The sequence below is a fragment of the Rhipicephalus microplus genome, chromosome 3 (assembly GCF_043290135.1).
Source record: "Rhipicephalus microplus isolate Deutch F79 chromosome 3, USDA_Rmic, whole genome shotgun sequence".
NCBI lineage: Eukaryota > Metazoa > Arthropoda > Arachnida > Ixodida > Ixodidae > Rhipicephalus > Rhipicephalus microplus.
Genome location: NC_134702.1, coordinates 32640426 through 32784604, shown reverse-complemented (window position 1 = coordinate 32784604; position 144179 = coordinate 32640426). Strand labels below are relative to the sequence as shown.

The 144179-nt window shown below is 46.6% G+C and overlaps 3 protein-coding genes across 13 annotated transcripts in view; 2 read left to right on the top strand and 1 right to left on the bottom strand.

The window, feature by feature from the left end:
- The window catches only part of LOC119176890 (uncharacterized), a 326865-nt gene extending 310745 nt beyond the window's left edge, over nucleotides 1–16120 (top strand). For all 6 annotated transcript variants that reach the window (XM_037428242.2, XM_037428235.2, XM_075889209.1 and 3 more), the window contains 3 exons: nucleotides 6830–6996; nucleotides 8591–9039; nucleotides 15438–16120. In XM_037428242.2, coding sequence (XP_037284139.2) covers nucleotides 6830–6996; nucleotides 8591–9039; nucleotides 15438–15675 — 854 coding nt within the window. In that variant the 3' untranslated portion in view covers nucleotides 15676–16120. The remainder of the gene's footprint in view (nucleotides 1–6829; nucleotides 6997–8590; nucleotides 9040–15437) is intronic.
- A 21931-nt stretch (nucleotides 16121–38051) lies between these two features.
- On the bottom strand, nucleotides 38052–44751 carry LOC119176907 (calcium release-activated calcium channel protein 1-like). 3 transcript variants are annotated; one of them, XM_075889206.1, is made up of 3 exons: nucleotides 44586–44751; nucleotides 40446–40589; nucleotides 38052–38923 (listed from the first exon to the last, which is right to left on the bottom strand). In XM_075889206.1, the coding sequence occupies exons 1-3, from the start codon at nucleotides 44607–44609 to the stop codon at nucleotides 38417–38419; spliced, it is 675 nt and encodes a 224-aa protein (XP_075745321.1). In that variant the 5' UTR covers nucleotides 44610–44751; the 3' UTR covers nucleotides 38052–38416. The 3 variants fall into 3 exon arrangements, with proteins under 3 accessions (XP_075745321.1, XP_075745322.1, XP_037284147.1); XM_075889207.1 differs by lacking the exon at nucleotides 44586–44751 and adding an exon at nucleotides 41069–41207; XM_037428250.2 differs by lacking the exon at nucleotides 44586–44751 and having other exon boundaries at nucleotides 40446–40951.
- Nucleotides 41266–131513, top strand: Kdm2 (Lysine demethylase 2). 4 transcript variants are annotated; one of them, XM_075889205.1, is made up of 18 exons: nucleotides 41266–41461; nucleotides 45958–46096; nucleotides 46686–46764; nucleotides 47253–47299; nucleotides 50667–50839; nucleotides 52217–52323; nucleotides 55771–55864; nucleotides 61503–61656; nucleotides 82707–82822; nucleotides 83414–83569; nucleotides 89093–89299; nucleotides 90156–90248; nucleotides 94995–95075; nucleotides 96216–96449; nucleotides 97339–97596; nucleotides 103123–103317; nucleotides 122991–123101; nucleotides 129952–131513. In XM_075889205.1, the coding sequence occupies exons 1-18, from the start codon at nucleotides 41429–41431 to the stop codon at nucleotides 131254–131256; spliced, it is 3582 nt and encodes a 1193-aa protein (XP_075745320.1). In that variant the 5' UTR covers nucleotides 41266–41428; the 3' UTR covers nucleotides 131257–131513. The 4 variants fall into 4 exon arrangements, with proteins under 4 accessions (XP_075745320.1, XP_075745316.1, XP_075745318.1 ...); XM_075889201.1 differs by lacking the exon at nucleotides 41266–41461 and adding an exon at nucleotides 44991–45182; XM_075889203.1 differs by lacking the exon at nucleotides 41266–41461 and adding an exon at nucleotides 45488–45510.
- The last annotated feature ends 12666 nt before the right edge of the window (nucleotides 131514–144179 follow it).

Genomic DNA, 144179 nt, shown 5'->3' with positions numbered 1-144179 from the left:
TTATCAACCCCCCTGTACTTATTGTAGGATCATCCGCGAAACTCGGACGAGCACAGGAAAGAATGAAGCAGACAAAAACAGCGCACTTTGAGCAGGTGCGGAAATTGCGCAACCCTGTACTGCCGTATGTATCGAGTATCGATTAATTAAGCCCCGCGCTGTACGTTCGTTCTACTGGAGAAAGAAAGAGCGGACCGACCATGGAGCGACTAACATTCCGTTCTCTCGAAGTACGCGTTTTGTTCTTCGTCAGCTCACAAAGAACAGCGGTGGTTCGCGTTTATTGCGTTAATTTGCCTGAATGTCGCGCAGAACGCATGTTGCCTCTTCAAACGCGCTGTTCTACAAGATCGCGCTCACACTTGCAGACGACGACTCTGGAATGAACTGGAAACATTAATTTGCGTCCTATACATAAATACCACATGCTGTCGCGGAAGATTTTACTCTAACAACATTTTACAGGATGTTTATATCATATGATCACATTATCGCTATCTAAATGCAGCTTGCGTGGGTTGATTTCCGCGAGTAGTTCTAAGAAAGCCACGATAAATTGATTTGGGCGAAACGTTACCTATAGGCGAAACCTCGGATGTGCTGAAACCTTGTAACCCTTAATAGCGCAGCCGTGATGCGAACCGTCTCTTAACTGAACTTGATACATGTTTTTGTTTTTTGTTTTTCAACACTGCAGCCGTGCTGTGTTTGTTATAAGATGAGCGGTTACAGTTGACTACTTTATGGTCAGCGACTAGTGACTACAATAATCCTTGAATGTACACAGCGGTTTCACGAGACATTCGCCGACTCCCTTGGCTATATGGCTGCCTCCCTTGCGCGCAAGCACGATGGCCCGCATCGATTTTGCATAAGATGGGCTTTTTGTGTGGCTAAGTTTTGACCTAAAGCGCTTGTATGAAATTTGCAGTCACTGATGTTTTTTTTTTTTTTTTCCCTCCTTCGTTTTCTGTTTTCTTGAAGTTTAGTCAATATACATGGGACATGCTGTGAGTGCGCGTTTACAGGGTGTCTCGCGTAACTTCAGCCAGAGTTTTAAAAAATGCCGGAACACGTAATTATGACTCGACCAATTGCATGTTGGTCACCACTGCATGGACTTAGTCAAACTATTTTTTGTTTTCTCAAATATTGTTTAATTAGATCTGTTTAATCAGGCTTTTGAAGAAACGAAGATGGATTAAAAATTTCAATGAGAAAGTTGTAGATCGCTTTGCGAAACGTCCGATTAGATAGTGTTGAACTTTATATCTGTTTGGTATTAATTGTTTTTCTGCTAATTACAAATGCCCGCGAAATACAAAAAAATACCACGTGACAAACCCACTCGTGCACCAGTACGTACAACGATTATAGTGCTCCCTAACGTTCCGCGTACGAACGACCATAGCATTTTCCCCATTGTGCTGTCTCGGCAGGGCTGCAACGATGGTGGTGGCTTTACGATGAACACGTTTTGCTATCGGCCACAAAAACAATAACCGCTGTGACTGCTTATCGCTGTCATGAACCGGTGCGAGGGAATTAAGCGTGTCGTTCGCACGCGGAACGTTAGAGAGCACTAGAATCAACGTGTGCACTGACGCACGAGTGGGTTTGTCATGGGGTATTTTTTGTATTTCGTGGGCATTTGTAATTAGCAGAAAAACACTTATGCTTAACAGATATACAGTGCAAAACTAACTATTTCGACGTTTTGCAAACCGATCTACAACTTTCTCATCGAAATTTTTTCCATCTTCGTTCCCTCAAAGCCCCTCCGCGGTGGTCTAGTGGCTAAGGTACTCACTCGGCTGCTGACCCGCAGGGCGCGGGTTCGAATCCCGGCTGCGGTGGCTGCATTTCCGATGGAGGCGGAAATGTTGTAGGCACGTGTGCTCAGATTTGGGTGCACGTTAAAGAACCCCAGGTGGTCTGTTTCCAAAGCCCTCCACTACGGCGTCTCTCATAATCATATAGTGGTTTTGGGACGTTAAACCCCACATATCAATCAATCAATCGTTCCCACAAAAGTTATCTAAAACAAACCTAATTAAACAATATTTGAGAATACAAAACAATAGATTGACTTAGTCCAGGCAGCGGTGAGCTACATGCATATGGTCGCGTCGTGATTACGTGTTCCGGCATATTTTTTTAACTCTGGCTAAAGTTACGTGGGACACCCTGTATATGCACGCGTTCTGTTTCATGCAATAGCTTTATAGGGGTTAGGATAAGCGCCCTGAAGCGATGAGTGTTTCCTTAGCAATGGCTGTTAGTGTTGAAGAGGCATCATGCGAATACCTATATATACCCAAATCAGATGAAACCTCGCTGAACGAGCGCCCGATTGTATTGCACTGACCGCACGCTTTCCTTGTTTGCAGCATGGTTGTATGTCATCGAATGTTGCCTGCTTATAATAACTTCGGTGGCGGGAATGTTTCGCACTGTCTGGCCATTTGCGTTTTTTTGTACTTGTTTCTTCGTCTGTCCTAATTGTTTGTTTGATTGAGATACATGTGTATTCACCCATTGTTGTTGCTCACGACGTAACTGCGCATACCACCGCGGCGTGTCGCGAGTATGCAAATTGTGAAAATGTATATCGCTGTATGTGTACGTGCGTGCCACGTTGTTCTTTCAATGTACTTTGATGTACTCAGTGTGGAACCGTTTTTGCCCTTTTTTTTCTTTCCTATGCTTTAGCTTTTAAAGCAAAGACGCACCGTATACTGAACCAAATACCCGTTAAGTGAAACCTGTCGATTTCAAGTTCGTCCACGTTCCTAAATTCATATTTCTAAAACCTACGTGTATCTACATGTATGAAAGGTCGGGAAAGATATCGCGAAAGAAGTCATAAAAGCATTCATTCTGGGCATGTCACGATATTTCTTTGGCTTCTATGTGGCGGCTGTGCGTGAATACCAGTCAATACGTGGTTGCAACGTTCATGGCTGCCGTTCGTCAGATGACTAGTCAACTTATGGTAACAATGTACGTTTACTTTTACCTTTACTGCTTATATAACGCCTAAAAGGAGGGCAAGCACGCGGTACGAAGAATATGGTTTGAACCCTGTTTTCTACAGGCTTTTGTTTCAGTACACGGTGTATATTCTAATATAGGATTAAGAATATGATCAGATATGACCGTTTGATGAAACTTGACTGCGGCGTTGGCTGCAACGCAGCGACGGCTTGGCCTGTCTCTTTTTTTCTTTTTTTCTTGTAAACCGCTATCCCTTGCAGTTCAAAGGAGTGGGTCGGAAAACGTTGAGAGATGGGTTTGCTTGTGGAGCCTCTGTATTGATTTTATTTACCGCACGCGTTGGCAAAATTATTTTAAGAGTCACGTGCACGCACCCACACGTACACGTGTTCAGCTTACTTTTTTTTCCATGGTATTTATTAAAGTACTTGGGCAATAAAGACAAAATCAAGCGAACAAAAGTACAATCAAATCGCGAGAGTAAGCGTTCAAGCGTTACTCATAAACACTGAATGGCTAACACAGCGCGAGTTCCTCACATGGAGAGTTCGTCACATCGTGTTATACAAACAAAAAAGGGGTGAGGTCAAACAGTTCTCTAAGACGGAGTACCAGTCCGGTCTAAAGTCTAGCTCGTCGTAAATGTTTTTTAGGTGGATAGCCATTTGAATGAAGTGTGCGCTTGAAGAGGTGGTGGTGTTCAGCTTACAGATAGCTCAGGGCATGCATTGACACGTTTGCGTGCGCCCCATCTTCCAACCGAACGTCGGTGACCCGATTTCGTTCGCTGGATTTCTTGTTCGTCGGTTTACTCAACAATACCCGATTGCTGCGACGTCTGTGAGTTGATCATGGCGTCCCGCGTACCTCTAAAGCCATTGACTGCTCTTAACAAAGTAGCGCTGAAAGCAAAAAAAAAACAAAAAAACAGCCAGATCCATGTGCGTAGGCGTTCGTGTCAGTTCCAGTGATAAAGTACGAGATAAGTTCAGGTGAAACTTTCTCCGCTGGCTTCCTGGTGGCTTGAGCGATAAATGCTAGAGAGAAATTCGGGACGGGCCGCTAGAAGGCTTGGTTAAAGGGTCTTTGTGTATAGGCAGCGCCTCCTCTATTTTATCAATGCCAGCCAGATGCACCCGATTCAGCCGTTCACCATTTTCTCTTCTCGCCTTTTCCTGGTCTCGCCCGTCGCCTAGCCTTCGCGTGCGCTCGGCAGTCATGGGGAAGAGGGCCCCTTATGCGGGGTGCCTTACCGAGAATGATGCAAAGTAATGTTTTGTTCAGTTGTGTACAGATCCGTGGGGCGGCGTCTTGCACCCCTCGCGATTAAAGTCCCCGGATATTTTTTAGGAAAGTACCGCCGTTCTTTTAACCGAACCCCCACGCCACGCACCCTCCTCTCCCGCCTCTCGCCTCTCGGGCAGCCACGATCATCACGCGTGTTATCAACGTGACATAGTATTATTTCAAGCTGGTCGGTGTGCCCTCGCGATCTCTGACGACAGCGTAGCTCCCGTCCACCGGTTCGCCCTCCGCGGTCTCCTGACGCCGTGCAGCTCTCGCATTGTGGCGCCCCGTCCTTGGACTGCTTCGACCGGATCCCAACTTTCCCATCTCCTTCTATTTTCCGTCGCTTGCCTTCTCTACCCCTTCATCTATTTGCTTCTATTCTTTTTATCCCTCCTTCCCCCCTCTCCTATAAGGCACTGCGCCGTGTCGCCCTTAGGCAGACTGAAATCGGGTGCCTTTTTCCTCTTTCTTACAACCACCCCCACCATAGTATTTTTCATAGGAAAGTGACGCGAGCCGGTTCATGGCGCCGGCGCCCGCTCGGTGGCCGTTCGGGAGAGGATGTAGATAAGGTTGGGACACTTAAGAGAGGATACGGAGGAGACTCTTGGTACTTTTTTATATTAGGAGACTTTACTCGTGAAAGTATTGTACAACAACCTCGGAAAGGAGCAGCGCTTCCAGATAGGTAATAGTGCACTTGAAGTTGTAAAAGACTATGTCTACTTAGGGCAGGTAATAACCGCAGAGCCTAACCATGAGATTGAAGTAACTAGAAGAATAAGAATGGGGTGGAGCACATTCGGCAAGCACTCTCAAATTATGGCAGGTAGATTGCCACTATCCCTCAAAAGGAAGGTATATAACAGCTGTATCTTGCTGGTACTTAGCTACGGAGCAGAAACCTGGAGACTTACAAAGGTTCAGCTTAAATTGAGAACGACGCAGCGAGCAATGGAAAGAAAAATGGTAGGTTTAACCTTAAGAGACAAGAAGAGAGCAGAGTGGATTAGGGGACAAACGGGGGTTAAGGATATCATAGTTGAAATAAAGAAGAGGAAATGGACATGGGCTGGGCATGTAGCTCGTAGACAGGATAACCGCTGGTCATTAAGGGTAACTAACTGGATTCCCAGAGAAGGGAAGCGGGTTAGGGGGAGACAGAAGGTTAGGTGGGCAGATGATTAAGAAGTTTGCGGGTATAAATTGGCAGCAGCAAGCACAGGACCGGGTTAACTGGCAGAAGATGGGAGAGGCCTTTGTCCTGCAGTGGACGTAGTCAGGCTGATGAGGATGAGGAGGAGGAGGACTCGTGATCACAACATTGGCGGTCACGCTGGCCTTGTAAGCGGTGCGGTGTGTTGAGCTATCGTGTCGCCGTTCGCGGCGATACGTGGGCGACCAATTTAAAGCCCCTTTAAACTAATCGGGAAGCGTCGCTGCAACTAAACTGCGTGCGCCGACTTCAAGAGCGCTGTGATGCAGCGGGGGCATTGCTTCGAGACACAAAGAAAACGCCCGAAGGAACAAATCTGACCAACGGATGATATTGGAGTGGGGAACGCGTCTGTCCTATCTCCGGGGGAAAGCGCTCGGAAGCACGTGTGACGCTAATATGCAGCGCGACCCGTCAAATAGCGCCGCATCATGACCACTCCCTGAATTAAGGGTGGACCGACGGACCCCGGTATAGGAAGCGCGTGTTGGCACTGGCATTGAAATAAAGGAGGCGTTGGTACACGGCAAGACACAATGCACGTCCGACCTTGATGCCTTGCCTTCGCATCACGACGTCGTTTTACACTTATTAATATTATTAGAGGAAAATGATGCAAGGTGCTGATATAGCCTTACCAACGCGCTTTCACTCTCGATGACCACATATTATCTCATTGAAGTGATTGATTGATTGATTGATTGATTGATTGATTGATTGATTGATTAAATTCTCGTGGCCAGGAATAGGACCTACTATCTTGAGCTCACTATATTGCGACGTCGTAGTTACAGGGCTACCAAAGTATGTCGTTGGTAAACGTAAATTTACATACTTAAGATTAAAGAGAAAGCGGGTGCAGGTCGCCTATAGATGTGCTTCGAGTGCATGATGGATGCCTCATTGAACTCACAGAAGAATGGCTCGAGTGGGACGGGAACACGCAGAGTCGAAAGCAGCTGGAGATCAGGTCGAATGATGGGATTAAAAGAGCTCGCACCCGCGTTCGTTCTGCGGGGGACCTAAATGCGAATGCGACGCTCATCAACCTGAGCGTCCTTTACAAAAAATCTTTGAGCGAACGAAACGAAGCGGGTACATTCAGGCCACCAATGTTTGTCGACTCGCGAAGTGAGCGAAAGAAGCGAGATAACGTCGGTGTCCTTCGCACCACTTCGTGTCCGAAAGTCTCTCTGCGCCGCAGTGCCTCGCCGTCGATGCGCTACAGCCCGTGGCACTCTGCGCTACGCGCTCTGCTGCGATGATGTTCGTGCCACCGCTCGCGCTGATCAGGCAACGTGTTGTCCGCGGTCTCGCCTATTCCAGCGGATCAAGTACGCGCCGCGTCGCAAAGCGCCGAGGTCGGGACGGCAGAGAAGCGCAGGCACACGGTCGGGGCAATGTTCTCGAGGTCCTTCCACCAGGACTCGGTCGAAGCCGAGGACCCAACCAAGCTCCTGGTGAAGGCACTCAACGAAAACCCCTACCACAAGGTACGTTTGTTTCGTCTATGTATACACACAATACCTCTTTACAGAGCCCTTAATTTGTAAACATTTGCGTTAAACCTGATGCGAAACATATGAAACGTAATCGTGGAAAATTATGTGTGGGTGAACTTTTTTCAACTTGACCGTAACGCGAGCACGTCTGGTGGTTTGTGTAACGCCACTGTGATACCCGCAGTGTTTAGGGGTGGTGCCGGGTGTGATCACGGGGCTTGGGCTCCGGACCTCGCCCCATTTCATTCAAACTTTTCCTCCCCCCCCCCCCCCCAAGAGCAGACTTGGTCAAAACACTAAATGAACAAGTTCCCCGTCTCCCGTGCTGCATGCCTCCTCTCAAAGGAACTCGCTTGTGCATGCCCCCACCGCAGTAAACAAATCGGGGCGCCGCCCCGACTGGTCTCCTCGGGTAGCTTTAGTGCCGTTTCATGGTCCAGAAATATTTCTCTGAGACAAGCCTCGGTGTTATTTAGTTTCTTCGTGTGTACGCTATAGCACGCAATTTTACAGATGTGATGTATCGTCTTCTTGTAGGGCAGTCAAGCCTAAGACGCAGCCAATGATTTCATTTCCCAACGCACAATTAGAAGCTTACGGTTCCTTTGCTCGCATAGCGCTTTGCGGTGCACACGGATGCGACTGCACTGATGGGGTTTTGCGAAAAACATTCGGCATCGCGAAGACACCGTCCTCTAAAGCTCATTGCCGCACTCTCCCGCCAATAGCAGCAGGAGCCAATGAAACTCCGTCTACAATAGTCATAAATGCGCTTGAGTCCCACGTTGAGCTCTCAAGAGCATATATATAACCAAAGGCGCTCGAGGAGCGTGGTCAGTTTGTGATCTTTGCCTAAACCTTGAGGTGTACGTTACATCTACTTAAGTTCCTCCTGACGCCTCATAAGGTGGGAGAACGGAAATTTAGTTACATCTACTTAAGTTCCTCCTGACGCCTCATAAGGTGGGAGAACGAATTTTAGATTGATCGAAATGGTCGAGCTGCTGAAGCCGACGTGTCGACAACACGACTTGTCCAGCTCGCTGGGGAAGTCTCCTTGTCGGAGCGTTGGATTTTACGGCATCCCTTTTTCGATGACTGTAAACCACTAGCTCAAACAGTGTATGACTACTCACATATATGTGCATAACAGACTGCTAACAATACTTGGCTAACAGGCCATTGCTACGGTAAATGGTTCTTATTCCCTGTTATCGCTTAGCTCAATGCCACTGCATCGGGAAGAGGAGGAGGAGCGGGAAGGATGAAATGCAAGCAGACGCGCAAGTGGTTCACTTAGGGAGGCGCTGGCTAGGGTGACGGGATGAAAGGATTTAAAGAAAGACGGGAAAACGAACCAACAGGGTACATGGCGGCACTTGGCTATTACATGTCTACAAGCAATTGCTTAAGCCAACTAGTCCTTTTTAAAAACTATTCCCACGTCCCCTTGGTGGCCTGCGACGCATAGTACCAGGATCCGAGGATCTTCCAAAAACTGTCTGCCATCCGCTTTGTTCAGCGCGGTGCGAATAGCGTTGTCTTTGGTTGCAAAGATTTTCGTCCCTCCTTCGTGCGAACGCAGTACCACCAGCGCTACAACCCGAACCTGGTGGGCGACGAGCATCAGGAGCTGGAGGCCCACTTGCGGGCTCGCCGCCGGCGTGCTCACCGGCTAACGCTGGCCACCATGGCCAGCGAGATGAGTTCGGCCGAGATGAGCGTCGAGGGCAGCCGCGGCAACCTGGCGCCGCCGTCTCCGGGCGCCACGGTGCTCAGTCCCGTGACGGTGGGACCGGGAGGGACAACGACTCCCGGCGGAGGAGGGGACGTGGCGGCCACAGTCGCCGCCGCCGCCGCACTGTCGGCAGGCGTCGAGCAGCTGGCCGACGGGCGGCCCCTGACTGCTGCGCAGTTCCGCCGCGCCTCCACGACGCTCCAGAAGAGCGCCTACACCTGGCTGAGCCTGGCCCACCGGCGCCACTCCATGATGCGCCGCAACAAGGCGGGTTCCGTGGACGGACGCTCGCTCAGGTGAGAAGAAATGACTGTCAGGACCGAATTCGGGGCATTATAACCCGAATTCGGGTTATTTACGCCGAAACCTTCGTCGTTGTCCCACTAACATTCGCAAAATGTCATACCTAACTTTCGTCCGCCCGCAACTTGAATATGCCTCATCTGTTTGGTCCCCTTCCGCTCAGTATCAAATTAACATGCTGGAAACAATCCAGAACAGAGCCACCCGTTACATTTCTAGAAACTATGACATCAATTCCAGTGTGACTCAGCTTAAACTCCATCATTCCCTCCAAGCATTAAATGTTCGTCGTCACGTGTCCTTGTTATGCCTATTTCATAAGTACGTCTACAGTAACAAAACATCGTCGTTGCACCTTCAACGCCCGCTCTACACGTCACGCAGATTACATAACCATCTCAGCTTCACTCGCATTTTTGGAAACACGAACGCGTTCAACACATCCGCACTACCACAAGCCATCCGCATGTGGAATGATCTTCCCGACGATATCGCCTCTGATAGCAACCCCAACACGTTTCGGCAAAAAGTTCAGACGCATTTCCTTAATATCTCATCTTGACGTTCTTTTACTTCTTTTCCGAGGGTTTTTATGTTACGGAGTGTTTTTATATACTTCATCGCCATGTTTACGTATTGCTGACTTATTGCTTTGTTATTTTTTTTGTTATTACTAACCGACATTGTACCGTTTTTATTTTGAAATTTACATGCGATTTTTCACTGTAACCCCCCTTACTCAATGCCTTCTGGCCTGTAAGGTATTTTCAATAAATAAATAAATTGGTAGCGTGGAGAAAGCTGGGAGAACAGCCTATGCTAAGTCTGCACCATACGTACCTTAACTCAGTCGGAGCTGTCCTTTCCATTGTTCAAAGTGTAGAGTTAAGGTCTCAGAGTTTCTTGGCAATGGCGGCCTATTATTCTTAACTGCCTACTTCCCGGATAACTTCTGCAGGAGAACCAAAAGCAGAGTGTTGTGAGAAACACATCATTCGTTAATTATCAGTCAGTTGTGAAGTTTGTTTTCTGTGGGACTCGACCAGTGAGAAGGAGAGGAGGGGGTGACATGCTGAGGGTAAACTTGCACCCCACCCCCAATAACGTAGACCCTTGCGCTATAGACGTGGACATCCTGTTATCAATACTGGCGGTTCATCCTCTCCTTACACAACACGTTTAAGCGCTGCTGGAGTCACAAACGTGTCGGAAGACGTCAGTCCAGCTATCTAAGCACCACGTCTCTACTTCTGAAGTACATTTGTACGAACGTTGGTTACACAAACTGTTCAGTTATACGAACTTTGTTAAGTCTCCCGCCGAAGCACCGTGAGACCCAATGTTAACGCATATCAGTTTATCAAAATCAGTGCAGGGTACATTTCAATTCCAATCCAACGCCTCTTGCATCATATCGATAAGAAATCGTCTTAAATATTGGGTACACACAGCGTTTCGGGTTTTAAGGACAATGTCACCTGTGACTCCCGTGTAGACCAGTGGCGGATCCAGAGGGGGGGGGGCGGTAGGAGCGATCCACCTCCCCCAAACCCTGTCAGCACCCCCCCCCCCCCTTTCTTCAGTGCTTACTGCTCATATACTATCCTCAATTAAGACAAATGAGCGGGACCACTTTGAGCACACATTAACAGTGTTTATGCTTTAAGAAAGTTTTTTGGTAGTAAAAACAAAAAATAATGACCGCGCCCCCCTTTTCATTGTTACTGAAAGCGACCGCCCCCCCCCCCCCCCCCAAATGAGTAGCTGTATCCACCCCTGCCGTAGACATGTGCCACTCTTTCTAAAAAGTGAGGCCCTTCGCTTGCCAGCAGAGTGTTATGGCGGAGGAGGTTCATGAGAGCTTGGACACAGTGACTCAATTCACGACCACTGCAGTTCTAAGTGCAGCAAAATACTACTGTATTTTTCAAAACATTTAAAATAAGCACTAAGCTGCATTCAAATAAGCGGCATATCTTTTATTTACTGCCTTAAAATGGGAAAGTCACAAGTTTTTTTTTTCTTTCTCCTTTTTTGAGAAAGAATATTATATTGACGTTATCAGCGCAACCATCCTTTTTTCTGATAATTAGGGGGGGGGGGGGGGGGGGGGCTCTCCCTCTCGCGCGCGAGCTTATGCCTACGTCCTTACGAAGCGTCCGATAAAGAATGTCGACGATTCAGTATGCACTGACGGCGCTGCAGTGCTCGTCTCGAGTTCGACTCTGGAACAGTATCGGAGTCAGATATATCAACCGCACACCATATTAGGACCTTCGCGAGTGCGTGTTGTGGTACAGCTGCCGAAGGTACACAGTCAAGCTGAGGCGCGGGGGTGTGGGATCGGCGCACTATTGAAAGAGTACGCCTTTGTTTACCGAGTTGGGTGCTGCTCGCCGGACGCCTGTGATCTCTACCTGTCTCGTACGTGCAAGCTCTGCGAGGGCGCTTCGTCTTTTTTTTTTTTTTGTTCCCGCAATGGCGCTTCGTATTTCTTTTTCCCACAATCGCCGCGCGCGTGTTCGCCCAACGCTAGCGCCGTGAGCTGTCGCGCCGTCGTGCCGTTTGCGTGCACGCTGCAGCTCTAGTAGACGTCTCTAGCTGCGGCTGCAGTGAATGTCGATAGACGAACGCGGGTGCAAGTCCCGAGTCATAAGAATAAGTAGTCGAGAACGTGCGTCGCACCGTTCTGTGAACGAGGTCACCTTGCGTGCACACTGCACGAGTATATTTACACGAGCCCACTTTCATTTAATTTCATTTCATTTATTTTACCCTCAATCGCATATAGCTTTACAAAGGGGAGTGGGGTACAGAAAAATAATAAACTATAAACAAGAGCGAACATAGTAGCACCAAAATAATAAAGATTACAAGACATGAAAATTTGATGTTAGGCAATACACTGAATGTATTGTATCATCAAAAACATGGGGGAAACAGAGTGCAATAATTTATATGTACAGTATACACTTCACGCGTCATCACGTAAGTACTCCTGTATTGTAGAAGAAAACGAGTCATGATTTGACATGGAAACCATGTCTGAGAGAAGGTGGTTCCAGTCGTTGGATGTGCGTGGGACGAAGGAATGATGGAAAGTGTTAGTGCGGCAGCTAATGACGTGTTCCCTCATGTTGATAATCTAAACGAGCTGAGTAATAGGATGGAGTGGTAATGAACTGAGCTTTTGAAAGTGGACATCACCTGCCATGCTAACTGTAACATCGGTATAACCGGTGTTTGCTATAACCGTGTCGTAGAGTAAAGTGACGAGCAAACAAGGAGGTGGGTTTGGGTGCACTGGCAAAGCTGCTGCTATAGCGGGAATGTGGTTACACGTCCTTATCCGTCGGCGGGAAGCGGGTGTAAAAGGCACACTTCTCCTCACCCCGTCGTGGACAGTGGCCTAGCCAGGGAGCGACACACCGGGCCTGCACCCTCCCCCATTTTCTTCCCGTGGCATGTAGAGAACAACAAAAAAAAAAAAAAAACCACCGCCACATAAAGTGAATGATGTTAGAGGAGCTTGCTTCGAACTGAGTGGGTAAACCCAAGGAGGATTAAAAAAAAAAAATACTGGAATGGAAATGATTGCCCAGGAGTGAAGCCGTGCCTATTGAAAGATGGCGGCTACGGTGGCCATCTTACTAGGGGCATGGTAAAGTAACACCATTCGGCGCTTAAGAACAGAGCGTTTTCCTCGCACGCCCAACGAGTTTAATGTGGAAACTTTTTCGGGTCACACAGTGCTCCAAGTGCGTCATAGTGTTTCTAATTTTCCTTAGTAAGCCTCTAGTTGGAGGCAAAGTTTTTTGGAGATTTAGTCCCCCATACTCGTTTCTGTGTGTTATTTCGTCGGGAACAACTGCCTTTTAATATACAACTAACGTAGCACTTGCATTAACATATCAAAGCCACTTGATCTTTAAGTGGGCACTACCAGAAAAAAAAAACATCTTTCTGCCATTTTGGCAGTGACAAAAGCTGGCTTCACTTCTGCTGGCAAGGAATTGAGGGAGATTCCACGCCAGCAATTGTTTTAATCCTGCTAGGGTAAACCGCGAATATTAGGCACACATTTCCTGCCATCATATATAGACGTGACAACGGTGTTGTATATCCCTGGCTGTCGCTGCAGGGTATTGGCAACGAGCCCGCCGAGCTGCTGCCTTGGCTCCTGAGGTGTTCATGCGGCCGAGCGCTAACGAAGAGTGTGCACTGTGTGTGCTCCCGGCGAAGAGAAAGGAAGCACACGTACTGAGAGTTGTGTGTGCCGGATGGGTGGATGGATTGGCATGGCTGTACCCTTTAGATCGGGCGGCGGCTAACGGCACCTAGCTGCGATACTTAGTTAACCAACAACTAGGTATATCTTTTTTCCGTTAATTAGTGAAGTTGAGGACTGGTACTTTGCAGTGAAGGATTTAATTCTCAATCGTGCCTTGAGTTTAGCCAGCAATCATAACCTCCTTCTAGTTATTTCTACCCGCGTAAAGTCTATTTTGCCCTCGCTGTTCCTAAAACCCAGTGCTTTGAAAAACTATGCGCCGTCATCCTGAACTATAGGGTGAAGCCCTTTACAGAACATTATCAGGTGTTTGCCAGTTCCCTCCACCTCTCCACACTCCTACTATCCACTAGATGGCGCGCCACCGGATGGATGGATGGATATGGCTGTACCCTTTAGATCGGGTGGTGGCTAGCGCCACCAAGCCTTAATACTTAATGAACCAAAAACTAGATTTATTTTTTTCTTTAAAAAGTTATTTTGAGGATTCGTGCTTTGCAGATGGCGCGCCGCCGCATTGAGCGGCGGCGCGCCATCTAGTGGGCATTGCTGGAATCACCGCCGGACAAGGCACGAGCATAAGAAGCTTGCCAAATAAGCTCCTGAAATGTCACTCTGCCACATCTTCCTGCCAGCCTCGAAATCAATATTTCCGGAAAACAGTATTATCTATAACCACAATAACAATATTCATATCCACAATATTATCCATATCCACAATATTATCCATATCCACAATATCCGGAAAACAGTATTTCTGCCCCTACTCCTGGACATACAGAATTGTGCTGACGCCCATTTGCGTGTGCACACCTCGCCTCCTCTTTCCGACCCCTGACTGCAGGACCTCGCTTCTTGTGCGAGACGCCGGACGCACAGCTACCAGAAGCGTAGACAGAAAGTTTTTTTTTTTGTTTTCTTTTTTTTCGGGATTAAGGAGTCACTCCAGCTAGCACTTTCATTATATGTAAAGTGAGGGCTGGGCTGTAAGATGCGATCGGGAGAAAAAAAAAGGGGGGGGGGGGAGGGGGTGGCACGGGCCCGATGTGCCACCCCCTGGCTACGCCACCGACAGCTACCGATGCTTCACTGACCCTTGCGACTAGCTCTCGCGCTGTTTATCAATCATCCACCGTATGCGGCGGCGGTATTATTTCCAATATGCCCTGCTATCTCGCTGAGTCTCCCGCCACTGCTGCCGGACCCATACCGCCGGTTATGCTCAATATATTTCGCACCGTAGCGGCCGCGCTGTCACCGATCGTACCTCGCGCTCGCACAGAGTTCTTCAATCATATTAGTTGCAAAACTGCGTTCCGGAACCCGAACGTGCCCAAGGCTGCTTCTGCGCGGCCTGTAGCAAGGGAGCCCCCATGTGCGCGCCGACTCCGTTCGGGCGGCGCGCTGACGAAGACTCCGTAGCGGCCCGCAGATTGTTTCGCCATCTAAGAGCAGCCATATAAACTAGTACAATGCCGCGACGGCATCCCTGCGTCCACTCCTCGGAAGCAACGCTAGCGTCGTTGCAAGCGCGTTTATTTTTAGTTGTTATTTGTATCAGCCGATGACGCGACAATCGGCAATCTCCCCCCTTTCTTCCGAGACTTTCGGCCGATGGCAAGTTCGAATTTCGATACACCGGGCCTATGGAGAGTTTCGGGATTCATATGACTGAAAAACTTTGGGCTCACCAGCATCCCGTGCTTCCCGTAAATGCTTATGAATGCACGCATGTTAGGCATGTAATAATGAAATGGCAAAACATTTCGTTCTCACAGCTGTATCCCGTCTGTCTTGAATTTTGGTGTCCCGTTGCAAGAAAAGCACTTACAATCTAGAAGTGGGACCGCTTCATTGGTGCTCGTATTGCCATAGCATTTCATGGGCAGTGCACAGTGGCGCTCATGCCAGTGCTGGATTAATTAAGCCTGTGGCGTAGGGCCATGAAGCTTCGAGCACACCCCACAACTTCCAGGAGTATTATTCAATCATGCTAATGCTTTCAGTGCATCTTCTTTTGATGAAATTGCCAGTATTGTCTTTTTAAATATGCACAAATTTGTGGTCAACTTCACTTTTATCGCTCACCTCCATTCTCAGGTCAAGCCTGAAGCTGGAGCGCCAGAGCGCAGTGACAGAAGACGTGTCGGACGACAATGCCGAACACGCCAAGAGCGAGTCGAGCTCCACACAGGCCCATTCTCGCGAAGGCAGCCAGTCTTTGCAGCTGTCCGTGGCACAGCAGCCATCTGATGTGCACGAACCCGGAGCTGAACCAGCATCTGCTAGTGAGGACAGCAAGTCGCCCGAAGAAAAGACTAAGGAGACTTGCTTCTAGTGTACGCTGCCCAGGTCCTAACATGCTGGAGCAAGCCTCAACAACCCTTTTGGCCACTGCGGAAATTGCCTTCCGTTTCGGCCTAGACGGATAACGTTTCCCAGTCTCCAGTTGGGTGTTCGCTCTAGCCTTTCTTTCAATATGAGGGCGACACGAGCTACCAAGGATTTACAATGGGCCAAGCCCTGTAAACTGGCCACACCACTTTTATATTAACGTGTAAGGTGCAACGGCGAGTGGGCAACAACTTCACGTACATCAGCTGGAGCCCCTCCATTTCCCTACACTTTAGGTACTGTGGCGACACTGAATTCTGCCAGCTGCTATAGAACTGGATTTTTGTGTTTTAAGTACACGACCCTGGCAAAGGCCATTGACGTTACACTAGCAAACATCATGGCAGGTCATTGTTCTCAGGCGAGAGCAGTCTGTATGTGAGGTCACAGGTAAAGGAATGCATGGCTCATCCAACATTTTCCAATGTGTCATGCTTGTGTTTAGGCTTTTCTTTTTGTTTATGAGGCAGTATTTTGATGTCTACCAGGAATCACTAGGTCTCATTTGAATATGCTCATTGTCAATTGCTTTCATCTTTCTCATCCACAGAACATCTTTCTTGTAGAGAACTTTGCCTCAAAACACATGCAGAAGCACCAGAGGTGATCAGCTGCTGCTCTGCATCATCTCCGTTGCACAAAGTTATGGGTCAACATTGCAAAGTTAAAGATTGCACTTGAGCATGAAACAACGAATGAGTGCTGCAACAAGTTCGATGAAAGAAATTTTCGCGCAGTTTTGACCGCCACGTAGCTCACGAAAGTTCAGCTTGATGTCTGGGTGTCAAAGGAAGGAGTGGGAGGACATAGCAGCTTTGCAGCTGCCGTCACCTAAGGTGTTTGTGCGATTGTTTTGGCTTCCAGCTAACTGCATCTTTGAAGTGGGAACTTGGCTCTGCTCCAGAGCACAGAGCTGTCACGTAGTTGTACGACTGCTCCTCTCGTGTTGCGAGGGGTGCAGTCCCCACTTCCGTTTGTTACAAACTTTAGAAAAAACCCCCTCCTCGAAGTGAAAGAGTGCAAACAGAAGCCAGGCTTCTGATCTGGAGGACTTCGGACCACTATGCGTGCGACAATATGCCTTGTTAAACTTCATCCCAAAACCAGCGCGAGGTCTGGCGCGTCGTTTGAAACCGAACTGAAATTGCGCACAGAGCGCGTCATCTGCTGTAGTTCAATCAAACTTTTTCATAGGAGCTAGCAGAGATCTCTCTATAGGCTAATTAAAACTTTTTTCAAACCTAGGAAAGAGCATATTTATTGAAAGTAGAGTATATACATAGTCTATGGGGAGCAACGTGTGGTCCAACACAGAGGAAGCAGAGGCTATCTATATACATAAGAGACGCTATCAGCAATACCCCAGGAGGCCAGCGTTTCTGCTGGCACACATTTCTAGGTTCCCTGGGAAGCTTGTGTTTGTGTTTGCCACCCTCCTACGTGCATACAGTCAGTTATGATTAATAAAACCCCTATGTGCACACACACACACACATACTTGCACAGACTGAGTAACATTCCAAGTCAACATTAACCCAGGTGAAATCAGATCAGTGGTGTGTGTCTGTGTGCATGCATGCCTCTACGTGCTTGTCACTTTTCAATTTTAAGTGTTGGTTTGTTATGTATATAAAATCATTAAAGTTTTCTATATACACACAAGTGTCACTTGTTTCTCAACTGGATAGTCAAATGTTGAATAGTTTGTGCTGCATATGACAGCATCTGCTTTAGTGCTATAGTAAAATCACAAATGTAGTCAACACACGATAAATCGGACATAATCGATCATTTGAGTGTGCTCGCAATGTTCCACTCAAGCACTTTTCAACTTCGTCTACATTAGTGCATTGGCTGGCTTTCTGTGTTGACAGCACTTTTAATGGTACGTATTCGCTGTTTCACTGTCAAAAATACCCTTTCAAGAGACTTTACACAACTAGCACCTCGCAGTTGATGCATATGTGCACTTATGCTACTAGGAGCCAGAAACGCTGTCACCTGTTGAGACACCAGCGTGCCTTATGACCACATTTCGTGACGTGTTCAGCTGAGGAGGCCACCAGCGTTGCTATTACTTGCAAGAAGTCACGATGCCTTGCACTACCGCAGCAACAATTTTCACTGCTGTAAGCCTTGTTTCATATTACAAAGCAACACCCTCGTTTTTTTTTTTTCCATTTCACCATTCCTTTTTCAGCTCTGGTCCCTTGAATTTTGTTTTATCACCACCACCATGGGGGGTGCATATTTATTTTCAAAATCCAGTCATTTCACAATGGGGGCATCGCAGTAATTGTTGCCTCATAAAAGACAGTAACATTGACTATGGCTATAATACCACTCCAGTGAGGCATGGTCTAGCAAAAAAAAAAAAGCACACAATAAATGCCAAAAACAGCTTAGATGAACTCTTTATCCGATGTAATGTTTTCCTTTAGTGTGCCCCTAGAATTTCACACATAGCAGCACCCTCTCAATGGCATAAGCAGCTGATGATTTCATTATTATTGAGATGTACAGGGCAGCACAGTTACAAACATCTGGTTCTGCATCAGATGCTGTATATATCCAAGTGGAACGAATGAAGGCTTGCCAGAATGTAATTTTTTCAGAACAGCTTCAATATCTTGAATGTAAGCATTTGACAGAAGTCTGTCTGGTTGGGTATGAAACTGGGAGATGATATAGACTCCAACCAAAAGTTTTGAAGAAACCAGACGTTTCGGAACTGACTTGGTTCTTTCCTCAGGGGTGACTGCGTAGGCTATGTTGCGCCAGGGTCCTCAAAGCACTCGAGGGGTGGCTAATGACCCTCTCTCTCTCTCTCTCGTTTTGCCGTGGAGCGCAGTCAACACCCTCTAGTGCAACACCCTCTAGGGTGTTGGCGCAGTCCGTTTGTGTACACTGGGGGGAAGGGTTCCGAGAGAGCGGTTGATGTAATGGACTGTTCCCTGTATGTGCCACGACTCGAGTAACAACTTTCTCCTCCAGTACGGCTCGCTTTCGAGGATGGCCGTCGCTTCGAAATTTATCTGGTGGTCCAATGTCTCGGCATGTTCGGCGACTGCGCTGCGCTCTTTGTAGAACTTCCGCACATCGTTGGCGTGTAGCTTCAGTCGTTCCGGAAGGTTTTTCGTCTCGCCGATATACAACGCGGGGCACTCGGCGCACGGAATTTTGTAAATGACACCGGCGCTCCTGTCCATTGTTGGCCGGTCTTTCGGGCGGGAGAGGAGGCTGCCCAGCGTACGCGAAGGCACGTGCGCGATGCGAACCCTTTCCTTCTTGAATGTCCGCGCCAACATCTCGCTGGTTCCGTGAACGTATGGAAACGCTACGCGTTTCGGGGGGCTGCCAGTTAAGGTTGATTGGGGTTTCCGTATCCTCTGTCGCTCTGCGCGGCAGGTGGCGGCTCGAATGAAGGTTTTTGGGTTTCCGTTTTTTTCTGAGGCCAGCAATCCCACGAAACACAAGAAGAGCTAAAAAACTTCTAGTAAACGTCCAAAAAGGATAGTCCAAAAGTATATAAGAAGTCTTGTTGAGATGTTATTTAAACCTAAGCAGCTTGAATACCTCCTGTAGCTATGCTAACGCCACGTTATTATACGGCTAGAAAACTTCTAGCAAGGAGTCTAAAAAACGGTTTTCTAGATTTTTTGAAGAATCTTTCTAAACGTTTACTATACTTACTATCAGAAGCCTAGTAAACGTTTTGCCAAGATTCTAAAAAGACTTTTGCTAGATCTTCTCACACCTTTTTTAGACATTTATTTTTCATGCAAACCAGCTTGTTGAGCGTTTCCCGTGGTTGATTTGCTGCACCATGTCAGCGTTTTACGATCAGTGCATTTAGCTGTTCACTGTCGAGAGTGACAAGTAGGAACAGCAACAGAGTTTGGCATTAAAATACTGCTCGTACTATTTATTCTAATCAGCAAAATTGGTGCCATAATTGTTGAAAGAAATAATTAGTGACTGCCATCTATCATTACGATAATATGTTTTGCTTGAAGACAAGGCGGGCTTTTAAATGTCAACTCATTATTGTTTCTGGTGTTGCCTGGAATGCATCATACCGCACATCCAAAAGTAAATGCAAAATTTAACTAAATGTTGTTGCATACTTTGTTGCGCCTTTGGGTAGCGTGGTGCGGACTCGGGCCATCCGAGTCCCCGGAGAGGACGAGTAGAGAAGCCGGAGAAGGAGAAAAAAATGTTTATATACAGTATTTACATGGTAGCGTGGTACAACATGAAAAGAGAATCACACACGAGCGCCTCTGCGCTAGCGTTTTTATACATCGTCCGCCTTCCCAAGATCCCTTGCAAAGAAAATTTATGCGCAGGATACTCCAATGAGATCGTCGTCTTCCTCTCCGTCCCCGAAGAGGGAAAGCCAAACACCGCCTCCCTCTGAACCTAGGAAAGGGGCAAGACATGCCCAGTTCGCTGTTTGGTGAGGGAGACCCCACGCGCCAGCGTGGCACCACAGTGAGATGACGTGGAATCCCATGCGCAAAGTCGCTCCCTGATGCAGCCAGGTTGACTCAAACAAGGCAGAATACCCCGTACAGCTGCTGGGTCGACGCTGCTTCGGAGTGTTGCTCTCGGCGGCTGACAAAAGCTTGGCCAACGACTTTTGTGTCAAGAGGAGCCGGCGACGTGGTTTTTCCAGATTGTCCGCGTCCGTCGCCGTCCCGGTGCAGGGTTGACTCATCAACAGCTGCCAGGTGCCAGCAGGCCGCGAAGACCACGTGGAACTTGGGCGAGGCACAACAGCACCCCCGCCGCCAGATGATACATCGGGAGGTCGAGTTGTTCCATGCAGCTCGGCCGGGTCGATGTCGGCGACGTTCCGGCAAGGCTCTTGCTTTCTCGAAGGGCCTGGTCAAACTGGAATGCTCCAAGAGCTGGCCTCTGCGCCCCGCTTCGGTGAAAAGTGGGTGACAAGCTCCAAGAAACGACCTTTGTCAGCCACACACAATGCGACAAGCACCGCGTGCACGCCACTCTCATCGCCAGGCCTCCGATTTTACAAAGCAAACATCTTATCTTAATAACTTAAGCTCAAGGAAACAATGTGCATACCAATCGGGACAAGTGTCCAGTAACTCTTTCATACGTAACTCCATTTGGAATCGAGATAACATTATAATCAAGCTAAACAAGCAAACTGTAGAGCTCGGGACAACGAGGGAGTCAGTGAAAAATTTCTCTACGCCCTCACTGTAACACATTGAAAAAAAAAGTACACATAAACTAGGTAAAGGTAAACAAAAAAATCAAACAAACCTTCCGCGTCTTTTGACGAGTCAAAACGCTCGACTTAGGGCGTCTGCATTTGTATGAAGGCCACCTCTCTTGTAGCGCACCTCGAAATTGTGCTGCTGCAGTGCTATGCTCCATCTGAGCAAACGACCATTCTTAGGTGACATTTGGTGTAACCAGGTTAGTGGAGAGTGATCAGTTTCTATAATAAACTTAGAGCCAGCAACATAGCAGCCTAGTTTTCGTACGGCCCAAACAATGCAAGCACATTCTTTTTCCGAAGTGCTATAAGCCTCTTCCCTGCTGCTCAATTTGCGACTCAAATACAAAACCGGCCGCTCCTCTCCACTCTGGTCCGTCTGACATAGCACTGCTCCTAAACCGCGTTCGCTTGCATCACACTGAATAGTGAAAGGTTTTGCAAAATCCGGTGCCCTCAAGACGGGTTTCTCACTCAATGCGTGCTTCAGCTTCTGAAAAGCGTCTTCCCTTTTAGAGTCCCATTGAATGTTCACAGGTTCGGTCTTGCGTAAACTATCTGTCAAAGGGCTGGCAATCTCGGAGTAATTCGGGACGTAATGCTGATAGTAACCTGTGAGGCCGAGGAATGCTCTCATCTCGGTCTTAGTGCTGGGACGACGATAACCGACCACCGCGGCTACCTTGAGTTCGGACGGTCGACGACGCCCATTTCCTACAATGTGCCCTAAATAGCTTACTTCAGCACAGCCCAAATGACATTTCTCTCTCTTTACCGTAAGACCTGCATTTTTGACCCGTTCCAAAACCATCCGAAGGTGTTCAACATGGTCTTCCCATTTGTCCGAAAATATCGCCACATCGTCTAGGTAAGGCAGCGCAAATTTCTCGAGCCCGTGGAGAACCTTATCCATCAGGCGGCTGAAACAATACGGCGCGTTCTTGAGCCCAAAGCTCATCATCAAAGGACGAAAAGTGCCCAGGGGTGAGATAAAAGCAGCGTATCGACTCGCGCGCTCTGTCAAAGGGACCTGCCAATACCCCCTAACAAGGTCTAACGTAGAAATGTATTTCGCCTTAGACACTGTCTCTACCCTCTCTTCAATGTTAGGAATAGGGTAAGTCTGGTCGACTGTTACAGAGTTCAGGCGGCGATAGTCCACGCATGGCCTTGGATCACGGCCCGGAATCTCAACCAAAATCAAAGGCGAGGTGAAATCACTGTCTGCTTCGATGATAACACCTAGGTCGATCATGCGGCGAATTTCGGCCTCTAGTATCTCTCTCTGTCTAGGTGACACCCGATACGGCTTACAGCTGATCGGCTTGTTAACCGTCAGCTCAATGTCGTGCTTAATCACATCCGTTTTGCCTGGCTTCTCGGAGAAAACGGTAGCGAATTCCTGTACTAAAAGCTCTAAATCTTCCTCTTGAGCCTTACTTAGGGTGTTCCCTGTGTCTACCCTATCGGACAATGTGCTGCTGACCGTGCCATCGGAAAGACAAAGGATTTCCGCGCCCTCATCCTCAGGAACATTGAGTGCAAGGTTTACTACTGCTTTTCGTCGCATGTAGGGTTTCATTAGGTTACTGTGATACACTTTGGGGCATTTCCGGCCCCACTTTACCTCGTAGTTGGTGTCTGAAAGCACTGACAACACTGTCGCTGGTCCCTCCCATTGTACGTCCAGCTTGTTTTTTCTTGAAGGGCACAACAGCATCACCTCATCGCCCACTCTAAAGACTCGCTTTCGAGCTGACTTATCGTAACGGGCCTTGGAAAGCGCCTGTGCTGCGCGCATGTTGCTCTCCACCACTTCGCGTGTAGTCCCCAGTCGCCCCAATAAATCCAGTACATAGGAAACCACATTAGGGTCCTCCCCATATCCAGTCCATGACTCTCGTATTAAGTGCAGCGGACCTCTCAAGTTCCTGCCGTAGACAAGTTCAGCCGGACTAAAACCCGTACTCTCGTGTGGGGCCGACCTCAGAGAAAACATCGCAGCTGGTATACACCCCTCCCAGTCACTTTTATGCTCAAAGCACAAAGCTCGCAAAACGCGTTTCATGACCGAGTGCATGCGTTCCACAGGGTTCGACTGTGGATGGTGAATAGAGCTATGCGCGATTTTTATCCCGCAGCGTTCTAGGAATGTAGTCGTAAGGCAGCTTGTGAACACACTTCCGTTGTCACACTGTATCTCCGAGGGAAAACCCACCCGAGAAAAAATAGACAACAATGCGTCCACCACGCATACTGAACTCAACTCTTTCAGTGCGATTGCCTCCGGGAACTTGGTGGCAACGCACAGCGCGGTCAGGACGTACCGATATCCTGATTTAGATGGAGGCAGAGGCCCCACGATGTCAATCACGAGCCGACGGAAGGGTTCTGTGACTATTGGCACTAGTTTCATTGGTGCCTTCCATTTGTCTGTTGATTTTCCTATCCGCTGACAAGTGTCGCATCCACGGACAAACATCTCTACATCCTTCCAGCACCCGGGCCAGTAGAACTCCTGAGCCAGCTTAGCTTTCGTTTTCTTTATACCTAAGTGGCCCGCCCAGGCGTTGCTGTGGGCCAGGTCGAGAATGTTCCGCCGGTATTTTAGTGGAACTACCACTTGGTTGTAGACCCGCCCTTTAGCGTTCTCATACCTGCGATGCAACACCTCGTTTTGGGTGTAGAACGAAACGTTCTTCCTAGAGTTACCTTCCTTATGTATGGCATCTAGCAGCATAGAGAGTGCGAGATCCGCCTTTTGATCGACCACTAGCGTTGCACGGTCGGTTCTGGCTAGCTGACACCAACTGGTGGACGCGGGTGTTAACACCGAGCCTGTCACCAAGTCCTCGTTTTCGGGCGTTAGAGATATTTCCTCGCTGTTGTCGACCATAGCCCCAGTTTCCGTCTCGACAACTCGCATGGCAGACTCATTTTCCGTCGCAACTACCTCAGGTTTTCCTACACTGCCCTCGGACGTCTGTTCCCCAGAGGGTGAGCTGCTCAGCTGTTGCGTCAGCTCGCGCGCCTTCGAACGGGTAAGGGCCATGCAAGCTATTTCGGTGGCAAATGATTCTCTACGTGTTTTTAACATTTCCTCAGACTTATTTGAAAATAGGTAAGGGAAGTGCTCCGGGAGGTTGGCTGAAATTGCTGCTTCCGTACACAATTGGCCGAAAGGGCCCTCGATTACAACCCTCGCTATCGGTAGGCAGACGCTTTGCTTTTCTGCCACTTGCCGAATCCAGGCACACTCTCCTATATAGTCTTCGGAAGATACGCAACTTGGATGCGCTACATCCATTGTGGCCGCCGAGTCCCTCAATACCCTACACATTCGGCCGTTCACTGAGAGTGTCCTCATGTAAGGCTTCAACAGCTTTAAGCTATCCTCTGACTCCTGAATTGTGGCAAATGCCATGTGCCTCTTACAGCTCCTGGCCATGTGGCCCTTTTCTCCGCAGCTGTAGCAAACAACTGGCTTCCGCGCTTCTAACGCATGCGCTATGTCACCAGGCGCCTTTGAACCTGATGAAGGTGCCGCCTTAGTCCCCTCACTGTCCTTTCCCTGCTGATTGTCTAATAACTTGGAATTTTCGGGTTTCCAGTTATTTCTTGCAAACCTCTTGCGTCCCTGGTTTCCCGACCAGCTTTCTACCTTTTCATTTTTTTCCGAAGTTCGTGGTGTATTGCGGAGACTACGGCGTGAGCAGTAATCTTCGGCGAGTTCTGCTGCCCTGTTCATGTCTACGTCTTTCATCCTATCCTGCACCCAAAGCCTTACCTCCTCGGGAATTCCCCGGTAAAACTGCTCAAGTACCATCAACTCAATGACCTTGTCATGGTTGCCATAGACTTGCGCGCTTTTGAGCCACTCTTCAAAGTTGGCTCTAATTTGGTAGGCATAGTCTGAATGAGATTCGTTGCCCCTCTTAGAGTGCCTGAACCGCAGGCGGAAAGCCTCTGTCGATAGGCGACATTTTCGTAGCAATGCAGCCTTTACCCTGTCATACACCTCGGAGTCCTCTTTATTCATTCTTGCGATAACATCGGACACTTCGCCTGGTAGTACGCATATCAGTTTTTGTGGCCAAGTCTCCCTACTAAACCCTGCATTTTCGCATGCTCGCTCAAAATGCACGAGGTATAATGCAATGTCGTCACCCGCCTTGAAGGTGTGGATTAGATCCTTTATCTTTGATTCTCCACCCCCTGAATTTTGATTTCCCACGGACATACGAAGCTCCAGTTCTTTCAGACGGATTTCATGTTCTTTATCCTCGCGATCCCTCCTTATTTCCTCCTCTCTTTGTTCACGGGCTAAGCGCTCACGCTCCTCTTTCTTTGCCAAAATGGTTTCTCTGGTCTCAATGGCCTCTTCTAAACTCACTTCCTCTTTTCCCAAGTGCTCCAAAATTTGTTGTTTTCTTTTAACCGAGCCGACCGAAATATTCAGCTCCTGACAAATTTCGAGGAGTTCTTGGACCTTAAACTTCTCCATCTTAGATATGCACACCGTTTCTCTTCTAAGGTAATTTTGCCCACGAGCCACCCAATTCTTGGTCTGCGAATCAAAATTTACCAAAATCACCCTACCACGTTACCGACCATCTGCGCTAACGAGTCTGGCGAAAAGAAGAGCAAACACGCGGCACTCACCACTTCGATGCAGCCGACGCAGGCGAATACCATAAGCTGCCAGCCACTGTTGCGCCTTTGGGTAGCGTGGTGCGGACTCGGGCCATCCGAGTCCCCGGAGAGGACGAGTAGAGAAGCCGGAGAAGGAGAAAAAAATGTTTATATACAGTATTTACATGGTAGCGTGGTACAACATGAAAAGAGAATCACACACGAGCGCCTCTGCGCTAGCGTTTTTATACATCGTCCGCCTTCCCAAGATCCCTTGCAAAGAAAATTTATGCGCAGGATACTCCAATGAGATCGTCGTCTTCCTCTCCGTCCCCGAAGAGGGAAAGCCAAACACCGCCTCCCTCTGAACCTAGGAAAGGGGCAAGACATGCCCAGTTCGCTGTTTGGTGAGGGAGACCCCACGCGCCAGCGTGGCACCACAGTGAGATGACGTGGAATCCCATGCGCAAAGTCGCTCCCTGATGCAGCCAGGTTGACTCAAACAAGGCAGAATACCCCGTACAGCTGCTGGGTCGACGCTGCTTCGGAGTGTTGCTCTCGGCGGCTGACAAAAGCTTGGCCAACGACTTTTGTGTCAAGAGGAGCCGGCGACGTGGTTTTTCCAGATTGTCCGCGTCCGTCGCCGTCCCGGTGCAGGGTTGACTCATCAACAGCTGCCAGGTGCCAGCAGGCCGCGAAGACCACGTGGAACTTGGGCGAGGCACAACAACTTGTAACCTTTATTATACATAACAATGACTGCACACTTTGTCACAAAACTTGCATGCTTACAGTAAATATATTTATACAAATCAATTAAGGGGCTGGCTAGATACTTGGTCCAGGAACCTGCACACATACAAAAGGCACAAACTGTTCCCTTCGAGCAGACTTTTATCAGTGCAACGACATTTAGAAGGTTGGCTCAGCAGACACATTGGCCCAGTAGCAAATATATAAAGATAGGAAATTTGTTACAGCCAGAAAGCAGCAGTCGAACAATTGATTTTTTTTCTCACCCAGTGCGCCTAAATTTAGGTATGTTAGAGCCATGAGTAGTTGAAATTAATGGGTTTCACCACAAATCTGTGTTTCACAATCAAATTGTCATTTTAGCAACACCCCGAATTCTAATTCTATTCCAAAATACTCGCACAAAAGACACAGTGAAGTAAAAAACGTTACAGTATTCCAGTCATCATTAACAATGTTAAACATGGTTAGGTATCGCTAATATATCACAAATGGTTAGGTATTGGCAAAGTTAGGTATGATTAAGTATGACAATAGAAAATCATTTGATGGCACTTACGGCATTAAATTCGAAAAGACAATGAAATAAGGTTACAAAAACAATAATACAAAATATTCAGTCAATATCACAGTGAAAATAAAACCATTGATCTGCTACAGTCTTATTGCAATGGAAAAAGTTCAATTTCAAGTTACTAACTGCAGATTACACATAAATTAAACATGGAATAAAACCTTAGAAAGCAGCACTGACACACACTCCCACTTGGAAAAATTCCTCGAGCATGTCTATGTGCTGAGATATTTCACTCGGAAGTTTATTGTGATTTTCATGATTACGCATGAAAGGCAGCGAGGGTCACCAAAACATTACTCCCTGGGGAGACAAGCAAAGTGCTTGCTATTCCAGCCGGTAGTAAAAAGATAATTAGTATAATGCTTGTCTATGGCTTTGATCCATGATCAGATTATATGTGGCACCTCAGGGAAAAGTAGCTGTGTGCTAGTGCTCACTGTCCTGCATGTATAATGATACAAGCCACAACTACACTTTCCAGCGGAATATCTGAGCACAGGCATGCCAGAATTCTTTGGACCTATGTAGAAATGTGACTGGCTCAAATTTTAATACGTGCATGGCCGCCTGCTGCTGTCACTAATAAGTTCATCACTGAATCATATTCAAGGGCATGGCTGACAGTGATAATTATTGTTGCACATTGTGTTCCCTTGAACACTTAGCTATCTGCAAAGGTGGCTTTTACACACACAACTTACAGCACGGACTTTTTTTAAAGAAAAGCAAAAGGCTTAATATTGAACATCCTGAACATGCCAGCTGCTTGAATACAGCAACCAGGTGGCGCAGGGAAGTTCCCTTTCCATAGGAAATATAAGCCATGCGCAGCTGCTGTACATTCAGTCGCCAACTTTTCCACGAGCCACCATTGATGACAGGCTTCTCCGGAATTCTTTCACACTCAGTTCGTACGAGGTGCATGAATAGGCTGCGATGGAAACACACAAAAAAACAATTTTGTGATATGAGTGACATGTGTCTTTTAGAAAAACTGAATTTGTCAGTATATTTAAAATGATTTGGAACAGCATGTCTTAAAACAAGCAGGATGTACACAAACTAGAGATGTTACCAGCAAAACTTTCTTGATGTTTTTGGCGGACACAGTTGCAACCTTATGAAAGAAAATGCAATTTCCACATTGCAGATGTGTCAAAAACATGCTTGAATTGCGCTCGTGCATAGGGTGTTGAAAGCAAATTCAATGATACTTCCACACATACATGATGGTATGCACTTTCATCAAGTATCCATTGCAGGTAACCCATGTTATTGAACATGAATTTGATTTCAAATACGACTAATGTAGCTTTTTTTCAGGCTGCTCACAACGGGACAATTATACTTATAATGTCATAAATTGGTGTCAATAAATTACTATTGTGTGCTGCCAAATTATGGTCATCAGTTTCAATGATTCTGGTTGGCTAAAAGGGCAGTACCCCTCACTCAAGCACCACAGGCTGTCAATGCAAAAAAAAAAAAACATATGAGGCACCCACCTTCAACCGCACACCATCCCAATAAAGCATGCAAGCTTCTGCAACAACGTCCGGGAACCACAATTTTGGAAGCTATTGACCGCAATTTAGCAATGATATCCGGCGAAACTGATTTCCGAATTTGTATAATTCCTTCAGTGCCAATAGCTTGAAAACTTGCAGTCTGTATTTATTATGCTCAAATAAATACGGTGTCCAATTTTACATTTCAACGGCAGTACGTGCATGACTTATGCATGCTTACGATGATTTATAACATTATCGCGAGTTTTGAGCGATAAATAAAGTGTTGATTCTGCACATACCACAGATTCCGTCAACATCTGTTCAACATGCCTAGAAAGTTTACTTTATCCAATATACGGTTGAGCTTGTCATAAATCAGAAAATTTCATTGGAGGTGGTGCTATAAACTATTCTTAATGTTCATACGTGTAAATGTGTTTAGCAAAGTTTCAACACCGAGGTTGGGCGAGGTGCATAAAAGATTTAATAAACCAAATCAAAATACAAGCATAGTAGAAACAAGCAGGTTTAAATCAATGGTGCTCGAACGCGTGGACTTATGAGTGAACTAGTGCTCGCACAGTAAGGTAAAGCAAAACGGCCACATTTAGCTGTGAAAAATTCGTTCTAAAGTACAGTTCAGGATAAACGAACGCCTTAAAACGCACGGATTCAGGCCGCATGAGGCAACCTATGTTCCTGGTGTATACCGAAAGTTAGAATTCTGCTAAACGAGCTGCATGAACACTTGAGTGCAGATGCAACCTTTGCGAGCCCTACGATGCAGCATGCTGCACACGAACACGCATCAACTCGAGTTTCACGGTAGTTTATAAAGACGCGTGCCGGCGCGGATGCACACACCGGCATACATTCGGCCACTCGCAAGGAAAAAAATTGAGAGACGCCAAACAAAACCTTGCCGAAACTTCTCTGATAGTAGTCATAACGTATAACGATACTACAGCTGTTTGAAATGGAACCTACAGCAGACGAAACTGCCTTGGACACGTTCGCTTCAATAGCGCGCAATATGAACAGGCATCAACCCCTACTGAAACGTTCCGTATGAGATGTCCAATACTTCCGTATATTTCTGTAAGAATCATACGGAAATATATGGCAAATATGTGAAAAATGTACGGAAGACATATGGACTCCGTATGGAAACATATGGAATTATTGGACTCGAATGCGGAACGTTTCAGTAGGGACGCCTACAGCCAACAAACACCCTAGAACTAATAAACAAAAATAGTGGTCACTCGCGCGCAGGCCCCCCCCCCCCCCTCCAACAGCACTGCCAACGGAGGTGGACAGCCGCTACAACTTTGCTTCAATCTGCCGCCGAATTCCCGCCACGCGTGCATGCTTCACACTCTACACAAAAGAAAAAAAAGCTTGTCCGCGCTTAACGTGCCACCAACGTGCCAGTTCCCTTAGCTGCCTCCGCTTCCCGTTCTGCGCTTGAGGAGGACCCAAGCCTGAGTGCAAGGACTCCTTTGGCGGTTGACGAGCTCTGTCGTCTGCTGGAGTTCTGCCTCTTCAGTACGTACTTCTCCTACGAGGGAACTATTTTCAGGCAGAACAGTGGAACCGCGATTGGAGCTTCCACAGTCTCCGTCACGATGGCAAACCTGACCATGGAGTACATAGAAGAGAAAGCACTCAGCTCCTTCTCGCCGCGACCCAAGCTTTTTCTGCGTTATATGGACGATTGTTTTTGCGTCATTAAGACGTCTGAAGTTGACAACTTCAGACAACACCTGAATTCCGTGCGCCCTGTTATACAATTCACGACCGTGTGTGAAAGCGACCGCTGCCTGCCCTTTCTTGACGTCCAGGTGGCAAGAGAGCGCAACGGCCTGAGTTCTCCGTTCATAGGAAGCCAACGCACACTGGCCGCTACCTTCAATTCGATTCTTCCCACCCCGCCTGCCACAAGGCCTCGGTTGTGACCACGCTACTCGTGAGAGCCAAGACCTTATGCTCTAATGACACAGAGCGAAAGAAAGAAGAAGCCCGCGTAATTTCTGACCTTAGAAAAAAACAAAAACCCAAAAAACTTCATTCGAGCCGCCACCGGCCGCGCAGAGCAACAGAGGATACGGAAACCCCAATGAACCTTAATTGGCAACCCCCCGAAACGCGTACCGGTTCTTCAAGAAGGGTGGGTGGTAGTGGTTAGAAGATGAGAAAAGGCACCTGATTTCTGCAACCCGGTCGGGAGCACGGCGCTATGCCTGTCAAGAAGGAAGAGGTTCGCATCGCGCACGTGCCTTCGTGTACGCTGGGCCGCCTCCTTTCCCGCCCGAAAGACCGGCCAACAATGGATAGGAGCCCCGGTGTCGTTTACAAAATTCCGTGCGCCGAGTGCCCCGGCCCCCGCGTCGTATATCGCCGAGACGAAAAACCTACCGGAATGACTGCAGCAACACGCCAACGATGTGCGGAAGTTCTACAAAGAGCGCAGCGCAGTCGCCGAACATGCTGAGTCATTGGACCACCAGATAAATTTCGAAGCGGCGGTGGTGGTGGTAGTGGTTAGAAGAAGAAAAAAGGCACCTAATTTTTGCAAGCTGGTCGGGAGTAAAGCGAGCCGAACTGGAGGAGAAGGTTGTTACTCGAATCGTGGCACATACAGAGAACAGCCCATAACATCAACCGCTCTCTCGGAACCCTTCCCCCCAGTGTACACAAACGGACTGCGCTCCACGGCAAAACGAGGGCGAGAGGGGGGGTCATTAGCCACCCCTCGAGTGCTTTGAGGACCCTGGTGCTACGTAGCCTACGCAGTTACCCCTGAGGAAGGAACCGAGTCGGTTCCGAAACGGCGGGTTTCCTCAAAACTTTTTGTTGGAGTCAATATGATCTCCCAGCATCAATATCTACAGCATGGGCTGTACGTATTTCACTATGCAGGGGTATGTACACTCACACGCATATAAGTACAGGCCACTTATAACGGAAGTCGCGAATATCCGCACTATAAGTGTTACCGCTTTATAACCAATACGACCTTTGTCAACGGCCGCGCAGTTGAGAAAAACGTGCTGAGCATGCAGCCTCCCGTGTCTCAGGATGCGATGCGTGGTGCTTAGAACCATTCAAATTTCCCAATTGTAAACGATCTTAACGTCCAAAGACCCGTGCTGCACACGAAATAAACGTGGGAGGGGGTCTTAAAGAAAGAATGCGCCATCGCGGAATTCGCCGACTTCCTCTCAGACGGCCTCGCCTATGCGCATTATACAGGAACCATCGAATCACGTCCGCAATATCACGCGCTGAAAGGCGCCTATCGTTCCGCGGGCGCGCACCCGATTTCAAGACATCGTAATCGACGCCGATTAGGCCTAGTCTGCCTTTGGGTGTGTTGTCGCAGGAAGTTTGTCTATGACATGAAGTTTCGGCGTCAAAAAGATCGCACTCAACACCTAACCAGGTACACTGTCGTCCTTTGTGAAAGGGAACACGGAAACGCGTGGCCTGCGCTCTGCGGCGGCTGCCTACAGCAGCATCAACCGACAGCAAAAAGAAACACGTTCGCTATCAGCGTCATCTGTCGCGGAAAAAAAAAAAAAACGAGTTATGGCCGGTGGGTAAGCGCTGCTAGATTGCACTCGCATCTCTATGCTCGCGCGTGCAGTGCGTAGTCCACTGCCAGCATGTCAAACGTCGTTCGCGACCACGGCGCAAGCTGCAGTAATCGCCCGATATCACTCGCCGCGCGAGCGATCAGCGAACGTAATCTAGCAGCGCTCGTCTACCGGCCGTAACTCGCCATCTTGCTTGGTCATAGATAACGCGAAAATCGAACGTGCTTTCTTCACTTATCGGTTGATGGTGCTGCGGGCAGGCTCCGCAGAGCGCAGGCCACGCGTTCGCGTGTTCCCTTTCTCAAAGAACGACAGCGTGCGTGATACGACGAATTTCGCGTTCGAAACCGGAAGATCAACGACGACGGAAACACGTCAAGCTTACGTGCAGCCGAGGCGAAAGCTCGCGTCATAAAGCCGTAACGCGATATCTCTATCAAGCTCGATAACGACGACGCTTTTCCCGACAGGAAACTGTTAAGCGTAGTTGATAAGGATGAGATCGCACGTGCGTGACATGTTTAGCCACGCCCGGTCGCAGCCAGCCTATTACACTGTAACCGCGTCGGCGCCGGTGCAAAGGCTTATTTATCTGTCGCCGAGACAACCGCCCTCCTCCCTCATTCGGCAGCCTGCGCAGCGTGCCGAGGTCTTTTTTTTTTTTCCTTTTCTTCCCTGCACCCTCTGTTGTTCGATCCGCATCTCCCTAACGACCTCGTCACTCGTTCTACCGGTGAAGGGGATAACCGGAAAATTCTTACAACATATAACGAGCTCACTAAACATTTCTACCTGTCTAGAAGGATTTTCCCTCTACCTCACAAAAATCTAACCCGGCCCCAAGCACTTACATTAAGGCTTTTGCAGACGCGGATGTACCCTACTTTGAAAATGTTACACATCATGTACCCTGACCTATACCCAAGTAATCTTTGTCCACATTGTGGGGAAATAGCTTCATTAGAACACATGCTGTGGCAGTGCACCAAATTCGCTCATATATCGAACATCACCTCTGCCAGATGGGAGGCGGCAATCCGCAGCTCGTCCTTGGCAGATCAGCTCTGGGCTGTCCACCAAGCCCGCGAGGCGGCTGAGGAGCTTGGCATCTCAGTCCCCACGTGGGAGCTGCCCGCAACACAGTGATCTGTGTTTTGGAGGACCAAATAAAAGTTTATCCAATCCAATCCAATCGCAACCCAGCGGCACACCTAGCGAGTCTCCTTTCAGACGCGCACTTGCTGCCGCGATTGTCACAGATTTTTCGGCAACCGCATTATAACCGGTCTTTCATCCGGGGGACTGCGCAATAAGCGATATGCGTGTACATTGGGTTCTACGGGAGAGTAAACGGGAGTCGAAAAGGACCGCATCGTAACTGGTTCTGCCCTGTACGCAGTTGCGTTGTAAGTGGTGTACACTTATATAGATTTAGGCGTCTCAGACTCGCACACGATTTGTGCATCATCAAGGCACAAGAGAATATACACTATGTTTATTTGTACAGAACAACGAAAGGGAGGACCTGTAAGCCGTGTGTGCTGCCATTAAATAACGGCGCTTGATCATAACCCTACCCAGAAGCATGACAAATGCATCAACTAAAAAAAAATTACTATTAGTGAAAGCTGGTTCTGAGATCATTCTCAACTGTGTTGCAAGATGTATATAGTTAGTACATGAATTAGTCCAGGACTCCTGCTTGCAATTCATTTATTGAACTCCTATCTTTCCCACATCCCAAGCACTCCGGAGTCTCAGAAAGCATGACAGAACAATTATAGTCACCATGCACACATGTAATCATTGTTAATTGTGGCACTTATGAAAGTTTCTTGCTTGGCAAGTAGGCACATATTTGCTACTTAACAGAGACCCAGCGAAAAGAAGCATAGTTGTAAACCCATCAGTGCTACACTGCTGGCCTGATGGAATTGATATCTAGGTCATGGTGGCTACGTTTTAATGGAGACGAAAAGCTAAACGCCCAAATGCTAGATTTAAGTGCACGTTAAAGAGCCCCACGAGGTAAAAATTTTTTGAACCCTCTGCTACAGTCTCTCTCGTAACCACATTCAAGCAATATCATTAAAGAGCTCGTTTCGCGAAAATTCCGGTTTTGGCATTGTCAGTTGAGAGCGAGAAGTCAACATTGTTCGTGAGTCAAAATTTGAGATAGATGCAAATGAATATAATAAAAATAATCGGTTCAAGTGAGAATTGAACCCAGGACTCCTGCAGGGCATACAAATGTTCTGCTACAGAGCCAGGTCTATGCTCAAAATTGTTTAGGAAAGAAAAAAAATACTATATAAGTATAATGTAGTGTCACAGGTGTCCTTAGTGCATGTTATTACATGCAACAGAAGTGCATTATCGCACCAGGCACCAAAACACGTGAATTGATTTCAAAATGAGTGAGTGCCTTAGAGGCCCACCTGTAACTGAGTGCTCATAACTAATCATGAACAAAGTAAGCAGATGCATAGGTTCGTGTGTCACCCTAACGGACAAGTAGTGGGTAACTCACAAATTCACAAAAGGAAGAGTTATGCCACAGTGGACACCTTGGAACTATACTAGGAGTAATCATCTTTCAATAGTCTTAAAGGGCCAATGCAACATGGAAAGACACTCTTTTCCTTGTGGCATGGTTGACGTGTCCATTGAGAAGCGAAGACCGGCTAGCGACAGTAGATTGTGCACGAGGCCAGATTACACTATCACGCTCTGCTCTTGAGCAGAAGCTCAAGCACCCTCTAAATTTTGAGCTTTTGGCACATAACACGCCAATAATTATTATCATTGTAAATTCTGCACTCACCCTTAACAACTGGTGTGTGCACCTCATGTGCCAGTTCAGAACTGTTTATTTATGTGCAGCACTTGAGACAAAGAATTTTGAAAACAGCGAACCTGGAATGGTTGTGCGGAGTTTTGAGCCACAATTAGGAATTTCAGCGAAACTGCTGCCCGTCAATCTTACGCCACGCAAACCATTGTAAATGCAACTACTGCATTTACGGCTAGCACCAGAGCTCCATGTAGTAAGGTTAACATAAAACTGCACGAAAAAAAAAGTGACAGCGCCAACACGCAGGCAGGCGTCGCTCTTTTTATGCAGTTACACACTATGTTAACCGAAACAACATTGTACTACCCAAAGATCCCTCTCTCGTGGTGCCGACAGGCATCTTTATTCTACAGGATATAAAACAGTATAGGTTTGCACTTGACAGCTGCTGATAAATTTTCTGTTATAATAATCGAAGTAAACACATTTCTGTTTGGTGTAGCACATGGCCCTAATTTCCTTTCACATTTCCCAGACACAGACAAATTCTCAAGTACATTTTGAACTCCTTTACATAAAAGAACAAAACAGATCGTGATATGAGGAGAGATTCTATATTAACACTTCCTATTCTGTGCATTAGCACAGAGCTGAAACGTGTTACATGTCTCTGTTGTCATATCCAACAACCTTGGCACACACGCTAATTCTTCGTTTTTTTGTTTTTTTTTTCTCATGCGAGTTGGCAAGCGCTCTACAGAGCTAAGTGGCAGCCGAAATAAAATCACACGTACAGCATTGTAAAAATTGTAACAGAAGAAGAACAATTCTTGGCATTCAAGGTGTTTAAGCAACCCTCAGTCTAAAATTTTGTTCGTTATGCTCTTCAGGAAGTGAACCGGGCGGTGTTGCTGCACAAATTTAAAAAACAGATGCAGCTTTAGACCCGCAAAAAATTGACAACAGCTTATTGTGACTATTTCGAGGTGAGTGCGGCTTGGCTGCTCTGCCTGCCATTTTTAGTATGGCATGAATGTTGGTGGTCGTCCTGCAAGCTCCACAAGATACCACCTGCCTTCCACCACCAACCGAATAATGCTCAGCTTAAGCAGAATAACTGAGAAGGAATTTACCACACGGAGACACCCCCTTCCAGCATGAACACTAGCCTTCACACTCTTAAACTACACACAAACTTTCATTGGCATTTACATACTTTTCTTCATCTTCACTAGGTGGTAACCGAGAAGTGCCATCATTGTGTCAGATCTTCTGTTAAAATGCGGACATGAGATTTCAACATTTTGCCAATACCAGCAAAATATGGCTGAAATCAGCATTCGCTTCTCATTGTCTTGTCCCATCAGGGACAATTATCCTTGCTGTTATAATCAGCAATGCAAAGACACTGCTTGAAGGGGACGCTTATTGCCCCTACTTTTTATAGCAGTCCAAGCACGCACGTTTTGGCAAGAGTTTTTACAGGACGCTGACTGTGTATAGCAGCAACGTCGATGCGCGTTCCCTGCAGCTCACGAGGACACGTTGGTGTAAAAGAGCCACAGAAGCTAAATGTTTCCTTTTGTACCTGCAGAATGCAGCCTACTCTTTTTCTTAAACACTTGAGCTCCTGAATCTATCACTCGTCAAAACACCTGCTGCCTTTTTAAACAATGACCATCTGCAGGGCACCATTTATTATTTTTTCAGTGAGGCTTGAAAAGGTGAAGCTATGTTAATGCATTGGAGACTTCACTAGTTAGTTACAATTTCAATATACATAAGGTCCACTTTACATAGAGCATTTTTATACTCATTTACAGTCACGTCGCATCTACAGCTCACCATTCAAGTTTTCTTCAACAGGTATTTACCATAGTCTTAATAAGGTCATATCTGGCCTTTGAGCCAACACCATGCTGAATATTATCACTATCAGCAAAGCAAATAAACTATAAGTGCTATCAACAGGGCGAGAGCATGCAGCCGCTGAGACTTTGCTACAAAAATACCACAGCACCAGTTTTGCATCAAACATGCTATTCCTTGAATTTAGCGCTAAAGACCTTGTTTCAGCGAGAATTTGTCGAATTGCCAATTTTTCGTATGCGACTCAAATGGCTCGGTTTCCCAATCACTGATGCAATAATCAATAAATGCTGGTGTAGGCTATCACTTTCTCCCATCTCATGCAAAACAAAGATTGACATAAAAATGGCCATTATTTTAATGATTGGAGGTCAATTTGAGAGCAGTTAGAACAAGGTGACTGGACATTGGATTGTCTTGGTAGATGATGGCAAGTATGTATTTAGACTTTTACAACTGGTGCTGGCTACCAGAAAATTCCTTACCACCGCATCTTTTAAATAAAAGTTTTAAAATGCTCATGCACAAAAGCAGATTCATTTATAAAACTTTTGTTATTAATCATTGTAGCTTTCCTCGCCAGCACTATAAGCACAAGACACAAACGGCTAGCATGGAAGTCTATTCTATTTATCGTACTTCCTACATGAAAAGCACTTCGAGGTCTCAAACAATCACTGCCTCGACTGAATCACTTCATTGAAACTCTTCAATGAAGTGTTTAAATCAAGAGTTTCAATGAAGAGTTCCACCAAAGAACGGAGACATATAAATAAACTTTCTTGTTGCATACAAGAAATCCGAGGCGTTTAACACTAAAAAAGCTTGTCAATTATCATCCTTCTAAAAACAGTGAAAGAGATTAATAAACTTGCTTGGTAGGTGCAAACAACCTCAAGCAATAGTGAACAAATGCACGTATATAGTGTACCTGAATGAAGAAATCAAAAATGGAAGCTGGGATGACTAACTAGTTAAAGTTCGACAGCTCAAACCAAGGACAAAAGTTAAAGAAAGGAACAAATGCTGGAAAAAATACGTGCACCAATGTTGCAGACTTGAAAGCAAAACTTGTCATGGAAGCTTTAAATACGATAACTTCCATCACAGGCTCAACAGTCGGTTGGCTATGCAAGTGTCACTGTTAATGCGATGAGCTGCAGCTTCTAATTTACATTCTGGGAGAGATTAGGCTATAAGAGCACGTCACAGCATGTGCTAGCTTACGAATTTAGACTCTTATAACTGATGCTGGCTACCAGCGAATTCATTGCCACTGTATCTTTCAAATAAGAGTTTTACTGTGCGCATGTACAAAAGCAGATTAATGTATGAAACTTTTCATTATTAATCATTGTATTCTTCACATAATATATGCTTGCTTGTCAAGCTACAAATGTACAAGCATGATCTGCATGGTGTACAGAGGAACTAGAAAGCTGCCAGGGCTTTCTAAGGGTTCTGGCATTAATGCACCGGTTCAACGTGGCTGACTGATATCCAGCACATCGTACCTCGTGTTAATGGCACTATGAGGCTTGTAGAACAGGCTTTTGTAGCAAACAATACTTGCACATGCCTGTCAATAAGTGACCGGCAGCGAGCACAACAATAAATTACATTCGCTGTATGACACCACCACTTTCCATGCCTTGTGGCAGGAAAGTGGGTGAATGCAGTTCGTCAAGCGTCATCAAGTTCAGACACTGAGAAGCGACGCTCCATTGTCGGTGCTGGTCCCGCCCCCGTCTTGAAGTTGGCTGACCATGTTCTCGAGTTCTTTTACACTCATCACCGACTGTTCAAACTTGTGCGTAACCAGCTGTCGGTAGAAGTGCACAGCAAAGATGACAAACACTATGGCGACGGGTATGAGGATGATGGTGGCCGCAAGGGCCGCCTGTCGGCTGTAGTCGTGGAAGACGACCCAGGAGAGAATAGCGATCTCTGCCATGAAGAGCAAGATGCCAAAGACTGTGGAGAATGCCCAGGCAGTCTCGATGTAGAGGTGCATCTTCTCGTGGGGTGACTCTGAGACAGCGGCGATACCGTGCACACTGGCCACGGCCTCCAAGTTTGGCAAGATGCAGGTCGAGATCATGAGTGCCAGCATGTGCACCGAGACAAGCAGTGTGGTGCACACGCTGAATGCAATCAGCAGCTGTGGCGGGATTGACTTGCTCAGCTGGATCTCTACCAGGGCTACCTGGGGACAAAAGGTGGAATTAGAACGAACAGCTGCAATTCTGTGCCATATGTTTCTTTCTTTCTGTTGCAAGGCGATTCCCAAATTTAAGTGTAACAGTGCACTACAACAAAACAACCAGACTGAATAGTGAAGAACGTACACACAGACGACACAGTGTGTGCCATTCTTTGCCTTTCAGACTTGCTGCTTTGTTGTGGTGTTCTGTTACACCAAAGTATGAACCGATACCCACTCACCCTGGTTGCTGTTCTATTGCAACTCATGAAATTGCGGTATTAGACAGTCTTAGCATGTCATTACATACACATTGTGTAACAATATGTGCTGAGCAGTTATGGATGGCTGGAAACGTGGATAGCAGTATCTAATATTATTAAACACTATTCTGCAGTGCAAAATATTTTCAGAAATGATGTAATGCTCATCCAGGGATGAACATTACTCTTTCCTTTTAATTGCTTTGGCATGGCCAACAAATTAGGATGTCGACATAAATACAAGAAATGGTAAACTTGTTTTGTGCCAATTGTACAAGTGACCTAGTCTGCACAAAAAAAGCATCAAGAAAAACTGTAAATAAATTTACACTCGATGTTGCCTTCAATCGAATTCAGTTGCATCATTGCACCATGAGAGCATCAAGTAATAACGGAAATAAATTGCTTTCTCCTGCATTTAACTCTCAGGTAAGTGGTTTACCATTTTCACTACTGCTTAAGGAAATCACGCAGCTTTGCAAGAGAAACATAACAGGAACATAGTCATCATGGATATAATTTACACTTCTTTAAGGCTATCACAGCATCTTTATTCTGCCACATAGTGCGAAACAAAACACTGATCGAAAACGGTGAGATCACGAATCAATGTAGTGTAGAAAGAGGAAGTAGCGCGTAATCAGTGGTGACCGCACAAAAGTTTCGCACCGCTACGACCATACTGCTAACTACACCAAGGCAGCCAAAGTTGCTGTACTTGTTACATTTACGAGCAACATTCACACACGTAGTAGACGCAAGGCTACGTGCAACGTTCATACACACACTTACGCGACTTCAAAGCGGTCTGTAACTGTGATCGTGCACGTATCGTTTGTAGAATCACGTGGCGACTGCCGCATGGCTAGCAGTGGGTTATTTGTACTTTAAGCATCTATGTGCTTATTTACGCTTGTCGCGCGGGACATGTATGCTTGGGCACATACTCAAGTTTTTCACCTATTGCGCATTGCACGCACAGATAAACACACGCTCTCTCAACGAAGCGGCGGAAGCCTGTAAGAGCGATTAACCGAAAGTGCTAGCGCGGGGAATTCCCCAAGCGATTGTTTACGCGAACGGTTGACCTGTGTTTTCGGGCAGATGATTTACTTCGAACGAAAGTTACACGAGATCTTTCTCTCGGTTGAAACAGTACGCCCTTAAGAACCGCCACTACATGTGAAACTACCCGAATACGCGAAAAGTTGGTTCGCATCGTTAGATCGGCTTTGACAAACGGTGCGTAACTTCGTACCAACCATAGCAAATCCAGAGAGAAGGGCCGACGTCCTGCTGGAAGCCTTGAGCTTTGCCCTGCTGAGATGCAGCCTCCGCCAGGACAGAGCGTTGATGTTGTTCTCCGGCTTGCTCATTTCTTTCACCAGCGATTGAATGACCAGTTCCTGTACGATATTGGGGCGGTCTCCGATAGAGTCAGTCCATAAAATCTCGGCTCCGGGAGGGATATTCATGGGGGCAAGAGAGAAGCGTTACACACACGCACGGAAACACAGACACACCAGCTCGGAAAGCCAGATCTTAGTAGAACCGACACGCAATCACACGCGGCGCACGACTACTGCACCCGCATCTCACTTGTTTACTTCGCACGCAAGATAGGCAACATTACACCTACGTTGACACGCGCACAAACCGAGATACCCAGTCTCACATGACGAGGATTATCGACTACGCCTCTACCTGTGACATGCCCCAGGAGCACGGTTGACGCAGTAATTTAAGCGCGAGCGTATTAATTGCGAGATCCCCCTAGAACCCCTGCGAGGAAATTATCGATTAGCGTGCACCTATCCTTACACTTGCTCAGTGCACGCGGCGCGTCAGTGTGAATGGCCGTATTTTGTCTCATTGCAGTGCTTACTTCTCTCCAAACTCAACCTGGATCTCGAATGGGTGAAAAGGTCCGCTCCTGCGCTCTTCCAGAGTGCGATAATGACTGTTCGCGGTCCAGTGACTACCGAGCAGAACTTAAGCGGAAGTATGTGTATACGGCACGCAACAACGCAACCAAACAGCAGGCAGAGAGAGGTCACGTGACCTAGGGAAGAAGGCGTGAGCGAGCGAGTGGGGGATCTGTCGTCATGAGGCCCACACTCGCGGTCACGCACGCAGCCCAACAATACACTCGGTGAAAAATTTGCAAGGCGCGTCAGGTGCAATCGGCGAAAACTTTCATTCGTGTTTGGCAAGCTTCTCGAGCCGTCATACATTGCGTCAAGCCATGGAGGAGGAACCCGAGGAAAGGCGAAAGCTGGTGAGTGCAGCAGCGTCCCTCTCCGTGGGCAATCTCTCGCCCTTGTCGATGCATCGAAAGTGATGGTTGTTGAGCTTTGCAGCCATTTTGTCGAGTTTTTTTTACGCGTCCGAATAGAGTTAGCAAGCGCGCACACCTCCACGGTGTTTGCCGCTTCCTTGGGTCGACACGGAAGCGCTGGGAGAACGTTGTGGTTCGAGCCTTTCTTGTTTCTGCTCGGCCGTCTTTGTCTGCTGCGCCGGAGAGAAAAAAAATCTTGTCCAGACGCGTTTAGCGCGCATAGTGCACGAGCTGAAAAGTTTCCGATCGCGCTTCGCTTGTGAGCCCGAGTTTGTTGTGATACTGCGCGGTTATTGCACAATGATACTCTTCGGCACTTGCTCCTTCGAGAGCGTGCAACGTTTTGTCGTAGCGGTGATGCAAATCTTGATAAGATTTCGTGCGGCTCTTCTGCACGGTTTTGGAGTTCCAGCCGCGGGTCTCGAACGCTGTTCTTAATTTACCATCTTTAGCAGTGCAATGCCAAATTAGAGACAAATGTTTGAACATATTGGTGCTGTTATTTTCTGTTCCTCTCTTATTGTGTGACCATTAGGTTGTGCTGCTATGTTGTAGCTGCATGAAACGGAAACTTCTTGGGTCGTGTTTAGGCGCGATTTATGCCCACTGACCCCACGTGAAACGCAACACGTGCCGACAACTGTAATGAGAACCGTGGCCGGTTTGTTAGCGAGTAGGGCCTACTATTCGCGATTTGTGACAATTCGGTCCAGCTATCGGTTTGTTAGTTTGAACAGCCGAATTTTCGTCTAGTTCGAAATGGCTTTTATCTCAAATCCGTTTAGTCCTAGGAATGTTTTGGTGGCTTACACCTGCTGCTGGTGAAAACTTTCCGCACTGTCAACGTCTATTACGTGGCTACATCGCGTTTTTACGTTGAGACACACGTGCAATCGTGTTAATTGCATGCTACACACCACTTGTTGCCAACACGTGTTGACGCCGTTTTCTGTGGTCGCGTGCGCGCGCGGCTGCGTTCTTGTTTTTCAAGTTTCCCGCGGTCCTGTATATTTATCGCGTCGTGACAGCAGCAGCGTGTGGACAGCTCAGACCGCCGCAACGCTTGGCGGCGTTCTTTAATGAAATGCGTTGTTTCCCCACAAGTTGCCCCCCCCCCCCTTTTTTTTTGTCTTGCACAGTTTTGTGCTCGCATGCCATCTCTGTAGCGACAAAGTTCGTCCGTGGAAAACAAAACAAAAAAACACACACGAAAGAACCATGCTCGAACGGGACTACCCGGTAGTACAATGCACGCGGACACTCTGACGCATTTAGGGGTCAGGCAGAATGTTTGGCATCTCTTTTGAGTCGAAGGCGGCAGTGGGGGCGCAGATTCTTCGGAGCTGTGGACTCTTTTTATTTTTTGTATGGAAGACTCTTTCTAGGGCCAAGGTCGTAAACGAATGCGCGCCCTTTCTTCGGTTGGTGCTCTTTCCATCTTGAACCGAAGGCGGCCAGAGCGCTTTGACGAGTCTCTCTCCCGTGCTTTGCTTGCTTTGGACCTGCCTCGGAGGATATACAATGCCTCCGTCTAGGCCGGGTCTGACTAGAAAGAGGCATTTATGAGGATTTCATTCGGCGAGGTGGCGTTGTGATCGGCCGTCTTGACGCTGGAAACAGTAGCAGCAAAGAAAAAAAAAAAAACGTGCCGGCGCCTGGAGCAAATTTTTGCTTTTTCAAGTGTAGTGAAACGCGCTTTTTAAACAGGCAGGCGTACACAATTGTACACTTTTCTAAAAGCACGACTTGCTTCTTGTAGGCTGTAGCTGAAATTTCGGTTTTGTTCTAGAGATTTCCGTCTCCAGATTATCTTCCATCCTGTCTCGACGACATTTCCGACATTACTCTAGGAGAATAGTGCTAATTACTGATACACTGTGACAGATGGCACTGAGTGCCTGCGCAAATCGAGCAAATAAAGCTAAGTAATGTTAATAAAACATTACCAATGCGGGTTCTTTGTGAAAAGTTCTCCAAGAACCTTCCATAAGGAACCCTGTGCTCCCAAAGCTTACACACACACACACGCACACACACATTAATATATATGATAAGTTTAAACTAGCGGTGAGGGGTTTTGCAATGGCCATGTTTAGTGTAGCTGCCGGGGTTTTGTAGGGAAGAAGTGTTTTTTTTTGAAGGGCTTGTTTTTTCTGTTAGACGCAATATTAACGAGCATTAATGGAAAGTTATGCCAAGGAAAGTATATGGGATGTTATTTGTAGCAGTCAAGATAAAATGTGAAAAAAAGTAAAGTGGACGAAAGGACCGAACCTGCAAACATCCGAATTTTCCGGTTTTTAGTCCCTGGCGGCAGCAAGTATTTGCTCTTTATATCGTAGGTAATTACTACAAATCGCACAGCCCTTATGCTTTCTTTGACATAAAGGTCTGTTAGTTATCGTTAATACTGTGTCTATTATCGAAGTTCCGTAAAACAACAGGTGTATCGACCCGCCGCAACCATCCTGACAATCCCGATTGTTACCCTGAACCTGCCAAGCCAATATGTGACAATGACTAGAACGTTTGATGCGCCCGCTGCCAGATTTTATGCTGTTGTCCAATATATTGACATTTCCCACGCAAGAGTCGCTGTTACGACTTCTGAAGCTTTATTATTCTTCCCTTCGCAAATGTCGCGAGTCTCCGCTTCTTGAATCGCGCCCCGCCCTTTGTAAAACTTTCTCGCGTAATCTGAATGCGTTTGGTTTCGCATTACGCTGATAGTTCGATCTTCTTTTGCACTGGCTCTTTTCAGAACCCTGTCAGATAAGTAGCGAAGTCGTGTTTTTGTTAGCCTCTTCTCTTGGCAAAGAAAGCTTGTGCCATAATGTAGCCTTTGATCATGTGACAAGCTTTCTTCGCTACAGATCGCGCGAGAAATGCAGTGACAAAACTAGTCTCGGGTTTCGACAAAGCCTGCTTGTTGAAAAATTTATGCTAAAATTTAACACCACTTGGCGTGCACTCTTTTTAGACGAGTTTGATCGTGTCCGCGCATATTTTGCTTGTTTGATTAGCGTACAACAGGCATATGTGCAAAATGTTACGGGTTGCTTACCTGTTGTAGAAGAAAAACGACCATGTGTTGTCAGTATCGGTTTGCGTTTGCCACCGCGAAATGGGTAATTTGAAACCTCACGACGCGTAGGTTTTTACACTTATGCATCGCGACACATTGGCAGCAGCCTACTAGGGTAAGTTATCGGGAATTTTTACTAGCCGTGTCGAAACTTGCGAGTTGCGTTTTCGACTTTTCGCGTCATGAGGGATGTCCGGAACGCGTATTAACGTGTCGTCATAGACCCTGGTATTACCGTTAAAAGCGAGCTCTCAAATTTTTTTTACTTTTTACTTCTATTTGTTTACTCGTTTATGATTCTAGAAATGCTGTAACGGGTCTAGCGCAATTAGGTATCCGGGAATTCTCGTTTTTTCTCCAAACTTGGCGTGATTAGCCATTCGTCTGCGGCGAGTAGTTTGGCGCACTTTCTCCAGGTGGCAGCACGGGTGCTGACCGCATTTTTTGTCTCTATTTGTTCTCTCGTTTTTTTTTTCCCCGCCAATCAAAACATCGAGCCCGTCACAGACTATGATGGCGGACACCGACGTGAATGCTGAGAAAGATCCTTCGGGATCGACGTCGCTCTCGTCGAAGGTACTTTAGTTGCTCGTAACCCCGCAATACACGACCCGAAATCGCCACCGCCCGCCTTGGCAACCGTGCTCGCACGACAATTTGCGGTCGAATACGTGACGCCATCGGCAGGGATGTACGTTGAGGCAGGCTTCCCAGCCACCAGTTCGCGGCTACGCTGCTGCGTTTTCCTTTATTGAATCGCTGTTTAGCCAGGTGCTATGTCGTCGCTTTGAACTTTAGCCCCGCCGCCTTGCCTGTTGCTTGACGCGAGCCGATCTGCGAGCAAGCGTCGTTTCCCGATTCGTCGCTGGGGGCAACGTGCTCGCTGGGTTCCCCTTCTCGAGCGGTAATATGCCAGCTGTTTCAGCTTTTCAACCGAAGCCGTCAGTGCACTATATAGGCCTGGCTAGCTAGCTCTCGATTCCTGCAGCGTTCTCGTAACGTTTTCCCCAGCGATTGTTTTCGCAGCCAGCTGTGTTTAGAGAAAAAACTTGTCGTCTTTTAGTGAAAAGAAACAAAAAAAAAAAAGGCTTGGCTGCTCATTCTGGCGGGAGCTTTTTAACATTGTCGGCTGTTTGGTGTGAAAGAAAGTCGATGCCCGCCTCGCGCTTTTGTTGCGTTGCGCTTGTGTTTATACCTGCGTAGACGCGAACTTCTCGACACTTGGGTTTGTAGTACGTATTGGGGAGGTTTGCAATGGCTTCCGCTTCGCTTTAATTTGCCGACCCTTCTTCTCCTCGCGTAATGTGCTTTCTTTTTTTTTTTCCTTTCGTTCCTCGACTGCGCATCGTAGCGGGTGAAGGAGCGACGGCACTACACCGAAGACTGCCTGCAGGACGACGAGATCGAAGGCCGCAGAATGTTCACCGTGGAGGATAAAGTGACCAGTCCGGCGTTTAACTACTCGTTCGCCAAAGAGATGAAGGGCGAAGGTGAGTCGATTGCTGCGTTGTCGCAAAGTTTAGCCAAGACGTTACCTTTACGTTCTTTCTGCGTTGTGATCGACTACAGTGCGGAAAGCGACATGTGTAATCTCGCGCGGCATGTCTTGGTAGCCATATATGCATGGTAGCATGTTTCAGTGGGCGTGGTGTGTACTTACACTCGCTGTGATGGGGCGCTGTGCGCGTACGTCCACAATCGTGAGCCTTTGATGGGGACGCGAAATTTCTGTTTACGCAGGAAGCAGTCGAATGCTGATGCTGAGAATGTGTTGTATTCTAGCATTTTACGGCTTCGTACATTATCTACTTAGCTTCTCGCTAATGGTTTAGCTTCTGCATTGACGTGTCGAAGTTGTAATGAAGCGATTTCCCGATAGTTTATAATTTTGAATCGCATTGTTGAGTTCGTGGTCTGTGAAATCTACAGGTTTAACTGGCATGCAACTGGTGTACTACGTTGCGTTACAAAAAATGTTTTCAAGCATTTGTGTAACCGGCAATTGAGCTCCATTGCTTTTAGTGGAAATAACTGCTTTACACATCTTTGTAAACGTTTACCTTATGTTGTTTTGTCCAGACTTCACTCTGAAGTATCTACAAGAACATGGCTTTGAGCACCCCCTGCTGTTCAAGAGCAAAGCAAACATGGGAATGAGGCAAGTGGTCTGTTTTTTTTTTTTGTGTGTGTGGGTGGTTTTTTACTATAAAGCATGGATTAATGGCCCTGCTCCGGCAATATCATTCATTACTGATATTTCATGATCAGATGTTTGATTTTGAAATGAAAACGAGATCATCACAAGCTGCCGCTTGTGATGATGCATCTGGGATGGCATTATTGTATGATCATATTCACCGATAGCACCGCTTTCTTGAGATTTCACTCTGCTCGGAACGGGAAAGTCATCATTTCTTTTTCGCTTTGTCCAACTCCTCTGCCAAGCCATGGGTCTGTTCTCATTACAGTCGCTGTGCGAGAATGCGCCTGTTTGTTGACTTTTTTTAGTTTCGGCTTCGAAACTTTGTGCTGATAGAACCTTTGGCTTCCCCAGCCAAGCCCTTGCACTGTGATGTAATGTCAACTAGTGGGCCCATCAGTGTGTGTCTCGAAATCATTCTTTCCTTCCTGTTACTCTCTTAACAGGTTGCCGAGCCACAATTTCACCTGTAACGATGTTAGGCAGTGTGTTGGTGAGTGTGTTTTTTTTAACATCTATTTCTTGTTTGCATTTTATTTCTGTTGTCTTACTCATTGTACAATAACTTGTGATAACCAAATGAATCTAGCTGACAATGGGCCAAAGAATTGTCTGTTGGATTCATTTATTTGCCTAACAAAGAAATCATTGAACAAAAAGTATTTCCTTTGTAAGTAATGATGTACGATGTGCAGTTAAACTGTCAATGAGCACAGCATTATGCTATTTTTGCAAAGACTTTTTTGGACCATTCTTTTTTCAGGCATGGCATCTGTTAAGTTATTGTTCGTACACTCAATAGAGAGTAAAAGAAAGCGTAGGATGTGTTCTACAATAGCTTATGCTCTCCTGACGCCAAATTTATGTGTTATTTGTTTCATTTTTCAGCTCCTTCAATAAAAGTAGTTAGTTATAGTTGTGTGTAATCTATTTGGTATCCTCGTTTCCATGAGGGATTTAATTTTGTATGGCTAGACAGAATTATAGCTACTTTGTGCTTTTACGAAAAATCATCTACTCTGTCAACAGCTGTCGCTGTAAATGCAATAATTCTATTACTTGTTCAGTGAAGGGAGTCGTCTGTTTATTGTCTTTTATTATTATTATTTTTTTATCTTTACGAGCAATTGTTCCTCACTGCCCTGCTCGGGGGGGGGGGGGGGGGGGAAGCGGAAGTTTTAGGGAAGCTTGTAGATGTTGCTTGTCGACTGCAGCATAGGAAATAACATTTACTTTATTTCCTCCTTTAATGCAAAATTCTATGAAAGTAAGAATAGTACCTGTGCCAAATGCTTTTTTTTTTATCAGATGTATACCGTATTTACTCGCATAATCGGCGCACTCGCATAATAGGCGCACCCCTAGTTTGGTTGCGGAAAATTCGATTTTTTTTTTAAATTCCGCGCATAATAGGCGCACCCCGAACTTGGCCGTGATTAGAAACGATTCTACCCCCCAGCGGTACAGTTGGAACGCGGTCCCCGTACCCTGAAGAAAAAAAGAAGGCAAATCGACGAGCAAATAAAAAAAATCGAAGTGCAACGACCTAACCATCGTGTTTGTCAAAATAAAACTTGAAAAAAAAAAAAAAAGCGTCCATGAGCGAAGAAAAAAAACGGCTGTTCCATCAATTACTGATACCCCCCAAATCGCGGCGCTTTTTGGAGGTCACGTGTACAACGCCGGGGGCTCGATCGCCATCACCACCATCAGAGAAAAAGAAACGCCATTTTGCAAGCAGTGTGTGTATGTTGTGGTCGTGTATTGAACTTTGGTGCCACCATGGGAAAGTACGCGAGCTACGCGGCTGGGTTTAAACTGAAGGCAGTGCAGTACGCGCTGGAGCACAGCAACCGGGCTGCAATGCAAGCAGGCATTTCGGCGTTGGAGAAACCAGTATTCGGTACTGGAGGGACCAAGAAAAAAATTTTAAGGCGACGAAGAAGACACGACGGGCTTTCCGCGGGATGAATGTGTGATCTCCGACTCGGACTCCGAATAGGGAAAAGGAGGAACAGCTACGACTTTTGTGTAAATAAATTTTACATGTGTGTGTGCAGTTGACGGCTCTCGCTTGTTCATTAAAACATACGTAGGTATGTTTGTTTTATGCTAAATTAATTGGTAAACGATAAAGTCACCTTTTACTTGACAAGTGTGCAGATTTAAAGCGCGAGAACCGAGTTGAAAAAATTTTTGAAAATTTTACCCCGCGTAATTGGCGCGCCCCTAACTTCGAGCCGGATTTTCTGAAAAAAAAGTGCGCCTATTATGCGAGTAAATACGCTACTTTCTTTCAAACAAATCCCCAAAATTGGCCAAAAGCGACTGTAAATGTCATCAAAAGCGGCTGTAAATGTCATCATGATATAAATACCACATGTTAAATGTAATGTTTTATGAAAATCTAAACGCAGTAGAACCTTGTTGATACGTTTTTGGAAAATGCACAAAACGTAAACATACCATCCGGGAAAGCGTATGATTCGAATCCAGTAAGAATTCAGGCTATATTGTCTAGCTGGTATTGAGTTGCATTGATAAAAAAACGAAAAACATGGTGGGACTGATTTTCAAATTCCTGGCAGCTTGCTGGCAGCCGGAGGCCAGCTGACAAACTAGTGGTCACGTGTGTTGAAATCCTGAGAACTCCAATATTGCAAAATGAAACGCTAGGACAACTGCGTAAACGTATAAAAAACGCGGCTACCATGGCGGCAAACGAACCTTCGTGTAGCGCGAGTGCCGGTTATTTTTGCATTACCGCTTGGAGATGTCGGCTAGGTTTGCCTATGTGTGAAACTGATATTCTCGAGCATACCTATTTGGGATGCGATCATGTACATTTGCAAAAACACGGGCAACTCACCCCATCTGCTAAGAAAACTGCCATGCTGCTAACGGCTCAACAAGCTCAACTTTGTGCAGTGCATGTAATAATCGTGATACAGCACAACGTGGAATCTCTAGATCTGAAGCGACGGCGTTCCCAAAAGTGACAGTTGCTTGCGGCTGTCGCTTGCTACATTGCCACACACACACTTCTCGGTTTGCTTTCCGTCTTCACTTGAGGCATGCGGTAGTACATTCACCTCCAGTTTGTTGACCAATGTGGGGGAATGCCTTCATGACGATGCGAGGTTGGCAGGGGCATTGGCAGAGGGGGTGATGAGTAATTCAGAGAAGGCGTGGAGGGGACAATTAAAACAGACAAGGCACAGAGGGGACAAATAGGGCACTGCGAAAAAGCCTCAGTTGGCACGTGGCTGCAGTATGCCACTTCACTTCGCGCTTTGCTAGTACAAAAGAGGGCCCTTCATGCCTGCCTGTATGTCATTTTCTGGCTTCACAGCATGTCATACGACCGTAGCTTCCCATGGAACTGAACTTAGTCAAACAATTGTACTTTTCCTGCAACATTTTAATCATAACTTATTACGCAAAGCTCTAGTATTTCGTTATTTTCAGTTTTTGCGATTGGGAGCATAGAAGCTGGGAGGTACTACATTGTACTACACGAGGTACTACATTGTGTTGTTCTCAATCGCTTTTGCAACGGGTCTGCTGCTGTTTATTTTCCTGGATGCGGAGGGTGCGATCAGGGATGTGCATAGGTACATTTGCTGCCGTAGTTGCTGCCGTAGAGGTGTAGTTGCCGTAAGGCAAACATTCATCATTCATACATTTGCAATATATCAGGTACGCTATGTTGCAGATGCATTAAGCGCATCTCTAGATAATCATTGACAACCTAAGCCATTGATTCCTACTCAGTTTTTTTCTGTGCTTTCTTTTTATTCTTTCTTTCCTTCCTTCTTTCACTAGTGACTTCTCACTTGACCTCCTCGTTTTGGTTTCAGGGAGTCGAAGGGTCCTAGATGTGATGGATGTGACTACGCAGAAGGACATTGAGATGACCATGAAGGATTGGTGTCGCTACTTCGAGAACCCAAACAGGGACAAGCTGCTCAATGTTATCAGCCTCGAGTTCAGCCACACCAAGCTAGAAAACTACGTAGAGTCCCCCAGTCTGGTGAGCAGACTTTATGTTGGTCTTTAGAGCTTCTGTCAATGTGCTGAGACTTTATAGTGTTTGTTGTACACTCAAACCTCAATATAACAGTTTCATCCTACAAGGAAATATGTTTGTTATATTCAAAAATTTGTTTAAAGGTTATTTCGAACATTATTTATTCAAGGCTCTTTTTCATTTGCTTTGTTATAACCAATCTTTTCTTACCTCCTTGTTTGTTAATGAGGTTTGAGTGTATATGTCATGATTTGATTGCATCTGATTTTTTTTTTGTACACGTAGATAGGAGAGAAAAGCTGCATTGTTTTTGATTCTTTCGTTTTAACTGGCTAAGAAGCTTCTATATTTTATTTGTTGTGACTTCACGATGTAAATATTTGGATAAGGCGTCAAAGAGGAAACAACTTTGTAATGCTTTTTCGTAACGGGGTTGGGCATGAATCTGTTTGCGGGATGTGGTGACCTTCTTAATTTCGTTGGCCAGTGCACAAAAGCACTTCCCGATTGCAGTGTTGTCAGTGTGCGACTCGCTTGTGATCGATATGAAGCAGAAAGCGAGGCTGCTGCTACTTAACGTGGCCATTGGCATTTATGTTCACGAACTTCCCGAGCCTCACTGACGGCGTTTAGCTATACAATAAAGTTAGCTCAATGGTTGAATATGCTTTGGCTAAAAAGGCCACAGGCTGTTGTTTCACTTACGCTTGACACGAATATATACGTGGCAAACAAAATCGGCACTCTTCGAGCTCTGCATGGCGCTAGTGTCTTGTCATTTATGGGCTGAATATTTCATCTTTAGCTCAACAGGCAATTTCGATGCCAAGGCGGGATTGACAGAACATTGCATGAAATGAGTGCCGCAGATGCTGAAAATTGATAGCAGTGAGCAGATGACGGAACGAAAGGTGCATTCCATGACTAAGTAATCCGGTAAATTGAATATTTATGTATACGAGGCAATCATGGTTGTACAGGTCTTCTAAGTAGTGAATTGAAACAGAGAGGCGATGTCTTGGTCATTGGTTATAACAAAGTAAATTAAGAATTGTCTTGCAAAAGTATACCTTTATAAATATACAAGTGTACCTTTATAAGAAACTTTCGTTTGTAATGAAATTAATTTTGTGTAAAATGTAACATTGTTATATAATGAGGTTTGTAAATAGTCGAGCATAATAGCAGGGGATTGGTGCCTTCGTTTTCTCATTGATAATTATCAGCAGAGCCCGTTGAAGTTGCCTTTTTGAGTAGTTTCTTGTGGCTTGGTTGCACATCGAGATTAACAGACAGGCATTCACAAGGTTACATTTCTTCCTCTTTCTCTCCTCAATTGTAATTGGGTTGGAAATTAAGCCGCAAGTTTTTCTGCTGCAGGTTCGACAAGTAGACTGGGTCGACGTCGTGTGGCCACGACACCTGAAAGAAAGTCAGACCGAAGGGACCAACGCCATTGAGGACATGAAGTACCCCAAAGTTCAAAAGTGTGTCTCTTTTGTTCACGCGAATTATCTAGTGCAGCTTCTGCAGCAAAAAGCTATGAATGATAATGAGGACAAAAAAAAAAAAGAAAAATCCTGACTGTAATGCTTTGCGGGTTTGTAATATGTAATGGCTCTGTATTGAGTGCATTGTATTGTTGCCAAGCCTCAAAACGCGTTTTTTTTTTTAACACTGGCCATGCAAGTTCATTTTCGTTCCTCATGTCTAGTTTATTCATCTAAACCCTATTGCTACATTAACTTTAAAGGCTGTGAACTTTTAGCATTATGGCCTTTCTCGAGTATCTTCATAAGCTTGTTATTTAACATACCAACAATTTTATTACTATATTATTGGCGTGCCTTGCATTTTTATACAGAAGAAGCAGATCTACTCTGCACTACGCGCAGGTTTTGCTCTTTGCACGGCCTCTCTGGTTTGCCGCAGCAGCTGTGCTTTGAGGAGGCACAGCTGCTCGCTCTGACATTTGCTTCGGGCAGTACGCAGGCGTTCGAAAAAGCTTGTTGATTTTTGAATTCTTTGTACTTCCGCTGCCTCCCTCTCTCTAGTGCTTTGGGGTCTATTTTGGGATTCTTCCGATGTCACTCACTCGTGCTTTTTAAATATTCAGTCGTTATTCCCTGTTTAGTGGCTCATTGGCTCTTTGTAAAACCGTCGAAGAGAGAAAAAAAGATAATTGCGTGGCTTTGGCCTTGTAGGCTGATTGTGTTTTTATGCTGCAGTTTCTTCAGATTGCCGTCAAGCTGCCCTCGCATCAAAGAGCTCAAATAACTATTCGTAGTTTTTCAGTCCCCTTATTCTTTATTTTTGCGATGGAATGTTTGTTTTTTCTGTTGTACTACAGCGCTGGGATTCAGCTCTGCTTTGTATTACCCTGGGCTAATGAATGCATGTCTGGTTTAGTTTTGCACCACACTTGGCCTTGCCTTGATCGCAGGTCTTGCTTTCGAGTAATCTGTCTGATGATGCCTTCATGTACATGTTTTGTCTTAAAGTAACATCGTACTTCTGCATAATTTACCTGAGGCCCGACTTCAGCGCATTTGTGCTGTTGTTTTGAGTGTTTGTCCTGTATATTGATCTGACATGCGTGTAGTGTTCCTCTTGCTGCAACGCATTACGCCAGTGACATTCTTAATATGTGTATTTCACTGTTTTGTTCGTGTTGACTTAACAGGACGTCTGCGGGGTAAAAAATTAATTTTTAACGGGGTCATCAAGTCTCGCACTTTTGCAAGAAAATGTAACATAGCCTCTATGCTTCTGAGGCAGTTGACATAAAAATGTAATCAATGGCTGCATTTTGAAGTCTGCATACCTCGCCTTGAAGCACTTAAGCTCTAGGTTCTTTCTCATAATACTGCCTCAAGGGGTAGGCTTTTAGCACGCGAAAAAAATAGGTTCACGTGTATCTAGTTGCATCTAGTTGTATCTAGTTGTATCTAGTAGTGACAAGCAATTTTTTCTATGGCTACAATGACGGCAGAGGTCACGCTGGGGAAATCAATCGGAATTCCCCGCGTAATATTTCGCCCACACCTATGGCAATATTTCGTTTCTCTAAAACTGCCTTCTGTGTTTTACTGAGCTGTGCGTTTAGACACACTCACCAGCAGAAGCTCTGTGCACTGACTGCATTAACAACTAAAAATGATTGTTGTAATGGTATCGTTTGGCAGCATGATGGATGGTGGACTCCAGAGCATGAATGAGATGCAATGTTTTCACCCCCAGTTTCTGAGATCACTCAACTTGAAAAATAACATCTACGAAAACATAGCCTTTAAGGGGGCAGACTGGTCTTGGGGACCAAAAAGTGACAAAAAAATAAATTTTTAAAATTGACATACTTGGTTTCTGCAAGTATTTTTCTATCTTTCTGCAAATTATCACACACCAGGAAGTGGTAATTTTTTTGTAATGTCGTTCTAACTGTCCAGATTCTTGGTGCCAGATTCTTGGTGCTGTTAACATGCAGACCCTGCAAAAAAAAAGGGGGGGGGGGGGGGGAACCAACTTCGAGGCTTTTTTATAATTTGCCAGTACCTGTGTTAGAAGTTCTACTACGAATTTATAAGCACCTTATGAGGATTGCGAAACATGTGCACCATGATTGTTGCTTTTTTAGGAAGCTGTGTGTTCCATTTTTCTCAAAAAAGTAAATCTTTGACTGTTCAATTTTGAGGCCTCAATATCTCTGCAGCTAGGGCAGGTAAAGCAATAATTTTTTTTGCAATGGAAACCTGTATGTGTGTAGAATGCAAGTATGGGAGCAGAATTTAGAGCACAAGCCTTTTTAATTAATTACTCATCAAAATTGTAACACAATACCAACTGCTTTTGAAAATGGATAGTTCGTTTTTGCTGTAAAATAACCAAGAAAGGCGTAAAGCCAAAAAACTCTTGCGCACTTTGTCTATAGTCATTAGTCTATGTTGGTGTATTTTAAACATCACTTTAATTTAGCACTTTTTTTTCTATGGCGGCCTTAAACAATACGGGGTGAATTTAAGTTATCTCAGGAACAAGATGAGTTACAGGAAAACTAATTAAATATTTGAAATCGGCAGAAAAAGACTGCATAATCCTGTGCAGTTTGGTCAAGATCACTGAAGAAAAAAAAAAATGTCTAAGACCAGTCCTTCCCCCTTAAGATAAATTGCTGCGGGTTGTTGCCGCCATACTTCTTTGTCAGGTGGTGAGAATTGAGGCGAAGCACCATTCTAGTGGCAAGTAGCCTTGTTGCTGCGGCTCTTGCGATAGGGGTTGGGGGAACCCCATTTAAGGTATGACATGGAAAACAAAATTATTTAAAATTAGTTTCTTACTTGTCTTGTCTTAATTGAAAAAAAAATTATCTAGGGACTTCAGTTGATTCGCATCTAACGCATTTGTTTTAGTAGTTGTTAATTTTGTGCATTCCATGTGTTGACTTGGGTACAGAGGAAGGGTCTATATTGGGTACGCTTCCCACTAGTCTTAAACGTAGGCATTGAGGTAACAATGATTACTGATGCCGGAAAACATTTTGCCACTATAGTAAGCATGTAATCTCGAGCAAGCGCCCCCTTTCCAAATTTCATATACATCGCCTTCTCTCCTTCCACTATTTTCACTGTTTCATTCACTCTTTTTGCTCACCAAATGAGTGTGAATGAAAATGGTGAATGCATGTGTATTGAATAAAGCATTGCATTTGAACATCCGCTGCCTTGTTGAATTTCAATCCGTGATCGAGCAAGGTGCTTCCTTTGAATCTTGTCTGTTTTTCACGGTAGGAGGGGGGGAGGTGCTCTTGCCCAAGATTTTACAGTAGTAGTTATTACTACATAATTTTTTTTGGCGGAAGGAACTTGGGTGTTTTTCCATGATTTGCACGCACATTCGCTTTTGTAAAAAGTTTTCCCGTACTGTTGTCATTTTCACAGATATTGCCTAATGAGTGTAAAGGGCTGCTACACGGATTTCCACATCGACTTTGGGGGCACGTCGGTCTGGTATCATCTGCTTCGTGGCCAGAAGGTGGGCACATAAGTATTCAGCACTGTTGTTATACCACAGTCAGTCTTTCCTTACAATGCACATTAGGCACCAATTTTGTTTGTTTTTCTATTGCACACAGCGTGATTGTATTGACGCCAGCAAATCTGCTATTTCTAATGTGCAATAACTTTTACTGTACCACTGGCAGGTAGTCACGAGCACTTCAGTGGGAATGGATGACTACATTTGTCAGTTTTGTTGTAGCTCCTGCTGGTTGTAATGGATCGCCTCTCTGTAGGCCCTCTTTATTTCGGGGCTCAATTCGAGTGCTTTCATGCACTGGAAATCTGCTTAGCCAACTTGTTTGCTACATTTCTGGAAAACTTTGCTCAAGATTTGTAAGCACGCGATGCATCAAAATGGTCGTCACCCGTGCAACCCACAATAGTCTGTTTTCCTGAGATCAGCATGTAGTTGCAGGTCTGAATCGGAAGATTAATGAAATTCACCTTTGGAATGTTGTCTGTTTTTCTGGAATGTTGAACCTCCTTAGCCTTTAACAGTAATCTGTTCACGTTGCCTGGCCCACTTAATAATGCCTTTATGTCCCTCTCAAGGTGTTGTTTCGTCAAAGCATTCTTGGCAACTAAAGGAAAAAAAAAAAAAAAACATGGTGACAATATATATATATATATATATATATAGCTCAAAGTTTGTTTAGCGCCCCGCCGCGGTGGTCTACTGGCTAAGGTACTCGGCTGCTGACCCGCAGGTCGTGGGATCGAATCCCGGCTGTGGCGGCTGCATTTCCGATGAAGGCGGAAATGTTGTAGGCCCGTGTGCTCAGAATTGGGTGCACGTTAAAAAACCCCAGGTGGTCGAAATTTCCGAAGCCCTCCACTACGGAGTCTCTCATAATGACATGGTGGTTTTGGGACGCTAAAGCCCACATATCTATCAGAGTTAGTTTGGCACCGAGATGTGTGGTTTGTTTTGTGCAGCGCTGTCGGCATTGCACATTATTTAAAAAGTTGCTGCACACTATCCAATTTTTTGCAAAAATTTAAATTGTGAGTGTGTGCGTGCATGCTTAGGAGGTCTATGTGTGTTTAGGACTTCAATTATAGCAAGAAGCTAGTTTTTGCAAGTAGTCGGCCTTGATGACAAAATGCACATATACTCATAATAAAACATCAATCTTTGCAATCTTCCGAGTATCACATCATTAGGCAAAAAGTTTGAAACACCAAGGTTACAGATGAACTGCAACTTTTGGTATGGAGCGCTTGTTTTAGGCCTTTGAAGAATGTCACTTCAGTGGGTACGAGTGTCATAATTGGCTTTGAAACCCTGTTCATTGAGTTTTTTTTTTTCTTTCGCTCTCTTCTCACACTTTTCTTGCAACGTGTCCTGTCGTGCATACACAGACCAAGGAACAGCTTTGGATATTGTTGCTTTTCAAAGGTTAGAAGCGGGCTGTGTTCTCCTCGCCACATCGGCCAGGCAGTATTTGTCTATTGTCAACTTATAGATGGACAATCCATCATGGCGTGACATTCTTGTTGATGGTATGGGCATGAAGCCAGCCCCTTTATTCTATCTCTACACTGCATTATCTTAAATTTCTCTCTTTTAGCATGGAACTTACGGTGGTCCGTTTCCTACGATGGCTGCTAGAGTTCAGTTTGCCTTTTTTTACTTGCTGCAGCCACTTTCTCGTTCTCGAAAGAAAAGAATCTCTCTTTTTGAAACTTTTATTGCTTTCAAAATGCTTAACATTTGGCCATGAATGTAGGTATGTTCTGCTGTTCGAACAACTGTTGCTAAATATTGATCTCCCGTTGTAGTATGTAGCTGCCAACAGCTTGTGAGATAAGGGGCTTTTGCTTTGAACTCTAGTTGTAAAGAGCAGTTTTAATGAACATTTATACTTATGAGGCTCTATCAGGAGCAATACTGATTTCGCTGCTGTGTTAATTGTGCATTCTAAGTCAGATTTAATGCATTGGGTGTTTTTTGCTTCAAGAGTGCCATAAATTATTGTAGAGCACAAGTGCCAATGCTAGCTTCAATATAGTGTATATATAAGGAAACGGACATGGGCCGGGCATGTAGCGCGTAGACAGGATAACCGATGGTCATTAAGGGTAACTAACTGGATTCCCAGAGAAGGGAAGCGGGTTAGGGGGAGACAGAAGGTTAGGTGGGCAGATGAGATTAAGAAGTTTGCGGGTATAAAGTGGCAGCAACAAGCACAGGACCGGGTTAACTGGCGGAACATGGGAGAGGCCTTTGTCCTGCAGATGACGTAGTCAGCCTGATGATGATGATGATGATATATGTTTTAGTTTATTTAGTTTATTAGTTGTCGCTACAGCATTCAGAGAAAGGGCATAGTGATTGGCTAGATCTTTAACAAATTGTTGTTAATGCATGTCTAATTGGCACACAATTATATGACTCATTAATTATTTATTCACGATTATATGGTATGAGCACATTGACAGAAAAGTCCAATTAAAATTCTGTTGTTTTTTTTGTCAGTGCATTCCAACTCTTCGATATTTTTTTGTTTAAAAGCACTTTCATTGCTCACCCAATCAACTGAATTCGTATCAAGCGATCCTCTGACAGGGCTTCAAAAAAATTTTGCTGTATTAGTTCGTTTAACAGCCCCAGTTTGCTGGCCAGCTGAATGTACTGCTTTTGCAGTTCAAGGCAATTGTTTCAACACCAGTGACGTGTGAGCCACGACACCCAGAACATGTCTTTGCCCTGAAAATGTCATGGGTGTCTAAATTCTTTCTAGCTAGGCTTTCAATCGAGGATTGTAAACGTTTAGCTCCTATTGTTCTATGCCGTGTCTTCTTTCCATTGCTAGTTGAGTCGTAGACTTCTGTTCTTTCCCGATCTGTCTTGCCTCTGCTTCCTTTCTCTTGCGCTTAAAAATTGAGGCCTTGCAGAATGTACTCGGTGAAAAAGATAAATGTGGGCAAGTTTTAGCTCTAGAAATTTCTGATGTCTTCTTGTCATCCGGACACCTTGAAGGGGCCATGACACGGTCACCCAAGAATTCGCCTTTTCAGCAAAAAAATTGAACTAGAAGGTTTATTGGGACTGTAAAAGAAGAATAGTGTTACAGTGCGAAACGAGCCCTAAAAGTTGTCTGCTGTAAACCCCACCCTTGGCAACCCCCATTTTGCCGCGGCATTTGCGACGTCATGTTCTGTATGTAGCGAAGCCGTCTCCTTCTACAAAAGTTTCGACCGCTGTGAATCATTGTTTCATTGCCAAGATGAAGGATGTTAAAATAGCTCCATTGCATGCGCAGATTACTACAGAACAAAATTATTCATCGGAAGTGTAGATGCTTGCAAAGCAAGCGGCTCGTGACATTAGCTTGGCTCATTACTAGCTCTCGCAATAACTTGGCCAGCTCATGAGTGTGTCAGTATTGCGTGACTCTCGGGCCGCTCGCGTGCTTAAAAAAAATATTAAATTTTAAATTAAGTGCTCAACCAAATGTCCTAGAATTTCGTCAGCTTGTTTGCCACCGCACAAGAGCTAATAACACAGATTTATAGAAATTTGGACGTAATGCCGCCTAATAGCAATTGCTGTTCTTTCTGGGATTCATTCTTACCTGCCCTAACTGTGACGCATTGTTTTGCTGGGCCTATGGATTTATTTTTCGTTATTGAGTACATATTTCTTCAGCTTTGCAAGCTGCCTGACATGCTCTGTAAAGGCTAAATAAGCACACCCACACTTCGCTTAATTGTTGTTGTTGAAATATCCAGCTGCAAGACTCCTGCGCTTTCCAAGTTTTTTTTTTTTTCTCCTCTCGATTTTGGTTCGTCACTGCCTCTTATAAGGTCGTCTTGCCTCTGAACTTTTTAAGCTGTGTCATATACAAGCTGTATGACTGCTTTTGGTCTGCCTCTGAGTTTGCAAGCGTTCTATTAAATTTATACGAGAGTACGCTTAGATAAAACATTTTGCCATGTTTTCGCTAGAGCATACTACTCATTTAAATCTTTCCAGATTGCTCTGAAAACAGAGCAGTTGCTTAATTTTTTTTTGCAATCTTTTCTGTAAATTTAGTAATTTTATTTGACCATAATTTATAACCCACATTTTGGGGTCATTACAGGGAGGGCATGCATAAAGTAACAATTGATATATAAACCACATTCAAGTAACATGATATTTCAGCAAAAATAACAAAGTAAATTAAAAAAATATCGAAGTCAACTGGTGGCATGACGAGAAACATAGAACATCAAGATATCGTGCCAGGTATCTCTGGAAACGTAGCTGTCTAGGAAATATTCCAAATGCCGTCACGTCGGTGCATTCACAATAATAGAGCTAGTCTATTTTATTTTTTATTGATGCAGGAAAAAAAAACGAATACTAAAAGATGTTTGGGGGGTCGCATAATGTGTAATGGCTGCAGTATGATTTATTCCTTTGCCAAGTCTATCGGGTTCTCGTACGTATATACTTTTGTCAATATTTATTTAAATTTAACCCTTGCATAATTGAAATAATAATTCTGTTCCTATTTTGCTTATTTTCAAGCAACGCCAATTTACATGAACTTAGCATCTTGGTAACAGTCTAAATTTTTATACCTGATACATGTACAATTTGGCTGCGGGTTTTTGGGTTATGTTTAGTTCAGCGATTAGGAAACTACGGCAGCGTACTCTAGAGCAGGACTATTAATAGCTTTGTTTGCCATTAGCTTTGACGGCTTTGGTAGGGTTTTTCAGCTTTATTCGAAGAAAACATAGTTTCTTGTAAGACGCAGAACACACGTTTTCGATCTGGCCATGCCAGTTAGATATCGCAACACCAAGGTATCTAAAACTGGTGGCATTCATCGAAATTTCACTGTCAGCATGATACTGAAGAGAAAAAAAACCTTCTTCTTTCGATCAATAGTGTCGTGCCCCATTATAAGGGACACTGATGTAAGAGACAAATAGGTGGGAGAGACAATGGTGTGCTTACATCCAAACGGGAGTTGGAGTGTGGTCCTCTGCTTACAAAAGATATCTTGCGCACATCTTTTACTAAAGGGGTTCAGTTTTATGTGCAAAGGTAGCTTTGAAATTCAAACTAGTGCACCTTATTATTTCCCAAAGCTGCAATGCCTGCTTTTTTTTTTACTTAACAGCACTGTTTGAGAAACCTTGAATAGACACCTTGACTGCCTAACCAGTGGCTGCATATTTGTTTGAACATACATGGAAGACTCCGTGTGTGACTATAGAGATTTGTGTGTGTTTGCAGCATTTCTAGTGGCATGAACTTGTTGCGCATTTGGTTGAATTGGTTCTAAGGTTTATTTGGGCCTAAGCTAATACATTATTTTAAGCCTTGCTGTTTGACGTTGAAAGGCCTGTGCCTTGCGTTATGAAACCCAACTGACCAAAGAAGTTCTAGCAATGAATTGAAAGATACAGTAGAGAACTATTGCAAGTATTCAGAGTTTCTTGTGGTCAGCATTGTGCACCAGTGCAGTAAGGAACTGTATACCATTTATGCTATAAAGTGAATGTGCATTATTTAACGAAAAAAGTGATCTCTCTTTGTTTCTTCCCTCTAATTTCTTCCCTTCCCTTTAATTTCTTCCCCTCTAATTTTTTCCTCATTGTGTCTCTCACAGGTGTTCTGGCTAATACCTCCAACCAAGCGCAACTTTCAGCTCTACGAACAATGGGTTCTTTCGGGGAAGCAAGGAGACGTCTTTTTCGGTGAAACAGTGGAGAAGTGCGGCCGCGTTACCCTTAATGAGGGTGACACTTTCTTCATTCCCACTGGTGAGCTTATGGTGACTTGATGAAAAAATGAAATAATTGTTCGGAATCGTCAAGCAAACAGAAGCACGAGGTTCGTAAATCTATATACAGTGGAACTTTGATTATATGTCTCCTGGTTTTGCGACGACCTGTATTCTACAGTCCAGCCTGCTTATAACAAACCTGAGCCTTACGCGGCATCCGTTAGCTGTATCCTGAAGTTCGTAGTAAATGAAAATCGTTTAAAAAAGTTCACAATGCCCTAATCCGTGCATGGTTCCGCGGTGTCGGCATCATCATCGGCCGTAATTAAACCATCGCAACAGATATCCCACCTGCTCTCCGAGGTTGGAGTCGACGACATGCTGCCACAAATCGCTGCCGGAGTGATCTTGTTCGGAAGCTTCGGGCTCGGCATCGGGCCTGACGTCAACAAAGTGGGTTTCGCGAAAACATTTTCGTGCGCATGTAGCCGTCACCGCTTCCCACAAAATATTCACCATCTCCACAACCGAATACAGGGACGCCCGAAGCTGCAAGTTGGCTGCCAGGTGGTCAACAGCTATGAGCAAACGCTCCGCAACACGGCACCTAACGCGCGGATTACGCTCAAGCCAAGTGGTCACTTTTTCGACGTTTTGTTGAGCAGCAGGAAAAAGCGTGCAAGTCCTCCCGTCTGCCATCCGGATCACACACGCACACCAAGAGCGAGCAAGACGCGCACAGGCGATACACATGCCAGAACAGCTCTGGGCCCGTTTCTCGAGCTAGCGTGGCTGGCGTCGCAGAGCGGTGAAGACGGGCGAAGGGGTTGTGATCAAGAGAGAAAAGGAGATTCGCAAATCCTTGGGCAAGGATTTGCGAAAGTGATGAGATGGTAGGACATGGTGGGAGGGTGACCTTGAAAACCAAAACACACGCGGGAAGGAGATAGGTCAGGTAGCTTGCTTGAAAGGTCCGCGAAACAAGCAACTCTCATGTAAAAAAACTTGAGAGTGCCTCCGCGCGCAGAAGTCAAAGCATGGCCGCCTGGATCGATGTGGGCGGCGGTGTTCAAAGAATTGGCAGTCGTGGTCAAAAAATCATTTTGTTGCGCTGGCGGGTTTGCGTGGTCTCACCGACTTCGATGTTTCGCGATTCTAACAGCCGTTTTCACGCTTCTGAGCTGAGTGCGGAGTGAGCAAGAACAGGTCCTAAACACAAATTGAACTGCGAATTATCAGTCGGTGGGGTAGCGTACCCGTGTGCACTAGACGCAGACGATCGGATGCAGTCAGTCGGTGGCCGACAAGTCTTCGAAAGATCAGTGGCAGTGTGAAAACACGGGCCTCGTCTGGTGATGTGGGTTGCTCAGAGTAAGGGGAGGACAAAGCACGCAGGGGTGCGTAGCAAAAAGCGGTCGGGGAGAGCGGCAACTAGAGGGCCACGGGGGCAGGGTCGGCGTTTAAGGGGGGACGTGGCAAGTAAAACTAATTTTTTTATTAATGTACTGTTTGTGATGAAATTTGGTGTGTGTATGTGGATGATTGTGAGGATTCCAAATATGAAAACCGTTTTCAAATACCTCTTGTACTTTTTGAGTTACAAGCATAATTATGCCCCGCCGCGGTGGTCTAGTGGCTAAGGTACTCGGCTGCTGACCCGCAGGTCGCGGGTTCGATTCCCGGCTGTGGCGGCTGCATTTCCGATGGAGGCGGAAATGTTGTAGGCCCGTGTACTCAGATTTGGGTGCACGTTAAAGAACCCCAGGTGGTCAAAATTTCCGGAGCCCTCCACTACGGCGTCTCTCATAATCAAATGGTGGTTTTGGGACGTTAAACCCCACAAATCAATCAATACAAGCATAATTATACTAATTAATGCTCTTCACACTTAAAGAGATAATTATTGCTAAATGAAATTATTTTTTCATATTATTATGTTCCCAAAGCATCAACTTGTGCAAAGAAGCTATTAGTTGATTTTTCTAGTTCTTGTAACCATAAATAAAATTTCCAAAACATGGATGTTGTTTTGCGCACACATCGCAGTAATTATAAAATGTGTTCTAAAAATTTTAAATGATGAGTAAGAAGAGAGATAAAGCTTTATTGCACTGCTAAAGGCCTCCTGAGCCTAGTGCAAAAAACGGAACGACTCTATCAGTCTTTGTTAGAAAATGACAGATGTTCTAGCGAAGGCACATAGGCGAAAATCAAGAGTTGAGAAAACTGACTTTGAAAGTTCACTCTTGTTTGGAAGTTGTGGGAATTGAGGCTGGCCCGCTGCCTTTGCGCGGGCTTTGCCGCCTCTTTTCTCATGTCCCGACATGCCTACCCTCCTTTGCTGTCTGCCGCGCTGGGAAGGGCGGAGTGACGTTTAACTCCCTCACCCGGTAGCGGATGTTGACTGTGGCGCCGCGCGGGGAGCCTCCCGAGAGGTTTTCGCGCGCTGCGTCGGGAGCGGGAGTACAGTCCGGGACTTCAAACGGTGAGCCACGCATTCTTTTCCGTCCGTCGAGTTCCGTCGCTCGGGGCTCGTCGGACTTCGCTGACGGCGCCTCGCGCCCGATGCGAACGCTCACCTTTTGTTGCCCCGCTGCGTACTCACGGCCGAAGGGCGGTACGGTGTCCTAGTGCGTGGCCTAGCTACGCCGACCCGTCTCCCTTCGAAGCCAACGCGAGCGCCTTTGCCCTCGCTCGAGCAACCGGGCCCCTTTGTCCCGGTGTCTCCGTGGATTACCTTTACCGCGGAGACGTGCTCGTGGCACCCTGTGTAGTACTTTGTGCCCGTGGCGTGGATAAGCCTACTTGCTTTCCCGCCGCGCCTTTTTTGCAACGGGCTGTACTGCGTTTGGTGTTGCCACAATAAAGTGTTGCGACTTGAGCAGTATCGTGTTTCCCGCCACGGCGACGGTTAACGCGTGCCCTGCGGCTCGCTAAGACCGGACCCACGCTGGTGGCCGTACTCCTTCGGGATACGTGTACACCACACTGGCGCCCAACGCGGTATCAAAAGCTCTAGCTTTTGACTGCTCTTAGCGAGTCAGTTCGCCTGCGCGATTCGGGCTCGTCGCAACATGGCTGCCTCGCGGGACTTTTGTCCGCTGTCCCTTTTAGCGGATGCCGCGTTGCACACGGAGGCCATTGCCTCTATTGACGGGAACCCTTCTGCACCCGTCTGTGTCGGTACCCCCTATTGCGGTGACGACACGAGGCGCCTAGCCGCTCCCTTTGGAGATGGCGCGTCGCTTCGGAATGGGCCTCTTGCCATACCCGAACGTTGTCTGCTTCGTGGCATGCCGCGTTGCAGCAAGAGGCCACCGCCTCTATCGACGGGCGCGCTTCGGCGCTCGCCTGTGTCGTCACCCCTTTTTGTGGTGAATACACCGCTACGTGGTAGCTGACGCGCTATCTCGTGCCCCTTGTTGTCTGCCGAGAACCTGGATTTCGGTGCGACGGCCGCTCGCGGTGCCTTAGCACATGCAAGCGTCGGGGGCGAAACAGCAGCTTCGCCGCCATTCGGCGAGAAGGGTGAGTCCCCATGCGGACAAACCTTGGCTGCTAACCAGGTAAGCGGCGCACCGCGAAGCGGCCGAGCGGGGGAGCTTTCCGAAGGCCACGAGGCCGAGAGCGAACCCGTAACGCCGACTCACGCGGCGGTTGCTGCGTTCCTGAGTGGGCGCGATACCAGACTCCCCCATTTGGGAGAATGGGAATTGCTTTCGGCAGCGAAGAGCTACTGAAGGCTCAGCAGAGTGATCCGTTTCGAGTCTCGGAGGGACGGAGCGCCGTATACGCTGCTTGCTTTGCGGCGGGCGCCGTTAAACTGTCTTGACGAGGCGCGGAGCGCCGTTACGCTGCTTGTTCTGCGGCGGGCGCGATTAGGGGGCTGAAACAGCGTGTGTCGCTGAGTCCCCGGCGGATTCATTTTGCTGGACCATGACGGGCTCCTGCTGAAATATATAGCCACTGACGACGAGTCCATAGACCCGTTAAAGGTGGTTATGCCCAAAAGTCTGAGAGCCGCACTGTTGCGATCCTCTCACGACGAATCCATGGCCGGTCACCTGAGTGGCTCGAAAGTTTTTGCAAACTGAGCAATGTTGTGACCTGGCCCGGCACGAAGCGTGGCTTTTATCGCTATTCCGTGCCTGCCACGTCTGACAAACGGTTGAGCCAAGGGGTGGCAAACCACCCGGTCTGATGAACCGATTGTCAGTGAGCGTCCGTGGCGCGCACTAGCTGAAAGATCCCCTTTGGGAAAACAGCCGTGCCCACATCGCAGACCTGAAGCCCTTTGTCATGGTCTGACGAGCTTGCGCCAGTGCCCTGCGGCACTTCGCGCAAGCAACGGGCACACCCGGAGCGGCGGACCGCATTCGGACTCCGCACCGGTATAATCTGAGGAAGCGGTCACCTTTGTGATTTCGCGCCGGACGGCGGACTTCTCCGCAACCGAAGGCCCTCAGTTTACTGTCTAGCCTTAGTATACGTTAGCTTCTTTACGGCCTTTTCTCGTAAAGAAGTTGACCCCGCTCTGTCTGCTGCCAGTGTTTCTTTTTTTTTTTTGAAGTGTTCATGTGTATTTTGTTTCTTTTGTCTAATATTAAGTGATATTTGTATTTTATGTTTTTTGTCAGATGTTGAGTGTCGTTTTGCTCTGTTTTTACTTTTTTTTTCCGTGTTCGTTTCGTCTACCGCGAAGGGAGCTGTGTGTGACCTTGTGTGTCGGTGCTTGCCGGGAGGGAGAGAGACGAAGGACGCTTTGCGCCTACGCTCGCGCAGCCGTCGGCGGTGTGTGTGCGTGTGTAAGTGCGTGACGCTTCAGTGCGAGCCGCGAAGAGTGCGTCATGGCTGCCCTCCATCGACGCGGACACTGGAGGTGCTGGGGGGTCATTGACCCACTGACGTCAGACCATCTGGCTGTGCTCTGCTCTTGGCCGTCGCCGAAGAAGCCGTGCTGCCTTTTCCACCATGGCTCCTGCGCGAGGCCAGCTGAAAGCAGCTATATGCTGCCGGCCAACGCCAAGGCGCCTCGCAGCCAATTCGGGTTCGGCCTCCCTGACCACTGGAGAGGCCCGGCTACCCGCAACGCCCAGCTCCGTCATCGAGCCAGAAATGCGGGGCGGCCCCGAACAACCGAAGCGGCTTTCGTCGGACTCGTGGCTTATCGAGAGCAGGAACGAGCCATCAGTGAGCCCCCTCCCGTACCTCTGACCTCGCACTCGGGCATCGCACCCAGCGGACACTGTCACGCCTTTCCGCCCCTCCGCGCAGTGGACGCTATCCCCCTTCAGCACCACGAACACTAGTGCCACGTTTCTGTGCTCCCTTCCGCAGTTATCTTTATAGTGTCATGTGTTTACTTCGTTATTTATGGTTTGTTTCTCATTTGTGATCTTTTTTTAGCAGCAGTAACAGGGCTGGACTGAGGTTAGCTGTCGCTCATAGCAGTGTCATTTTAACTGCATGGGTGACGTCCGGCTGCCTTTTGCAGACCGGTAAAGGGCAAATTTAGGAGAGGGGGATGTGGGAATTGAGGCTGGCCCGCTGCCTTTGCGCGGGCTTTGCCGCCTCTTTTCTCATGTCCCGACATGCCTACCCTCCTTTGCTGTCTGCCGCGCTGGGAAGGGCGGAGTGACGTTTAACTCCCTCACCCGGTAGCGGATGTTGACTGTGGCGCCGCGCGGGGAGCCTCCCGAGAGGTTTTCGCGCGCTGCGTCGGGAGCGGGAGTACAGTCCGGGACTTCAAACGGTGAGCCACGCATTCTTTTCCGTCCGTCGAGTCCCGTCGCTCGGGGCTCGTCGGACTTCGCTGACGGCGCCTCGCGCCCGATGCGAACGCTCACCTTTTGTTGCCCCGCTGCGTACTCACGGCCGAAGGGCGGTACGGTGTCCTAGTGCGTGGCCTAGCTACGCCGACCCGTCTCCCTTCGAAGCCAACGCGAGCGCCTTTGCCCTCGCTCGAGCAACCGGGCCCCTTTGTCCCGGTGTCTCCGTGGATTACCTTTACCGCGGAGACGTGCTCGTGGCACCCTGTGTAGTACTTTGTGCCCGTGGCGTGGATAAGCCTACTTGCTTTCCCGCCGCGCCTTTTTTGCAACGGGCTGTACTGCGTTTGGTGTTGCCACAATAAAGTGTTGCGACTTGAGCAGTATCGTGTTTCCCGCCACGGCGACGGTTAACGCGTGCCCTGCGGCTCGCTAAGACCGGACCCACGCTGGTGGCCGTACTCCTTCGGGATACGTGTACACCACAAAGTTCACAACATGCCTAAAACACTCAGAATCCTCTTGGGCAGTAATCCTGAGATGCTGTGGCCTTGGCCTCTGTAGAGCGCAACCCAGTTTTGCGCTTCTTTGTCGTGGAACAATGCGCCTTTTGAGCCCTCTTTACCCTTTTGGCATCCTTTTCGGCTGCTCGCCGCAAAGAGCAGTCTCCTGGATTGAAGCCCAGTTGAGCAGTGATCTCTTGCAGCGCACTCTTGCAGCCACCATTGAAACGGCAGACTGCATCTGCAACTGCACTTTCCACACTTCGAAGGGAGGCGAACTGGCTCTTGGACTGGAGTGACCAAATGAGGCTGTTCATACTCTCCACAGCGTTCTGGGTTTTTCCCTGCACACACCTTTCAAGGAGCTCTTTGTTCGAGAGGCGCTTGTAGATTGGCAGCAGTGCCACTCGCACGTGAGGGGGCAGTTTATGTTTGTGAGGCGGCAGCGGCTCTCCCTTGGCCAATGCCTGATTGTGCGGGCACCAGGAGTCAGTCCCACTTGGGCACAGGTTGTGGTGTGGATCCTGGTCTGTGGATGTTACATGGTAATAAGTGGCCATGATGGCCCTCTCCATGCCAGGAACATCGTTGGGGTGGCTCTTAATGGCCCAGCCATAATAATTCGTCAACTTCTTTATAAGGCCCTGCGTCAGCCGGCCTTTGCCACCCATGCTCAGTCCTCGGCCTTTGGATTTGTGCTCATCAAGAAGGTTGCGCAAGGAAGTGCCCATTCTTTTTTTCACATGGTTCACACACTCCTGTTTCTTAATCAACATGTAGCCATACACCTTGTCTTGCGTGAGGGCAAGGTACGTACGGCTGTCACCGTCGCAGAGCACATTGATGTATCGAAGCTTGTACTTGGTAAACGATCTTTCAAACATGATCCTCGCTGCTTCTACTTCCATTTGGCCTGCATTAGCATCGGTGTTCTTTTGGCACTGTGGCTTGTGTTTCTCAAGCCACTCCTCATAGTTGTCGTCACCAGGCTTGGGGCCAACAGCACAGCCTTGGCAGTAGTTGGACAGGACACAGTGGTCCAAGACCAAGCCTGTGTACAACTCGATTACACAGCCCACGCCAATATGACTTCTGTGCCCCCTCGTCATCCACGTGCCGTCGTAAATGACGTCAATGTTGCCTGGCACTCCTCCTAGGTCCTTGTAAATGTCATGCACCTTCTGTGCACTTTCTGCTTCAATGCGGGTGGCAGCTGATGTGGTGGCAGGGTGGCTGTACTTCCTTTACAGTCTCTGGTAGGACTTGTGGTGCAGTGCTCGATGCGAAATGTCCATCGCAGAAAAAATGTCATTTATGGCAGATTGTTTTCTGCCAACTGACTGCACAGCCCTCAAAGCACGCACGTTTACCTCAAAGGGGTTCGTTTTTTGTTGCCCGGAGCACCTCGGGGACGACCACGCACTGTTCACTATGCCACAATTGTCACAAAAAAGTTCCATCCTCGCCGCGAGTCCAAGGCAGTGCGTAGTCTCGAGGCGTATCGACCCTTCGTCGCACTTGTTGCACTTTACTGACGAAAGCAGACCATTCAGCATCTTCTTATTTACAATGAAGAATGTGGAGTCCTTACCGCCGTCATTTTCGTCGCAGCCTTCGTTCAGAAGCTCGAGCTTCCGCTTTGAAGCGGACTTCGATGCTACGGCATCCAAAACATCCCGCCTTGTCTGCGCCCGCTGCGCGATTTCTTCACTGCTCGGAATCTGGGCCGAAACTCGCGATAGAATGTTCGACGCGCGCACGCCCGGAGTTGCAACGGCTGCCGACGCGGTGCCACCGCAATCGGGTTCGCGAGAGCGTCCATCACGGTCGACGGCATCCGGCGGTCTGACATACGACGATGTGGCACCTTCCACACTCTCGGCCTCACAACAATCAGCGAAGGGTCTGAGTAGAGGCTCCGTGACGCTTGAAGAGCATGCTCCGTCCGGAACTGCGACTGGGACGGCAGCCGCAGTCGTCTGCCCTTTGTTCCAAGCTTTCCGACGCTTGCCGTACTTGTGGACGCTCCGGAACTTTTTTTGCGACAACATAGCACCGCAGTATGAGCAAGCACTCAGAAGAGACCACCGATGTAAACAAAGCTTGGTAAAAAAAGCACGCGAACTATCACAAAAACAGCAAACTGGCAAAAAACGAAGCGCACGCCGGATGATTCTCGACACGGCGGCCGCAGATGCGCTCGCGCTTCCAAGGTTGCCAAGGTGCGCGGCGCAGCTTTGACCAGTAAGAGGTCGCGCCTGCTACCACGTGACCCGCGCAGCCAATTGCCGTTCTTCGTTTTCGTTTTTTTACTTGCTCCTCGCGCTTTTATTTTCACTCGGCGAAATACGAGACCGCGACCATCGGGAAGCCGGCTCTCTCCTCTTTCCAAAGCTACCAAAATGGCGGCCCACGGTCAACAACTTGGCGCGTTTGTGCGGCGTGAACAACACCGTTTCAGGGGCTTTTTTTTCGCACTTTTCGGCGACTAGCCTCGGCAAAAACACTATTTGCGGGATTTGTAGCGCACGTTTCGCTGTAATATTTTAGAACAAGGAAGTTGAAGGTCTGAAGATTACGAAAAAAAATAAATCAGAAAATCGCATATTTTGACCAAAATCGGCACTTTACTTGCCGCGCCCCCCCTTAAGGGGGGACGTGGCAAGTAAAACTAATTTTTTTATTAATGTACTGTTTGTGATGAAATTTGGTGTGTGTATGTGGATGATTGTGAGGATTCCAAATATGAAAACCGTTTTCAAATACCTCTTGTACTTTTTGAGTTACAAGCATAATTATACTAATTAATGCTCTTCGCACTTAAAGAGATAATTATTGCTAAATGAAATTATTTTTTCATATTATTATGTTCCCAAAGCATCAACTTGTGCAAAGAAGCTATTAGTTGATTTTTCTAGTTCTTGTAACCATAAATAAAATTTCCAAAACATGGATGTTGTTTTGCGCACACATCGCAGTAATTATAAAATGTGTTCTAAAAATTTTAAATGATGAGTAAGAAGAGAGATAAAGCTTTATTGCACTGCTAAAGGCCTCCTGAGCCTAGTGCAAAAAACGGAACGACTCTATCAGTCTTTGTTAAAAAATGACAGATGTTCTAGCGAAGGCACATAGGCGAAAATCAAGAGTTGAGAAAACTGACTTTGAAAGTTCACTCTTGTTTGGAAGTTCACAACATGCCTAAAACACTCAGAATCCTCCTGGGCAGTAATCCTGAGATGCTGTGGCCTTGGCCTCTGTAGAGCGCAACCCAGTTTTGCGCTTCTTTGTCGTGGAACAATGCGTCTTTTGAGCCCTCTTCACCCTTTTGGCATCCTTTTCGGCTGCTCGCCGCAAAGAGCAGTCTCCTGGATTGAAGCCCAGTTGAGCAGTGATCTCTTGCAGCGCACTCTTGCAGCCACCATTGAAACGGCAGACTGCATCTGCAACTGCACTTTCCACACTTCGAAGGGAGGCGAACTGGCTCTTGGACTGGAGTGACCAAATGAGGCTGTTCATACTCTCCACAGCGTTCTGGGTTTTTCCCTGCGCACACCTTTCAAGGAGCTCTTTGTTCGAGAGGCGCTTGTAGATTGGCAGCAGTGCCACTCGCACGTGAGGGGGCAGTTTATGTTTGTGAGGCGGCAGCGGCTCTCCCTTGGCCAATGCCTGATTGTGCGGGCACCAGGAGTCAGTCCCACTTGGGCACAGGTCGTGGTGTGGATCCTGGTCTGTGGATGTTACATGGTAATAAGTGGCCATGCTGGCCCTCTCCATGCCAGGAACATCGTTGGGGTGGCTCTTAATGGCCCAGCCATAATAATTCGTCAACTTCTTTATAAGGCCCTGCGTCAGCCGGCCTTTGCCACCCATGCTCAGTCCTCGGCCTTTGGATTTGTGCTCATCAAGAAGGTTGCGCAAGGAAGTGCCCATTCTTTTTTTCACATGGTTCACACACTCCTGTTTCTTAATCAACATGTAGCCATACACCTTGTCTTGCGTGAGGGCAAGGTACGTACGGCTGTCACCGTCGCAGAGCACATTGATGTATCGAAGCTTGTACTTGGTAAACGATCTTTCAAACATGATCCTCGCTGCTTCTACTTCCATTTGGCCTGCATTAGCATCGGTGTTCTTTTGGCACTGTGGCTTGTGTTTCTCAAGCCACTCCTCATAGTTGTCGTCACCAGGCTTGGGACCAACAGCACAGCCTTGGCAGTAGTTGGACAGGACACAGTGGTCCAAGACCAAGCCTGTGTACAGCTCGATTACACAGCCCACGCCAATATGACTTCTGTGCCCCCTCGTCATCCACGTGCCGTCGTAAATGACGTCAATGTTGCCTGGCACTCCTCCTAGGTCCTTGTAAATGTCATGCACCTTCTGTGCACTTTCTGCTTCAATGCGGGTGGCAGCTGATGTGGTGGCAGGGTGGCTGTACTTCCTTTGCAGTCTCTGGTAGGACTTGTGGTGCAGTGCTCGATGCGAAATGTCCATCGCAGAAAAAATGTCATTTATGGCAGATTGTTTTCTGCCAACTGACTGCACAGCCCTCAAAGCACGCACGTTTACCTCAAAGGGGTTCGTTTTTTGTTGCCCGGAGCACCTCGGGGACGACCACGCACTGTTCACTATGCCACAATTGTCACAAAAAAGTTCCATCCTCGCCGCGAGTCCAAGGCAGTGCGTAGTCTCGAGGCGTATCGACCCTTCGTCGCACTTGTTGCACTTTACTGACGAAAGCAGACCGTTCAGCATCTTCTTATTTACAATGAAGAATGTGGAGTCCTTACCGCCGTCATTTTCGTCGCAGCCTTCGTTCAGAAGCTCGAGCTTCCGCTTTGAAGCGGATTTCGATGCTACGGCATCCAAAACATCCCGCCTTGTCTGCGCCCGCTGCGCGATTTCTTCACTGCTCGGAATCTGGGCCGAAACTCGCGATAGAATGTTCGACGCGCGCACGCCCGGAGTTGCAACGGCTGCCGACGCGGTGCCACCGCAATCGGGTTCGCGAGAGCGTCCATCACGGTCGACGGCATCCGGCGGTCTGACATACGACGATGTGGCACCTTCCACACTCTCGGCCTCACAACAATCAGCGAAGGGTCTGAGTAGAGGCTCCGTGACGCTTGAAGAGCATGCTCCGTCCGGAACTGCGACTGGGACGGCAGCCGCAGTCGTCTGCCCTTTGTTCCAAGCTTTCCGACGCTTGCCGTACTTGTGGACGCTCCGGAACTTTTTTTGCGACAACATAGCACCGCAGTATGAGCAAGCACTCAGAAGAGACCACCGATGTAAACAAAGCTTGGTAAAAAAAGCACGCGAACTATCACAAAAACAGCCAACTGGCAAAAAACGAAGCGCACGCCGGATGATTCTCGACTCGGCGGCCGCAGATGCGCTCGCGCTTCCAAGGTTGCCAAGGTGCGCGGCGCAGCTTTGACCAGTAAGAGGTCGCGCCTGCTACCACGTGACCCGCGCAGCCAATTGCCGTTCTTCGTTTTCGTTTTTTTACTTGCTCCTCGCGCTTTTATTTTCACTCGGCGAAATACGAGACCGCGACCATCGGGAAGCCGGCTTTCTCCTCTTTCCAAAGCTACCAAAATGGCGGCCCACGGTCAACAACTTGGCGCGTTTGTGCGGCGTGAACAACACCGTTTCAGGGGCTTTTTTTTCGCACTTTTCGGCGACTAGCCTCGGCAAAAACACTATTTGCGGGATTTGTAGCGCACGTTTCGCTGTAATATTTTAGAACAAGGAAGTTGAAGGTCTGAAGATTACGAAAAAAAATAAATCAGAAAATCGCATATTTTGACCAAAATCGGCACTTTACTTGCCGCGCCCCCCCTTAACTACAAGTATGTATGGGCACCTCGCCGATGCCTGATGGGTGGTCGAAAGTAGTTTCCGGGGAAGTCGGCTGAGCGCCGACCCCGTTCGCTGTAAGCGATCAGTGGCGCTCGGTGACGATCGTTGTAAGTGCGATTTTGTGCCATTGAACCAATGTATATTTTCACGGTCAGGCGGATATTGTTCATTTTAAACGAAAGTTCGTTTCAAGTGGGTCCGTTATATGTAGGCTCAACTGATGTCAAATCAGTTTGGTTTGGTTCTGGCAAAATCCCCATATAGATTAAAAACCTTGGTTATATTGTTACGAGTAACTTCTTTAATAATCTATTTAGAACGCACAGAACTCGACGATCAAGATGGCGCCAGTCCAGCATCAAACGCAACTCACTTCGTCCTTCTCTTTCATGCAGCCGTGTTTAGCGGCTGTTATGCATCATAACCCCCGGCCGTAGAAGCACTGTTCCGGTGCTAAATTTACGCAGATGATGTCGAAGGGGGGTAATAGGGCTTTAGCCGAGCCACGTGAACAGTGTCGCTCGGAGCTGACCACGACTTTGTTGGATCGGTTGGAACAATCTCGTACGAGACGTCTGTCACTTGGCGAACGATACGGAATGGTCCAGTGTAGGGCGATAACAGTTTTCAGACAGTCCCACACGCCGAGTAGGAGACCAGAGGAGCACGAGAGAATTCGGGGAAAAGTGCACGTCCCTATGGTGAGAATTGTAGAGCTGTTGTTGGTGCGCCTGCGAAGCCTGTAGATGGTTATGGACGACTTGGCGCGCGAGGTCGGCGCGGGCAATGGCTTCCCCGGCATATTCAGTGGCCGCAGGTAGCAAAGTGTCTAAGGGTAGAGTTGGGTCCCGGCCATATAGGAGATAGAAGGGCGAATAGCCGGCAGTGTTGTGAAGAGATGAATTGTAGGCGAACGTCACGTACGGCAAATGAATGCCCTAATCCTCGTGGTCTGGCGCAACGTATTTGGCAAGCATGTCGATTAGCGTCCTGTTGAGGCGCTCCGTGAGGCCATTTGACTAGGGATGGTACGAAGTAGTAAATTTATGCTTGGTATGGCAAGACCTCAGGATTTCACGAATGACAGCTGATAAGAACGTGCGGCCACAGTCGGTGAGAAGTTGGCAGGGAGCACCGTGCACTAATATTATGTCGTACAGCAGAAAGTCCGCAACGTCGGTAGCGCAACTGGTCGGGAGTGCTCGTGTGATTGCGTACCGCATCGCGTTGTCTGTGGCAACAGTACTCCACTTATTTCCAACTGTGAAGAGTGGAAAAGGGCCCGACAGGTCGAAACCAACTCGAAAGAAAGGTTCAGTGGGAACGTCGATCGGCTTAAGGTAGCCGGCCGATAGGGCAGACGTTTTGCGACGCTGACAGGGCTCACAAGCAGCGACACAGCGTCTAACAGAGCGGGCAAGTCCAAGCCAAAAAAACCGACGTCGTACCCGATCATATGTGCGAGAAACGCCCAAAAGGCCCGTCATGGGAGCGTCATGAAGTTGATGCAGGACAGTGGAACGCAGGTGCGCTGGGATGACAGGAAGTAAGTCGGATCTGAAGGAATCAAGATTACGGCGATATAGGATCCTGTCTTTCACCAAAAACATTCGTAGTGACTGGTTGCGAGGCGTTGACTCCAGTTTGTCAATCATGGCTCGTTAAGAAGCATCCCGACGTTGCTCTTCGCCAATGTTCAACAGCTGCGACGCAGAAAAAACGTCCGTGATAGCGTCGGTATCGGTTGCTTCGTCAACAGGGTAGCAGAATAAACAATCCGCATCTTGATGTAATCGCCCTGTTTTATACGTTACAGAGAACGTGTATTCTTGAAGGCTTAGGGCCCAGCGAGCGAGACGTCCTGTGGGGTCCTTAAGGGAGGCTAGCCAGCGGAGCGCGTGATGATTCATGACAACACGGAATGAGCGCCCGTACAGGTATGGACGAAACTTGGCGACTGCCCATACAAGGTCGAGGCACTCGCGCTTCGTGATAGAATAGTTGCGCTCGGCTGGAGATGGCAGTCGACTTGCGTTGGCTATAACACGGTCGTGTCCCCCGTTGTTGCTGCAATAGCACAGCTCCTATGCCGTGTCCACTGGTGTCCGTGTGAACTCGGTTGGGGCTAATGGATCAAAGTGAGCCAAGATTGGTGGTGTTGTAAGCAGTGTCGTAAGTTGGGAAAACGATGACGCTTGGTCATGGCCCCAGATAAACGAGGCGTCTTTCTTCAAGAGGTCTGTGAGGGGGCGTGCAATGGTCGCAAAGTCCTTAACAAAGCGTCTGAAATATGAGCACAACCCCACAAAACTGTGGACAATCTTTGTGGTCCTAGGAACGGGAAAGTTCGTGACTGCGCGAATTTTCTCTGGGTCTGGACGCACGCCTTGGGCATCAACAAGGTGACCGAGCACGGAAATTTGACGACGAGCATAGTGGCACTTGGAGGCATTAAGCTGGAGTCCGGCTCAACGAAAAACGTCCAGAATAGCTGACAGACGATCGAGATGCGAGTCGAATGTGGGCGAAAAGACAATAACATCGTCAAGGTAACACAAGCAGGTGGACCATTTCAACTCTTGGGAGCAATGAGTCCATCATTCTTTCAAATGTGGCTGGCGCATTGCAGAGACCAAAGGACATCACCTTGAACTGATAAAGGCCATCAGGAGTGATGAATGCGGTCTTCTCGTGTTCCATCTCGCCGACAACTATCTGCCAGTGTCCTGACCGAAGATCAATAGTTGAAAAATAAGTACCACCGTACAGGCAGTCGAGGGGGCCGTCGATGCGAGGTAAAGGATAAACTTCTTTCTTTCTAATTTTATTGAGGTGACGGTAATCGACACAAAAGCGTCATGTTCCATCCTTCTTTTTAACAAGGACGACTGGAGAAGCCCAGGGGCTGCGTGAAGGCTCGATAATGTTTTTCGCAAGCATTTTGCCGACTTGATGTAATATTGCACGCTTCGACGCAGAGACACGGTAGGGGCGTCGTGAATGGGAGTTGCATGACCAGTATTTATGCGATGAGTGACAATGGTTGTTTGGCCTAAAGAGTTGCTGGCAAAGTCGAAAATGCTGCGGTAGCCCTCAAGAACGTGGCAAAGCGCTGCAGCTTGCTCAGACATGAGGTCTGATGACACCATACGCTCGATGTCAGCGCCCCAAGAACGTGATGGAGTGGAACTACTGACTGAGCTGCAGCAATCGTCAACTCTGAAGGGCTCGACATGGTCATCTTGGAGAGCGGTAATTTTGGCCAGGGAGATACCCTGTGGTAGAACTTGGGTGGTGAGTGAGAAGTTCACCAGTGGAAGGAAGGTGCGGTTTATCGTAATTGTCAGAATCATATGTGGTACAGCACCCCATGTGTAAGCATCACGGCAGGAATCGGGGCCACCATGTAATCACCATCGGGCGGCGTGGAGGATAAATCGACATGTGACAGAGTTAGGTGGGAGGCACGTGAAATCAATGCAGCAGAGGCTGGTTTGTGGTAGGCTGGTCGGGTCGGAAAATAGAGGTAAATCGAGATGGAGAGAGCCAGCTGAACAATCTATGAGGGCAGAGTGCGTGGCTAGAAAATCCATACCAAGAATGAGTTCATGAGGGCAATGTTCGATAACGGCGAAAAGAATGACAGTGCTTCTCTCCCCAATAGACACTCGCGCAGAGCACATGCCAAGAGTTGCGGCAGTTCCTTCATCGGCGACTCGTACAGCTCGGTTGAAAGCAGGCGTGACAACTTTTTAAGTTGGCGCAGAAGGTTAGCACTCATAATGGACACATGCGCGCCAGTATCTATCAATGCACTGACACGAACATTGTCGACAGTAGCGTCCAAAAGGTTCCGGTTCGTCGTTAACGTCAATCAAGGATTTCTTACGAAGGTTGTCAACGCAGCTCCACCTCCAGAAGCTGCACGGCCTAGTTTTCCGGTCAGAGGTGCTGCGAATAGGTCGGGGAGGCAGCACGGCGTTGTGGGGGCGACCGGGACTGACGACGAACAGGGGACGATGACTGGTCGTAGCGAGGTCTGCTCAGAAGTGCTGCAGGAGCGGAAAATGTGGTCGGTGTTGATGGAGAAAGTGATGGGGAAGACTGGCGGACAGAAATGGCGTGATGCTGAGGTGCATAATGGGACGGTGGAGCCAGTGGCTGTGGCAGTGCCGTGCGATATGACCAACGCGTCGACAGTTGAAACATATGGGCCTGTCATCAAGGGTACGCCATTCGGATGGATTGCGTGGTATGGGAGGAGCAGAAGGGGGACGATAAGCAGGGTCAGCAGAGTATACGGCAGGAACGGGATGTAGGCCGACATTCGATAGCTCTTGACGAACGACGGCTTGTATCAAAGAGATCATGGTCGGGGAAGGCGCAGGCGTCGGTAATGGCGTGGCTACCGGTTGTGCTGCCTCGACCTCTCGACGAATGATACGTGTGAGGTTATCACATCGAGGGGCCTGGTGGAAGGCGTCGTCACACGAAGAAGTGGCCGCTGTGTTCGGAAGGCGCACGATGCTCGGGGCTACGCGGCGGGCTTTAGCTTGTTCGAGACGTCGGCGTTCTTTAGGGATGGTGTTGATGCTTGAGATGTTGTTAAAAACCAGCCGGTTGAAAGCATCATCGGCAATGCCTTTCAAGACGTGGTTAACCTTTTCGTCTTCTGACATGCACTGGTCGGCCTTGGAACAATGGGCCAAGACGTCAAGAATGTAGGACACGTAAGATTCTGTAGAAGACTGGGCTCGTGTGGCAAGAGTCTTCTTCGCAGCGAGCTGAAGACCAGATAAATCGCCAAACAGGTCGTGTATCTTTTCTTTCAAGAGATCTCAGCTCGTTATGTCGGCTTCGTGGCTTTCAAACCTTGTTCGGGGAGTGCCGTCCAGGTAGAAAAGTATGTTGGCGAGCATGAGCGTGGGATCCCAGTGGTGAGTAGCACTGACGCGCTCACACCAATTCAGCCAAGTGTCAAGATCGATCGTACCATCACCGGAGAAAGTGCTTGGATCCTGGAGGTGCGGAAGTGTGACGTAGGTGGTGGCTTGGACTGATGAGGGCAGCGTAGAGGAAGTACCAGCAGTCGAAAGGTCGCCGATGGTGCGACCGCTGCGTGTCTGCATCGAGGTACGGGGGTCATCCACCTCCACCAATTATGTTATGAGTAAATTCTTTAATAATCTATTTAGAACGCACAGAACTCGACGAGCAAGATGACGACAGTCCAGCATAAAACGCAACTCACTTCGTCCTCTTTCATGCAGCTATGTTTAACGGCTGTTATGTATCAATATCATGAAGTCTTACACCAACCCCACATGTTATGACTTTCAGATTCCGCCTGAAAGGAAAAAGCACATACACTCGAATCAAACGTCGACCAAATATTCATGAGTGCAAAATATGAACTTGTGTTCTCCTAGATGATTAGAAAAGTAGAGTGTGAGACAGGATGTAGTCTTAGAATGGAAAAGTTATTCTCCTATAAGTTCATGTGCTTCTATACATGCTTCGATTGCACATGTTTACAGAACACTGCCATATCTAATTTGCAGCAATATTTTATGAGGAAGCTGTATAAACAGTGGGCAGAATGTACGTTTATGGAACAGTCAATATATTAAAATGAGGAAGGGACAGCAGAAAACTTATCGCATATTTGTTTTAGGCTGTGAACCATGCACATCTCATATTATTTTCAGCTCTAAATACTCAAAATCGAAAAAAAAATTTTTTATGACTGGCGTCTCCCCCCCAAAAATAAATGCTCGGCATGTTCTTAAACTTTCCCCGCCGTGGTGGTCTAGTGGCTAAGGTACTCGGCTGCTGACCCGCAGGGCGCGGGTTCAAATCCCGGCTACGGCGGCTGCATTTCCGATGGAGGCGGAAATGTTGTAGGCCTGTGTGCTCAGATTTGGGTGCACGTTAAAGAACCCCAGGTGGTCTAAATTTCCGGAGCCCTCCACTACGGCGTCTCTCATAATCATATGGTGGTTTTGGGACGTTAAACCCCACAAATCAATCAAATCAATCAATGTTCTTAAACTTTTTTTTTTCTTTTCTCACAACATTTTTCATCTCATCCTAAGCCATTGCCCACAATATATTTTGATGCAACAGTTGGATTTTGATCATTCTTGCAGCATTTAAAAGCGTATACATAGATTAGTGCAGTATTACAAAAAATGAGGTATTTTTATTCATAACAGCAATTTAATTACCAACAAAACTAAGCAACAATTTCAAATTTTTCATAATTATACTTGCTAAGGTCATAACTCTGCTGCCAATGAAGCTAAAAATAAAATTGTGATTTTGTTGCACTTATTGGCTTTCACAGAATCTGTCATATCTAATTTGTAGCAGTATTTTATGAAGAAGGTGTCAAAGTGCTGGGCAGAATGTAAGTTTATGTAACAGTCAATGTTTGAAAATCTGAAAGGGATAGCAAAAAAACTGATTGCATATTTGTTTTCAGCTGTGAAAAATACATATAATCAAAATTTTAGCTAAAAATACTGAAATTAAAAAAAGTTTATGGACCAGTGTCTCCTTTTAAGTGTGTTCAAATCAATGAGATTCGACTGTAACTAGAAGCTGTGGGGGGGGGGGGGGGAACTACGACAAAGAAACGCACTCAACAGGACTAAGGGCTTTATGTTTCTCAAGTTACTTGCATCGTGAACCAACTCCTTGTGTTTCATCTTCATGTCCAATAACTGTTTTCTTTTTTGAACTGTTTCCTCTGTTTGGTATGGCCTTCATTCGAGATAAGTTTTTTTTTTTTTTTTTTTTCTGGTCTTCAGACTTTTGGGGGTCAGCTTGAAATCGGGTTTGGCCTAGATTCGAGTAAATACGGCATTTCCCGAAGCAACGTTTGTAAAGGTGTAAGCTGTTTCTTTTCAGTGCTTTGAATGCATAACTAGATCTCTGTGCGGATTTTAATGATCAGGAATAAATTCTCAAGCGGCGAGTGTGAACATTTTCAACGGCGAGAACGTGGTTTTGCGGCAGCTGTGGCGTTTTAGCTTGAATTTTTGAGTGTGAACTCTCCAGGACTGTTTTTTTTTTTTTTCATTTCCACTTTGCTGGCTGATTAGACGGCAAAGGGAGTGAACTTCCAATAAGTTTTGCTGCTTTCGCTGCCTTTGAGGCAAAGTGTGATTGCGCATAATATCGCCAGCACCATAAGTGAAAAACCGTGGCTCTTTATTGAGAGGCGGTGAAGGCGGGGAAGTTCAAAAGAACATAATGAACTTTTTTTCAGCAAGTAGTAGTTGATCCCAATAAAGTTCTTGTTCATCTTCATGACGAGCTGTATTCTGGATGAATTCTGGATGATACGAATATTTTGCATGCTCCCTTCGAATTCGTATCGAGATTATATTGTAACTTTTTTTCGAAAACCAAAAGACATATTTGTGGTTGCACACTGACCCACTGCGTCATGGAAGCCATGGTTACTTCGGAAAATGGGTTTGCTGAAAACGTGGTGCTGTCTAAGAAATGGAAAGAAAAGTAGGGTCAAGCCATGTTCCCTGTCTGTCAGCATGACGCGTTAAAGATATCCATATGAATACTCGTATGACCCATATGGATATAAATGTCCATATGGGTTAAATGAATATTTTTATTCATATATCGGAATCCATATCCACATGGATATCTAGTATATGAATATCCATATATACATCTGAACAGCGCATGCATGTTGTGATTAATAAACAACTTTGTATATACTGTACACACGTGTTGTCACATCTTTGCATGAACGAGTGGGCAATGTACGGGGGTAATGCATGCCCAAAGCTTCGCTTACGCGTCATCACTTCGTACATATGCTGCGTTTTTTTTTTTCTTGAGATTTTCTACAATTGTTGGAATCTCGTAATAATTAAAGCTGCATTTACTTCAGCAAAGCCAACGAGGATATTGTCAGTAAAATTCATTATTATTATTTTCTTTTGGCCCTAAAGGAGTCATGCAGTTTGGTTCTGTAGCTTTCACACTGCTGGGAAGAAAAGTTGTTGCAAACTAAACTTGCCATTACGTTATTTCTCCGATACAGACTGGACACGTTCTGACATGAAAATTCTGACATTCAAAAATTACAGGCTGGGTTTGTTAGTCAAGCTTTAAGTTGTTTGTGGTTCATACAAATTCGGGCTGATACGAATATTTTACACGCTCCCTTTGAATTCATATTATCGAGATTCTACTGTACTTCCTTTCTGCTAGACGTACTTGGTCCCACCCACCTCCTCGTGCATGTTTGTGCGAGGGAGACTTTATAGGGAATAGACAATGATGCCGAGGGCGAAAATGCGCATGGAGTTTCTATGCAACTGCTATTGCAGTAAAAGAAAATGCAATCAGAAGTTATGTTTCAAGCTGATATATGCACTGCTGTGCATGTATTCAGAAAGTAAAGAGTAGCCTTTTATGTGATACGCTGTTTACATTGCTGCTATATTTTTTTACATATAACCAACCACTGTAATTACATGCTCCTGCATCTACCTACTGCAGGAAAATATAGATTTATGTATGTGCATCTGTGTGTGTGTGTGTGTGTGTGTGTGTGTGTGTGTGTGTGTGTGTGTGTGTGTGTGTGTGTGTGTGTGTGTGTGTGTGTGTATTGCCATGAAGCCAGCCTGCACAAGGAAATTACGAAAAGTTCATTCCTAGTTTATCAAATTATGTGAAATATCGACCCAATTCCTGCTTTTTGCGAGTTCGGTTTATGCAGGTTTGGCTGTAATGCTTGTTTGCCATGCACATATTTGCGTAGCTCATTTTCCTTTAATCTCTCGGGGTTTTCTAACCAGTTAATCTGTGTTTTGATTTCTAGATGTCTTTTATCGAGGGTTGCTTGTAATTCATCACCATGAAGTTGAAGTTGTATCAATGTTTTTGTTTCCGTTTTTGTTGATGTCTAACAGGATGGATTCATGCTGTTTACACTCCCATGGATGCACTGGTGTTTGGCGGAAACTTTCTCCACAGCTATGGAATTGAAAAGCAGTTGCAGATCTGCCAGATTGAAGATGCGACGCATGTGAGTAGTAGGGCTTGCATTGTTGGTTGTCAGATGTTATTGGCTGTAGCCGTTTCGAGTTGAATTTCAGTCCGAATGCTTTTTTAGAAAATTGTACCGTTACATTTACTTTCTGAAAGTCAAGATGCTTTGGATACTAGTAATTCTAATGGCAATCAAACTAAATAGCAAACACTATTGTAATGATTAGAAAGTTCAAATATTCACACACCCCCTACTTTTAAAGAAAGAAGCATTAGCGAAGTTCGAACTGCACATAAGTTTATTGCACTAAAACCTTGAGGGACAGTGAGCTCCAGCTTTGGTAGCCCTCCACGACATTTCACTGTCGCACTTTCGACCACCGCTGTATGCATGTCCTGGAACTAAACAATCCAAGTTTTAGTTTTCTCTAAGATCACCGCTACTCGGGCAGTTCAGACGTGGTCGAAAGAGAGTAAGGGAGCATTGAATGTGGGAAGCAGCCAGACTTGAAATTTTCTTGCCTTCCTCAGTACGAAAACCTTTGCAACATGGCCAAGCGAAAGTGCCTCGTTAACGTCTTGGGCAAGGTTCACGAGCAGATGAGTGTCTGCTTGCTCAACATTGCAGGTGCCTATCAAGTTCCGGTATCCCTTCTACGGTGAGATGCTGTGGTATGTGCTGCAGCGCTACGTCCAGTGCCTTCTCGGCATCAACCACCTGACATGCAATGAGGATGGCGACCCTGTCGATGTTGGCAAAAGGGGGAACTCTCAACAGATGCAGGCAAGTCGGGATAGAGGCTATGGGGGTGCTATGATCCCTCTCTAAAGTTGTTTGCCCCTCGTGGCGCACACGCGTCTCGCGAATAGGCCACATTTAGTGTTGACAACCATCAAGCGGTAGGTGCCGTTGTGCTCGCATGAGTTCATCATCATCATCATCATGGTCAGCGCTAGGTAGCGCTAGAAGTGATGCCTTGCGGTGAGGCTGGGTGGCAGCACATTCGTCTCCCGTGGGTTCCTCGTGGTGAGTCGATTGTTGATGACGCCACAGTCGCGTTACCTTGCGTTTGTTGATTATGTTGATTGAGTGTATTGCAATATTGTATAAGGTTGTTTTAACATGGACTAATGACATATTTGATTCGGTTGACGATACCGTTCATGTGGAAGTAGTTCAATAATTGTTTTGTTCTAGTTTTATTCGACTGCGTCTGCTGTGTCCGTTCGCTCTTAGTGTGTGGTGCCCTATTGTGAGACCCCACAAGGGACACTTTAGTGAAAGTCGTTTACTTTACACGGATGAATTATACTCTGAAAACTCCAGCATGATTAATTTCACTGCCATAGATTCAATAATAGACAAATAAAAATCAATATTTAAGCTATTGCTTTTTTATTTCCTGCTGAAGTTTCTAGTGACATCATGGATTTCATTGTTTTGCTGTATTTACTCGTGTAAGGAATGCGCCATTTTTTTTTTTTTTAAGTTAATGCTAACTAAAGGGAAGGGTTCATGACGCAGGAGAAGTCAAGAGTTATAACAGCAAAAATTTTGCATGGCCGTATTAAAAACATGCTGTCCAACCACTCTCCACAAATAGGAACTCTCCTTGTTTTGGCCCGCGAAATGCACGATGTACCTTTTTTCTAGCCTAAAGCTGTACACGTACTATCTACAGCAAGTGCAGCGCGGCCTTGCGGACAGCGCGTGTACAGGCCTACGTGCACTGATCGATGCTGAAAAAGTCATCCAGCCGCTTGATTCCCTTGTTCCAGAGCATGCTCGACTAACTTTAAGCTTAAAACCGGCCATGTTGCTAGCGTTCTGGCTGACCGCCAACAAAGACGCAGCATCGAATGGCGGTGCACGCACATTGCGTGGTAGACACGGTTGCACTTTTTTTGTTTTTGTTTTTGCGTTGCTGTGCTTGCATGGCGCTATCGTATTTACTCGAATGTAACGCGACCACAATTGTAACGTGAAAGGTGACTTTTTAGTGCAAAGAAAAAAAAAACTAGAATGTAACGCAAGTTAAGTTGGGGAGGGGGGGGGCACCAGGCCTGTGCGTTAGGCACAGCACAGCCACAGTGAAAACTAGAAAAGCGGCCTTTCAGAGCCTTTCAGAGCACACTTGCTTGATAACCACTATGGCTTTAATAATAAACTTTTGGGCAATAGGCTGGCATTCGCTATGCTATTATACGTCATTCTTCTGAGAAGTGTGGTATCCTCTAAACACTTGCAAGGAATTTTGTGCCAATTCTCCATGCAGTGGCTGCTGATGATGAAATATGGCTGTAGTGGGTATACGCCCCAGCTAATAGAGAAACAATAACAAACTTTTGTAATGGGTTGGAGCATCGGACGGCCCACTCGTTAAGCTAATTGCATTGTGTGACGGCTGGTTGTTATTTTGCTTTTTTAACTCTCTTTATAAGTTGTATTAACGAGATCGTTTTTCCGACATCAAGCTTGCCTAAGGCAAGTTTGACAAGTCACAAGCACCGATGTAGCTCGGTGGTAGAATACTAGGCTGGCACCGAGCAGACCCGGGTTCGAGCCCCGCTGTGCCATTGGTGCTAGGTCATTGTTTCTAATTTCCCGTGATGTGGTTATGGACATCGGTGGCGGCGGACAATATGCAGCTGCACGGGGCCCGAAAAGTCATCTCATAACAGCTTTCGCTGTAAAAAGTGCCTTTATTTGCTGCACATGGTGGTGGCAAAGGCATCCCAGTTTCTAAGTATGAAGTGAGTTTTGTTCATTCGTGGCTCTCATTGCCATCATCGCTGGTGGTCGAGCCCTCTTTCTCACTTTTTTTCTCCCAGATGAGGTCATCCTCTGTGCCATCCATATTGTTCGATATGCAGCACTTTTTAAACGTGCGAACTATCATGTACGGCAGGCCGTACCAAGCTGCGGACACCCACTCGGCAATCTTCGCGGCGCTAGGTCGTTTTATCCTACTCGTAAGTGTCCAAGCCTGATCTTCTCGCATCCATTGTCCGTACAGTTGCCGCATTCTATCCTTAAATGGTTTGTTCAGGCAGACGTCTAATGGCTGCAGAAGGACGTCATACCTCCGGGAATAACGACAAGCTGCGTCTGAGTTTCTCACATCAGCTTCTTCATTTCGGGCATCACGTGACCGCGAAATGAGGCGAGAACTAGGATGGAGACGAGGTGGAGGAGCGCACCTGGCCATCGGCACCACTCAGTCTTGACCCTGTCAAGCATAAACGGAGTGTCCATCCAACCTTTTTCTTGCCAGGGGACAATCACATCCCTGGGGAACGGCTCTTTCAAGATGGTTTTGCACCGAAAAATGATGTATGCGCCCATCCGCCAAAGCATGCTAGCATCATGATTAGCCGAGTCTTCTCGTTGCCACTTGTCCTTATGTGTACTTACAGGGCGCCTGTTTCGCTGACAGTCCTTGACATAGGCATCTCCAAGAAAACAAGAGTCTGGTCCGCATCGCCAATGTGCCCCAGCGGCTTTTGTGAAGAGCGGTGCTGGTTAAGCACATAGCGCTGAAACTTCACTTGTTTCCCTTTGCAATCTGCTGGTAGCTTCTGCCTTATTGACTTTGTTCGTTGGAGGGAAAATTCATTTCTTTGCATGAACTTTTGTGCCCATCCACGTGAAGCCTTAAAGTTCTGCCGCGGGATTCTTGTCTCTCGAGCTACGTCTCGGGCTTTCCACTGAATCAGCTCAACGTTGAACCCCAATAGGCGATTTCGCTGCTCAATCACAAACTCTGCCACTTTTTTTTTTTTTTTTTCGAGTTCTGTGTGACCGTCACAACGAGGTCCACGGAAGCCTTTTCGGCCGGGCTCACTCTTGAAAAGAACTTCACGCTGGAGCCTCCACCCACGGATAGTAGATTTCGCCACATCTAGCCGTCGAGCCTTGGCTGAGTTCCCGATTTCCTCAGCCATCAGTATTGCACTTCTCTTGAAGCGGGCTTCATACGGAATTCGTCGCGCTGCCATTTGCTCGAGCCGTAGTCACGGACGCAGAAAGGAATTCAATTGCCCACGAAACACGTCGCCATGTGCACGTCGGAAACAATAGGATTGCATTGGATTCAATTCGATTTTGCCATCATGCATATGTTGCCGGCACAAGGTTCAAAGATCGCTAACTTTGTCGTAGCCATTTTAAGGAACCAGTGGGGCAGCACCACAAATGCACGATTTGGGGTGCTTCGATACTAATGCGGACCCCCAAATCGCTTCAGAGAAATTTTGAAAGAAACTCTCGTTACATTCAAGTAAATACGGTATATGGCGAAGGTTTCTTCTGCGTTTGACAGATGGCACTCTGCTGAAAAAAGTGGGGCTTCAATTTTTTTATCCACAGCGTCCGCTCTTACGCTGCTCAGCACTGTTGCTAAATTATGTTGCGACTTTGATTGCGGCGTTATTTTGTGATATATTGGCGTGATTTAACGTTGCTTCGCTCGGCAACAGCACTGGTTATTGCACCAAAATAAAATGCGCAGGTTCACTAAAGAAATTCTTTTTTTCTAGGACTGAGGTGGGGGTGGGTTCATTTCGCATGTAGATACATTAATTTGCTCTTTGGTCACATTGGCTCGGCGAAATTGCCTGAATTTCGGTATTTTGAGTTTCTGGCCCATTCCGAAGACAATGCTTTTTGTTACTACCAATTTGGAACTACCGTAATTACTCAAATCTAACGCGCACCTTTTTTCCGGTTAAGCGAGTTCATAAATTGCATGCGCGTTCGAATCTAGTACGAAAAAAAACATGAATACGGTCGCTCTATTGCCATCGGCATTCCGAAATGGCCGCCGCCTACGTGCATCGGCATGGCGCGTCGGCCATTTCTGCCTACGCGTTTCCCATGTGCAGCACTTCGTACGTGTGCTGAGGATTTCATCTTGTAGTGCATTAGCATCGACGGCATGGAAGGGCAGACTCTAAAAACTCGAGTGCACCTTGATGCCGCTTTTAAAAGAAAAGTCATCGCATGTGCAGAAACGGACGGAAATCTGGCCGCATCACTCGTTCGGAGTTCCCGAAATGTGAGTGCGGGACTGGCGGAAACAAAAGCAGAATATTGTCGACAGCAAAGCTTCACGCAAAGGCTTCAGTGGACCACAAGGGTCGGTTTCGGAAAATTGAAGAACTGCTCAGCGAGTATGTGCTTGAGCAGCGAGCGGCACAGCGGCCCATGACGACAGAACTGCTCCAAATGCGGGCTATGCAATTAGCCTTAAAAAAAGGTCTAACGCAGAGCCAGTTTAAAGCGAGCAGGTGCTGGCTAACTAACTTTATGAAGAGGAAAGGCTTTCCCCTCCGAAGGTGAATGGGTATATGCGAAAAGTTTTGCGGAGGGGTACGATGAAAAGCTTCACAGTTTCAGAGGTTCGTCTTAAACTTGTGGCACAACAACGTCTACCTGTTGGGCAAATCGGGAATGCCGATCAGACGCCGCTTTACTTCGACATGCCTGGCACCACAACCGTCGAGAAGAAGGGGGCGAAGAAAGTTCGCGTGCTGACATCGGTCCACGGTAAAACTACAGTGACTGCAATGCTCTATTACATGTCAGATGGGCAAAAGCTTCCCCCGTACCTCATATTTAAGTGGAAGACGCTCCCGAAAGGAGTTGTTTTTTCGAGTAGTGTGATCGTGCAGGCCAGCGAGAAAAATCTGTGCGCGATGTCTTACTTTTTTTTATTCGTCATGGAAATCGGGTGCGCGTTACAATCGAGGGCGCGGTAGAATCGAGTAAATACGGTATGTAGGACCTAGTATATGCCATCAAAATCTAAGACATTACATGGTGTGGTGCAGGAATATCAAAGTGACATCACCACTGAATTTTCTTATTGCACGATTTCTTGGAGTGTCTTGTGTGTGGTTTTTGTCATGGTGAAATAACGTGCTAGTCTGGCCGAACCCCTTGATAAGAGACGCACACTGGAAAGCAGTTCTTGTATTTTAAATGAGTTATCTCTTATAAGCAGGGTTCCACGATCTCACTTTCCAATCAACTCTTACTTTAATGTAGGGACACTGATGTCTCTTATACCCAATTGCCTCTTACATCAGTGGCTTCTGTAAAGGGCTTCACCTGTACAAGAAAAGTAATTTTTTTCTCCATTATTCTTTTAAGAGACAATTTATTGAGCACACAATGTAGTTTCATTTGCTACAAAGTCCTATTGCAGGATATGACATCTTTAAATATACAGGTTTACAAGTTTGTTATGCTCACGCAGGAGAGGGTGTCGAAACGTGTGCATGTTTGCTTTCTGGACAAGCGCAGCAGCAGCCAGGGTCGACAGGTGGTCGCTCCTTCGATGGTAGCTCGTTCTTGGACCTGAGCACACTGTCGCCCAAGTCCAACGGGGCCGGTGCCAACAGCCCTACAGTGCCCAACGAGGACTCGCTGGACTCTGCAGAAGAACCGTGCCGCCGGACGTTTCCCCCCGGTCACGTGCACTTAACTCGGAGAGAGGTGGATGGACTTCGGGTTAGTCGGGAAAGTGTTTTCATCATTTCACAAAAATGGGTGGCGGGTCTACTGCTGATAAGCATGACTACGTAGCATGAATTATCAGTTTATGGTATGGTACGCAAGAGAAATGAGTGTTTAAAGAAGCAAAATTGTCACTAAGGGTGTACCTTCATTTGTAACCGTTATTGTTCAGTGGTGCACAGACTCTCGTAAACACTGTTTTCATGTTGGGAAAAGGATGCTTATTGTAAGAAACTAAAGTACATGCAACAAAGTCTAGTAACTATTAACGTCTATTTTATGACTGCTACAGGAGCACTGTAATTGGAGAGAAGGTACGATCAACAAGCTTTAAGATGGATCTGCGTGCACGCAACATATATTTTCAGAAATAAAAGATCATCCTCTCGCTTAGTTTCGTGTGCCCATGTTATCGATGCAGCAAACGCTGATCTAGCTGTAATGGACCTTCAAGTACAATAGAAAAAAATCTTGAGCAAATTTTGCCTGTCTGTCGTAAATAGAATATACCTGGCTGTAGACTGTTCCAACTGTGTGCAACCGGGTCAACTGTTTTGCATACAAAATGCAACACAGTTTAGCGTACACTATTGGGCCAAGCACCAGCTGACACATGTCTGATCGCTTGCCTCACGGTTACAATTAGCATGTGGGCTACAAGTGTGACAGGAGTGGTGCATTAATACATTAACATGTCCGTTTATTGTAGCGATCGCTGTTTTGTGTGTCGAGGATATTTGTAGCGTTAGCGACTCCAGTGTGTTTGGGCTGGACACTTGGAACAGCTAGCTAGGAAGCCACTGTAAATGTGTTTTTTTTTGCCATTTTTTTGTGCTGTCATTTTCTGCAGATGATAATCCGCTGGCTTCAAAAGTTGCCACCCAACAAGAAGTTTGTCCCAGATTTGGTGAGGGATCCTGATGCGCTGCTTGCGGATGCAAAGGTACGTTGTTTGCGCAGCATGCTTGTGAAAAGCTCGATTGTAATTACCGGCTCCTTTGTAAACAAAGATTTACGCCTTGCAAAGCATTGTAGAGAGATATTACTGGTGGAAGCGTGTCGAGCCTTGCGTATATAACCATAAGTATGGCTACACTTCCGGAAAAGTGCTCACTGATTAAAATTGCACTGGCATGTGGAATTGATCGAGATAACTGCGTTATGCTGCGAATCTGTCTGCGTTAAGGGGGGGCGCGGTAAGTAAAGTGCCGATTTTGGTCAAAATATGCGATTTTCTGATTTATTTTTTTTCGTAATCTTCAGACCTTCAACTTCCTTGTTCTAAAATATTACAGCGAAACGTGCGCTACAAATCCCGCAAATAGTGTTTTTGCCGAGGCTAGTCGCCGAAAAGTGCGAAAAAAAAGCCCCTGAAACGGTGTTGTTCACGCCGCACAAACGCGCCAAGTTGTTGACCGTGGGCCGCCATTTTGGTAGCTTTGGAAAGAGGAGAAAGCCGGCTTCCCGATGGTCGCGGTCTCGTATTTCGCCGAGTGAAAATAAAAGCGCGAGGAGCAAGTAAAAAAACGAAAACGAAGAACGGCAATTGGCTGCGCGGGTCACGTGGTAGCAGGCGCGACCTCTTACTGGTCAAAGCTGCGCCGCGCACCTTGGCAACCTTGGAAGCGCGAGCGCATCTGCGGCCGCCGAGTCGAGAATCATCCGGCGTGCGCTTCGTTTTTTGCCAGTTGGCTGTTTTTGTGATAGTTCGCGTGCTTTTTTTACCAAGCTTTGTTTACATCGGTGGTCTCTTCTGAGAGCTTGCTCATACTGCGGTGCTATGTTGTCGCAAAAAAAGTTCCGGAGCGTCCACAAGTACGGCAAGCGTCGGAAAGCTTGGAACAAAGGGCAGACGACTGCGGCTGCCGTCCCAGTCGCAGTTCCGGACGGAGCATGCTCTTCAAGCGTCACGGAGCCTCTACTCAGACCCTTCGCTGATTGTTGTGAGGCCGAGAGTGTGGAAGGTGCCACATCGTCGTATGTCAGACCGCCGGATGCCGTCGACCGTGATGGACGCTCTCGCGAACCCGATTGCGGTGGCACCGCGTCGGCAGCCGTTGCAACTCCGGGCGTGCGCGCGTCGAACATTCTATCGCGAGTTTCGGCCCAGATTCCGAGCAGTGAAGAAATCGCGCAGCGGGCGCAGACAAGGCGGGATGTTTTGGATGCCGTAGCATCGAAATCCGCTTCAAAGCGGAAGCTCGAGCTTCTGAACGAAGGCTGCGACGAAAATGACGGCGGTAAGGACTCCACATTCTTCATTGTAAATAAGAAGATGCTGAACGGTCTGCTTTCGTCAGTAAAGTGCAACAAGTGCGACGAAGGGTCAATACGCCTCGAGACTACGCACTGCCTTGGACTCGCGGCGAGGATGGAACTTTTTTGTGACAATTGTGGCATAGTGAACAGTGCGTGGTCGTCCCCGAGGTGCTCCGGGCAACAAAAAACGAACCCCTTTGAGGTAAACGTGCGTGCTTTGAGGGCTGTGCAGTCAGTTGGCAGAAAACAATCTGCCATAAATGACATTTTTTCTGCGATGGACATTTCGCATCGAGCACTGCACCACAAGTCCTACCAGAGACTGCAAAGGAAGTACAGCCACCCTGCCACCACATCAGCTGCCACCCGCATTGAAGCAGAAAGTGCACAGAAGGTGCATGACATTTACAAGGACCTAGGAGGAGTGCCAGGCAACATTGACGTCATTTACGACGGCACGTGGATGACGAGGGGGCACAGAAGTCATATTGGCGTGGGCTGTGTAATCGAGCTGTACACAGGCTTGGTCTTGGACCACTGTGTCCTGTCCAACTACTGCCAAGGCTGTGCTGTTGGCCCCAAGCCTGGTGACGACAACTATGAGGAGTGGCTGGAGAAACACAAGCCACAGTGCCAAAAGAACACCGATGCTAATGCAGGCCAAATGGAAGTAGAAGCAGCGAGGATCATGTTTGAAAGATCGTTTACCAAGTACAAGCTTCGATACATCAATGTGCTCTGCGACGGTGACAGCCGTACGTACCTTGCCCTCACGCAAGACAAGGTGTATGGCTACATGTTGATTAAGAAACAGGAGTGTGTGAACCATGTGAAAAAAAGAATGGGCACTTCCTTGCGCAACCTTCTTGATGAGCACAAATCCAAAGGCCGAGGACTGAGCATGGGTGGCAAAGGCCGGCTGACGCAGGGCCTTATAAAGAAGTTGACGAATTATTATGGCTGGGCCATTAAGAGCCACCCCAACGATGTTCCTGGCATGGAGAGGGCCATCATGGCCACTTATTACCATGTAACATCCACAGACCAGGATCCACACCACGACCTGTGCCCAAGTGGGACTGACTCCTGGTGCCCGCACAATCAGGCATTGGCCAAGGGAGAGCCGCTGCCGCCTCACAAACATAAACTGCCCCCTCACGTGCGAGTGGCACTGCTGCCAATCTACAAGCGCCTCTCGAACAAAGAGCTCCTTGAAAGGTGTGCGCAGGGAAAAACCCAGAACGCTGTGGAGAGTATGAACAGCCTCATTTGGTCACTCCAGTCCAAGAGCCAGTTCGCCTCCCTTCGAAGTGTGGAAAGTGCAGTTGCAGATGCAGTCTGCCGTTTTAATGGTGGCTGCAAGAGTGCGCTGCAAGAGATCACTGCTCAACTGGGCTTCAATCCAGGAGACTGCTCTTTGCGGCGAGCAGCCGAAAAGGATGCCAAAAGGGTGAAGAGGGCTCAAAAGGCGCATTGTTCCACGACAAAGAAGCGCAAAACTGGGTTGCGCTCTACAGAGGCCAAGGCCACAGCATCTCAGGATTACTGCCCAGGAGGATTCTGAGTGTTTTAGGCATGTTGTGAACTTCCAAACAAGAGTGAACTTTCAAAGTCAGTTTTCTCAACTCTTGATTTTCGCCTATGTGCCTTCGCTAGAACATCTGTCATTTTTTAACAAAGACTGATAGAGTCGTTCCGTTTTTTGCACTAGGCTCAGGAGGCCTTTAGCAGTGCAATAAAGCTTTATCTCTCTTCTTACTCATCATTTAAAATTTTTAGAACACATTTTATAATTACTGCGATGTGTGCGCAAAACAACATCCATGTTTTGGAAATTTTATTTATGGTTACAAGAACTAGAAAAATCAACTAATAGCTTCTTTGCACAAGTTGATGCTTTGGGAACATAATAATATGAAAAAATAATTTCATTTAGCAATAATTATCTCTTTAAGTGTGAAGAGCATTAATTAGTATAATTATGCTTGTAACTCAAAAAGTACAAGAGGTATTTGAAAACGGTTTTCATATTTGGAATCCTCACAATCATCCACATACACACACCAAATTTCATCACAAACAGTACATTAATAAAAAAATTAGTTTTACTTGCCACGTCCCCCCTTAAGGTGATGTTAGCTCTGATTCAAGTGTTTGAGGTGAAATAGTACTGCTGCTCCTTGCGCTTAAATGGTGGGAACGAAAGTAGAAGCCTTACTTAGCTTTAAATTGGTGCTTTGCTATCTGTGAGTACTGTACAGTCGAATCCTGCCACAACAAAGGCTGCTTCAACAAAATTTCCACTACAACAAAATAGTTATTTCTCCGTCAGTAGTTCATAGGAGTCGGTGCATAAATATTCTAGCCACAAAGACCATCTTTTCTTCTGCTTCAACAAAATATGAAAATGAAATTCCATGTTCGGATATTTAATTCCATACAGTAAACGAAATCGTGAACATCTTTATGCATTTTCAGAACATAAAAATATATCTACAAAGTCTAAAATGCGCATTGACACTACCAGAAACCGCAGCCGTTTTACATGTGGGCCGCCATTGCTTGATAGCGATGGCGATGAGAGTGCTCTGCTTTTGTGTCCAGCTTGCTTCTGAACCACAGCCAATCCGAAGCTAAAGCTTAGTTCTTCAGTTCATTGAGTTTTGTACATGCTGCTGCTGCATGCAATCGCGGAACAATGCCTTTTTTGATGCCAAAGCTCTTGGTTCTTTTTGCACTTGGGCAGTGTGGTCTCTGGTGTGGTCACAAAATCAGCCAGCCCCGACTATTGGATAAGAAAAGCATACAATAAGGCACAAGTCACCGCTCCATGATACCACGCTTCCATCTGGGCGTTGTCCGACTTTGACAACATGACAACAGACAGCTGCTAGTGTTAGCGTGTTAGTGAAACTGCTAAGTTCGTTCACAAGAGCCGTTGTGGCCATTGTTTTAGCGTGCTTTTCAACATGGTGTTCTTCATGCATGTGTGAGAATCCCATCATGACACTGCTGGGAACGAAAAGCAAGCAGCCCACGCTTTTTGGGGATTAAAAGTTCCTTTGTTTTGCTAACTCAGGTCAGCTATGCCTTTTTCGATTTCACTACAATGAAATTCTCGCTTCAACAAAATTTTTTTTCTGCAGTTTAGTTGTAGCAGGGTTCGACTGCACATACCGAAAACCATACGAGCTGCTTGTGTACAAATACTATGATATACTGCGTTCACGAAAAAGCTTGTCTACAGCTTTGCCGCTACGGCAGTGCAGTTTATGATGACTACTGTGGAGGAGTGCTTGGTCTTATTGAAATGCCCCGGAGAACTAGCATTGTATCACTGGTGTTTGAATCCATCTCTCAATGATTTCTCCTATTAGACTTCTTACACTTGTGACTGTGTGTTTAATGCCACTTCTCTTCACTCTTTCAGCGTGTGGTAAAGGAACACAAGCATGATGATCCAGTGCTTGCAATCACTGACAAACCGGTGCTGTTCTGGTCTGAGAGCAAGGTAATGGTAATTTCACTCACCGTAACTGGAGGCAGCGGTCTTCTCACATTTATTTATTTGTCTTTGTTTTCTATTCTTGGAGCAGTCGTAGTGATGGGCTACGACACGCTTCTTTTATTTACTCAACGATAATGCTGGGGCTTCTTTAATGTTGCTGGGTGTTCGGGGGGAGTAACAATAAGACCGCAGATTTGGGGTGAGACTAGTGTAATAGAAGAAAATTTGACCTTAATCAAGAAATCAAAGATTTGATACAAGTTCACTCATCGTCATTCGAGGTAGCACTTCCCTTGGGCATTGGTAATCTCCGATGGCCACCTGCAAAGATGTTTTCACTTTTGGGGAATTTCGTGCTGCTCGTTGTCAAACTCCTCGGCGGCAGAGTTTCTGGTTTTGTGCCACACTCGATAACTTCGTACAGTGCCAGGAGGGCTGTGCACTGCAAGGATTTTACGCGTACGCCACTGTTTGAGAACTTGTTCCTTAAAGAAAAGGCGTCATATGAAACGTGACATATTTTCGTGGATGAAGTAGAAGCTGTAAGGTCATTGCAGCAGCATGCCACAGCAGCAAAAAGGTCACCATGAACAAAGAAAAAGTTCTGGTCTCGCTGACTTTTCTCAGTAGTAGATTAGAGAGATACTTTTCCAACATTATGCTAAAAATGCCCAAATTATAACATCTTGATTAACATGATTAGTTCTTTCAATTATCCCAGTTTTACACAAGGGTTAGCTTTAAGTGATGGAAATCATGAAGGAATCTTACAATGTCTGTGCTAATCAAAAAATAGATCGTATTCCTCTCATCATGTGTTTAAGATCAGTAGTAAGTTATGTTGGTGTGTCTTATCAAAGAAGCCTCTTAGTGATCTACACACTACACTCAAACCTCACTATAACAATGCTGCGTCTTACACCAAAATAAGTTCGTTATATTGAAAAACTTGTTATAAAGGTATATATTTAACACTGTACTTTGCAATATGCTTCATTTACTTCGCCATAAGTGATACTTTGTTGTATCCTGTATCGTTAAATCTATGCTTAAGTGTATATGCAAAAGAGCAGTGTAGTCTCTGGGCTAAATGGCAGTTTGTCTGTTCAAAACGTTTGCCAACCGCTTTCTATTGTGGTGCAGAAGAAGAGCAAGCCGCGAGTGGGTCTACCTCCGCTGGGAGGCAAGGGGTCGTCCAAGGGGGGGCGGGGCTCGGACAAGGACAAAAATGGGGCCCGGCGGCGGCGCACGCGCTGCAAGAAGTGCGAGGCCTGCCTGCGTGCCGACTGCGGTGACTGCCACTTCTGCAAGGACATGAAGAAGTTTGGCGGGCCCGGCCGCATGAAGCAGTCCTGCATCAGCCGCCAGTGCATGGCTGTGAGTGGGCCCCCTTCGCTTCCCTTGTACAACTGCACTTGCGTTGATAGCCTTTGCGGGCGCAGTAGCAGCTCACTGAAGTTCCGGAAATGTCAGTCTGGCAGATGCGAAGACATTTTCCTTGCATTATCTGGAGTGTTACAACCGTTAATAAATCGGAACCTACGATGACTTTGAATGTCCCATACAATGGTAAGGTTTGCTTACCAAGACAATGTTGTAAGCATGCAGTGATGAAATACAAAAGCACCGAAATTTGAGGCAGTTGTAAATGCATCGTTAAGCGATTTTGCTAAACAGAAATGTTACTCTAAAATTTTCTTTAGAACAGAGCCACTTGTACATATTCCTAATCTGTGTACATGCAGAGGCATATGCTCTATTGTGTACAGCCACGAATAAGGTGGGCATTAGTTACAAAGTTCACTAATTTTTTGTTGTTCTTGACTGTGTATAGCAATGGACCAAAAGAAGTTCATCAGCACGAAAGGTTCTTGCCATTGCAGACATGGGAATATTACTGGCAGCCGCTTGTTGGTTTGCATTTTGTACTTGGTCTAGTATTCAAAAAGTAATAACTGAAGTGCCAATGCATCAAAGATAATAATAATAACACTCATTAGAATATCATCTTGTCACCTTTATTATGTGCTTTGTCGTACAGCTGCATTTACTGTTCGTAAAGTGTGCTCAGATTTGGGTGCACCTTAAAGAACCCCAGGTGGTCGAAATTTCCGGAGCCCTCCACTACGGCATCTCTCATAATCATACAGTGGTTTTGTGACGTTAAACCCCACATATCAATCAATCAACTGTTCGTAAAGTGCAGTGAGAAAGAAGGTCGTGTGAGTTGCACATTCACACGCGTTTCCCCCTCTCTCTCTGGCAGCCCGTACTTCCGCACACAGCGTGCTGCATGCTGTGCGGGCGGGACGGCTGGGAAAAGGGCGCCCCGCAGCCTGGCTCGGACCAGGAGGCCTGTTCCTCACTCATGGAGTGCTCCCAGTGCTGGGAGATCGTTCACCCAGCGTGCCTAACCGAGCGCAACCCACATCTTGTGGGATTGCAGGGCAATGTGAGCGATGACTTGCCCAATAGCTGGGAGTGCCCCAAATGCTGCCGTGACGGAAAGCCCGACCAGGTCAAGGTGGGCTTTCTATACCCCCATCTCCCCTTGCGTCGTGTTTCTCGAGGGGTGTCCGTATACTAAAAACTGAACGCGTGCAGCGATTGTCGTACTGCTATTGTTGAGTGGCTGTGTTGTGCTGCTGAGATCTAGGTCACAGCTTTGAACACTGCCATTGTAGTCTCGCATAAGTGTGCCTAGAGGAGACTGGTGGCTGTCTCCATGGTGACGCAGTGGCTACGTTGCTCGGCTGCCGACCTGAAAGATGCAGGTTCTATACTGGCTGCGTTGATCGCATTTTGGTATAGAAAAAAGTTTGTTTATGTCAGTCTGGGTGTGAACTAGCACGTAGTGGGCCCCGCCCACGTCGGGACAGATAGTGGTGGTCATGAGTTTTGGAACAACAGGCCTCATCCGTAAAAAGTACATCTTCGAATTTTTTTGTGAAAGTAAAGAACTGTTTCGTTAAAAATTACTGCTGAAGGTTCCTTTCCTGCTTCTCAAATTTGAACCGTCTGTTGAAAAAAAACTTGTGTTACATAGTTGAAATTCACGAATTATTAGTGAAAAAAACGTAGTGTCATTTTAGTGTGAAACTGCAGTACTTCGTTGCCCAGAAAATCGCTTCTCAAGAGTTTTTGAAACAGGTTTGAGTGCAAATAGATAATGCACAAGAAAAGAGAACGACTGTACTGTCTTTTTGTGTGTTGTGACGTGTTAGGAACGTATGCAGCGTTTTTCGGGCTTGGAACGAGATCTACATGCTGTTATCGCCGTCATTGCCAACCACCACTTGAATTGCCATAGCAACGACACGTAAATATTTTTCTGGCTTGAAGTTGCGTTGTCTTGGCCATAGATAATCCGGCCCAGTCCCCAGGCTGACGGACGCGCGCTGTTGTTACTTTATCTGGTCGAATGCGCCTTGCAAGCAAGTCAAGAAATTAGGCTCCAAAACCTAACACCACCGTGAGAGAGAAAAAAAGTCGAGGCAGAATTTGAGGGGAGTTGAAAATTGCTTGGCCTTGTTCGTGGAGGAAGAAGCATTTAAGAGGTGGAACTCTGCTTCTCTATGCGACCAGATAATGTCACATTATTGCCGGAGAGCGAAACTATGCTGGCGGTGTCTTAAGCAGAAAAGGGAATTTCCATCGTTTTGGTTGATGAGGGAAATGATTGTGCGTATTGCTCTCATTCCGCCGCATTCACGGCGGAAGCCGGGATTCGTAGCGCGTTCAGCCGCACTCGGCAGGTAGCGTTGCCTTTTCTTTTATTATTCGTGGTTGCAGGTTTGCACCGCAAGACGCTGTCAACTCAAATGCCTCAGTCGGTTATTTGTTATTTTTGTATTTTATGTGACATTATCTGGGCACCTGCCGATGCCCGTTTTAACGGGAGTTTCACCTCCAAACTATTTCTTCCTCTGTGGCCTTGTTCTAAGCTGCGCAGAACGGTGCTTAAGGGGGGACGTGGCAAGTAAAACTAATTTTTTTATTAATGTACTGTTTGTGATGAAATTTGGTGTGTGTATGTGGCTGATTGTGAGGATTCCAAATATGAAAACCGTTTTCAAATACCTCTTGTACTTTTCGAGTTACAAGCATAATTATACTAATTAATGCTCTTCACACTTAAAGAGATAATTATTGCTAAATGAAATTATTTTTTCATATTATTATGTTCCCAAAGCATCAACTTGTGCAAAGAAGCTATTAGTTGATTTTTCTAGTTCTTTTAACCATAAATAAAATTTCCAAAACATGGATGTTGTTTTGCGCACACATCGCAGTAATTATAAAATGTGTTCTAAAAATTTTAAATGATGAGTAAGAAGAGAGATAAAGCTTTATTGCACTGCTAAAGGCCTCCTGAGCCTAGTGCAAAAAACGGAACGACTCTATCAGTCTTTGTTAAAAAATGACAGATGTTCTAGCGAAGGCACATAGGCGAAAATCAAGAGTTGAGAAAACTGACTTTGAAAGTTCACTCTTGTTTGGAAGTTCACAACATGCCTAAAACACTCAGAATCCTCCTGGGCAGTAATCCTGAGATGCTGTGGCCTTGGCCTCTGTAGAGCGCAACCCAGTTTTGCGCTTCTTTGTCGTGGAACAATGCGCCTTTTGAGCCCTCTTCACCCTTTTGGCATCCTTTTCGGCTGCTCGCCGCAAAGAGCAGTCTCCTGGATTGAAGCCCAGTTGAGCAGTGATCTCTTGCAGCGCACTCTTGCAGCCACCATTGAAACGGCAGACTGCATCTGCAACTGCACTTTCCACACTTCGAAGGGAGGCGAACTGGCTCTTGGACTGGAGTGACCAAATGAGGCTGTTCATACTCTCCACAGCGTTCTGGGTTTTTCCCTGCGCACACCTTTCAAGGAGCTCTTTGTTCGAGAGGCGCTTGTAGATTGGCAGCAGTGCCACTCGCACGTGAGGGGGCAGTTTATGTTTGTGAGGCGGCAGCGGCTCTCCCTTGGCCAATGCCTGATTGTGCGGGCACCAGGAGTCAGTCCCACTTGGGCACAGGTCGTGGTGTGGATCCTGGTCTGTGGATGTTACATGGTAATAAGTGGCCATGATGGCCCTCTCCATGCCAGGAACATCGTTGGGGTGGCTCTTAATGGCCCAGCCATAATAATTCGTCAACTTCTTTATAAGGCCCTGCGTCAGCCGGCCTTTGCCACCCATGCTCAGTCCTCGGCCTTTGGATTTGTGCTCATCAAGAAGGTTGCGCAAGGAAGTGCCCATTCTTTTTTTCACATGGTTCACACACTCCTGTTTCTTAATCAACATGTAGCCATACACCTTGTCTTGCGTGAGGGCAAGGTACGTACGGCTGTCACCGTCGCAGAGCACATTGATGTATCGAAGCTTGTACTTGGTAAACGATCTATCAAACATGATCCTCGCTGCTTCTACTTCCATTTGGCCTGCATTAGCATCGGTGTTCTTTTGGCACTGTGGCTTGTGTTTCTCAAGCCACTCCTCATAGTTGTCGTCACCAGGCTTGGGGCCAACAGCACAGCCTTGGCAGTAGTTGGACAGGACACAGTGGTCCAAGACCAAGCCTGTGTACAGCTCGATTACACAGCCCACGCCAATATGACTTCTGTGCCCCCTCGTCATCCACGTGCCGTCGTAAATGACGTCAATGTTGCCTGGCACTCCTCCTAGGTCCTTGTAAATGTCATGCACCTTCTGTGCACTTTCTGCTTCAATGCGGGTGGCAGCTGATGTGGTGGCAGGGTGGCTGTACTTCCTTTGCAGTCTCTGGTAGGACTTGTGGTGCAGTGCTCGATGCGAAATGTCCATCGCAGAAAAAATGTCATTTATGGCAGATTGTTTTCTGCCAACTGACTGCACAGCCCTCAAAGCACGCACGTTTACCTCAAAGGGGTTCGTTTTTTGTCGCCCGGAGCACCTCGGGGACGACCACGCACTGTTCACTATGCCACAATTGTCACAAAAAAGTTCCATCCTCGCCGCGAGTCCAAGGCAGTGCGTAGTCTCGAGGCGTATCGACCCTTCGTCGCACTTGTTGCACTTTACTGACGAAAGCAGACCGTTCAGCATCTTCTTATTTACAATGAAGAATGTGGAGTCCTTACCGCCGTCATTTTCGTCGCAGCCTTCGTTCAGAAGCTCGAGCTTCCGCTTTGAAGCGGATTTCGATGCTACGGCATCCAAAACATCCCGCCTTGTCTGCGCCCGCTGCGCGATTTCTTCACTGCTCGGAATCTGGGCCGAAACTCGCGATAGAATGTTCGACGCGCGCACGCCCGGAGTTGCAACGGCTGCCGACGCGGTGCCACCGCAATCGGGTTCGCGAGAGCGTCCATCACGGTCGACGGCATCCGGCGGTCTGACATACGACGATGTGGCACCTTCCACACTCTCGGCCTCACAACAATCAGCGAAGGGTCTGAGTAGAGGCTCCGTGACGCTTGAAGAGCATGCTCCGTCCGGAACTGCGACTGGGACGGCAGCCGCAGTCGTCTGCCCTTTGTTCCAAGCTTTCCGACGCTTGCCGTACTTGTGGACGCTCCGGAACTTTTTTTGCGACAACATAGCACCGCAGTATGAGCAAGCACTCAGAAGAGACCACCGATGTAAACAAAGCTTGGTAAAAAAAGCACGCGAACTATCACAAAAACAGCCAACTGGCAAAAAACGAAGCGCACGCCGGATGATTCTCGACTCGGCGGCCGCAGATGCGCTCGCGCTTCCAAGGTTGCCAAGGTGCGCGGCGCAGCTTTGACCAGTAAGAGGTCGCGCCTGCTACCACGTGACCCACGCAGCCAATTGCCGTTCTTCGTTTTCGTTTTTTTACTTGCTCCTTGCGCTTTTATTTTCACTCGGCGAAATACGAGACCGCGACCATCGGGAAGCCGGCTTTCTCCTCTTTCCAAAGCTACCAAAATGGCGGCCCACGGTCAACAACTTGGCGCGTTTGTGCGGCGTGAACAACACCGTTTCAGGGGCTTTTTTTTCGCACTTTTCGGCGACTAGCCTCGGCAAAAACACTATTTGCGGGATTTGTAGCGCACGTTTCGCTGTAATATTTTAGAACAAGGAAGTTGAAGGTCTGAAGATTACGAAAAAAAATAAATCAGAAAATCGCATATTTTGACCAAAATCGGCACTTTACTTGCCGCGCCCCCCCTTAAGCCACCTTTGCCGCAGTACACTAGTGTCCTGCGGAAAAATGTAATGATTTGGAATGGGCTGTTAGCGCTAGTCACGGGACACAGCACATTTTGTTCAGTTACTGATGTGTATAAGCTCCGCATAATATATGGGTACTGGTACGGCCGCTGACGTCTGAAAAGTTGCTGTCAGTAATTAGGCGCAGCGAATGATATTTCTGCTGACCTTGAAAAAAATATTTTGTACAACAGTTTGTTTTAAAAAATCTCCCAAATTTTATGGTCACCAGCTTAGCAGAGCCACATTTGAATTATCAGAGTCAGTCAAAGAGTTCGACAGGCGCGGCAAATGCTAATTGTAGGCTTCATCATTTTTTGCTATGGGGAGTAATTCAGAATGCTACCTTTATTTAAATAGCAGTGCTCATGTTTTCTCTGCACGATTTTGGTGGGTTGAATGTTTTGTACATATATTCTAAATGCAAGCCTTCTTTTTTTTACACTGCTTCAAATTTGGTGTTTCATAATAAGTCCCGCCGCGGTGGTCTAGGGGCTAACGTACCCAGTTCCTGACCCCCATGTCGCGGGATCAAATCTCTGCTGCGGCGGCTGCATTTTCGATGGAGGCGGAAATGTTGTAGGCCTGTGTGCTCAGATTTGTGTGCGTGTTAAAAGTACTCGAGGTGGTCAAAATTTCCGGAGCCCTTCACTATGGCGTCTCTCATAATCATATCGTGGTTTTGGGGTGCTAAACCCCACAATTCAATCAAATCAATCATCTTTCATGATGAATTTTTTTATTCCCCATAACTTGCTCCAAACTTAGATTATAGTGCGCGGCTCCAGAAATGGCTACAAATTCTATTTTGGCTGTTGCACCCCTGCGGATGCTATTTCTCTTGCAGCCACGGCACACTCGAGGTAGAATGTCGAAAGGTCCACAGGACGGGAAGTCGGAGTGTGAGTACATGCCGGGTCTGGAATCGGCAACACCCGTTCCAGGCAACCCTGCGCTCAACTTGACGTTGAGACCGTACGAGGCGTCAGGCGAGCTTTGCAAAAGTGAACTTGATCCATGCGGTGCTCCACCAAAGAAGAAGGCAAGTAAATTTTTTAGGCGCAAGCCCTGTACCCTAAGTGGCGCTGAGGCAGACGCCACAGCTGCTGCGTTTCCCAGTGAACCGAGACGTGTACAGTCTTGTCATTCAAGTTGAAATAATCTGACGAATTCCATTTTAAGGATTGCAGTAACAAAATACTTGGGCACATGTTATAGCTTGAGTTTCCATTCCCAACTGAAGCTGTAGCTTGATAATGAAATGACCTACTTCAGAAAATAGTGCTCGGCTATTGTGTTTGCTCGTTATTTTTAGAGTTGGTCACCTGGCTGTGCAGTCACTGTGCGCAGTTTAAACTTACTTTTACATTACTTAGTCTGTGCTGCAGAATTCTCCCACAGGTGTCTTCTCTTGCAATCCATATTTGATATTTACAGTGGTGGGAGTGCTCCTATGATTGCTCTAAACTGTTCCAAAATAGAAATGCTGCTCTGTGCTGCTCCAAAGTGTCATGTTTTTTAGTACAAAGCTTTAGTGCTGGGTACGCAAGCTCTTGGGGCTTTGCGGGCTTGGGGACGCGCAGCGTTGTGTACCCAACCCATACCCAATCGGAATGCCTTATAGCACTGCACACCCAAATGCGAGCTGCATGAAGGTCACATGCGCTCGCAGCGTCATATCGTCTTGTCGCGTAAGTATTGTTTATAGGGGGGACGCGGGTTTTGACTCTCTCCCACGCCTAGCCGTGCGTGGCATTGCCGTGTCCGGGGAAAAGGGGATCCTGGGGGTTGAGCCAATGCTGGGTGATTGGACCTTTAAGGCCCCCCGGCAGCGGTAACACACCTCTTTGGTCCCGGCTTCACGTAGACGGCACCCCTGGGCTGACCCACCCAGAGGAAATCGGCAGTCGCCTTTTCCTATCTCTCTCTTCCTACATCTTCGTCTTTATCTCTCACTTTTATCTGTCCTGTCATCTCCTCTTTTCCGTTTACTTCAGAATTTCCTGGCGGCGAGGATTAACCCTGTGTAGTTACCCAACCTTGGGTAGTTATATTCGGTTATAGCGGCGATGCATGGCTGGCGTCTCCAAGTGTTCACTAGTCAACCTTGTAGCGTCCCCTTGTTGGGCTCAGTGGTGGGTGGCCACCGTCGCCGCCGAACTTTATTGTATTTTATGGCAAAATCTTTTCCCCCCCTTCCTGATCGCTCCCTAAAAAGGTGGCGCACCGAAGATACTTTCCTGCCTAACACACCAAAGCCGACATTCCCAAAGTACCATGTAATCCACAGTCAAAACGAAAAGAAGACAGTCCGAGCTATTTCACCTTTCCTCGTTTCCAAAACTCTCACAGAAGCAATAGGCCCAGGTTACAAAGTAACAAAGGTGGGAAGTGGCGATCTTCTTCTGGAGGTTCGTGACAAAGCTCAGTATGAAAAGCTGTCTAAGCTTGTAGCCTTTGGTGAAACCCCTGTTTCGGTGGGCCCACACAGGTCCATGAACACTGTCCGTGGCGTAATTTCTGATGATGATCTTGCTGAGCTTTCTGAAAGTGAGCTGCTCGAAGGCTGGCAGGACCAGAACGTGGTCAAAGTCCAACGAATAACAATAAGACGCAACAACAAACTGACCCCTACGAAACGCGTAATAATTACCTTCGGAACAAGTGACCTACCAGAATCAATCGAAACCGGCTATTGTAAGCTTCGTGTAAGACCATACATTTCCAACCCTCGTCGATGTTTCAAGTGCCAACGTTTCGGTCATGGATCGCAGAGTTGCAGAGGGCGTGCCACTTGCGCAAAGTGCGCATCCATTCAACACATATCAGACAACTGCACCTCAGAAACAACTCATTGTTCGAACTGTGAAGGAGACCACGCTGCCTACTCACGATCATGCCCCGCATGGAAAAAAGAGAAACAAATAGTAGAACTTAAGGTTAAATTCAATCTCACATTCCAAGAAGCGCGCCAACGCTTCGCATTACACAACCCATTTTATCCCTCCTTTGCAGATGTGACGCGCCCGGGTGCCGCGCCATATGCCTCGGCACTCGCGAATGTCACACAGTGTGTGGCCGCGGTCGTGCCGCCAGCTTCCCGGCTGAAGCAGCCTGTACTGCTCCGCCACCTGACAAACAGGGCCGGCAGACCCTAGTGTCTGCTGAACCTCGGACCACTGCAGGCGCAGTCAGGTCCGAAAGTTCAGTGAATGTGCCTGCCCAGCAGGCACCATCCACCACCTCACAAGAGGTGATGGATACAAGTCCCACTCCTCCGGCGCCTCAGACGCTGAAGGATAGGCGCAACTCCTTGGAGCGCGCCAAAAAAGAAAAACCTCGAAGCACAGGTCCCTCAAAAGGCCCTGTAAACTAACGCAACACCTCTGTATGCACAGCACCACACTAAATTAAAATCACACAAATACTACAGTGGAACGTCAGAGGACTGTTGAGAAACCTCGACGATATCCAGGAACTTTTACACAAACATACACCCAAGGTGCTGTGCGTACAAGAGACACACCTGAAACCGAAACACAACAACTTTTTACGTCACTACGTTATTTTTCGGAAAGACCGGAATGATGCCATTGTGCCATCCGGTGGTGTTGCCATTATAGTCAATCAAGGGATTGCATGCACACACCTAACACTACAAACATCCCTTGAGGCAGTGGCTGTTCGAGCAGTTCTATTGAATAAGCTCGTCACCATCTGCTCTCTCTACATACCTCCACAACACCGTCTTGAAAAGCATGAATTCGAGTCCCTCATAGACGAACTTCCAAAACCTTATATTCTCCTGGGAGATTTCAATGCACATTGCAATCTGTGGGGTGGCTCTCGCTGCGATGCTCGAGGTCGCCTGATTGAACAGCTTCTTTTTTCTTGCGGTGCATGCCTGCTGAATCGGAAAGCGCCAACATACTACAACATTGCTAATAATACGTACTCAGCAATAGACCTCAGCATAATATCCCCATCACTCCTGCCTCTACTTAAATGGCAAGTTATTAATGATCCATATGGTAGTGACCATTTTCCTATCGTTATCAGCTCATCAAGAACAAATACATGTCCTGCACAAGTTCCCAAATGGCTCACTGACAAAGCCGAATGGGAAAAGTTTCAAAAAATGACTTTATTATCTTGGACTGACATGGCGGCATTGAGCATAGAGGATGCTGTATGCTACTTTACAGCTTTCTTGGTTGATGCAGCAACAAAATGTATTCCCCAAACATGTGGACCGTCAAGCAAACGACGAGTTCCATGGTGGAATAATGAGTGCCGTGATGCTCGAAAAAAACAAAATAAGGCATGGAGGTTGCTTAGAGACTCGCCCACAGCCGAGAATCTTGTAAACTTTAAGAACGTCAAGTCGCAAGCAAGGAGGACGCGCCGACAGGCGAGAAGAGAAAGTTGGCACAAATTTGCATCGGGCATTAACTCGTACACAGATGAGTCGAGAGTCTGGAGCATGGTTGGTAAGGTGGCAGGACGAGAAGCACATTCGCTCCTCTAGTGAACACACAAGGGGAGAGTTTGGAAGACCAAGCAAACACTCTCGGAGCGCACTTTGAACAGGTTTCCAGCTCAACACACTATAGTGAAGCGTTCCGACGATACACAACCGCAATAGAAAAACAGAGATTAGAGCGCAAGCCCAGAACGCATGAGGCATACAACGAACCTTTCTGTTTGGCTGAACTGCAGGCCTCACTTGCCTGCTGCAATAAATCTGCCCCAGGCCCGGACCGTGCGGCATATAAAATGTTAAAACACCTGCCCACTGAAAGCCAGAAAGCTCTCCTCTCTCTCTATAATGCGATATGGTCTTCTGGCAAGCTACCCTCAGCCTGGAAGGAAGCTATCATTATCCCAATTCTAAAACAAGGCAAGGACCCGGCCTCAGTTTCCAGCTACAGGCCAATAGCATTAACCAGCTGTATTTGCAAAGTCTTTCAAAAATGATTAACAGGCGCCTGATGCACTTCCTTGAAATGAGTGGCCTACTTGACCCATACCAGTGTGGGTTTCGAGAGGCTCGGTCCACCACTGACCACCTTGTCCGTATCGAAGCACAAATTTGCGATGCTTTTGTTCATGAGCAATTTTTTCTGTCTGTGTTCCTCGATATGGTAAAGGCATATGACACTGCATGGCGCTTTGGCATACAGTCGCCGACCGATTTTTCGGACCTGGCGGGGACCGAAAAAAAGTACGAAAAATCGAACAGTCCGAAAAATTCGTTTTCGTCAAAAATCTGAAGTTTGTTGCATCAGGCAGGTTTAAGAAAGTCCTTGATGCTGCCTTGCCTCAAACTACGCTTGGAGGCAATTTGGTTTGCCCGTATTTGTGCCAAGGTGACATCGTCGCCGTAAACGCTCGACAAAATTGTCACCACGTTGGCGATCTCCGACGGCTGCGGGCGGTCGTCGTTGTCATCCGACGACAACGACGACCGCCATCCGGCGTCGACCGTCATCCAGCGACATTTAGCTGCGAACGTCCACTCTCTATTAGCTTGATTATGGCAGCTTTCTTCTCCATCGTCAGGGTCGTATACTTCCCACGCTTCTTCACACCACCTGGCTCCCGCGATGGCACAGATAGCGGAGCCATGGTACCGAGAATACAAAATTCGATGCCGCAGATAGCCGCTGCGAAGCACACAACGTCTCGACGCTACGCGACACAACACGTGCAGAATGTTGTTGTTAGTGATTCATGAGGAAAAGGAAGAAGGCACCTAATTTCTGTCTGCCTACAGGCGACACGGCGCAGTGCCTTTGGGGTGGGGTAGAGGGGGATGAAAGAGGATAGGAGAAATAGTGTGTGGTGTGTAGGAGGGATGTCCGGTCCGCTTCAGCGCGAGCAGCAAAATGGCGACTGAAACAAGCTGCAACGACACTAAAAGAATCCTTCTTTCGCCTCCTCCCCGTGCGATGTGATGACGATAGTGCTGACCGAAGACGAAAAAACGGCATCCATCACCGCGTCTTTTAAAAAGCAAACACGGCCTCCGAAACTTAAAATATGGCGTGCGCATTTCAATCTCGGAGGCAGGAAAGGCATCTGAAGACCAAGCTTAGCCAAGCCGACGGAAAATCCAACATGGCGGCGTTCACAATGGCTTGAGGCGTGGCACAAAACGAGTGATTTAGTCCGAAAAATCGAACTTTCAGGGGCAAATTCGTCCGAAAAATCGGTCGAAACAATGCATTAGCTCTATGGGATCCCTGACGGTGCATTTATGAAGTCCGGAATATTCAACAAGTCCGAATTTTTGGAGTCCGGAAAATCGGTCGGCGACTGTATTGCGAGACCTGTCACATTTACCGTAATTACTCGAATCTAATGCGCACCTTTTTTCCGGTTAAGTGAGTTCATAAATCGCATGCGCGTTAGAATCGAGTACGAACAAAAAAATTACGGCCAATCTATTGCCATCGGCAAATCTAAAATGGCCGCCCCCTACGTGCGTCGGCATGGCGCGTCGTCCATTTCTGCCTATGTGTTTCTCATGTGCGGCACTTCGTACGTGTGCTGAGGAATTCGTCATCTAGTAGTGCATTAGCATAGACGGCGTGGAATGGCAGACTCCAAAAACTCGAGTGCACCATGATGCCGCTTTTAAAAGAAAAGTCATCGCGTGTGCAGAAACGGACGGAAATCGGGCCGCATCGCGGTCGTTCGGAGTTCCCGAAACGTGCGTGCGGGACCGGCGGAAACAAAAGCAGAAGATTTTCGACAGCAAAGCTTTACGCAAAGGCTTCAGTGGACCACAGCAGGGTCGGTTTCCGCAAATTAAAGAGCTGCTCGGCGAGTATGTGCTTTAGCAGCGAGCAGCACAGCGGCCCGTGACGGCAGAACTGCTCCAAGTGCGGGCTATGCAATTAGTCTTAGAAAAATGTCTAATGAGGAGCCAGTTTTAAGCGAGCAGGTGCTGGCTAACTAACTTAATGAAGAGGAAAGGCTTTTCCCTCCGAAGGGGAACATGCATATGCGAAAAGTTTTGCGGAGGAGTACGATGAAAAGCTTCACAGTTTTCAGAGGTTCGTCCTAAACTTGCGGCGCAACAACGACTACCTGCTTGGGCAAATCGGGAATGCCGATCAGGCGCCTCTTTACTTGACATGCCTGGCACCACAACCGTCGAGAAGAAGGGGGCGAAGCAAGTTCGCGTGCTGACATCGGTCCACGGTAAAACTACAGTGACGGCAATGCTCTGTTACACGTCAGATGGGCACAAGCTTCGCCCGTACCTCATATTTAAATGGAAGACGCTCCCGAAAGGAGTCGTTTTTTCGAGTGGTGTGATCATGCGGGCCAGCGAGAAAAAATGGGTGCGCGTTGCAATCGATGTCTTACGTTTTTTTTTTTTTTTTCGCGGTGGAAATCGGGTGCGCGTTACAATCGAGGGCGCGGTAGAATCGAGTAAATACGGTAGGTGTGCGGGGTAGAATGCTGACAGTTATCGAAAGCTACCTGTCCAACCGTACATTCCGTGTCCAAGTTGGCACTGTCTTATCTCGAGTATTTGTCCAAGAAACAGGAGTGCCACAAGGAGGTGTATTGAGCGGCACACTTTTCATAGTTAAAATGAATTCCTTGCACCTGTCTCTCCCACGAAATATTTTTTACTGCATATATGTCGATGATGTGCAGATTGGTTACAAATCGTGCAACATCTCAATGTGCCAACGTCAAGTTCAACTAGGGTTGAACAAGGTATCTCAATGGGCAAACGAGAATGGTTTTATACTCAACGCGCAAAAGAGCACTTGTGTCTTGTTCAGCCGAAAGAGGGGCCTCCATCCTGACCCCGACATTGACCTGCATGGTCAACCTCTGTCAGTGAAGACCGAGCACAAGTTTCTTGGTCTCTTATTAGACACTAAGCTAACCTTTATCCCACACATCAAGTATTTAAGGGACAGGTACTTAAAAACAATGAACATTTTGAAAGTGTTGTCACGCACTACATGGGGTAGTGACAGGAAATGTTTAATTAACTTATATAAAAGCCTCGTACGCACACGCCTAGATTACGGTGCTATAATTTATCAGTCGGCAACACCATCAGCCTTGAAAATTCTCAACCCTGTCCACCATCTAGGCATTCGCCTCTCTACGGGTGCTTTTCGCGCCAGCCCTGTGGAGAGCCTGTACGTGAATTCGAATGAATGGTCGCTCCACCTACAAAGATGTTCCCTGTCCTTTTTGTACTTTTTGAAGGTGAAGGCAGACAAGAAACACCCTTCCTATTTCACAATTAAATGATTTGTCTTGTTCTGGCTTGTTCGAGAACCGTCCTTCGTTGAGGCAGCCCTATGCGCTGCGTGTAAGGAGCCTGGCCGAAGAAACAGGTGTGCCTCTTGAACACAGTTTGATGGCTTCTGCAACATATCTGCCACCGTGGCAGTGGCAGCTTATAGACTGTGATGTCTCTTTTGTTGATGTCACAAAGCACGCAGCACTTGCACACATACATACATACTTCCTAGAACTACAACATAAATACACATGCCCTGAGTTCTTTACCGATGCGTCAAAGTCGAACACTTCTGTGTCGTATGCAGCAATAGGCCAATCCTTTTCCGAGGCCGGCGTTCTTCATCCTAATGCAAGCATTTTCACAGGAGAAGCTTACACAATACTGGCGGTCGTAAAACACATAAAACAGATAAAATGACAAAAGGCGGTAATATACACAGATTCCCTAAGCGTGGTCAAAGCCCTGAAAACTCCTAAACAACACAAGAACCCCGTGCTGGTGTCACTCTACTCACTTCTGTGCACACTCTACACATCAAAACAGCATGTAGTTGTCTGCTGGGTTCCAGGGCACCGTGAAATACAAGGGAACGTTTTGGCCGACAATCTGGCTGCTTGCGCCAATGTCACTACTGCCAATGCATCAACACCAGTCCCTGCACTTGACTTAAAACCTTTTATAAAACGAAAGCTCAGGGGGTATTGGCAGAGCATGTGGGATAAACACACATATAATAAACTCCATGCTATTAAGCTGCAACTAGGTTATTGGCCGCCACTATCAAAATCACGACACACGGAAGTAATACTAACAAGGCTTAGAACAGGACACACACATTCTACACATTCATTTCTTCTGTCTACCGGTGATCCACCATATTGTGAGAGATGTGGAGAGCCTTTTACGGTTCCCCACATTCTCGTCCAGTGCAATGAGCTAGATGCTCTAAGAAAAAAGCACTTTTTACTGCCCTACCGACAGCAGCTCCCTCTACACCCTGGGATGCTCATCGGTAGAGATCCGCTTTTTAAACTGCAAACACTTTTTACGTTTTTAAAAGATGTGCAAAGCTTTCACCCGATATTTCGAGGTCATCTGTAGCACGACCTCTATAGAGTGGTCGTGGCGGCGGTGACTATATCTTCATCATGGTTTTATTATCACGACATTTTGCCATCAGCTATCACCACACATATGTCAGGCCACTGTCATGATTTTATTACTTTCATGTTTTAACCCGCGTTAGAGCGAGGAATTTTAAGGCCCCTTTACAGCCACGCACCATATCATTGTTCATATCTGTAGTCAATTGAAATGGCGCTCTTTGGCCATCAATTAGCCCTTGCGCCACTAAAAACTACTCATCATCAAAGGGGGGACGCGGCTTTGGGATCGCGAAAAATGGCGAAAAAATCGATTTTTTTGAAACTCAAGTTTTCAGTTTTTGGAACCCTTTTTCTATCTGGTTCCAGAATATCTACACTGAAAACCGCGCAGAAGTGCTTCGGAAAATTCTTTTCACCCACCTAGGTAGCAAAACTTTTTCTGGAAATGGTGAGGAAACGGCGATTTTCAAAAAATTATAGCTTCGCGATGCTTGGGCCGGGAGCCGGCTTCTTGGGCTCTTCGGAAAGAGCATTTCTCCGTGTTTAACTTTTCCGCCTCAGCTAGCTCCTCCCTTTAACAACAAGCGAGCAAAAAGCAAATGTTTGAAGGTCGTTTTGAGGCCCTTGATTGGCCGTGGCCGCCATGTTGCCTCAGCTCACCTCGCCATTGGCCCTATGCTCGCTCCAGGGGATCGTCGTCTGCTGCTTGTGCGTCGCGAAGACATGGCTCTGGAAAATCGCCACTTCGTGACGTGTTCACGGCTTGATAATCACTTAAGATATAACTATGCTATAGTTACAAGCAGTAAGCGGATGTGCGATCAGCTTACTACGAGCGGGAGCGCAGTCTACGAGCGCCGCGCGTCATCGGAGTCGTCTTTAGCCCCAACTCCGCCGACAGCGAGACTGCGGGCAGGAACGACGTGCTGGCGCATTCGTTGCGACGTGCTTCTTCAGAAGCAACGAAGCTGTAAGCGGCGGCACGATCTGATTGCTACGAGTGGCCCCACCGGATGCTCAGCGGAGGCGCGGCGGTCTACGAGCGTGGCGTGTAATCAGAGTCGTCTTTAGCCCTAACTCCACTGACAGCGAGACGGCGGGCAGGAACGACGCGCTAGCGCACTCTTGGTGACGTGCTTCTTCGCAAGAAATAAAGCACATCACTCGCTAGCTCCTCTGAACTACCTAACGGCATTTTAAGGATCGGCAGCGGACCGCATACTCAAGCTCGGCACCCCTCCCCCCTTCTCTGCCTAGGATTGCTCGGAGCAGTGGTCAGCAGTTTCACGCGTCGTCACTCGAAAATGTGATGTCAAGCGCAGTGCGCGCCGATTTTTTGTCATCGTAATTACACATTTCGCGCATCGTCACCGAACGCCGCCGGCAAGTGCATTACGTGCCGGTTGCACTGTCCACGTGGCCGTGCACTCCACGGTCATATGGAGTGCTGTTAATAAGCTTTTGTGATGCGATTTAGACATGTGTGATGCGATTTGTACGTGCTTGGAACCGTGCTTGGTATCGCCACGAACGTCTGTCTATGAATGTTCTGAGGCAATGAAAGCCTTGTAGATTAGCGTTTCCGCGATCGGTTGTATGATGATGCGTTTGACGGCTAGAGTGGCAAAAGAGCACGTATGTATCAGGGGCAAGAATTTTTATATGCCCGTTTTACGTCGTTAAATATACTGCTAAAAATTCCTGTGCCACCAGTCTTCTGCCCATAACTTTGTTATTTGGAAAGAAGGCATAGGCTGTCATGGTGTGATCCATTTTTCTGATGCAATAAATCTCTCTCTAAATAAAGAAATGTTCTGTGAATACTTATAATCAAGAACTTAATTACGTTAATTACAACTTCGGCACAAGAAATATGTCTAATCAATTCAGTATATGTTCTCATTCAATTACAATCTTTTCTGTCATGCCTATCACACCACTCCTTCATACAAAGAACTTGGTTTGAAATCCATACTTGTTCTTTGTAAAACATGAAAAGGAAATTATGGGGGGAAAAAAAGGGCAACGAAGGCACACTTTCAGAGACCAGATACCTGAAAAGTCAAATATCACAAGATAAACCTAAGATTACAATCTTTAGGTGTTTTATAGACGTAAAAAGAAGTTGAAACTTTAAATGCAGTTTTCTCAATACTGTTTTTTTGGCATTATACTCAGCTCGTGGAGCAGATATCTGGGCAACCACTGTACAGATTTTGATTCCGTTTATTTTGTAATGCTCCTTAAACTGTGCTTCAGGGGGCTGCGATCTTAGTTTTTCATTTTACTACTTAAAGAAATTTTTATAGAGTTTCTTGTTTGTAGTGCAAGTGTGCTCATTGCAATGTCGCTGGAGAAAACGTTAACTACAGTGCAGTCCACTTATAACGATATCGAGAAAACCTAAAAATATGATCGTTATAACCGGTGATCGTTATATCTGGACTGCCGCCAAAAAATCGTCGCCGGACGTACCTTTTGTAGCTCCAAGCTTCATTTCGCTATTTTCACCAATTAATAAATATTGTAGATAGTAGGATGTCAAAAACAAGACTTTATTTCCTACTCCGAAGAACGCATCACGGGTTCGCTGAGGAAGAGAGACTGACCGACGGCGGGGTGGGAGCAGTGGGAGGAAGAAAGCACAGCCAGAGGTACACAGCCGGAATGCCAACGAGGCCCCGCCCCGATGCCGCCGCGCCGCTTTGCTTTTCGTTTTTTTTTATTTTCTCTCTCTTTCCCGCGTTCGTTCGGCAATCTACGAGTAGCTTGCCGTTGTAGAAGGCGGGGAGCCGCGGAGCGCGGCACTTTGCTTTTCGCATTTTTTTTTTTTTTTAATTCTCTCAGCCTCTCCGCGGTCGACGCGCGGCGAGGCGCAAAACGTGACACAGCTGGCGCCATCTGTAGCGCGTCGCGCCAACTCGCGATGCTCTCCTCGGCTTTTTGAACGGCCGGGACGCGCTGCCGGCGCTGTGCTGCAGTGGCGGCAGATACGTACTCGCCTACGCTAACTTTTCGTCTTGTCTCGGCATAGTTCGTTTCAGAGGAACTTATCAATCTAAATGTTACGATTATTCTGAATGAAACATGCCATCCACGGCAAACTTTTCATCGTTGTATCCGATATGCGGTGGATAACATATCGTTATATATGGTTTTTTTCCCCATATCCCCAATGCATAAAATGAGACTGTTAAGTCGACCCATCGTTATAACCGATATATCGTTATATGTGGTATCGTTATAAGTGGACTGCAGTGTACTAGTTTTAGTGTAGCAAATATATTATTTTGAGAACGCAGCCCCCTTCAACATACATTTGGCTGTGGATACAGCAATTACCAACCATTTTTGTCATTTTATAAATCCTCCAGCCCCTCCACGAGGTTCAATTGAAAAATAATTTGTCCCTCATTAGGTATTTGTGCTATCGCCTCGAAATTTTTGTGGATGCACGGTGAGGCCATTCTTAGTGTCTGTGGCAATTTTCGTCATCATCCGACCAGAAACAAGAAAGTTCATTCTCAAAGGCACGTCCCCCCCTTAAGTATATTTACGATTTAAAATGTTAAATTAAACATACATAGTGGCATGAAGTAAACTACTTTCAATAAATCATTTTTAATATGACGGTTATCAACCCGAAACAAAAAAAAAACTTTTTTTCGCATGTGCCGCAGTTGCGACTCAAGCCGGCACCATCGATCCCAAGCAATCCAGGCGGCCAGTCGCAGTCCCGACAAGCGCGACAACAGAACAATGGTGTAACATGTAACTCTGTGTAACTTTTATCTTGTATGTATACTTCTTTACTTCAACGTGTTGCCAGGTACCGGTTTGCGTTTACCCTCTTACGGAAACGCATGTCTTCCAACGTTTTGAACTCCTCATACGTAAACATTTACATACGTACGTAAACGTGCATACCTTTACGTTGTCGCGAACATTAATTGGGGATGCCAACTGCATTTAGCTTACATATTTTTGAATCGTCGTTGGCGCAATATAGCGAGACTTTTGTTTTTATCGTGTACAGAATCCTGGTATTGGCAAAAAGGGGAAAAGAACAAGGTTACTGTAACGATGGTGTCGACATCTTGTGACACTTCGTCCAACCACAGTCATGAACACGTTGGCTTATGCGTAATGTTTTCGAGGTGAAATTGATTAAAAAAGTAACTCAATTGTAATAACACCGCTGCGCAGTTTTTGCACGAGATGTACAATGCACAATGTTTCTGCAATAAGTTTTGTGATTTCCTGGTTCTTCATGGCCCCGCTAGATGGCGCCACCTATTCACCTGGTCGGGGCTTGCACGTTTTTGGCTTCTATGTTCTAGGCCATTCTAGCTTTGGTAATCTGGCTGAAACAATTTAATCACTATTGATCCACCGCCAGTGAAGGTGAGTGTGAAGTGTGGCTCGCCGTAAAGGTGGATGACGTCACGGGCAACATGATGCGCCAGCATGTGCGCCAGGTCAGCTTATCTCCGCTAGGAGGCCAGTGGTGGCAGCGTTGTTTATGGCCACACGGACTCATGGCCCCATCGCCCCAGCGATCTTGCGACGCATCTGTTTGGGGTTTCGCGCATGCGCAATACCGCCGCCCCGACGTCCTGGGTATGCAAGCCGCTTGGGTACCCAGCACTAAATCTCTCTAGTAGCTGCTCCGAACTTGCGTTAAAATGGCATTAGGATACGGAAATACAATGGACTTCAACTGTGTGATTCTTAAGCAAGTCTATACTAAACCAAAAAATTCACAGCATATCCACAGAGTGAATGATGAGTGTTGCTAAGCGTCCGTCTGTCTGTCAACTATATGAAATCGTCAACTACAGTTAAACCTGCTTATAACGAACCTCCACATAACGAATTCCTTGATGCAGTCGAACCCGGGTATATCGAACTCACCAAAAAACAATTATTAGTTGGATATATGTAATAATTTATATAAACCCGGTATATGATTTGACACAAAGCACCCGGGAACACTTGTGAACGGCCACTTCAACATCTTCGTACACAGCAGTGCGCACACGTCGGGCGCCACGGGCACCTGGCCTTTTTGTCCGACTTGGCCCTGATGTCTGCCTTGTTCTTCAGTATAGTACTCAAGGTGCTCCTACGAATTTTGTACGCGGCGACGTCGGACTTCTTTTCACAGCGCTCGACCCGATTTATGATTTCGAGTTTCATGGCGAATGGCAAATTCTGCCTCTTTGCACAAGCCATGACGATAACGCGCCAACACAGTTCACAGAGCAACAGGGAACACCACCAACACAGACCACATTGGATGAGGACTCGAAGAAAATGGGCAGCTGCAGGCACTCAAGCATAAAGTTAAAAAAAATGGCACTCACTTCTACCACCTCCGTGTCTCGGAGAAAGCACGACCGCCTCTGATTGGCTGTAAGCGCTGCGAGCGGGCCACGATTATTTCTTGCGGGGAGGTGTTCGCCCGTGCACAACCGGGTCTAACCAACTTTTTCTTGGGTAGCGCTGGCAGTTTTCCCCGCAACACGAGGGAAAGCCAACTTGCTGGGGCACTATTGAGGAACTTGTAGTTCGATGTATCAGTTGTCGTTGCTGTTTTCGTTCGATAAAACAGTAACATTTGCTATATATTCTCACTGTACATTTACCTTGTTTAGGAATTATATATATGGGATAATTTGATATAAACGGGTTCGATATAGTTGGGCTCGACAGTATACCAAAGTTTTTCGATTCTCCGTCGTTGCTCCATAGACGCACACGTATTTGCGATCTCTATGTAACTAAGTAACAGCGGGAGACAACTTTGATGTGATGAATTTTTTCCGTAGGCAATCTATTAGCTTTGCTTCACATTGTGGCATTTTGGTACGAGCATGCATCTTCCGCGGCTTCCCCGCCGCTGACAAAGTGCAGCGGTGGTGTGCATGGCGCACCAGGCGAAAAAGTGCGCTCATTATTGCGCACGGGTGAGTGCGAGGCGAGCAGGCGGGCGTGCTAGTATTTAGGGGCTTTAGGGCTTGCACGAGCCGGCGTTGCCGCCGTTCTCGCCATCGCGGGCGCATGCTGGCTGCCTTCCTCCCCCCAATTTCCAAACCAAAATAAAAAATACTTTTGCGTGTCAGCAGTGCCACGCTTTTAGTTAGCATCACATATGGAGGCTGCTTTACTGTATAGTTTTCCACACTATCTGTGTCCGTGTTGTTCGCTCTTGGTTTTAGACACTGAGTGCACGTGCATAGTTTCACTGCGTGCGCATGGTGTGGCCACCGGCGACGTTCAGATTTGCTTTTTTTTTTATTGCGATAGCAATTACATGGACAGTCTCGGCTGGTTTTTTGCCGCCGCCATCATTCAACGTACAGTGAAACCTCGTTAATTCGAAGTCACTGGGGCCGTGAGAAAGCTTAAAATTAAGCGAGTTTTCGAATTAACAGAATATACAATAAGTGGGATGCAAGGAACTTGGAACCATTCAAATTAATCAGTGCTCGTCGTTTGCTGTGCCGGCTAGCTTGCGGCTCCAAAGCTCATGTTTTCCAGCAATACCTGGTCTTTATTTTGCCGCGAACATGGAAAAATGGTCGGCCTTGTTGCTGCCATCGAAAAAAAAAAAAAAAAATGTGGTCGTGATTGATGGAAATGTGCACCTGCAATAAACAGTACATCTTCACTGCAACACAGTAGTGACATGCGGGCAGCATGTCGCCTTCTTTTTGCTTCGTCAGCATGTCATGATGCGACCATTCGCACATTCTTTCTATTATAATTATGAATTTAATAATGGCCAGTATGACGAAGCTCACGATGTGTTTTGGGTGGAAAAAATTATCTTTGAAACATTCAAACTTAGTTTCCGAAGTGTTTCTGGCAAAACCTCCGCCAGCAGTGCAAAGAGGTGAATTGCTGGAACAACCAGCAATCGGAGGTTCGCATACATCACAATTTCCGCTAAACTGTCCTATTAATTTCTTTACAACCCCAGAAAGAATTGGTAAGCTATGACCCGCTGACGTTGCGAGAAACATGCAATAAGCTGCCCGCGTGTCACCGCTGTGCTGCAGTGAAGCACGGCTAATTTTCCCCAGGCGCACATTTTGGTTGACCACGAAACCGTTTTTATTTATTCTTTCTTTGTTTCTTCTTTTTGCGCTGGAAGTAGCGAGGTTGGGGTGCTTCAGCTGCCACTCGTTAGTATCGATTTGTTGCATTGCCTTGTGGCTGGCTATTAAGGGGAGATGCTCCTCGAAAACACTTTTTCTTTAATATTATACCTAAAGTTATGAAACTTTGGTCATAGACTGAGTTTGTAACGCCGATTCCAAATATGTGCTTAGTTCTTATGTAGCTTTATTAGTTTTTGTGCGAGACACCTCTCAAGAGAAAAATATAGGGCTTTTTGTGCACATCTTTTTTCATAATAAATTTTTGTTTAGAGAAGCCTGCAATAGCTCATGTTGCTGGTTAGGTAAAGTAGTATGTTAGATACTACTTAAAGCTTATTCAAATAATTTCTGTATTTCTAAAAAAAATCAGGAATACCAAAAGTACATACTTTGTGTGCTGTGAGTCAACATTTTAATTGTTTTCAAAAAATGTATAAGAGATATTTAAAATGCATATAGATATCGACATTCTACACACTTTGAAGAGGCTGTGTGCAAAATTTTATCCAGATCTGACCATTTGAAGTACCTGAAATGTGGTGCACAAAACGTAAAAAATGCTGAAAAGTACAAATGAAGAAAAATGCCTTTGAAAGTTTCAAACATCTGTATTTTTCTAAAACATGACGAAAGCACATGAAATTTCTTGCAAAAATAGAGCAATATGTCTCAAACACAGCACAGCTGTTCAGAACTCCCCTGGCCCATACGTTCGCCCCTCAGCACCCTCTTGAATGGAATCCGTGAGACGCGCTCTCTTCACCTGGTTTCGGCGATGAGCTCGAGCTTCAGCGGTTTGGCGGACGGACATTTTCTTCATTCTCCTCTGGTCACGGGAGCTTCCCAGGACAACAAGCTCTTCTGGTGGCAGAATACCAAGCTCCTGAAGCACTTGCTCAAAGCTGCCATGACCGCAGTTATACCACAAAACGGCGATGGCAGTTGCAGTTTCCACTACTGTTTTGGACACAAACTTCGTCTTCGGGCATAATAACCAGATCTTGCTGTTGAGGGACTCTGCTGCATTTTGAGTCTTCCCTTGTAAGCAGCGGGTGAGAAGCTTCTTCTCTGTCCGCGTCCATATGCGCACTGCTGCCTCAGTTTCCATAGCATGAGAGGAGCAGTCAACGTTCTTCTCACAAACTGGGCCATGGTACGCCTGCCACACTTGCTCTTCGCTCCCGATGTCTTTGTGCCGGCTGCACGCAAGGCAGAAGTTTTAGAGAACCTCAAAATCGAGGCACAAGCCAGTGTCTACAGACACAGCTGTGCCAACGCCGTTATGGCTCTTGTGGCCCCGCTTTTGCCACGTACCATCAAACATCACGGCAACATCACTGCTGCCGACCATGTCTTTCGTGTGAACTCTCGCTTTCTCCATGTTTTCCTCCACGGCTTTCATGGCCGCAGCATGAACTTTCTTGCCGATCGCAATAAAGTTCTTGTGATGTAACGGCGTCGGCAAGCCAAGAATGGCGCAAAAATGTGAAAGCTGTTCGTGCCCGATGCCAATCGCGCGCGCAGCTACCACTGCCTTGACGTTCACGGCGAAGCTGTCGCGGGAGCTCCCGCTCCGATATTCCCGGCTTCCGCTAGCACCGTTCGCAAGCTCACCAGGCACAACACGGCTCGAGGTGTGCACAGAAGAAAGTACCGATTCAGGGCACTCACTGTTCGCACAATGCAACTCAAGAAACGCCGAGAGACCCTTTCGTTTTTCGACCGGTTCACGTACCGCGAGGGTACAGGTGTGGCACGCAGGGCAAGCAGCTCCACTTATCAGCACCGTAAGCGCACTGATATCGCATATCACAGCACTCGCAGAGTTCCGATCGCTTGCTGCTCTATCGTTCTCGAAGAGTCCAATCTTCACCTCCGAAGCGCTCACAAAGTTCAGCGCGGCGTCGATTTCGTCCGAGTGGCCGTTGTGCTGGTTAGGGCTAGCCGGAGGCGTCGGGCGGCTGCTTCCCGCTGTCACTTTTCGTAGAGGTTTGCGACGCCGCACTCGGTGCGGGATCTTCGCCCGAGCCTTCCGAGCTCGGAAATCGCGCTTTTTTGGTTCGTTCATTACGAAATAACTGAAAAAACGCAGGAAAAGGGCCACAGAGTTCGATCGAGTCGCCGTACACAGTCGAGGACGGATGCAGGCTTCGGTGCTTCGCCGCAGCAACGTCTCCGTGTAGGCCAATGGCGCCCTCGCTAGAGCACCACGTGATTTAAATGTCCAGTAGAAACGCTTGACAGGCGCCAAAACGTGCCTTTTTTCATTATTTTGGGCCAAAATGCGAAACTGAGGGAGGTGCTGTAGGCTAAACAAAGGCTTTCTCAACCTCTCCAAGCAAACAGCAATGGCGGGAGACGCCGCATTCTCGAGATGGAAACGATCGAAAGTTGCTGATTTGCGACGAAACTAGCAATTTCTTGAGCCACCGTGGCTGAATAAAATAGAATTTTTACTAACTTCTCGTTCGAATTTTGCCTTGATCTTTTGCGGAGTTGTAGCTGAATATACAAAGATAATTTTACAAGTAAAATCTCAAAACTGAAAAATTCCGCGAAAAACGCGATTTTTTTCGACGCGCATCTCCCCTTAATGGTCGTCGTTCTGTGGATTCGTGGCAAAATCGGGACAGCCCTTAAGGATTCGTGACAGCCCTTAAAATCAAAGTTCATTATTGCAGTCTCCCCCCCCCCCCCCTCCCTGCGTTGTTTTTTGCGCATTCGAAACAGGTGGTTTACTTTCTGTTTGAGCATTCGGTGACAGTTCTAACCCGCGGGAAGTGTTATGCAATTTAAAGGCGATAAGGATGGGTTGACTCATTTGATCTCTGCTTCAGCAGCGCTCGCGTGCTTTTACCCTTTGTGAAAGTTACGATGCGCGGGTGCATGTTATCAATTTGGGCTTCTTATGGAACATGGCGGCGATGGCAAAAACCCATAGAGAGTGTCCATATAATTGCTATCGGAATAATAACGCAGTTTTTCACTGTAAAATAAGTGTTTTGGGTTAGCTCTGCCTTCAGTCCCCGTTTTTTTTAATTGGCACACTTATTTTTCAATTTTTTGTTCTGAACCTGCATATAACGAAATCCTCTTTACAACGAATTTTTTTGGGAATTCATTGATTTTGTTATATTCAGGTTTAACTGTATATGAAAACCACAAAAATCATAAAGTGATATCATTTCCGAGTGATATTATTTCCACATGTACACACAACGTCGTCTAGTGAGCAATTCTTAAAACTAACTAGAAGTGGCTACATACTACTACTACTACTACTACTACTACTACTACTACTACTACTACTACTACTACTACTACTACTACTGCTACTGCTACAGAGGAGGGAGCAACCCACACCCTAAGGAGCTTCGCCCCTATAACAAGCTGCATATACTTATCATCCTAGTCTGCTAGTATGCAGCTTGCTTACTAACTGCACACTAGCACATTGGCAATGCCAGAAGTTCTGGCACTGTGTGTGTCTTATTCAGGTGTACATTTGAATCTGCCAAACAAATTATTTTGATGAATTGTATGTGATGATAGTTCATTCATATAGTGGTTACTAACTCTAGCTGTGACGACTTTGATGTGCGACTGATTACATTTATCATTAGATCAGCTTCGACCTCATTTATGCTACAAGAGCTGGCATTTTATTTAAATGGATTTTTATTTTATTTTTTATGCTGGCTATTTTTTGAACCTGTGAGAATTGCACATTTCTTTAATCTCATACCTATTTTAAGCTTCCGGTTTGGTGATAATTCTATGCGATTGTGCCTAGTTTTATAATTTGTTGCTCGAATTGCTTTTATGCCACAAGTACTAGCATTTTAAGTATATGTAGCTTACCTTAGGTAGTGCTCAGTAACCATCCATCTAGCTAACCATTTACTTCTTGCTATTAGCTACAATTATTGTCCATGCAATAATGTTTGTTAGTAAGTAATAATAATTATGGCATGCTTAAATGATGCTTTCTACACCAGGGGTCGTTAGAAATATTTTGTCATCTGCTGCAGAATCTGCTCCTAAAAATAAAATGTCACTTCCATTACTGTATTTGCCCTGACATTTCATATCAACATCTATCGTTTGCCTTGGGTATGATTCAATTAAACGATCTGTGCCCAATGTTTGGCATCTGTAGATTAAGACCGAAGGACCTCAAGAACTTCTCGAGTATGACGGCGTGCCTTTGTCAGACAAGCCGATCCAGCACCTGCCAGCAGCAGTCAAGAAAGGAGATGCAAGCGACGAGGTGAGTAGGAGAGCATTATTTAAAAAAACAAACAGTGGAGCAGCAATCCTGCAGTTCCTGGAAAACTTCTGCTTCTGGCAGGAGTCGCTTTGTGTTAATGTCCTAAGTATGTTCTTGTTTACACTTGATGAAAAGCTCGTTTCGTCCCCAACTTCACAGCACAAAAAACGAAGAAAACAGAGGCATCCGAAGAAATCGCCCCGGTCTTCCGACATTGTGTCGGGAAGCCTTGAGGTCGTAGGCGCGCCTACGCTCATGGACAACAAGGAGAACAGCTATCCTCGACTATTTGTTCTGTGAAACGAAGCCTTCAGCAGTGATGACAGTGGAGGGGTAAGGTGACGACTTAGGTGGTTGTAGTGTACCATCTGCGACAAGGGAAACCCGAACAGCCGCAAGCCTTCGTGATTGTATAGTGCGCGCTGTCCACTTGTCACCGTGGACAGGCTTGCATACAGCGGATTGTCATCAAACGAAACCCAAAGGGACTGGGAAAATGTATTCTGTGGAACAGGAGTTCTATTTACTGAGAGGTGTACTGGGCTTCAGTATGCAGGAATGAAACCAATCGTTCCTGAGGTAGTTGTTCCATCCATTTACGCCCGAGTGACGTTTATCAAATTTTGACTTGCTGAGAGTCCAGTACTCTCAGTAAACGGATTCTGAAGGGACCGGGAAATAGTGTTCTACTTAACAGGAGTACCGTTTACTGAGAGGTGAACATTGGGTGCCGAATACAAGCCCGACACCAAGCACTGCACAGGCAATAGTTTCGTTTAACATATTTCCGTTCACTGAGAGTCTACTGTATATGCGCAGAGCTGCGGAACAGGATGCGTGCACCTTTCAATCGGGAGAACTGGACGGCACGCACTGTGCCATCTCGAAGGCTTGCTGCTGTTTGGGTTTTATTTGACGCTGATAGTACATAGGTATGTCCACAAACAAATGTTTTGTACTCTGGCTATTTTGTACGATTGTGGCTATGACGGGGCCATGTGTCGTTAACATCGCAACAAGGAAGTGCATTCTCTTGTGTGAGTGTATGCAGATTTATGCAAGGCTTGTTGATTACAGTAGAATTCTGTGGAAATTATGGTTGGTCCCGGTTACACGATGATACAAATTTCAAACACTCCAAACGCTCTTCGTCATGTCAAAGAAATTCTATGTGGAATTATTCGAGCGGTTTCTGGAATTCTTGATGTGGACTATGTACATGCAAACCACAGTCGCATGCATGCATGCGAGTTGGCATGGCTGGCCTGCTCATGGCTACTAGCTCTTCTCCACTTTCCAAAAACCCAGCAGTAGTGAAACAGGCGTGGCTATCTCGGGCAATAGCTTAAAATGATGTTGCATCATTTATTAAACAGGCCGTGCAACACTTTTCGAAGTTCCCATGAAACATTATTTAGAATAGGTAAAGCGTCATGCCCCGCCGCGGTGGTCTAGTGGCTAAGGTACTCGGCTGCTGACCCGCAGGTCGCGGGTTCGATTCCCGGCTGCGGCGGCTGCATTTCCGATGGAGGCGGAAATGTTGTAGGCCCGTGTACTCAGATTTGGGTGCACGTTAAAGAACCCCAGGTGGTCAAAATTTCCGGAGCCCTCCACTACGGCGTCTCTCATAATCAAATAGTGGTTTTGGGACGTTAAACCCCACAAATCAATCAATCAGGTAAAGCGTCACACTGTAATTGCTTTCTCTTGCTCTGGCGAATGCACTGGAAGCCAAGCAGGAAGAGGCGGAACTAGAAAGAGATGTTATATCACACGCGTGTTATGAATCTGAGCACTATATTTTTTCTTTGAATTTGCGAATAATGTTGATTGTGAGCATGTGCACGGGCGCATAGCAACCTCTCAGTAACTACGCCACCCACAATACTCTAGTCAGCCAGCAGCCAGAAATTGGATTGCATGGCGTAGTCGTTTGATTACCCTATTTGCTCATGTAATGAACGCACTCGCATAATAAATGCACCCCCAACTTCAGTCCTTAAAATTCTTTTTTTTTTTTTTTTTCACCACGCATAATAAACGCATCCCCTACATTTGTTTACTGCATTCCCGCTAACCGACACGCATAATAAACGCACCCCCAACTTCAGCCGTAAAAGTTGGGATTTTTTTTTTTTTTCACCACGCGTAATAAACGCACCCCCTACATTCGTCTAGTGCATTCACGCTAACCGACACGCCTTCTTGCCTGTTGGATCTTTTCCGATGTTTTATTATTTCGACCTCTCTTGGCCGCCACAGCTCGCTCCCTCTCCCCTTCACTTGCTGCCCCGTGCCATATTGTTTTTTTCTCTATATGTGCGCGGCACGTTCCCAGTTCTTTTCAATTATCTATGCGAAACAGCGGGGTCCACGAACAGTGCAAGTATAGAGAGATCGTTGCTGACAAGCACCCAGCGAGCGAAGGCCACGGAACTGTCAGAGCCAACCGACGGTTGCTTCCTGCAAAACGAAACTTTAAGGCCCAACCACATGCACTCAATTTTCGAGCAACAACGACAGGATTTGCTGTGGTTGTGGCTGTTGCAAAGGGCTGTTCATCACCATCGCGTCGCAGGTTTTCGGAAAACCAGAAAGAAATCGCTTGTCGCCTAGCGAAGCTCGTGACTATTTCTGCAACATGGTAACAATCCTGGTTCTCACTTTTGTTGTAATTTACCCTTCGTAGTTTTATCAGAGCGTACTTCAAAAGAACACAAGATATAGGCTACCTTTTTTTACAGTAACTTCTCATGTGAAGAGCGAGACTGCAGCCGTATTTTGTCCTTAATCTTGTTACAAACGATTTGTTTTGGATGCTTCGGTGGTAGCTTGGTGAAATATCAACGATGACGGCGCAATCGTCGGGCGTGTATGCCGCGAAGTGGGCAAAGTGCGTCGTAACGCAGGCTTCAGGGTGCCCCTCGAAATCAAGGCAGATACCACTGTTGGAGTTTAGCGATTGCGAGAAAAGATAGGTGCAAAACGCTCATATGGCGTGCGCAGGAAGCGCGGGGACAGCTTGCAGAAAATGGTGCCTTCCCATCCAGCGAAGATGAGTTGAAGTGCAACAAAGAAGCTATTCCCAAACAGTGTTCGTGTGTGTCAATAGCAAAAGGCTAAGCGACAACTTTTTTTTGCTTCATTACATTTTTCGCTCATTCCGAAAAAGTTTTGGTAAAGTTTGCCTCCAATAATAAACACCCCTTCAACTTTGCTTCGAGTTTTTTTTTTTTTTTTTTTTAAAGAAAAGAAGGGTGTTCATTACGCGAGTAAGTACGGTATATGGCATGAGCGCACAATAACACCCTATGCAACCCATAACAACTGCTTTAAATATTCATTCTTTCCACGAACTATAAACGACTGGAACAAGCTAACCAACACTGAAGTTTTACAACCATCCTTATCATTGTTTTCTTCTAGCCTCAATAACAGTGTTTAATATAGCATGCCAATTAAGCTCTGTCCTCATAAATGTTCGAATTTTTGCATATTTGGGTTGCTCTGTGGGTACTTTTGTTTCTGCGTGTTTTTATCTTGTTTTGAAAATTTGTTCGTCTTCATATTGAGCATTCATGTAATTCATGTAACCCACTCTGCGAAAATTCCTAGTAGGGATTGCAGTATTCATAAATTAAAAAATGATTTGTAAAGAGCATTAGGAACGATCCTTAGCTGAATTTGAGAACTAATTGAAAATTCCAGGCCGCGTGCTGCACAATAATGTTTAGCTCGGGTGTTCTCAAGAGCCTCAACTAACAATCAGCAGGTTTTTTTTTTTACTATTTAAAAAGTGCTGCATGCCTTAAGTAGAGCCCCTTTAAGTTGGGACGATGAAAGCTTCAGCGATTATGTGACATGACAGTCTCGAGTGAAGTCACCGTGAAAGATCAGCACTGTTGGTTTCTTGACTTTGCAGCAGCATGTCATGGTAATGGGTGACCCTGTTTCAATCAGCATGCGTAGCTTGCATCCTTTCCACTGTAAGTTGTCATACGATGGAGACAAATTCCCTTGATTCAGTATGGCAGGTGACCAGTGCCAAGAGCTCTCCTTCTCACCAGCAATCTTCAAAAATGTGCAGTTCTCAGCACCTGCATGGGAAAGCTGAATTCATGCGGAAATTGCCACTTCAACATTACAAAGACTGCTCTCCATACGGTTTCTGGAATGCCTGGCTTCACATCTCAAGCTCTTCATTTGCCTTCTCTCTCATGAAGACAAGCTCATCAGGTTCTTTCAGCTTGAGCATCCTGCCTGCCAGACACCTGCAGAGGGTGTCCTCATTCTTGATATTATAACTGGCAAAGTCCCACAGCATGCATTTCAGTGCATGTTGAAAATTCCAAAGTGGCAGTTTTCTTGAGATGTTCTTGCTTTGCTACAAACCCTTGTGCACTCTTGCTTAGACATGAAGAACGCGTAGCTTGCAGAAATCTCGTTTCATTCCGAGTTAAAAACTGGATAGAGCTTCCATGCTCCAACATTTTGCTGGAGGTTGACTGACAACACCCCTGAAGCAAGCACACACCACCACCGCCTAATGAAGACTTGAAGAAGGCCCAGCACTTTACATCTGATATCTAGTGCCCTTTAAAATAGACCACACTGTAGGTGCTCCCAGCTGGTTACAGTTACATTACATGAAGGCATTGAGGTGCAGTGCTCAGCTACTTGCTCACTTAGGAGTATTTTCTGAGGAACACCACTGCACAGCTTTTGGATCAAGCACCTTGAATTATTGTGGGCGTCGTGCTACAAGAAGGTGTTGTATGCCACCCATACCACATAATCCTTCGGATCCAACTCATTCAATTCGAAACTCGATCTTTCATGGCGCTCTTAGGCCTAGAATGGCCCTTGCTCCGCTAAAATCCACATGTCATCATAATGAGCCCTCAAACTGAGGGCTCTATGCTATAATTGAATGGCTGTATGCCACCAATGCAACTTCCTCCGCACCACAGTGGTTTTAGCCATAGAGTTTCCTATATATACACTGCTTTGTCACAAAACAACCAGCAGATTCACCACCGTAATATTTTAGGCTTACCATTTCAAATCACGTCACTGAGTTCAAAAGGGTTCGTTCTTTTCTTTGAAACAAAACCGAAGTACAGCAATGAACGAAACCACCAGTGTGATTTGCCGCCCGCAAGTACGAAAACTAGGCGAATTCGTGTACTACCCATCATTCCCACGATCGCAGCGCTGGAGTCCCCTCTAGTTAATTTTAGGAAACTCTATTGTTTTAGCAACTGTGGTATGGTTTACAACTGCAGGAAATTTCTCGTGATGTTTACGAAGTTCAGCTCGTTCACTGTTTTTACAAGTGTGGTGCCATGTTTAGGGGAAAACAAATTAAGTGAAAAACTTCAGCTGGTCTTCAGATAAACCCTATTTTTCGAACCTTTTACTGTGGGTACTGAAAAGACATGCTGATAGTTTGTTCTCGAGTTACTCTAGGCGGCTAAATAGACACTGATGAGCGAAAAGTCTGTGTGCCATGAGTTGCTTGACTGCATGTGCTGTTCTAAATGCGCTTTTGCTTCTTCGGTGCATCTCAGCGCAAATCATATTTTATGAACTGTGTTTGCACCTTACAATGAGGTTGTGTTGTGCCAAGCTTTGAAAAGAGCATGCAGTTGCGTCTAGGACACTACTACGCCATGACATGTGTTCTAGTAACTATTTGCATATTCTAATGTTTGCTGCTTGGTAAGCTTGATCAGTGACATTTTTCTGCGAAGTGAGTACTGTATGTACTTGCGTAATGAACCCCACTTTTTTTTTTAGTCAGAATATTTGATGTCAATTAGTTATGTGGGAGAAAAAAGGCAAAGGGAGTTACAAGAGCAAAAATTTCGTGTGAGGGTAATTAAAAGCTCTCTGTCCAATCAGTGCTGGCTTTCAATTCAGTGCAGAACTACGGAGCCTCTATTCGAGAACTTCACTCTCCACTAAGGCAAGCTGTCCTTGCTCTGGCCCGTGAAATGCGTGACGTCTTTTTTGCAAAAAGTGTGAGACTTCGCCCCCCGCTTGCGTGCGGCGGGTGCCCAACGTGTCCCGGCACGCGAGGCGCAACTGCGGATGGGGCGTTCAAAGGCCAATGTGCACGGATTGACGCTAAAAGTGTGGTCCAGCCACTCGGTTCTCATGCTCTGGCGCATGCTCGACCAACTTTAAGTTCAAAACTGGCCATGTTACTAGAGTGCTAGTCGATCGTCAACAAAAGGGCAGTATCGGATGGCGTCACACGCACGTTGCAGGTGCACGGTGCCGTGATAGCGGTTGTGCTTTCTTTTTTCTTTGTTTTCACGCCGCTCTGCTTGCATGGTGCTATAAGCTGAAGGTTTCTTCTGCATTCGACAGATGGCGCTATGCCGCAAAAGGCAAGACTTTTAAATTTCGATAGACGACGTCCATGCCCGCGTTGCTCGCATTTGTTTAGTATAGTTGGTAAACTATGTTATGACTTTTTATTACATTGTTGTTTTATGATATGATTTAAGGCTGTTTCGATGGTCAATGGCACTGGCTATCACACCGAAATAAAATGCTCAGATACGTTAAAAACTTTTTTTTCTTCAAAGAGCGAAGTGGGGGGGGTCATTATGTGAGTAAATATGGTATGTCCTCCTGTAGTAATTGTGAAACAGTGTATACGAAGCAGCATGAAATGCTGTAACATTGATAACTTTCATTGAACTTCTTTATTTCATTATCACGGCCACGTTAAAAGTATTTTAAGTGCATAGTGTCGAAATACTTGTTATTTAGTTATATAATTGCTCTTTCCTGAATTATTTTTTGGAGCTCTGAATGTGCTCACACTGGTCACTTTCAGGAAATGTACGAGAACTCGGAGGCGGCATTAAGCAGGTCCCGCAAGGATGACTATGTCCGATCTTGTTCTCGGCTGACCATGGTCCAGGGGGACAAGGTCTCGGCGACTAGCTCCCATGACCAGGTGGTAAAGTCTATGCGCAGCTTACACAAGGGTTCAGAGCCAGAGTTCGCCGAGGCTGCGGCCATTCCTGCGGTTCCCGCCGTGTCGGCCATCCCCAGCGAGGAGCCCGAGGTCAAAAACGGATTGGCGGCCATCGCAGCCAATGCGCAAAGTGCTGACAACCATGACAACAGGAACTCTTCGAGTGCTACCACAAATGGGGCCACTGCACCGGATATCCACGTTACGAGCAAAGGCTGCGGACAACCACCCGAGTTCAAGTTCAAGATGACACTGCGAGACCGTGGCAACCTGCGCAAGCCCATGCACCTAGTACGACCTGCACCACTCCGCGAAGACGTAGAGAAGGCCAAACAGCCGGTAGAGAAGGCACTGCAAGGCGACGGCACCACATGCTACGTGCTGATGCGTGAAGTGATGGTGCCGGTCATGCGTTACCTTGGTCCCCAGGATTTGTCACAGTGCCAGCTGGTGTGCAAAGCATGGAACCGGTGGTGTGTGGAGCCTGGCATGTGGCGCCGGGTGGATCTGTCACGGCGCCGTGTGACGGCGCTTGCCCTCGCGGGCATCGTGAGGAGGCAGCCCTACTGCCTGGACCTGGCTTGGACCAACGTGTCAGCAAAGCAGCTCAGCTGGCTCCTTCCACGCCTGCCGCACTTACGCGAGCTGGGACTGAGCGGGTGCTCGGCGGCCGCCGTTGTAGCGGCACTGCGCTCTGGAGTCTGCCCCCGCCTTCGCTGCCTTGACCTCAGCTGGGTCGAGGGTCTCGGAGACCAGGCAGTACGAGATTTGGTGGCACCTGACGCTCGTTCCAAGCCTCGGCTTCTGGTGGAGGTCCGTCTCGCGGGCTGTGATATCTCGGATGTGGCAGTGCGCCTCTTGGGGCACCAGTTGCCCAACTTGAGCCGTCTGGACTTGTCCAACTGCCGGGGTGTCACGGACATGGGCATAGCGGTGCTCGGGGCCGCTAAGGCGTCGCGACTCACGGCGCTCGATGTCTCGCGGTGTGCGAACGTGTCGGACACGGGCCTCGAGGCGCTGCGGCGTTGCGTAGGGCTGCGCCACTTGGATCTCAGAGACTGTCCTCAAGTAACCGATGCGGCCTGCCGCCGCTTCGTAGCACAAAGCCGCCTCCCTGTTCTCCTCAAGGAAAGCAAGCTCATACAAGTCATCTCCTCATAAGAAGTCTCTTCCCATCTCCAATTAGTTTCTTGTGCATTAAGCCGTGGGCTACTTTCATTTCACATAGATCTCCATTTGAACTGCAGGGTTGAGGCAAGCAGCACCACCACTTTCTGGCTGGCTAGCCATGTAAACCCAAAAACAGCAACATTACCAAGTCTCTCCCCATCTCCAATTAGTTTCTTGTGCATTAAGTCGTGGGTTATTTTTATTTCATATAGATCTCCATTTGAACTGCAGGGTTGAGGCAAGCAGTACCACCACTTTCTGGCTGGCTAGCCATGTAAACCCGAAAACAGCAACATTACTTCGTCAATGTTTCGCTGGTGTTGATTAGGATGTGCCGGCATCACATGAAAGAAGCATAGTACTCTGTAAACTGCTGTGAACTTGTTTTTAAACCTTGGGCATAGATTTTCAGCACTTGGGTCAGCCTGCCAAATACAGGTTACCTTTAAAAAATAGCATTCAATTTTATGCAATAGCGGAAGCAATCTTTATCTTTGTGCGGGACTTTTTTTTTTTTTATCTGCAGGGGCTGTCATCACTGCATTACCAAGTTTGATCTTTTCATCACCTTGAGTGTAGCTGGAAGTCTTATTTTCGCTTCCAACTGACAAAAATACCTCAAGTGTGCCTTTGTCGTTACAGATTCGTTGGTGTCGTTTAAAACCTCTGGCATCAAGTCGATGCTACACTTTCTTTGTATCGATTTTTTTAACACATTAACTTTGTCATAACACGCAATATTCATTTATTTCAGAACTTTGTATACTTCAAGTAGGAGTTGCTGCTACGCTGTTTTACTACGAGTTCTTTCAGTTCTGTGAAAAAGTGCTCGTATTGTGTTCATGTAGTTTCAGTTAGATAGCTTTCTTGTTGACATTTGAGTGTTTACAGTTAAAATTTTGTGTTGTGGGCAGTAGTGTCCATTCATTTTGCAAAGGAAAGCTTGCAGTCCTTGCATTTGTTCAGTAGTGCATTGTAGCACGTAACCCGGAGTTCGTAGATTGTATCCTCTTTTATTGCTTTCATCATGTAATTTATTGAAACATTCATGTTCATTCTTTTTGCTCTGGGCAAAATCTCATAGCAGTTCATCAAGAAATCCTTTTGGAATGATCATTATCTGTATGCAAGGTTGCAAGCTGTAAATACTATTCAATACCATTTGTAACTCTGATCAGCACAAGATGCCGAGTGAGTGTCATTTTCGTTGCATTGTGTTCATTAGTGTGTTCATGTGTTGTATATAAAGGAAACCAGCGTTGCTGCTCATGACTTGTAAAACAGTTCATTAAACATTTGTAGGTAAGTACGTGAATTGTGTTTCCCAAGGTTCCAGCCTCGCTGTGTTACAACAAAGCACACTCACCACCTCAAGACCCGCTATACTCTGTCTCACCACTGCTGTTCAGCACTGCCAAAGCTACTGGATGTAAACTAGCCATATGTGTTGGGAGGAAAACATGTTTATTTTTCATTGCATTTCTATAAAGTAATAATTTTATCAGTAACACCCAGTAACTGCAGTTAAAAATCGGCATGGCAGCGCCCTTGCAGACACGACCGCCCTCTTTGAACTGAACTTGCCCTTGACGTTAGCCTAAAGCGCTCAAAGCAACAAATGAATGGTGTAATGAGCTATCACATTGTGTCATCTCACTATCGGGACAAAGCATCAGATAGGCTTTGTCGTTATTGGCAACATAAGCTGTTTGTTTATTTAACCACACCTGCTAAACCTAACGCACCAAGAATTTGATAGTGGTTCATGTAGTAGTCTCAAATACATTGCTGGCGAAGCACCATTACATAAATCACAGTTTGCCCCGCTGTGATGGTGTAGTGGCTAAGGTACTCTACTCTGCTGCTGACCCGCAGGTCGTGGGATCAAATCCCGGCTGCGACAGCTGCATTTCCGATGAAGGCGGAAATGTTGTAGGCCCGTGTGCTCAGATTTGGGTGCATGTTAAAACCCCAGGTGGTTGAAATTTCCGGAGCCCTCTACTACGGTGTCTCTCATATACATATGGTGGTTTTGGGGCGTTAAACCCCACATATCAATCAACATAAATCACAGTTTGGAACTTGCAGGCCATCGAGCGCACGACGACGACATGATAAACTCCACGTTGACGGCGACGTGATGAAAGCATTTGGACGGCTTTCTCCCCCTTCCTACTGGCTAGGGGGGGCCCTAGAACTTCTGAGACAGTTTAGTCCAGAAGTTGAGGCTGCTAAACATGAACAATCAAACTTCACTGTGAAGAGTTTGCATCCTGTCTAACAGCGCCTTTGAGACCTTTTCTTTTTTATCTTATACGGTTAAGGCTAAGAATGTTGTAGGTAGTCAGTGGATCTAGCCTTGCATAATTTGCAGGCAATTCCCCGCCCGGTTCCCTTTTTGCTAAGTGTAGCCAATGTCCTTTGTTTGTTTTTTAACTAACCACGAGCAGGCTCTTAAAATAAAAATTGTGCATAGCGCGACGTAAGCTTGCATAAGACTGTGGCCTCTGTGCTATTGCACATGCAGTGTTGTGCCAGTACTCCATGTCGCTGCACTATACCTCAAACATAATTGTCCCTTATCACCAGTCACATGCGAGATCTATAGCATTCAAGAATTTTAAGAGAAGTCGCGACACCTGTTTCTTAAAGATCGAGTGACTACGCGGAAACACAATATCAGTGACGCTGTCACATGGCGAGCTTAACTGTTGCAGTTCCTCAAATAAACCTTGTCGTTCCTTCTTAAGTTCATGACACTTAAGCAAATGGTGTTCTATGTCACCGTTTTCCTTGCACTTTGGGCACAAGGGTGTCGCGGAGAGTCTGATCAGGTGGAGCCATGCTGGTGCACGCGCTGATCCCGTTCGGATGCGATGAAGCAAGCAGGCCTCTTTTCTTGATAGCCCTTTTGTCACACATGGCTGGTGAGGCGTCAGCCATAACGAGTGAAAATGCTTATTGACAGCTTCTCTTAAGATATGCTGATTGTCTTTGGGAGCCTTCTTCGTTGGTGTAAGCTCCAGAACACTTTGGGCAAGTCTCAGCCGCCTCATTACCCGCTATACCCACATGTGATGGAATCCATAAACTTAATGTTTATACCAATGCCATGCTGGTCTTTAAGGATTTGCAGTGATCTTTGAGTGCATTGATCCAAAACCAATCCATGTTTTAGCCGCTGCAAAGTGGGCTTGCTGTCCGAAAACGGCATGACTTGTTGCTGCCTACAAAGCTTCAGTTTCTTCAGGGCTGCCTGAACTGCCACTTTTTCACACGCTGTCGATGAAACAACGCACTCGAGTCGCGCTGCCCAGGACGCCTTTAGAGACGGAATCGCAAACGCTGCAGCGCTTGCTCCGCGCACTATGTCGACTGATCCATCGGTGAAAACTTTCAAATGGTCGGCGTACTTTTCTTCAATATATTCAAGTACAAAAGAATGTACTTCTGCTGTGCGTGTGGAATGCTTGCTGTGCATCCGTGGTATAGTCGCCTAACAGTCGACATCCTCGTGTGACCAAGGTGGGTCTTGTCGAAGTTGTCTTTGTTTGGGGAAATCGATGCCAAGATGGCAAGGGGTGTTGAGGGCCACGAAAGCTCGCGATTACGTGAGTCGCGTGCGTCGCCGAAGGCGACTGAATAGTGCTCGTCCTGGGCTCGATTTGCCAAGTCGGCAAAGCTGTGTCAGCAGTCGTTGAGAGGCGAGAAGACGTAACGGCGGAAGGCGAGCTTTATGAAGCACCTTTATGCTCGCTGCAAGCTTAGGCACTCGCAAAGCCGCTCTGAGGCCTTTACAATGAAGTTTTTCTAGCCGTTCGTACTGTGACTCACTCGGAGAGATCAGAGGCGCACGATTGACAATTACTGCCGCGTTTATCATTGATGTTGGGTGGCTCCCCCAGCTTGTTCCTGCCATCTTTCGAAGGATATTTACCCGGGGTGACAGCGCTGACGTTGTCTTGTCTACTGCCCGTAGCCAGCTCTCGTGAGAGGCATCTTGCATATACTGTATTGTATTTGTTTTTGTTTTTTTACATGAAGGTTTAAATCCGGGCAGATAAGCAACCCAGTTTTCAAAAGCCCTATGAATTGGACTCCCGCTGCTTGCTGTATCAGTGGCTGTATAAAGCGTTTTTGATAACAGAGGAGCCCGACACCAACTAAGGAAGTACATGTGCACATAGTTATAGGTAGAGAATTCAGGGAGCTTTGATGTGGAACACGGGGAAAACATGTTTTGAACTATTTTTGGGCATTGGAATGTTTCGTGGATGAAGCACTAAGGCCTTGGCTGCTTCCACGAGTTCATATATGGTGAACTCCAGCGGTAGATCTCTAGTGGTGTGCTGAATATTCGAGGTAACAAAGTCCGCTGCTGAGTGGCCCAAAACAGATAGACCAGCGATAAATTAACTGCGCGTCAGGGAGCACAGCCAAAATCGTCGCACACATCCGGTTGGTTACGTTCACAATGCTTGAGAAAAGCGTGAAAAACAGCAGAGGTGCCCCTGAATTGATAGCACCGTGTCTGAAATGCGGCTCGACGAGGTGAATCAAAGTGGAGCGCTTAGTCGTGGAGCGGGTTGCTCGAAATTGACCTGTGAAATTCAACTTGTCAGCCACAAAGCAAGAAGCCTTGCTTCAGCTAGGCCACTGAAATCCAGGAAAAATTTTGATGCAGTCTAAACTGGCCGTAGGATGCGAGATACTCGAGCTGTCTTCGAAGAGGATGTAGGCCCTGAAGTTTTGTTTCATTTCTTCATCTACTGAGACAAATTTATATTTGTGGGCAGATTTCAAATATGCAATTATGTTTTATGTAAAATTAGTTTTTAAATATCAAACATTTTATACGATTTTTTTGTAGCTATCGATTTCTAAATGGAGGGTGACATAGTAAACAAGCATTTCTAATACGACCTATTCGTTATGAGGGTTGAACACAAGAAAACGAGAATGATGTTTTACAGCCACCTGAACGAAAGGTATGGTAGGTTGAATGATCGCAAATGAGTCTATGTCAAGCTGGTATTTCAGTGAGAAATATTCAGCGTACCACAACTGTTGATCAGGTGGGATTGGAACATCCCAATATTGTTTTCTTGCACTCCACACTCATTCCGGTGAATTCTGGTATGGTTATTTATTTTGTAACTCTGTCTAGGCAAACTGTGGCTTCCAAAATGGTACCCGTAATTTAATAAACACGAAATGTTGTACTAGGCAAATACTAGGCATATTTGCAATCGGCACAAAATATAGAAAAACTTGGCGAGCTTCATTGAAATCGATAAAGATTTTTTTTTAACTTCCTTGGGCACAGCGTCCTCCTTAATAAATTTTCGGGTCAAAAGTTTCTGTGTTTGTCGGTTTCACAAAGTTGTAGTCCTCTGAAACTGACCCTGCAGTGCTGGGTATCTTTAGTCTGATTTTCCAACTTTTGGGACGGGATCACAAAGTTGTAGTCCTCTGAAACTGACCCTGCTGTGCTGGGTCTTTTTAGTCCGATTTTCCAACTTTTGGGACGGGATGCATAACAAAGGTCATAAGACGCTGATTGACCCGCAACTCGTTGCTCTAGCATCTCAGAAAGCAGTCGAAACAATCTTAAGTTGCACACGTCACGCACTTTCTGGGAGTGTTTGCAAAGTACTTTTCCTGCATGTCAAACTCCCTCCTATTGGGGAGTTGTAGATGTTTAACAACCGAAATGAGGAGATGAAAACGTGTCACATTTATGGAATGCAGAAGGCATGTTGTTAGACTTTTTTGTTTGGTTTTTGCTTTTGAGTTATGATATTGTATAGGCGCCTTGCATTAAGACAGACCTGGGCGTTGCTTGTGCCTGGAAGATAAGTAAAATGCAAGGAGGATTTTAAAAATGGCTGGAGTGGAAATGACTGCGCAGAAGTGAAGCCCTTCTTCTGGCAAGATGGTGGCTGTGGCGGCCATCTTACTAGGGGCATGATAGGTTATCACCGTTCAGCGATTTAAAACGAAGCATTTCCCTCGCAGGCCCAACGAGTTTAATGTGACAACATTTTCGGACCGCATAGTGCTCCAAGTGCGTCTTAGTGTTACTAGTTTTCCTTCGTGAGCCTCTAATTGGAGGCAAAGTTCCTTAAATATTCAGTCATCCATTCTAGTTTCTGTGTGTTATTTCGTCGGGAACAACCATCTTTTAATACAGAACTAACATAGCATTTACGCAACATAGCAAAGTTACTTGATCTTTAAGTGGGTACTATCAGAAAAGAGCATGTTTCCGCCATCTTGGCAGTGACAAAAGGTGGCTTCAATTCTTCTGGCAAGGAATTGATGGCGCTTCCACTCCAGCAATTTTTCTTTAATCCTCCTTGGTAAAATGGCCTCGAATTCAGTCATGGCGTACACGTTGCGTACGATGCATAACACGCCGCGAGATTTTTCAAATGGCCTGAAACTCTAGGTGCACATTCCTGCACGCTTCCTGAGTGAACTGAGGTTGTTGTGTGTATGCTGAGGTTGTTATGTGTATGAGGACGAGATTAGTGCCTTTCTGGTACCATAAAAGGACATTCTGAGGACGTCATATTGTCCTCACGGAGGCATACTGAGGACGTCCGTGTATGGACAAGGGGACGGGATTAGTGCCTTTCTAGTACCATAACAGGACATTCTGAGGATGTCCTGAGGTAGTGTTTGTGTTGTCTGGGATTGCTGCAGAGGATTACCTTGATAAAGACACTGCCACGTTCAACGATCGCTCGACGTGCCGCGTTTCAGAACTAACGTGAAAAGTTTTTTTTTTCCTCTGCTCGAAACGAATACAACCGAAAAACAAACCGTGCTTGCATTTCGGGTCTAATAGGCAATTGTTTTTACGCAAATAGTGAAGCTGTCTAGTGGCAGAATAATTAGATAATTAGTTACACACTTGTTGACTTTAACTACTGAAACTGGCACAAAACAACAGATTCTTTAATTTTTCTTTCTCGGAATGTAATACTGAGTGCCTTAGAATTATGGCATGCGAATTGGACGCGTTTCCGACACTGCATCATAACTCGTGACCGAAAGAGATAGATAACTTGTTTGTGCTTCTGTTTCCGTGAATTTTTATTTTACTGCCGAATGTGTATGAAATATTTTCCATTCGCAAAAGTCTAGCCGTTGGATATATCAAATGTGCCCTAACACAGGCGGGAAATGTCCCATATCTGACAGGAAATATGCAGAAGTGTTGATAGGTGGGCTAGTTGGGATAGATTCATTATGACAATTCGGTAGCGCAAACAATCCGGCAAAGTAGGGAGCTTCCATACACACCCACACGCCACCCACCCGGTTTCAGGGTGGTGTCAGCTCACTCGGCCACAGTCGTCGGTTCTTCGGATGCTACAGGCAGGTTCATTCCCATCTCGTAGCACATTAAGCCACTTTGCTGATGGCATAACTCCAGGATACCCTAGTTGTGAGGCACATAACTGCACACTCGCTCACATGCTCTGGCAGTGCCCGGCGTTACATGGCGCAAAGTTCATCACAGAAGAATACTGGGAGAGGGCTCTTAAAAGCCTAGAACTCTCAGTACAATACTCGGCAGTCAAGGAGGCCTGCGAACGGGTGGAGAGCCACGGTCTTCCAGTCCCGGCGTGGACGCGGCCAGCAACTGTGGCAGACACCTCTTAGGGGGACGTCTGGCCAGTTCTCTAGGACCAAATAAAGTTCATTTCACTTCACTTCAGCCTTCTAACCGTTACATGCCGGCGCCCGCAAGTTTTGATGGTCGCCGTTGTTGCCAACTTCTTCTGTCGCCATTTTGATTGTCAACTCAGCCGGCTCAACGGGTTCATCAACGTCAGTGCTCAGGTGGTTGCAGGCTGTCTCCACAGCACGCGGCGTTATAGTTATGTAGCATTGCGACGAGCATTGAAGCAGTGGTTACACGCATAGGTCGTCGAAAATTGCGGAGCTCACTCAGGCTCGGTCATGAAATATATTTTGCGCTTTGGACTCACTCGGACTCAGAGTCACCGAAATTTTCTCAAGTCGGACTCACGCTCACGAAAATTTTCTTCACCCAAACTCACAGTTCTATCTGAGTCTGAGTGAATCGACTCACGAGTCCGTAAGTCTAGAATTAGCTTTTCAGATCATAGCGTCAATGCTCTTTCACACCGATACCTCACGTAATGAGTTATTTTAATGTCACCTTTTGAGTACTCTTGAATACGGGTTATGAGTGATTTCAAACGAGTGAGGACATGTTTATTGAAAAAGACGACGTCATACATCGAGAAGTTCCCGGAAGGATAGAGGAGGAGGGCTATCACGTCCCGTTGCATTCACCACTTTAATTAATAATAATTTAAATGGTGTATGAGCGATACTGTTCTGGAATACATGTGGGTAGACGTTAGCATAAACATGAATCCAGGTAAGGCTCATAATAATGGTGAAAAAGAGTAGATGGGACCGTAAGTCGGTGAACATAAGTGAAACTCGCTCAAGAAATATATCTTCCGCTTTGGACTTGGACTCGCCAAAATTTTCCTAGTTGGACTCACTCAGACTCGCACTCACTAAAATTTTCTTCAACCGGACTCAAACTCATCAAAATATTGTCCACCCTGACTCACTCAAACTCACGACGTGATCTGAGTCTGAGCGAGTCGACTCGCTCCAAGCTATGGAACTTGCACGTGTTCTGCCTGTGCATTTAGAAGAGGTTGAACTTGAAGCCGTGAATTCCATGTTTTCCGTGGTGCGCGTTAACGTTAGCTATAGCACTGTGTCATCCGCTGCTCGCAGTGAACAAAGCTTGACAGGTTGTTGCCTTTCGCAAAGCTCAAGCGACAGTCAGAACGGAGTGAGCTAGGATGTTTCGCTTTCCATGGAGCCCAGCGCAAAATAAACGTTGGCTGGTGCAAATAAAGAGAGACCGGTGGGTGATATGACGCCGTCGCCATATATATGTATGCATGGTTAGTGTTGTGTTTTGCAATGCTGTCGGTACCGCGGTTACATATAAGGTCAATGAGAACTGTGCGAGGACGATTGTACCATATGAGGACGACCTGAGGACATCGAGTGTTGTCTGGGTAGGAACGTAATGATTACGTTATACGATTGACGTACAGCAAGCTGCCATGCATCGATGACATTATATAGCGATTACGCAGTGCAGGCGTGGGCGAACATGAATCTGGACTTTCGCATGTGCAACCGTAACGTGCAGTCGTACCAACTGGCCTGACCTCCAATCCTATTTCCAGAGAAACATTTACATCCGTGAAACTATAGTTTTTCACCTAGGAGTACACTTCAAGCACGTATAGATACCGTGAGGCAACCGTTGCACCGAAGAAAGAGATTTCTTTGTTGCTTGTTCGGCGCAAAGTCGCGCACCAAAATTACATGCATTTACTTTTTCAGCAAATGAAATCGCAGCTGTACAAAGTACATCTGCTTGAGCATATGTTAACTTCATTATTTAACTGATGCCAAAGGTTGTACAAAGTCATGCTCAGAAGCAAAACAAATAGACAGCACGGGCGCTCACTTATAACTGTTTTTTCCTTGAGAAAACAGGCTATTATAAACCCACTTCTCGTCAGAAAATGCCATCGTATGAGATGTGAATTACCCTCCGGACATCCGAATGTCGCGACCCCTACACCTTTTTTGTACATTCTATGCGCAGTGCCAGGCAGTGAATTTATTTATTTATTTATTGAAATATACTTTACAAGCCTGAAGGCACTGAGTAAAGGGGGGTTACAGTGAAATCAAAAGTAAAATCGCGATGAACGACGTCGCAGCATGCAGGTTGATAACAACTACAAAATACATCGTCACAAAACTAACCATGCAGCCATCTATCATAATTCAACAGTTCACGAAGAGCAGACTAGAGTAGAGCCGGTACATATGTCGCCGCTCGTGGAACCAAGGTGTTGTATTGTGGTATAGAGATGGGGGGAGAACACCTACGGTAGGGTGGCTATCTACCTATATACGGAACAGCCACCCTACCTACGGAACAGGATTACTCCTTCCGGTCACTAAAGAGTCGGCATTTAACTCACAAAGTGCACACCGCTAGCACACATGGCGCTGCAAGACTGGCGACATTGTTTCCATGTTGCACAAAGGCAGGCCTGCGGCTCACCTTTTTTGATGCCGTCACTGAAACTACGAAGTAAACTTTCTGTGCTTCTGTGCAGATGTTTATCGCATCTATGAACGCATGCAAGACGTAATCTCCTAGCTGAATCCTGCGTCGTACTTGCACAGTATGCGTACCGCAGCGCATAAGTGTGCAAAACGAGAGGGTCGTCTGGTGGCGCCGCCGTGCGTAGCTGCGATCGAGCCAGTTCGGTCGACATGCCAGTGTGCGCAAGCCTCGCAGCAGTGTGCATTTTGTGAACTAAATGCGGCTTTTTAGTTACAGGGAAGAGTAATCATGATCTCTGGGTGTTCTTACCCTATCTATAACACAATGCAACACCTTGGTTCCATGAACACCCACGAGCAATGGCACGTGTACCGGCGTCTACCGGTGTCCTGTTTTAATCCATGAGTACTGCACGTTGATCAAACGAGCGTAACACGTCACAATATAAAATAGCTTGATAAATATATCAAGCTATGTAGGCCCGTGTGGTCAAATTTGGGTTGCACGATAAAGAACCTCCCAGGTGGTCTAAATTTCCGAAGCCCTCCCCTGTGGCGTCTCTCATATTCATATGTTGACTTTGGGACATTAGACCTCACACATCAATCAAATATATCAAGCTTTGGTCGAAACGTGTTAGGTTTATCAGAGACGATATCCCCGGAAAGATCATTCCACGTGCGGATGGCTTGCGGTATATAGTGCTGATGTTACATTTGATTGCAGTGTCAAGTACACGAGGCCGCGTCTTCTTTCCCTGTCGCATTTCTTGAACGGAGCGCAAGAACCCGCGTCTGTCAAGTGAAGGAAGCACGTTGAAGTGCTCGAGTTCTTACAAGTGTCGAAATTTATGGAGTTCGCCTTTCTTTTTTTTTTTACTCCCTCTCTCTTTCTTTTTTTAAGATGCTCCAGCGCATGCGCTCTTCTTCTAGCGGGAAAGTCGCGAAACCTTTCTTCATCTCGGAGGCTTTACTTCAGGCTCTACTGGTTTTTCTGGCCCCTACTAATATGGTGGAGGGCAGCGCAGGAAAAAAAAAAAAAAACGGCCGGGTTTCGGTACAGCGTTCTTCTGCCTGCTGTGAAGTTCCGGTAAGTCCAACCCAACAGTACTTTGTCTCCTCCATTTGGCTGCACCTTTTAGACGTAGTTCACGAAAATCTCGTGCCAGTGCCGCGCCGGTTCCTCTAGTGTTAATGCAGCATGACCCTATAGCGGTTTCGGTGCAGCGGTCACATCGACAGCAAATATATAGTGGGGCCACGCCGTATATATCTTGCGCTACTTGCACGAGACGAGAACTCGTGGGAGAGCTATGGTGCTGAAGTGCCGGTGAACTCGTGCAGTGTGACGTCGAATCGAGCGTTGAAGCGCAGGTGTCGCGAGCGGCACCAAATCGAGAGCCAAATTGCAGAACTCTTGAAATATAGCGCAGAAAGCCTATAGCTGAATCGAGACCTCTAATTTCGCACCAAGAGCACTCCCCCCCCCCCCCCCCCCTTCCTGTTAGGGCCGCTTGTGCACCGGCATACATGCCTTATTTAACTTTGTACGTTCAGTACTTCGAGAGCAATATAATCCTTATCATTAAGCTGTCAACTTAAATGAGGCTTTCGTCAATGTTTCCATAGAAACATAGAGCCCATTAACGCGTAATTCGTTCTTCTTGAAACGAAGTCCTTCGTTTCATTAGCTTGTCGCTGTAATTTTCTGTTGTAGTTTGACCTAATATTACATAAAAGCTAGGCAGGAACATTGATATGGTAGAGAGGTGTTGCTAAAGTAGTGATATTCCTGCTGCGATGATTTGAACTGGATTATTCATTTATTTATTTGAAAATTTGTAAATATTGGAAACGACAACGAGAACAAATGTATCTGTCGATCTTGACGCTCTCATTTATAAAATGCCGCAATTTTCGTTGAATTCGGTTCAGTGGTCGTGCAATTAGAAGGCATTTATTTCTACGCCTCTACTCTCGCCTTAGCATGGCCCCGCCGCTGTGGTCTAGGGGCTAAGACACTCGGCTGCTGAACCGCAGGTGGCGGGATCGAATCCCGGCTGCATTTTCGATGGAGGCGAAAATGCTGCAGGCCCGTGTGTTCAAATTTGGGCGCACGTTGAAGAACCCCAGGTGGTAGAAATTTCCGGAGCCCTCCACTACGGCGTCTCGCATAATCATATGGTTTTTTCGGGACGTTAAACCTCACATATCAATAAATCAATCGCCTTGGTATGTATAGGCAGTGACCTATAGCTAAAACGAGTCTCACGAGATAACGGCGGCTAAAATGATCTCCTTCCGTAAACACGCTTCGCAGGGCTCTAATCTCGGCCGTGCTATCGGCCAATTTATAAGCTTTTAGTTCGCGTGCTCCGCTATTTCTGTTCGTCTTGTCGTGTTACCCTACATTACATCGCGTAGCAAGTGCTTTCAAAAGTACATGATGCAGGTTTGAATAATTGCGCGATCGCTCTTAATAAATGGCGGAGAAGCGAAGAGAAAAACATTTGTTCTCGTATTCGTGAATCACTCAATCATAGTATAAAAAAAAAAACACCACGCTCACTGCGAGAAGGTGTTTTGTAAGCTTGAAAACACGCAAGAAGAAAACACGAGTGGCCACGACACCTTATATAATTCCCGCAACCAGTACCCGTGACATCATACATACTTTGACGTCATCTACCGGGACCTATGTAGTTTCCAATCGGTATAAATGAGGCACATCTTCTTTTGAGGGAGCCAGACTT

Coding starts and splice junctions, on each gene's coding strand:
- LOC119176907 (XM_037428250.2), bottom strand. CDS start 40,658: ATGAATATCCCTCCCGGAGCCGAGATTTTATGGACTGACTCTATCGGA. Junction 38,924..40,445: donor TTCTCTCTGGATTTGCTATG/GTTGGTACGAAG, acceptor TTTTGTCCCCAG/GTAGCCCTGGTAGAGATCCA.
- Kdm2 (XM_075889201.1), top strand. CDS start 45,117: ATGATGGCGGACACCGACGTGAATGCTGAGAAAGATCCTTCGGGATCG. Junction 61,657..82,706: donor CACTTTCTTCATTCCCACTG/GTGAGCTTATGG, acceptor GATGTCTAACAG/GATGGATTCATGCTGTTTAC. Junction 97,597..103,122: donor GAAAGCCCGACCAGGTCAAG/GTGGGCTTTCTA, acceptor TTTCTCTTGCAG/CCACGGCACACTCGAGGTAG.